General features: G+C 47.7%; 1 protein-coding gene across 4 annotated transcripts; it reads right to left on the bottom strand.

The window, feature by feature from the left end:
* Window positions 1–49,297: 49,297 nt before the first annotated feature.
* Window positions 49,298–142,737, bottom strand: ERG (ETS transcription factor ERG). Of its 4 annotated transcripts, XM_080919633.1 has the most exons (10): window positions 142,616–142,737; window positions 93,326–93,543; window positions 75,089–75,240; window positions 65,950–66,153; window positions 65,138–65,218; window positions 63,373–63,444; window positions 56,694–56,762; window positions 56,025–56,081; window positions 55,415–55,462; window positions 49,298–50,556 (listed from the first exon to the last, which is right to left on the bottom strand). In XM_080919633.1, exons 1-10 carry the CDS (start codon window positions 142,631–142,633, stop codon window positions 50,036–50,038), a joined length of 1,440 nt encoding a protein of 479 aa, XP_080775759.1. In that variant the 5' UTR covers window positions 142,634–142,737; the 3' UTR covers window positions 49,298–50,035. The 4 variants fall into 4 exon arrangements, with proteins under 4 accessions (XP_080775759.1, XP_080775760.1, XP_080775761.1 ...); XM_080919634.1 differs by lacking the exon at window positions 56,694–56,762; XM_080919635.1 differs by lacking the exon at window positions 63,373–63,444.
* Between the last annotated feature and the right edge of the window lie 1,442 nt (window positions 142,738–144,179).

Raw genomic sequence — 144,179 nt, 5'->3', positions numbered from 1 at the left:
ATCAACACACCTATTTAAAATCCACATCGCAGAAGTATGCGACCACAAGACAGCTGCAAGGATCGGCTGAGCAGTCTCCCATGGAAACTATGCACACAGACAACAACATGTCTGCATGAGTCCTCTCTGGAGGCTCTCCGCGGGAGGCTTGGCTTGTCTGGTGTGACTTCTTGGTGGTGACAGGGCCTTGTTCTTGGTGTGAGTATTTGGCTGTGGGAATGAGCAAGCTGTGTAGATGGTAGATTAATCTTGAGGGCTGCATTTGGAGTGCAGCGAAGCCCGTTTTGTGGAGCTACACTAGGCTGTGAACTTTAATTCTCACCGAATTTCTCCCTGTTTTCTACTCGGTCATTTCACTGGGTGATGTCAGCCAAGAACTATCTGGCCTTTCCCACAGTGCACAAAGCCTTTATCAGACCCTGCCCTGGGGACAGGGGATGTGGTCTGTGTGACTCTGGAACACTGTCTGGAAACTACACTCTCTTCTCTGGGATCCCTGATGTTGTTCATCCACCCTCAGCCTTGAAACACCACACACCACACACATACACACACACATACACCACAAACCACATACACCACACACACACACACCCCACACACACCACACACACAGACCATACCACATACACCACACACACACACACACACCACACCACACTCAGTAGTAATAATTAGTAAAAAAAAAGGCCCACAAATGGCTGAATTGCTAATTTTTTACGAGACTATCCATTCTTCCCAGAAATACTGGCTCGTGAAATTTGTTCTTATGACATCTGGCTGCTCCTCTGCTTGAGTTTGGCTCTGTGTTATTTCTGCGTGCTTCTAAAACTTGTTACATATTTTTAAATTATGAGTATGTGTGTGTTTCTGCACGTGGGCGTGTGCATGTGAGTGCAGGTTTCCTAGAGTCAAGAAGTGTTGGCTTCCATGGACAGTAGTGATCTGAGGACTTGATTCCCCTGTGAGAGCAAAGGGCGCTCTTACCCACTGAGCTGTCTCCCAGGCCCCAAATAATGTACGGGGCAAATTTCCACATGAGTAGGAGAGGAACACAGTATAAGTCCGCAGTGCTGACAGAGATCAGGAGCAACACTCTCATAGCGTAGGTGTAGACACGGGACTTCCAAAGCAGGACTGCGGCTCCAGAAGGAGCAAAGAAAAAAAGTGGGTCACAATTCTGTTTCCGGTCAAAACAAAACAAAAGCTGAACCTCCAACAGCAAGAAGCTGGCCTAGACGGAAGTGGAGCGTAGCTGGGAAGAGCCTGGTTAGACTCCCGGCCGTGCTAATAGAGAGCTGGACCGCCAAGAAAGGTAGCCGTGGCTCATGGCACCTTTAGGTCCCTCAGTGTAATCGGAGAATGTCATGGAGATCATTTCAGGGTGAAAGTTGGGGGGCAGAAGGAAGGATCACACTATAGCCTGTCTGGTCAATTTCAAATGTCAACTTGCCTCAAATGAGGGGCTGTTGGGTCCAGCTTGGCCTGGGGTGTGGCTGTAAGGGACTGTTCTGTGTTGGTTGATTTAGGAAATGGAGTGACACTGTGAGTGTCACCATTCCCTAAGTCAGGAGTCTAACTCTGCAGGACAGGAAAGGCTACACAAGAAGCTCAAGTAGGCAACAAGGACGTGCTGACTTCTCACTGTTCTTCACTGTGGACATGATGAAACATGAGCCACTTCAAGCTCATGCCTCAACTCCCCTCAATAACGAACTACGAGCTGGAAATAAGCCAAATAAACACCTCCTCCCTGTCCTGGGAAAGTGCTGATCTCAGTTGAGTGGTTCTGGTCCCTTGTCAATCACAGCTGATTCTTCAGCTCCGGCTGACCAGACACCACATATTCTTAATCCAAGTATCACATAGACAGACCCAGTGTGGTATTTGCTTTCCTCTGGAAAGGTGCAGTGGAGACTTCCACTGTGTTCCCTGCCTTCAATGCTTCCATCTTCCAAGTACCCACAAAACATCCCAATAAACTGGTTACTGAACGGCTGTTCGGGCCTAAATCTCAAATGCCACCATCATCTTCCTTAAAACACACGGCCAGATCTGTCTCATTAGATCCCTCATTAGACACTGGTATCAGTGCCTGTCCTGGTTAGGTTCCCTCTGCTGTGATAAAGACTAAACCTAAAGGCAACCCATGGAGGAGTGTATTTCACGACAGCTCCTCACTGCAGCACGTGGTGGAGGACTTCCCTCCAAGAAGCACAACTACTCTGGGTTTCTGTGCCTGCAGAACACGTGGAGCTTGACCTCTAGCCGAGGCCCATCACTTCGGGATATTTGATCAAATTAAACAAAAAGGGAAATATTGCGGGATATTTGATCGCACTGTGAACCCCTAGATTGCGTTATTTACTGAAAAAAAAAAAACCAAAAAACTTGTTTCTAGTTGTGATATGGCTCAGCCCTTAGCACACACCTTTAATTCCTCTGGCTAGAATGCAGACACACCCCTAGTACAACTGAGTGGCAGACAAAGTGACAAATCAGAGAAAGATTTGACAGAATCAAATATGCCCAACTGTCATGAGAAGAGAGAGAAAGGAGAAGCTGCTTAAGAGAGAGCAGAGAGAGAAGAGAGGTCAGTGCAGAGAGAAAGGAGTAAGACAGTTTTACTGGAAGAGATTTACAGAAGCAGGTTGCAGAGAAAGAACAGGGTAGCCACAGGTGAAGACAGAACATGGCAGGGAATGAGAAGGAGCCAGAGGATTACAACATATTTCCAGAGTTAGTTTGAGGACTAGAAGGGCAATGCAGGAAAGGCTGTGTGTGTGTGTGTGTGTGTGTGTGTGTGTGTGTGTGTGTGTGTGTGTGTGTTTGAGAGAGAGAGAGACAGAGAGAGAGACAGAGAGAGAGAGAAAGACAGACACAGAGACAGACAGAGATCGATTGACAGAGAGAAAGACAGACACATCGAGAGACAGACACAGAGACACAGAGAAGCCAGATTGAATCTGTCAGCTTGGAGAGGAATTCGAGTCACAACAGTTGAGTTGAACCAGCCAGCCAGAAAGAGCTAGAAAGGGTGAGCATATTCAGTAGTAAATTTCAGAGACTGAAAGCATTCTAGACCTAGCTTACATTGTAGGTAGGACAGAAACTTCCGGGTCTGGGCCTAGGCTAGCAGACAGATGCATTTACCTCAGGTGAATAGAAGTTATGCTCACAGTCAGTCCATCAGGCTTCCATGATAGCTACAGGGAAACTGCCAGTGGACACTCTGAGACATGCCTGAGACAGTTCCGGTCATCACCAGAACTGCCACAGTTTAAGTTGTAAATATTCATCAAAGATCCATGTGCTGAAAGCTTGGTCCACAGCCTGGTCTTATTTGGGAGGCAGTGAAACATAGAAGGTGGGGCCTAGAGAAAGGCAGTCAAGGTACTGGAGATGGACATTTGACAGATGTTCTAGGACTTCGACCACTTCCTTCTCATCAGCTGCATCCTAGATGCCAAAAAGTGAGCAGCTTCCTTCACCGTTTGCTCCCAGCCTTGATACCCTGTGCTACTACCAGCCCAAAGCAACACAGACAATTAAGGGTAGACCAAAACCTCAAAATCTAAGAGGCAAACTCAACATTTCTTCCTGTTGCGTAGACATCTCTGATTCTTTGTCAGGGTTGGAAATCCACCAATACATGTGCCCATTGGGGACAGACGAATGACCGGGAAAGACAAGTTCTGTCTCTTGGCAATGGTCTCCACCACGGCATGCCAAAGGGAATGTTTCAGATGTGGTTTCTCATAGGCAAGTACAGGCACGCTCTCTGTGGGTTAATCATATACCAAGCCTGCTCTTTCAGTTGTTACCTAAAGAATCCATCCCTCTCTTAAAAGCTTTGTGAAATTTGGACATACTTGACAGACACTGCCATTTTGTAATTGAGTGTCTGCCATGTGGTGGAAAGTGTCTCCTACTACAAAGGTTGAGGGAATCCCCTCTTACAACCCACAGCATCAGGCACACACTATCATAGTGGTGCTGATGCAGCGTAAGCTAGGGTATAGCCAGAAAGTCCTCACATCTGTGTTGCGGGGCGAACTTGAGCATGTGGCTCTCGGGACAATGTTCATGTACCCTTCCTCTGCTCCTAAGCCATCTGTCCTTAGTACAACACTATCACTGTCCACAGTCCATGTGTACTGGCTGGCTGTATGTCAACGTGACACAAGCTGGAGTTATCACAGAGAAAGGAGCCAGAGATCCAGCTGTAAGGCATTTTCTCAACTAGTGATTAAGGGGGAAGGGCCCAGCCCATTGTGGGTGGAGCCATCCCTGGGCTGGTAGACCTGGGTTCTATAAGAAAGCAGGCTGAGCAAGCCAGGGGAAGCAAGCCAGTAAGTGACATCCTGCCATGTCCTCTGAATCAGCTCCTGCCTCCTGACATGCTTGAGTTCCAATCCTGTCTTCCTTTGGTGATGAACAGCAATATGAAATTGTGAGCTGGATAAACCCTTTCCTCCCCACCTTGCTTCTTGGTCATGATGTTTGTGTAGGAATAGAAGTCCTGACTAAGACACTGATATTTCAGAATAAAGGTGCAGGGCAGTCTCCTGGATCAGGTCTGGAGAGCTCCCATGTTCCCACTTTCCTGTTCACTATGTCTAGAATTCTGCAACACTTGCAACTCTGCCCCCCCCCCCACGTTTCCTCCCTTCTTAGCTTCTGGATTTTGCTTATTGTCTCTCTCTTTGTTCAGGATGCTCCTACACAACCCTGGCCAACCTGCATGGGGCACTGGCCCCTTGGTAGGCATGGCTTTCTTGGTCATGTCCATTTCATCCCTGTGTCAGAATGGTCCAGTGATGGTCACCTTGCTTCCTATGGCCCACCTTTTACAAGCCACCTGCCGCCGTGACTGGTATCCTAGCTAGCTTCAGCTCTCACACTGACACAGCCAAGGGTTATCCGAAGAAGTCTTAACTGGGAGATTGTCTTATCAGATTAGCCTATGGGCGTATCTTCTAGAAAATTTTCCCGATTGCAAATTGAAGCAGGAGGGCTTAGCCCATTGTGGGTGGTGCCATTTCCTAGGTATGGGCCCTGGACTATATAAACTAGAACTAGGAGCATTCCTATAAAGAGCACCCTTCCATGACCTCTGCTTCTGTTCTGCCTGCAGGTTCCTTCCCTGAGTCTTTCACAGATGAAGTTTCCTGGAATGTAGGGTAAAATAAACCTGCTCCTCCCCTAGGTTCTCTTTGGTCATTGCTTTTATCACAGCAACAGAAAGCAAACTAGAACAATGGGGCTTCCCACGCTCTGGATGATACATGACCATCACCAGAGTCGGCCTTTGCAACCACGCTGTGCTCACTCTGCCTCTAGGCTAGTCCGTCTGAAAGCCAATAGCATAGAGAATAAAAGGGGAGCCTGCCTGCCTCAGGTGGAACGTTTGGGAAGTGCTAAGATCTTGGCAAGCAAGACCATATCTTACCGTAATAAATTTTTATATGAAATTAAGGTAACATCCATGACCGACACAATTCCAAGATCTTAGGTAAAGATGGGGTCGGTAAGGTGTGTGCATGCTTATTTCAGAGGGGAGGAAGGCTTAAAATTTCTTATCTAAGTCTTAAGGAGTAAGAAATAAATAATAAATTAAATAATGGAATAAGATAAGCCCAAAGCAGGATACAGAGAATCAGTGAATTAGAAGCTTGCTCATCAAGAGTTTCTCTACCATAAACCTACACTCTCAAGAAGACTAGCAGAAACATTAGAAAAGTACTTCACACCAACTCTAGGAGGGCTTGAGGGGATGAACCAAGGCCAGCAGCCTTCGGAGGAAGCAGAGTGTTCCTGGACGCAGCCAGTACACGGAAGTTCCCTCAGCTCTGTGCTGAGGAAAACACCACTCGACTGTTCTTCTGACTCTTAAAAGCAGGAAGGCACCTGGGACTCTAAAGGATGAGAGGCTTCCAAGCATGTAAGTGCATCCAAGGATACGAAGCAGTTCTTGGAACCAAGAGCATCATGCCTGTGCCAACGCCACAGAGACCAGCTCTGACGTTCAGCGCCCGCACAGTTCCATCAAGTTTCATCGAACGGGAGCCTAGATGCCCATTGGTGGGGGCGTGGATGAAGAGAATGGGGTGTGTGTGCACATATCAAGTAAGATCACCCAGGCTCCAAAGGACAGGCGCAGCATGGTCCCTCTGGTGTGCAGAGGGTCCTTGTATAATATAGGTCTCAGGCCGGGAGGAAACAAGGATGTGACAGACCCTGTTAGAGAAGAGCTATAGGGAAATGTGTGGACAGAGTGACTGAACACAAGCTGAGAACATGGAATCGGGAAGACTGGGGCAAAGGGCAGGGACAGGAAAGAGTATGGAAGGGGACAGACAGGAGGAGGTGACGTACCAGCAGAACCAAGTATGGACGCGCATAAGGAAAACCCCACTGTTTAGTGAGGTGGTCTAACAGTATTAATAATAACTTTATGAGAAGAGAATAAATAAAATATTAAGAATAGCCTTATGAGAAATAAAGTAATTCTTAAAGATTATCTTTGGATTTTAGTGGACATTACTACAGATAAACCTTGCTGACAGAGAAAGGGAAAGTCATGTAGCTGAGTCTGCTTATGGGAGAACACTTCAAGCATATGGTGGACTGAGAACTTGTGCGTCTTCGACAACATCCGGGATCAACATGAAAGTGTAACCCACTCTCGGGGGAATAACAAGAACAGACGGTTATATAAACATGTCCATGCGGTTCACGGAGGAGATTTCAAACACTTTGGAGCTCACCTGCAGCACTATTGTCAGTAGAGATCCTGAGTTTTCGTGGCATCCCTCTGGGTAGACCCATTTGGCTTATCCTCACATCTACTGATAGACATCTGGACCATTTACAGATCAGGAATGCTTCTGGGTACAGCTCCTGTGGACAATGATGCAGGTGGCTTCCCACCTCTGGAGCTCCTCCTATACCCTTGATGGAGCTCAGGTCTGTGCTCTCTCTCCCTCCCTCTCCCTCTCTCTGGAAGACCTTTTGTGTGCTCAGTGTCCATGGTAACCTCTTTTCATTTTCCCAAGCCCAATCTCATAATCTCTGAATGTCACTCTCTTCTGTCCCCTCCCTCGTCAGTATCTGCCATTTCTTCCCTTTCCAGGCCTATCAGTCCTTCTGCGTGGGTCATCTTTCCAGGATGTTCAAATTCAATGGTGCCCTAGGTGGCCCCTCCCAGGACCCTCAGAACAAAATGGTGGTTCAGAATTTTCCACTTCCCTTGGGACAGTTAAACAGATCCAGGTGCCTTATCTCCTTCACCGCTATACATGGGCTTACCAATCAGCACCATGCTGGCAACTGGTGATTAAAGTGGGGATCCTACTTCGTCTAGCCTGGGCCAGTTCTGAGGCTCTGCACTTGCAATGCTCTTGCAAGCAGCACCCCACCTGCCGGGCTGTGTTACACACATCCAGGACCCTGATCCTCAGAGCTTTCCTTTGCCTGCCCCTAGAGGGGAAGCCTGGAACAGGGTGGGGGTGGGGGCATCTTCATTAGAAGTCAGCCTGACACTCCCAGTGAGACCCTGTCTCCAAACAAAAGATTATCCACTCCACATAAGGTCCAGCTAGAGAGGATTTTAAGACCCTTCTTCTAATGTGTTATCCACATGCGTCTCTCAGCAGTGCAAAGCTGTATCGTGGGCCGGAATTCATACACTAACTACTAAAGATCTAAGAGTTTGCTATCAGAACAACACAGGCTGTTCTGATTCCTGTATCTACTAACTGTACGGCCACAGAGAGGGTGTACAGAAACCCAGATACCTCTCCATTCAAAAGTGGAGAGTCCAAGATAACAAGTATCAAAGCTAATCCTTGGAAAGTCAGAAGGACTTTGCTAACACTGGGCCATGAGGGGGACAAAATGCCTGAGAAGTCAACAGAGGAAATATTTGTCTGGGGCCACAGGTTCAGAAGTTTCCAGCTCCACTGGGCTATGAGCCTGTGGTAAGGAAAAATGCCATGGCGGTAAGAGAATGGTGGAGCAACGCCTCCCAGATCTTGCAGGAAGGAGGCAGAGAGAAGAGGAAGATCTGGGGACGCATCCTTCGGAGACACCTGAGTAGAACTCCCGCCTCCACGTGGGCCCTAGCGCCTAGCCTACCTAGCCCTTAGCTCATCAGCTGCTTATTCCACTGATGAACTTAGCACTGTCCTCATCCAACCACCTCTTTATGGGGCCACCAGCTGGGGACAAGGCCTTTTGGTAGGTGGTCTTACTTGCCAAAAGAAAACCAAATTTGGTGGAAAACTGCATTCAGATTATGATGTCTATGTAGCTTGGTTTTGTTTTTATTAGTTGATTATTTTATTTATTTACATTTCATATGTTATCCCCTTCCTGGTCCCCCCTCCTCAACGTCCCATCCCATGCCCCCTCCCCTTTGCCTCTAAAAGGGTGCTCCCCCACCCACTCACCTACCAACTCACTGACTTCCGCCTTACCCCTCCAGCATTCTCCCTATACTGGAGCAACAAGCTTCCACAGGTCCAAATGCCTCCCCTCCCACTGATGTCAGATAAGGTCATCTCTGCTACATATGTACTCTTTGGCTGATGGTTTAGTCCCTGAGATCTGAGGATCCAGTTCGATACTGTTGCTCTTCCTGTGGAGTTGCAGTCCCCTTGATCCCCTTTAGTTGTCAACTCTTGTGGTAACTCTCCAACCCCAATTAAGTCCACTCAAGGAAAATGCAACTTAGTTACGATAAATCTCCAACCTCAACAAACTCATGTAAGTAAAACACAACTTTGTTGTATATTTATAAAGTGCACACCTATATTGGGCCTATATTGGGAAGATATACCTCTACACCACTTTCTTTCCAGGCTATGAAAGCCCAGCTACTTACAGCTTCTCCAGGCCACCGGCTTCTGCTCCATCTTTCTTCCAACAACTCTCCTCTGTCCTCCTCTGTTCACCACCTCCTGCAACCCCTCCTTCTCCCCTCTTCCTGTCTTGGCCAGAAAACCTGAATCCTCATTTTTGACCAGCGATTGGCTATTTGTCATCTTTATTAGCCAATCAGATAATTAAGGGAAATCCCACTACAGTTAATCATAAAAGATTCAAGTCTAAGAATCCCTCACTGACCCTCTGTGCTGTGCTCCCCCTGCCGTGGTGAGCACTAGCCCTGTATGGCAGACTGCTGTAACCCTCACCTCCGCACCCTTAGTCCTCACTTTTCCCATGGCAGTCATAGCAGCAGGGACTTGACCATCAGTCACATGGTGCCGGCAATCAGAGAGTGGAGAGCAATGGATGCTTGTGTAGCTCACGCTCTCCTTTCTACGCGGAGGGAATGGTCTGCCTACCTTAGGCTGCATCAGCATAATCCCTCACAGGCCTGCACAGAGTTTAGATAACTCCTTGCAGGTGTGCCGTGAGGGCTGTCCTAGGGAATTCCAGATCCTGTCCAGTGATGATCAGCGTTAATCGTCACTCTCATCCAGGAATATTCTGCCACACTTCGTTGAGGGCTCTGTCTACCACCAAGTATGGATGGAGTATTGCCATGTACCAGGATGACCCAAATAGTCAGTGCTTTGCTTGCTCAGCTGAGACTAGGCTGCCCTTTACCAGGGCATCAATCCAGCAGGATAAAAGCCTAATGTGTCCACGTTCTCCACGAATACTGACTCTCCTATCCTCGCCATCCCCCTCTGGTCTCCACTGGCGGGGTCATCCTTTTGCAGCCTGTTTCTCCTTATGATCTCACTTGACAAAGCTCACACGCTGAGAAGAGTGTTCTCTGACGTCTGTGGGTTTGAGGAACCATCACCCTTCTAGCCTTTATCAGGGAAGCGGGAAGCTAGTCGACATCCCTGGGATTAGAGGAGTTTATTGAGACTAAACTGTGGCAACCCAGGATGAGATTTAAAGCCATCTTACAACTAACCGCTAGCAAGGTAGCTGACCATTTCCATCCACTTGAGAGAGAAGGCATTACCCTTCCTAAGGACTCCTGATTCCAGATGATAAGGAGTTGGGGGATGGGCACAGACAGCCAGGAAAATGGTCTCTGGAGAGCCAAGTGACGCATTTACAATGTCCCTTACAGTAGGCTAGTGCCTCAAGGAGGTAACTTCCTGAGAGGAAGAGAGCTGATGACCAAAACAGATTAACAGTAAGGCTGACGAAACTGAAAGGGTGAACTTGGGAATCTGTGCAGAAGCAGGAGACTGGACAGATTGACCCATCGGAGCCCTTGCACAGCTAAGGGACCGCCCCTGCCAGTTTCTAATTCTTTAGGACTTTGTGGGTTCCGTGTGGAAGGCAGAGAGACTGGTCCAAGAGAGGCACGGGCCAAGCCCACTTCCCAGCTGAGAGCAGTGTGACTTAAAACAGCCCTGCAGCAGCTTCCTGGATGTCCCATTACCCTGACCAAACAGCGGCATGTGGGGAGCTGAGTGGCCATGAATGAGAAACAGCTGCGTTTAATTTCCCCTGGAATTAAAGATGAGGAACCCTGCCACAGTTTGGAATTAAAGATGGTGAAGCCTGCCACAGTTTGGAACTGCTGAATGTCTCAAACTCATTTTTTTCCCCCAAGTGCTTTTGGTTCAGAAAAACCAAACCCATGGATTTTTTTTTTCAAAGCATACTACCCTTATTTGGAAGGAAATTCGTGTATTTTAAAGGGAATTGATCTATATTGTTCAACCTCTTTACACTTCATTTATCAAAACACATAAAGAAATTTCCAAGAAATCTGAGAAATGTTTTATCTTTAAAAAAAACTGGTTTTATATAGGAAAGGGAATAGTAGAGAATTTTGGAAAATTGTTATTCAGGAGGAGGTCATACTTTTAGAGTACGTACATGTCTGTGGGAATATAATCAATCTCTCAGAGACCTAGAGAGGAGCTCAGCCGGCAGACTGCTTGCCCCTCTACAATGCTCAAAGCCCTGGGTTTGATCCCTGGCACTGCATAAACTGGGCACTTCGTAAACTGGTGGCACATACCTACAATCCCATCAACTGGGAGGCAGGGGCTGGAAAGTCGGAAGTTCAGGGTTATCCTTCACTATAAAGCAAATTCAAGGTCAGCTCCAGCTATCGGGGACACGGTCTCAATGAAAAATACCTTGGGGAACAAGGGGAAGATGAGTCAGTTTGTTAAGACAGGCTCAGGCTGAGGTGGGAAGCTGGGCTTCCTAGTACTGTGCTTTCTCATCTCTGATTTCCAGACATGTGTCCCTGGTGTTGACTGATTACCTACAGCCTCCCCCATCTCCCACAAGCCTGTCCTAACAATGGTGGTGTGCCCCATAACCCCTTATCTCTCTAAACATGGAGTGAAGGAGTTGTCCACAGAAAGGTTAGGATCGAGTCAAAGCACAGGAGGAAGGCCGGAGAAGTCTACATGAGGAGGTGGGGGGAGAGGGTGATGTTTCAGAGCCTTGTGTGCAAATCCTCTTTGTCTTGGGTCACTCTTGCTGTGATGAACACCATGACCAAAGGCAGGAAAGAGTTCTTTGGGTTATGCTTTTATGTCAGTCTGTCATGGGGTCAGAGTAGGAACATGGATCAGGCTCTGACGCAGACTCTATGGAGAGGTTCTGTTTACTGCTTACTCAACTTGCTTTCTCTTCCTGGATAACTCCAGCATGTGTAACATTGACGGAAAACTACCCAGGACTGTCCTGAAGAGCTGTTCTTGTGTAAAGCTCTGGGTGAGACTTCAACAGATCAAGATGGAAGGAGAGAGGACCAACCATCCACCATTTGCAATGCAACCTCCCTGCACAGTTATAAGCCCAATGGTTATTGAGGGCTTTGTGGAGACATCCTGTGGGAAATGTGGAATGGTGACTGTGTACAGGGAACAACAGTTGCAGATAAAACCCAGAGATTATGATGTGTAAGGATTGATGTACCTTCTATTGGTTTCCACAGGCTGATGTGGGAAGGACAAACATGAGCTACGTCTCTCTGACTGCATAGGTATTCTAGATCTGAAATAAAACAAAAGCAAAAGAAGACCTGCCTTCATGACAGACTCTTGTAATCGTGACACAGTGTGTGGGAACAGCCAACCTCCTTCTGATTGGACTTAAGGTTCATTCAGTAAGACTGAACCTGTACCTGACAGCCTACAGCCTCTCCCATCTCCCACAAGCCTGTCCTAACGTGGGTAAGAGCCTGAGATCAGAGAGGGCGTGGGCCTAGGGTGAATCCCTATACTATGACTCTGCTGAAGGAAATCATTTCCAATGACATATTGCTATACAAAGATCAGCGCCGCCCCCCAGCCCACATCAACGGATTTTCTCCTTGGAGTAGAGAGGAAGTAAGATGGAGACCCACAAGTGGATATGTGCAGAGGGTGAGAGACAGAAGATAAGACTCTGGAACACTCATCCCTCCATGAGATGTCTTCAGCAAAGCCCTCCCCTCGAGGCTCAGGGATCTATGCTAAGAAGGAGGCAGAAAGAATCTAAGAGCTAGAGGTGAGGGGGCTAGAGGTAAGGGGGCTAGAGGTGAGGGGGGCTAGAGGTGAGGGGGCTAGAGGTGAGGGGGGCTAGAGGTGAGGGGGGCTAGAGGTGAGGGGGGCTAGAGGTGAGGGGGGCTAGAGGTGAGGGGGCTAGAGGTGAGGGGGGCTAGAGGTGAGGGGGCTAGAGGTGAGGGGGGCTAGAGGTGAGGGGGGCTAGAGGTGAGGGGGCTAGAGGTGAGGGGGCTAGAGGTGAGGGGGGCTAGAGGTGAGGGGGCTAGAGGTGAGGGGGCTAGAGGTAAGGGGGCTAGAGGTGAGGAAGCTCTGAGGAAACAGTGTCTTCCAGACACTATAGGACTGGTGCACATATGAACTCACACATGGAAGTGCACACAGATCTGAGCACATTCAAGCCAGATGGGACCCCAGCACTGAGTGTGGAAGTGAGCCCGGGCCCAAGCCCTAACCAAGAGGCTCTCTGCAATTGATGCCCAATGGCAAAGGAAAGGTCAGCTTCTCTAACAGAGTCTCGCTGTGTGTGAACCGCACTCCGAGGCAGACCAGAGCCCAATGGTATGCTTGTAAATTTTGTCTCCATTTACTTTGGTCAATTTTTTTCTTGTTGACCTTTCCCTTGTTTATTTTGATTCCCATTTCTGTGTGTTTGGGGGACAAAGTTCATGGCCTTTTTTGAAGAGAGAGGGAAGAACAAAGTTAGGTAAGAGGATCTGAAAGAGAAGAGAACATCATCAAATGATGTGAAATTATTTCAAATTGTATGAAAAATGATTTCAACCAAAGATAATAAAACAGGATCACGTGTGTCACACTAACCAAGTGTAACACTAGGATTATCAGCTGTGCAGTTTCCCAGGATTCCTTAGACTCCTCTACAAATCCCAGCAGCTTCTTCTGTAGCTAAGAAGCAGCCACACATAGCTTAGTAATTAACACACACACAAATACACATACACACACACACACAGACACACATGGACATAAACATGTACACACACATATATACACTCACACATATACACACTCACATAGACACACTTACACAGACACACAGAGAGACACACACATTCAGACAAATACAAGCACACTCACACACACACACAAATACACACTCACACACATGAGCACACTCACACAGACACACACAAACACATATAAACATAAACATGTACATACACACTCACACATACACACATTCACATAGACACACACATACATGTACACAGACACTCATACAAGCACACACTCACACAGACACACATGGGCACACACATGTACACACACAGACACATACACACACATACACATATGGACACACACACTCACTTACACAATCACACAATAATGGCAGGATCTACAACTGGCCAGTTCTAGCCATGTCCACAGTAACAGGAGGCCATGTGTACCTTGGCTTTCACAATAGGCTGTGATTTGCTTTCAAGTGGCTGAATCCCGCTACTCAGACATCTGAGTACCCCACGGCCAGCATCTGCTCCATTTGTTCAAGAGGGTTTTGCTTGTTGGGGGGTGTGATCAAGGGGAGAGCACACAGTGGACAAGCCATTAGAGGCCGTCACAGCTTCCTTAGACAGTCTTGATGGCAGGCCTTATGCCACATGCAGAGCTGTCACACCATCACCACAGCCCTGCATCTATGGCGGGTTTGGCTTCAGGAGGGCCAAGCTGCCACTAGCCATGTGACAAGTGGCTAAGCTGGTAATCTCAGGTGTGTTACTCTCAAAGTCTGATTCCTTAAGCCATACTGGAGAGAGAGTGGGGGGCAAGAGAGAGTGAGAGAGGTAAGAGAGAGAGAGTGAGGTGGGGGGAGGGAGGAAGAAAGGGAGGGGGAGAGAAAAGTGGCAGAGAGGGAGGGAGAGGGGGAGAAGGGGAGGGGGGAGGGGAGAGAAAGGGAAGGGGAGAGGGAGAAGGGGGGAGAGAGAGAGAGAGGGAGGGAGAGAGGGAAAGAGAGATTTAACAAAGGGTTACAGGGACTTGACCCTGCCTCCAAATTCACTATAATAAAAGTATACATGTTTTCATGAAAACAGTTCCCATGACATACTTACCTCTGTGAAGCTTCACTTAACACTGTTGCTACACAGACAGTTCATGGGGCTGGAGAGATGGCTCAGTGATTAGGAGTGATTTCTGCTCCTGTAGAGGACCCAGGTTTGGCTCTCAGCACCCACATGGTGTCTCACACCATCTTTAAATCAAGTTCTAGGGCATCTAATATTCTCTCTTGGTCTTGATGAGCACTGCACACACACACACACAAACACACACACAGAGACACGAAGCAGGCAAACACTCACATGCCACAGGAGGTTTGCAGGTGGCCAGGGTGGAAGCCAAAGGAGGTCTTCCTCTGCCTGCTCCTGCCAGTCCTCCTGGTTCCAATGCACACCCCCTCAATGGAAGGGAAATGAAGGGGACGTGCCTACTTCTCTGGCCTTTGCAATTAGTGATCTCCTGACACACCCCAGACTGTGACCAGTGGAACTGTCTGTCAGAGAGAGACCTGGTGAAACCGCCTCTCGGGCATGGGAAATGCCAGATGCCACACTGCTCCTTGGAAGCAGATCTTTCCCTCCCTACGGTGCTCCTTGAGCTCATATCCTGAAGCTTCCCTCTTCTGGGCCTCCCTTCAGGCACAGGCATTCGCCCACGTAGCCTGCGCCCTCCCCCTTGTTCTTCTGCCTGTATTGAATTCTTGGGTAGAGCTGTCACTTTCTCAAGTGGAGAACACGATCCTTTAAGGCTCACTTCCAACACTCTGGCCTGTCGTAGTAATTTTTAATCCTGCCCTGAGGTTTCTACCCCACCTTTACAATTTACTTCCTGGATAAAAGACATACACAGCATTTATATTTAGAATAAACTTAAGTAGCACAAGAGCTGAGCAGATACCTGCCCTGTATGTTATTAGAATTTACTTTCCTATCAATGACCCTGAATTATTACCTACTACTTACTGTGTTTGACCTGGGCTGTTCTTAACTCCAGTTGGCCAGACCTCAAGGTCATATTTTTATGGCTCACCTAAGCCATGTCCTCCTGTTCCTCTTCCTCCTTCCTCTTCCTCCTCTTCCTCTTGTCTTCTTCTTTTCTCCTCCTCCTTCTCTACCTCCTCACGGTCCTCCTCAAACCCCAGCTCAGGACACCTAAAGCTCACCCATGTCTCTTCAGCCCAACTATTCGCTGTTGGCATCTTTATTTGCCAATCAGAAAGGATTTGGGGGCAAGGTCTGCATGTAGACGCTTGCATTTCTGAGACAACCAGGTTCTGTGGGCCCACACTTAGCTTTACAATAGCTAACAAAGACCAAACCTCAACATTGGCCACCCTAATAAGAGGTACATTAAAGGAACCCATATTCTTTTAATCAATGTCACTGGTTGTGAAGGGGGGACTCTGCATTACAGTCAGGCAGGGAGATTTGGTATGGGTGGTGGGAGGTGACCCAGGACTGCGCAGCTAGGAGGGAGGTGCACCAGACACCAACCTCTTCTTACTTCCCTATACAAGTCAGCCAAATTCTGAGCCTTGGCCAGTTTCTCCTTTTTATTAGCCAACAAGTCTGGGTAATGGTTGGGTCTGGTTAAAACAGACCAGGCCACCAAGTCTCACGGTCTGTCTCTCCCTGGCAGATATCAGCCTGCTTGAATCACCCCATTTCCACAGTCCTGCTACCCATCTACAGAGCCTCTTATATTAAGAGATACCTATTTATGCAAATGTTAAAAAGCTGTCTCTTCTACAGCTGTCTTTCTGATTAAAAAAGAGAGGGTTTTGAAATGACATATATGATGTGTTTAGCACAGGACCTGAGGACTCTTCAGACACAAGGACATTAGCAGCTATCAACACTGAGAGTCCAACTCATGTTCCTACCCTTGCAGCATGCTGGAAGATGCCAAAGACAGAGCAGTGTGCACAGGTCCACGTAAGCCTGCAACATGTCTAATCTACAGTGAATGGCTGGCCTTGACTGCCACACAGCAGAAACTGCTAGAGACCCTCGAGGGGCTCCGTGAGCCATAGGGTCTGTGAACTGTGCTGCATTTGAAGGTGAAGGTAGCACTCAGCTCCAAGGGCCAGTCTATCTGAAACCCAGCCACTCTGGCCAAAAGACTCAGTGAGCTCTGGACTATTAGGAGCAGGCCACAGATCTAAAGACCAGTATGCTCTGTAAGGCAAAAGTTGTTAGAATGTTCTACTGAGTTCTCTCTGCAGAGGAAGCCAGAAGGCTGCGGGATCAGGATCAGCAGCCTGGAGCAACCCTGTAATGAACATGGGGTGTCTTTGAAGTTCCGAACTGATCTAAATGATTCATGAGAATCTTACAGTCCACTCTGTAGCTTGCTTGTTTTATATTAAACATAAAATTAATGACACTACTGATGCTTCAGGAAGGTACGTCCACACTCCTCCTGTGGAAGGGTACCCTCAGATGGAGACTGAGCATCCAGGGAGACGAAATTATCCATGTGAGTGATATGTGGAAGACTGAATGCCTGAATTCTAGTAACAAGATCATAAGGTAAAGCCTACAAAGAGGGCTAAGTTTCTAAGTGGTGCTTACTTAAAAGCCTCCGAAGCATTCTACAGAAAAAGGGGGGGCAGGAGAGGAGAAAGGGATGAGCACGTGAGATCTGGCATTTGGGGGGGCTCTGTCCACAGATGTAGCTTAGGGAAGTCATCCTCAATGAAGGAACATCCTGCAGTTTCTCAAGTTGCAGTGTCCACAGGAGAAGCCTGAAACCAGCCGTGGTCACTGGGGACACAGGGTTTCCCACTGATACACTCTGTCCTAAGGACCACTGGTGCAGCATGTGTTGTTTATAAAAAAATATTGTTGGTCAACATTTAAGGTTTACAATCCCATAAGAACAATAATATCAACCAACCAGAGCTTCCAGGGACCAAACCACCATCCAAAGAGCACTCGTGGAGGGACTCATGGCTCCTGCTGCATATGTAGCAGAGGGTGGCCTTGTTGGTCATCAGTTGGAGAAGAAGCCCTTGGTCCTGCCAAGGTTTGATATCTCCAGTGTAGAGGATGTCAGGGAGGAGAGGTGGGAGGGGTGGGTGGGTAGTGGAGCACTCTCATGGAAGCAGGGGGAGGGGAGATGGGATAGGGGATTTCTGGAGGGAAACCAAAAGAAATTAAGGGAGTCTCCATCAGTGTCACCTCAGAAAGCGCTGGTTGCTCCAGTTGAAGTTTCTGTGGATCCACAGGGATCAGCTCAGAAGTGGCAGCTTCCCACCTTTGTAACTGGCCTTCCTCCTTCCATGGGTAGTTCTACCCCCAGATGAGACCGTGAAACACAGACCCAAGAGATGGTGAGGGCATCCCTACAGCTACCACCACCAATGCCAGAGACTGGGCCACCCCATCAGGTCTCTGTGTCCTACCAGAGTGGAAGGCAGAAGGCTGAGGATAAGAGGTTTCAGGTTGTGCTCTCCCAGGGTCCCTCATCCTGGTTTGCAGATGATACCTTTCCCTGCATCTCCACAGCACCCCCTTCTCTCTCTCTGCCTTTGTCTCCCAAATCTTTTTTTTTTTCCTCACAAGTACACAAGTCATATTGGACTAGGCTTCATCCTAATAGCTTCATGTCAGAATTACCCTGTCTCCAAACATCTCAGGTGGAGTCCTGCAAAGGAGAACTTCAACATAGGAACCCTGAGAGAGAAGAGGGCAGGTATGCTCTAACCCACCACAGAGAACTTTCAGGAAAAGCAGTGGTCCAACAGGACCTTGGACTGAATTTCAGTAAAAAAAACACCTCAACACGGTTTGCATCTCCCAGTTCCTGCAAACATGATTTCCTCAAACAGGACCTTGGACCCTGGCAGAGGCAACAGTGACTTTGGTTCTGGTTTTTATTTGTCTTTGCATGTTAATGTGTGCAGTACGCATGCATGCATGTACTTTTGTTCTTGTGTGTATTAACTTACATGTATGAGGGTGTGAGAATCCATTGTGTGCATGCCCATGTGGAAACCCAAGGTCAGGTGTTGTCTTAGTCATGGTTTCTTTTCCTGCACAAACATCATGACCAAGAACCAAGTTGGGGAGAAAAGGATTTATTCAGCTTACACTTCCATATTGCTGTTCATCACCAAAGGAAGTCAGGACTGGAACTCAAGCAGGTCAGGAAGCAGGAGCTGATGCAGAGGCCATGGAGGAATGTCACTTACTGGCTTACTTCCCCTGGCTTGCTCAGCCTGCTTCCTTACAGAACCCAGGTCTACCAGCCCAGGGATGGCTCTACCCAAATAGGCTGGGCCTTCCCTCCTTGATCACTAGTTGAGAAAATGCCTTACAGCTGGATCTCATGGAGGCATTTCCTCGAGGAAGGCTCCTTTCTCTGTGATAACTCCAGCTTGTGTCAAGTTGGCACAAAACCAGCCAGTACAGGTGCCTTCCCTGGTGGCTCTCCACTTGTCAAAGTTTCTCACTTGAGTCTGGAGCTCACTAATTCCAGCTATCCTACCTACCCAGTTTGCCCCAAGATCTCCTGCCTGACTCCCGAGTGCCATGCCAGGACCACAGGTGGCTTCCATGAATGCCAGGCTTCTAGGCAGAGTCTAGAGATCAAATTCCCATCTTCATGTTTGGTGGTAATCTCTTCATCTACCCAGCGAACTCCCGAGCTGGCAGCAGTGAGCTTGGAAAATGGCCGACCCTTCTCACAGTGGCCTCAGCTTTGCCACAGAGCTATAGAGTATGCCTCAGGCTGCTCGCTCATTCTTGGTACAAGTCATGACTGGGTTCCACAGCCATTGATAGTGGACTGGAGGAAGGCAAAGGAGTGTGGTCTGCCCTGACCAAGATGGCAGGATGTTTGGCCAGAGCCCTCTTAGCCATTCCAAACCAAGCTGTTCTCCATACTCTATATAGTGGATATTCTCTACAATATATATATATATATAGTGTGTGTGTGTGTGTGTGTGTGTGTGTGTGTGTGTGTGTGTGCGCGCGCGCGCGCGCGCATGCTAGGGATGGATCTGTTTTTCTAGAAATTTGTGGTGCTTCAATCAGGGTTCTCCAGACACAAAAAATGAAGTATGTACTTAGGACCACTGAGTCTGATCCACGGTGTAGGCCAAGAGGTCTGAGCAGTTGATATTTCTACCTTGACTCTCAGGGAAGAGCCTCTTCCCCCTCAGAGATCCTCAGTCTGTTCTCTCGGGTTTCAGCTACTGGATGAGCCCTGTTGCTAAAATATGAACTACCCCACATGGAATTAGAACTTGGTCTCCAGCAATTGCCTCTGCTTTTGTCATCTCTAGAATCCCCACAGTCCACTCTGCCAGCTGACCCACGCCATTGGCTTGACCATTAAGGCAAAGTGTCTTCTATACCATCGAAACTCACCTGGAGACATGAGGGTGGGCCTAGGCCAAGGCCAAAGGCAGCAAGCCCCAGCACAGATGTGAAGTTATCACCAGTCAGGGTCAGTCCTGGCCTGCCTCAGTGAAACCTGTGGTGAGTAAGGAGTGACCAATAGATCCCACATCCCTGGAACAGCTGAGTGAACTGTCTCTGTTCTAGGGGAGTCAGAAGGTTTAAAAAGGAATTTCCAAAGTTGGGGTCCCTGTGCTCTGGGCCTTAACCCTTGCAGATCAAAACCCTTGCAGATTCTAAGCACTGTCAAGTAGTCCAGGGGTATATGAAAATGCCACATGCTCGCAGACATGCTCACCCAGGGATAGAAGTTTACCTTCATTCTGTGTTGTTCCTTTGACCAGATCTCCACTTTCTGATGAACCAGCCTTGGAGTAACTCCAAAGAATAATGTTGCCAAGGCTTCTGTCCCAGAAGAAAACATCTACTTATTTCTAAAGATGTACTTCTTAATCACACCCTTACACCTAACTCTCTAACAACAGGGGCTGTATCCACTTGACTCTTCCCAGTTGATCTCCAAAATACTCAGGTCTAAGTTTTTAGTCCAGTGTTTGTTCAGTGACCAGAAATACATGGGCAGACTCAACCCATCACAGGCCGAAGTGTGACAGGGAGGATGAGTTCTCTCCTCAACCATCCCTTTATCTTTTACATCTCTCCTGCTCATTAAAGACTGACATGGAGCTGCAGCCCCTGCTGGATCCAGTGTCACCAACATCTTTGTGGTAGCAGCTAAGATGTTCTGGCCCTACAAACTTCCTGATTCATAAGTATTTCTAAAAGGATCATGTAAACAAGAGTGTGGTCCCTCCAGAAGAAGGCAAGTGTGTGGGAAGATGTCAAGTGCAGCCCCTAGTTGGATGATCTCCCATACTTGGAATGCAAAATAGTTTATCTCTCTATTCTTCCCTGCTTTATAAAACCCACATGGTTCCTTCAACTTCAAATGTCCTTCCATTCAATGAAACACCCTGGTTGAGTGTCAGCCTCGGGGACCATGAACCCCATTCACACTGGGATGTAAACAGCCATTTCTCTGCAGAACACTTCTGTTATCAAGTAAGGTGAAGTGGGAAAAAGTAAGAGACCAAGTGTTTGCTAGGTTGTTGAGTGTTGATAAAATGCTGGCCATTGGGGAATTCTGAACATGGGTGTCATGCCACATCCTGGCCAGCCCTGAGCACCATGGAGAGCCAGGAGCAGGTGACAGCACTCAATAACCCCCTGTCCCAGGCTTTCTGTCCAGTGTTTGTTCAGTTAACACAGATGCTTGACTCATGAGGGGCTATTTATGCTGAGCCTGTCCCAGGGTTACCTTGATTGAATGGTATCCACTGGTGCAGGTCCCTCGGAAAGAGAGTGAATGCCAAGAGAGAACAGGAGCCTGACTAGAGGAGGGATAATGGACAAAGAAACAGCAACCTTGGTCAATGAAGCTGCCAGGTGGCCTCTCTGATGGGAGTCAGTTCTTGCTCGTGGAAATGGAACCAGTCTCTGGCTCAGTTGAAAGAATCATCAGATTGTCTGAAAACCAAAGTCTGTGGCATAAATTTATAGATAGCTTCGTAGACAAGGGTGCAAGAGAGCAGAGGGAGGTTAAAATAAGAGCCAGCTTCCTGCTCTCTGTTGAAACTGGAGCCTATTTTTCCAGAGATACAATAAAGTAAACAGTAACAGCCTTAATTGTGCTGGTGATGGTGGTGACACAGCAATAAACGCCGGCGAGCTCTGGCTCGGTTCTGCTGGTGCCTGGGCCCTGCTGCCCTTGACATTTGCTGAACCAATGTGGTAAAACTGGACTCTAGCCCCTCTGGTTACAAGAGGAAAGTAAATGATCTTACTCTTGGAAGCATGAATAATCCAGTCAGACAATAAAAGAACTCCAGATATCTGTTCAATCAAATCATCACACAGAAGGGTGCTCTGTCTAATGGGCCTTCTCCCAGAACAAGAGCAAACTCGAGAGTCAGCCCTTCTGTTTCTCTTGCTTTACCGTAAATTGGTGGCATAACACCTCCATTGTGACACCAACCTTTCTGTCCTCTCAGGCTCAGGAGGAGCAAGTTTCTTTCTTCTGTAGTGTTGTGAGGTTGGTCCATCTCTGAGGGGCTGGAGTCCATTACTGTAGGGCATGGAGTGTTGCTGTGGTGTGTGCTCATTGTTGTGGAGTGAATCCACTGCTGGGAGACAAAAGTCCATTGTTGTGGAGTGTGGGTCCATCTGTGTCTGGGTCCATGTTGTTGGGTATAAGTCCATGCTGTGGGGTGTGGCCCCACTCTGTGAAGTCTGAGCCCATGCTGTGGGGTGTGGGGTGTGGGCCCATGCTGCGGGGTGTGGGCACATTTCTGTGGATCTTCTGCAAACACACATGCCATGCATTCTACTCTGTAGAGATTTTACAATGATAACTAAGGAGTTAGAAAATAAAAACCCCAATAGAAAATGTAGCATTTCTCTCTACCTTCATTCTTATTTTTAATACTTTAGGTTCCACAATTACCAGAGGAGCTGGTATTCCAGATCAGCAGAAGAGGAGGAAAAAGAGGGAGGGAGAGAAGGGGGCAAAGAAAGGCTGAGATATTGAGAGGAAGGAAGATAAATCTTATCTGAATAAGATACAAGTCCTAAGATGTTCTAATGAGAGGGGACCAGTGATCACAGAGTTGGAACTTGAAGTCAAACCAGTGAATCTGGGCATGGAGATGTGGGACAGGGCTCCAGGGGCTGCTGCCTGCATCCTACATGAAAGTAATATGTCTGCATATTGTTTTTATATATTGACAAGCTGTGAAAAGAAGTGCTTGAGAAGAGATTCCAATGATAAAGCTGGCTACAGATCAGAAAAGAAAGGCCAGGATAGGGAGCCACAGATTGACTAGTAATGAGGCAGGTATGGTTCAGTGTCTCAATAAAGCACGGTCACGCAATTAAAAAGGTAACAAGGTCATCCCTGGATTTAGGATAAAGAAACCCAAACACAGAAAAAGAAAAAAAAAAAAATTCACACATCTAACAACCATGTAATGCTATGGTCTAGGTAGACCAGATAGCCCAAATGTCAGCAGACGCAGTAGAACTGGAGAAAGTTAAGGGTGTGTTGTGAATCATGTAGGAGACTAAAAGAAAACACATAGTTTCAGATGCAGATTGGCCACTGGGATATGCAGATATAGTGTCAAAGACAGGGTGGGGCAGAAATGCAAAGGGTGAAGACTCTCTAGAAACAAGAGAGTAGCCACTCCTCCAAGAGCCCAGGGCATTAGCTCCAAATCATCACAGATCTCTGCTATAATGGTTGTGTGTACTTGGCAAAGAGCTAAACTTCAGAGCCAAAGTCCAAATCCTACAAGCCATAAATCGTAAGGTTCATGTTTTGTACAACTCATGATGCAGATTGGCCACTGGGATATGCAGATATAGTGTCAAAGACAGGGTGGGGCAGAAATGCAAAGGGTGAAGACTCTCTAGAAACAAGAGAGTAGCCACTCCTCCAAGAGCCCAGGGCATTAGCTCCAAATCATCACAGATCTCTGCTATAATGGTTGTGTGTACTTGGCAAAGAGCTGAACTTCAGAGCCAAAGTCCAAATCCTACAAGCCATAAATCGTAAGGTTCATGTTTTGTACAACTCATTAATCACTCACAGTTTAAGTGTTTTTAGGAAGGGACATCACACATACAAAGCTAGCCTGATGCTCAATCGTGACATCACACATATAAGAGCTAGCCTGATGCTCAATCGTGACATCACACATATGAGAGCTAGCCTGATGTAATAGTTTCCATTATTATTTATATTATTCTAGGGATGCCCTTTGCAAGTACTTATCTTGGTAGCTGTTCCTGTCTTTACTTGGGTTCCTGGTACAAAGAATTGTGTCAGTCCCACCTAGCATTTGTCCAATATGCTGGGGCTTCTCTTGCAAGGCCGGTGGTCCTGAGTCACAAAGAGAGTGATACACCCTCTTCATTCGCCACTGTTCAGTCACAGCAATGACCACCAAAAGCTTCCTGTATGGTTAACAAAGGCTCCCCTAGGTGGTGTGCTAAGAGAAGAAAGCATTGCACAGGATGGAGAAGGAAATATATCTGAAGAGAGTCATAGAAATGGAAAGGCAACCAAGGGACAATCTCATTGCGCAGGGTCCCCTTCCTCAATGCTGGTTTCCTGGAAAATGGCAGGACCTGCTACCATCTCTGAGGAGTCTCTCTTTGGAAAAGGGTTTAAGGCATCTTGCCTCTTTTTAAAACCTTTTTTCCTGAGAATTTCTGAAAGCCAACCTGTCTCTAAACAAGATGGGCCATGTGCTATAGACCCTGGGAGACACTGACAAACCAGGAGACCCAAGATACTGTTATCCAGGATGCAAGTCTTCTCACCTGAGGGTAGGGAAGTGGGATTCCCAATACTCCCAGCCTCTTGTGTGAGATCTTAGCAAGCACAGCCATTGCTGATCAAGGAGCAGGGCTTCCTTGAGGAGGGCTTCCCCAACAAGCTGATCTCACTTCTTTGTCAGCTTGGGAATAAGCACAGTGTGTCTATGAAGACGCCTTGACGTTCTGTCATGTTCTATCACGACTGAGAAGCAAATAAGTGACTTTTCTGGACACTGTCACCCTCTGTGCCTAAAATGAAGGGAATCCCAAACTCAGGTGTGACCACAAGTGTGACCACTTACACAAAATCAAAGAACAGGCCAAGGGAGAAGGTGTCTCAGCCATTAAAGTGCTTGCCACAAGCACGTAGGGATTAAATCCAGTGCCTAGAACTAATGCAAAATGTCACACCTTGTCATGGGCTTGTAATCCCAGCACTAGTAAGCTGGGGATGGGAGGATCCCAGGTTAGCTTTGCTGAGTCAGAGAACACCAGGTGAAATGGAGAGACTGCCACAAAACAAGGTGGATGGCACCTAAACATTAGGTGTTAGCCTCTGGCCTCTACACACGAATGCAGCTAAGTCCTGCTCACCTGAACACACATACATACACTCACATACACATGTACACACACACATACAGAGACAGAGATGGAGACAGGGACAGAGAGAGACAGAGACAGAAAGAAACAAAAACAGTCACATTTTCTTGACAGTTAAGAGAAGCTAGGTAGGCTGGCATTGTGAGGAATGAGGAGAAGGACAGAACCAGTCGTGCACCTGACCCCTGGACACCTTTTGTCAGAGTGGGAGGGTCATGTCTGGAAACCCACATTTGGGGCCTCCAAAGGCACCCTGTTTCCTGGAATCTGCTAAAAGAAAATGACAAACCAGCCAAGATATTCAGCTGAGGTTTCTTTTAGGAAAACACACTCTCCATTTGGGTTGTTTTTGAGGGATTGTTGGAGAGATGTGGTTTAAGAAGGGAAAATTGTTCTCGGGCAGCTATGGAAATAATGACTCTCCTCTGTTCCATGTGCTGCTGGCTATGGTCACAGGAAGCAAAGTGGAACAGGGTTTGCAAATCACCTGAGGACATGGGGGGGATCTCAGAGGATGGTGTCAAAGAAGCATTGTCCAGTAACTTCCCCCAGCCCACCCCCGCTCCCCACCAGAGCATGCATTTTGTTACTGTGTAGGAGGGGATAGATCTGAGCCTGGATAGACTTCCAAACCAAACAGGAGTAGCCACTTCATCCAACCTAGTGCCTGTTCCTTGGAGAAAGGCACATCTCAGGTGTCCAGCCTCCAGCCTGTGGGCCTCAGCATGCTGGTCAGCATGAGCTCCACAGGTCAGCCTCATACTCCACCACCTAACAGCTATGCTAGTCCTGACCTCAAAGATGGTCTTCAAGTTTCAGGTCACTATCAGTATTAATTGGCTCATCCCAGAATCCCAATCGTCGAAGTTGATTGACCCTGGAACGTACATGTCTCTCAAGTTTCACCCTCTATCTGTTTTGAAAAAGATAAAGCAAGGAAACATTCGATATGTTGTATTTGGTTACTGTACTGGCTGGTTTTGTATCAACTTGACACAAGGTGGAGTTAATCCAAAGAAAGGAGCCTCAGTTGAAGAAATGCCTCCTTGAGATCCAGCTGTAAGGCATTTTCTCAACTAGTGATCAAGGGGGAAGGGCCCAGCCCATTGTGGGTGGTGCCATCCCTAGGCTGGTAGACCTGGGTTCTATAAGAAAGCAGGCTGAGCAAGCCAGGGGATAACATCTCTCCATGGCCTCTGCATCAGCTCTTGCTTCCTGACCTGCTTGAGTTCCAGTCCTGACTTCCTCTGGTGATGAACAGCAACGTGGAAGTGTAAGCTGAATAAACCCTTTCCTCCACAACTTGCTTCTTGGTCATGATGTTTTTGTGCAGGAATAAAAACCGTGACTAAGACGGGTAGACAGTAAAAACCTGCCCAAAGAGGGGCGACAATACATAGAGCCCAGTTAGAGCCAAGGGCAGTGGGCTGTTCTGACTCGGTCACTCACCCAGGCTTTGTCATCCCCTCAGTTAGCCAGCCATTAGCCTGCACAGGACTGGGCAGCAGGATGGACTTTGAGGTTCCTGAAATGAGTGGTCCCTGCCTGCGAATGCCCAGGGCCTTCATTAAGGGATCATTAAGGGATGCAAATGGCGTGGGAAGTCAGAGGGGGACTTTCCCTCTCTCATGCCAGAGAGGGCTCATGTTGGCCCTGGATGAAGGGATGGACTCTAGAAAGAAGAAAGAGAGGGTGTAGGCACTCTCAATGGGTGATTCTCCAGAAGGGGGCCACTTCCTGGGAGATGCAGGTGACTTGGCATCAAAGTAGCAAAGATCGAACAAGCTCTCAAGATGATAGGTGTTTGGGTTTTCTTGGTAGGTTTTTCTGAGAACCAAAGAAAAGGTCAGAAAAAGCAGGAGAGGTCTGCTTCGATACATTAATCTGCTGAGCATTAAAAATATGACCGGTTGATGGGACAAGAGATGCACTTTGGTCAAAGTCCAGAACAAATTAAGAAGTTCTCCAAAGTACAATAGCTGAGCCCTGGAGCCAGCCTAGGTGTTCATCAGCTGAGGGCCAGGTAAGGGATATGTGATTCACACACTGAAGAATAAAGTTCTGCCATTTACAGGGAAAAAAATGAATGAAACCTGAGATCACTACATTCAGTGAATTAGATCAGTCTCAGGAAGACTAATTTATTTTATTCATTAGTGGTTCTTAGACTTTAGAAAGCCAAACAAAACCTTGTGTGTGTGTGTGTGTGTGTGTGTGTGTACATAATATATGTGTGCATAATATATGTGTGCACATAATATATGTGTGTGGTGTGATATGTGTGCATACTATATATGTGTGTGTGGTATGATATATGTGTGTGCATAATATATATGTGTGTGTGGTGTGATATATGTGTGTGCATAATATATATGTGTGTGTGGTGTGATATATGTGTGTGCATAACATATATGTGTGTGTGGTGTGATATATGTGTGTGCATAATATATATGTGTGTGTGGTGTGATATATGTGTGTGCATAATATATATGTGTGTGATATGTGTGTGCATTATATATGTGTGTGTGTGTGTGTGTGTGTGTGTGTGTGTGTGTGCTCACACATGTGGGGAGCATATATTAAAGTAACCAGAGAAGGAACTGGAAATAAAAGGGGGTGCTACATTTTTTGGGGGGGTCAGGTGATTCAAGAGGACATGAGACTTTGGAATACAAAAATTACTAGAAGAGTTAACATGACAAACAGACAGACAGAGATAAGAGCATGATGAGGAGTTAACATCACGGACAAACAGACAGAGAAGAGCAAGGTGAGCAAAGCTCAGGCCCCAGCACCAGGGATCACATGATGGTGTCTGGGAGACTCAAAGCCCACAGGGGTCAAGAGAGCAAGCACCTCCTATACCTTGCCAGGGTGGCAGAGGCTCCTAGGAAGGGCCAAGCGCCCACCCCTGGAGACTCTGTTCTTGTGAGCTCTTGGCACCAGGAAGCACAGTTCCCCATGTGGAGTGATGCCAGCATCTGTGAGAGACCAGTCCTGGATCTAAGTTCTTTTAGGAAGGATGGGAAAAGTGTAAAAAAGTGTGTGTGGGGGGGGTGTGCTGGGGAACAAGCCCAAGCTGTAATAAATACCAGCAAATAATAAATGAAGACAGAAATGATCTAAAAGCAGGTACTGCCTGAGTGACACTGCTCAGTGATAGGGGAGAGGAAGGGTCCTATCTCACATCAGGGCGTAGGACTGACCCATGCCTGGAGCTGTGGGACTCAGACTAAGTACTGGGCCAGCCATCCTAAAGTGAGGGAGGGGCAGGATAAACTCAGCGCTCCATCCCGTAGCACCTACAGTCAGGTGAGCCAAGCTGAAGGAAAAGCCTCAAGCGTGAGGGGCTGACGCATGCGGGCGGCGGGAGTTCATACCCAGAAAACCAGATGCACCAGGGTTGTCCCGAGCTTTCCCAGCATGGTACACAACCCTAGGGTCGCGTGTGCAGTGCCAACCGAGTCTTGGTTGAGGGGACCTGGAGGCTGGATGGCACAAGCCAGTACTCATGCTCCTTCCCCCACTGCTGGGGTTCAAGTGTATCCTCCATGGATCAAGTGTCAGGGTTTAGACCTCAAGCAGCGTTGGGAGAAGGTGACACCTTCCAAAGGTCGGGTCTAGTGGGATGTGATTTCATCACTGAGCATTCTGCTCTTGAGAATAATTCTGCTCTTGAGAGTGGTTTTCCTGTCAGGAGAGGGATATTTAAAAACAAAAACATAAAAACAAGCCTGGCCCTTCCTTGGTATGTCCTGGCTTCCTCACCTCACCATGCTTTCTTACAGATGCTTCTGCAAAGAATCTGTCCCACCATGTTGGAATACAGCCGAGAGCTGAGACCAGGCTATTTCGACTTGCAGCTTCCCAGTGAACTTCTCTTCGTAAACTTATCAGCGTAAGGTATTTTATTATAGTAACGGATAGTTAACCGCCACACCCACTATCCAGTGAGGGGACTCCTAAGACAGTGGCAGCTGTTCCTCCTGTCCTTCTACCTTTCTGGTCCCCCATTTTCCCTCTGACTTGATAGGAGCCTATCAATCTCAAAGGGTTCGCAAGAGCCACACTCAAAGCTGTTATATTCAGAGAAGGTGGTCTGAAGTAGCCTGTGTTCAGATCATGGCGCCTCTGGCTACCCTCTAGAGCTAGGCTTCATTAAAAGTAGCCAGAAGCCCCTGAGCCCCTCCAACCAAGGCAGGATCCACACTCCGCTTGGTCCTCTGCAAGCACCACATGCCTTGCTGCCTAGACTGCTGGCTCAGCAGCATCTAGGAGCTTGTCAGACAAGAAGCTCGGGCTCACCCTGGGCCCACACCCCAGTCTGTCTTTTAATAAGATCTTAAAGCGACTTCCTTCGGGGCACATTAAAACCTGAGAACCTTTGGTCTCCCCATTGTCAGCTTGTGGTAACCATACCTTCCCTACCAGTACCTCAGAGGCCAAAAAAAAAAAAAAAAAAAAAAAAAAAAAAGACAGACAGACAGGAGGAAGAGAGAAACAACAGAAGGAAGATGATGGGAGGGGAGAAGAAGGGAAGAGAGAAATAGGAGAGAGGACAACACGGGAGTTTAAAAAGAAGGAGGAAGAGGTTAAGAAGCAAAGGATGCAGAGAAGACAGAAGGGAGACAGCGAGGGAAGGAGATTAAGATGGAAAGAATGAACAGAGGATGGAGAGAGGAGGTGAGAGGGAGGCTGGGAGAGTGTGGCGTAGGACAGAGAGAAAAGAGAGGAGACACAGAGAGACAGAAACAGCGAGACACACACACTGAGACAGAGAGAGAGGAGAGAGAAGAGAGAGAGGAGAGAAGAGGGAGACAGAGACAGTGAGACACACACACTGAGAGAGAGATAGAGGGGAGAAAGAGAGGAGAGACAGACAGAGAGACAGAGAGAGCAGGAGACAGGAGAGAGGAGGGACACAGAGACAGACAGAGAGACAGACATGCTCAGCTCCTGAGCCCGATCTGTGACATCTAAAGCTTTGGCCATCAGATGACACTGCAGCGTGGGAACAGCCCCCTCTTCCTCTGCCTTCCTAAAACTCAGCTTATTCACGGTTCCTGTAAAGGAGATTAAGCCTCCTTAGAGGTTACAGATGCTTCATCACTGGGGTATGGGGAAGGGGGCGGGATTGTACTAAACGGAGAGTTCTGAGCGCAGCTAATTGAAACCCTCAATTAATAGGATCAGCTTCCGCCTTCAGGACAAAAGCAAACACTAAGACGACAAATTAGCACTGGGATTTCCCATCATCCCCCTCTGGCGACATGCAGAACGCACGGACTACTGGGTACACAAGGGGCTTTGTACTATCTGAGGAAAGGGGACTATGGCAAGCTGGGAACACCAGGCTTGCCAGCCTAGCTCTGGACGCGCCTGTCACCTTAGCAGGCTACGTCCTGTCTGAGCTTCATTTCTGGCCTGTGCAGTAGGGACTAAAATAACAACCATCTATTTAGAGCCTTGGCTGAGAGAAGTTGGGTTGTCTCCCAGGACTGATTTCCCTTCAACCTCCAGATCTTCCTGTCAAAGCTCAGCTTGTGTGCACCATGCGGGGCTCTGGCCTGGGTCTGCCAGCAGAGGGCGTGTTTTCCCCTCAGCCTGGGGTTGAGGTGATGGCTTCCAAGGCTACCAGCTAAAGATGATCCCACAATGGGAGGTACTGAGCTGGTTTAGGAAACACTGACGCCACCTTCTGGTAGTCCGAAGTATTGCCATTCCCGTGGAAGTAACCTGGTTTCAGGCAGCATAGTGTGTCTTGACCCATCTTGAATGTTAAGGCTCCAACAGTTTTCTTTCCTCTCACAGGCTCCTCTAGCTCTCTTAGCTCTCCCTCCCTAGTTTCTTAGGCCAGCATCCTCAGACCTCAGCTCCGGTTTCCGAGTGCCTGACTAAGCACAGCCTCTATAGTGAGGACTCCCTGAGTGCCCTATGGTCCCCCTTCCAGCAGGGGGCCCTTCCTACTCACCCCCATCCAGGCTCTGTGGCAAGGCAGTTAAGTGCTGGCCCCTGAACTGAGGACTCCATCTTCAGTCAATGTTGTTGGGATGTGGTGACCTCAGGCAGTGACAGAGTCACTACACCTATAAGAAGGATGACTGAGGAAGCCGCCCAGACTAGTCAGACACTCAGAAACCAGATCTGAGGAGATCTCTGTCTCAGGAGATCCAAGAACGTAAGAGGAGAAAGGCCAGGCATGGTGAGCCATGCCTGTGATCCCAGCATCTGAGTATCCCGGCTCTGATACACAGAAAATTCTCGGTCAGCCTGCCTGGACAAACTAAGACTGTGAGAGGAGACCAGGAAACGGGAGAGGAAAAGAAGATGAAGAGAAAGGAAAGAATCAGCTCTCCTACACACGATTCAGACTCAGAAGTCTGTGGGCCCTATTTTCAGACCACTGGACTCGGCTGGGGTGTCTGGGAGAAAGGTGGAGCCTGCGGCAGGACTAGAGATAGGGAGAGCCTCTGCCCGGCCAGACTAACTTTCCTTTGCCAGAGGCTATCAAGGCACCATGTTAAAATAAGACTTTTCAGAGCACTCTGAATAAATCATTTCCCACACCTGTTTACTCATTAAATCACACACATACATTTCCCCAGTTAAATTAAGCCAAATGATGAACTCTTATCTTTAAAGGAGGTGGGATAATAAACTGTCGTTATAGGAACAGGGAAGCAGGCTCTGTGTGAGAACATCACGCCTCGGCTTCATGGTGCTTTAGTAGATGAAGGTCCCCTTTCTACCCACATTCACACACATTCACACACACACACACACACACACACACAGAGAGAGAGAGAGAGAGAGAGAGAGAGAGAGAGAGAGAGAGAGAGAGAAATCAGCCCTTTAAAAATTGCAGATGTCTCACCAAGCAATAGAGATTGAAGTTCACAGACTGAAAGATGCTGGAAGTCCACAAGCGTGTGACCACAGAGATGTCCTGCCTGTATGTTCTTCCTGAGGACAGCACCCACATGGTCACCTGGGCTGACTCTCCCTCAGATGCCCCCTCTGCCCTATCACTGAGTGATACTCCACGCAACAAGAACGCAAGGTGGGTGATGAGAGAGAGGGAGAAAGAAACGGGGAGCTGGGCTCTGAGACAGAACATGGCCCAGGAAGATCGCAGTAAGCATCCTAGAAATGTGGGGTCTCTTGTGGGGTGACAGAAGAAGGGACTCAGAGGTCTTCAACATCAGTCAACAGCATCTTGTCTACACTGGTCTAAGAAGCCCAAATAGGATGCTTCTTTGTCCTGGCGACTGTGGGCACAGGTTGGAGCTACCAAACTTTTACCTTCCCCTGGCCGGGGCAGAGGAATCAAGACAGACAGGGCAGGTCCTAGGAGCCACGAGGGTGTGCGTGGCCAGGGAGAAAGGAGAGTCCTGAAGCAGAAATCTAGGTGTGAAGTCTAAAGTCCTGAACTGATGGGCCTGGTACCTAAAGCCGGCCGTGCTGAGTAAGCAGCAGGTGACCTTGAGGCCATTCTCCTCCAGAGGCTCCGTGGCTCTGATGCTTAGGGGGTTTCTGAAAGCACAGTTCTTCTTTAAGATTTATTGAATGTAAGTACGCTGTAGCTGCTTTCAGACACCAGAAGAGGGCATCGGATCTCATTACAGATTGAACTCAGGACCTCTGGAAGAGCAGACAGTGCTCTTAACCACTGAGCCATCTCTACAGCCCAGGCACACATTCTTAAATCCCAGGGCAAGCTGCACCCTGCTGTCCCTATGTTGTGGCCCAGGACTCCCTTCTTCTGTGATACGATGCCCAACGTGTGGAGATGATTTTATAAAGCTATTTTTAAGGACATAATGATTCTATCTTGAGCCAGTTGAGTTATGCCCCACCGACCTGTAGCTGGGCTTGTTTGTAAACACCCACACATTTGGATATCTCAGGGTGTTCCATGAGATGTGCCAAACTGTAAAGCTCAGCTGCAGTGGCAGGTACATGAGGCTCTACCGCCACCTAGTGGCTACACAGGATTCATCCCATTCCAGGACTTCTCACCTGCAGAGGAGAGCCCGACCCCTCTAGGTCATACACAAAGACCATCCTTACAAACCTTGACAATATGTCACAGAGCGTGTGCCAGTAAAATGTGCTTAACGACAGGACATTTTATCTTTTATACTTGTATTTCATTTTTAAAAGGAGAGAAAGGGGGCACCACACCAACACTGGTTCTTCTGCAGAGGGCCTAAAGCAACAATAATCGAAAGGAAGGAACCAGTGTGACCTTCAATCCCCTTTCCAAGCCGGCAAGTCAAGTCAGGTTTCAAACTGCAGGATCTACTGAACACACACACACACATACACACACACAAACACATGCTACATACACACATACCACATACACACACACTCACACACACACACACACCACAGACACACACACACATCACACACATACACACACAGACACACACACACATAAACACACCACAGACACACACTCACACACATATCACACACATATCACACACATATACACACAGACACACACTCACACATACAGACACACACCACAGACACACATTCACACACACATATCACACACATACACACACAGACACACACACACATACTCTCACACAGACATACACTCACACACATACATGCTTGCACGCACCACACACAAACACAAACACATGCTACATACACACATACTACATACACACAGACACATACTGTAGATTTATGTTAGGGGGATACAGGATTTGACAGTGAAGAGGTAGGCAGGGGAAAAGGCTAGGAAACCAGGAGTAGAAAGGGGAAAGAAGAATCAGGATGGAGCTTGAGAAAGGAGCCCTAGATCCAGGCAGACTTAATCGGCGGTAGGTAGGTGTGAATATTTGAAGGGTTTCTGTAGGTCACTTTATCTCATATGGAAGGGAAGTTTGTGTTGTCCACTGCAATCTTATGGCATAGAGGGTTTGTAGATTGAGAATTTAGTATATAAACCTGCTTGAAAAGTTTCCTGGATTTAGAGTCATATCTGTGTCAGGGCAGAGGCATCAGGGTGGGAAGTGTGAACCTCCTGGAAAGGGAATCTTGTGGAGAGTAGCTCGTGGACCAAGTGACAGAGTCTGTGCGCTCTGCTCCAAACTAGAGCAGCATCCATGGAGTGAGACCATGGGGGCCGATAAAGAGTTAAGCCATCTTTTAAAATATTTACTGCAACAACATACACAAACACAAATACATACTACATGAGACACACACCACATACACAAACACACACCACATATACAGATACAGACACACACACGACATACACACACTAACACACACTATACACACAGAGAGACACAGATACACACATACAGACACACACACAACATTCGAGAATGCACATACACACACATGCACCACTCAACAGGGATATCCATATCAATGGGGACATGTATGCCTGCAGGTTCTAATCCAGCCCTTGAGCCAGTCCTCCCAGGCTTGGATGGAGCATTCCTCACCATCCTTCTGGCTAAGGCTGTCTGTCAGTGGCCTCTCCTCAGAGCCCCAGTAAGACTGCACTGTTGTCCCTGGTCCTTCCGCTGCAGCTGCAGGGAGGTTTACATTCCAGCCCTTGCTGCCTGGCCTTATCAGGGTGGAAGGAAGGCCCTGGCCTGCCTGTCACACACCCAGCAGCTCTCCTGTGGGGGCAGGGTTTCTGAAGACCTTCCTGGCAGGGACAACACGGAGCCAGGATGACAGCTTAGACTCAGCTCACTGCCCTAGAGCCATGGAGTTCCCCTAGGATGCCATGGAGACCAGCTCACCCTAGGGAGGCGGGAATTCTTCCCCAGAGCCAAAGCAGGGAAGGACTGAGGAAACAGGGAAAGAGAAGAGGAGCTTCAAATAGTTAGCAGCAGGTGTGGGTGCCGTGACTGAGGTCAGAGAGAAAGTCAGGCCCCACTGGGAGCTGGGTGTCAGTCATGCCTTGGAGCCGAGGAGCTGGGGTAGGCCACGGAGCCTCTCTGAACCCTAGGCTTCACCCACACCAGCACAGTGAAGTCTGACAGATCAAGTATCACAGCCTCATACAACTCCGTCCTGTCAGGCTTGGGAACCTGTGAGCTTTTACTAGCTGTTCTTAACAAGTTCTCTCTGCACCTTCTCACACTCCATGCTCGGGACCACGGTATCCATAAGGGCACAGGAAAAACTTTACAAAGGACAGACTCTTGTACCCTGCCTTGGGCAAGTGACAGGGCACTGGCTGGTGAAATTCCAGGTGACCTCCCAACATTGCACATTAAAAAACAAATAAAAACCGCTGTTGCAGATATTCTTAAATGCTTCCTTTGGTACTCATGTCTGTCTTCTACGAGTTCTCTTTCCGCCGACCAGCTAACTCATCCCTGGCTCATCTGTATAATCAGCAGGCTGGACATGGCCCAAACCTGGTCAGTGCAGAGGTGAACCACGTGAATAGATACAATTCTCACACTGCAATATGATGCAGCATTAAGAAAGAGCTTTCGATACGTGGATAATGTATCAAGGGAGGCTAGAGTCTTCTAGCATTCTGCTTGAGCCTCGGAGACACCATATTGGCCAGTGATCGCCAAGTATGGGTTATTTTTTTTCTAGCAGATATCTGGGAATGTCTGCAGACATCTTTGGTTGACATTTGGGAGTCCTCACTGGCAGGAGGTCAGGTGGGAATGAACATCCTAAAGATGGGCAGACCAGGCCTCCCCTGGTGAAGAAATGATTTTCAGCTCAGCATGTTAATCAACCTAGGTTGAGAAAAACCACTTAACCTGAGAATTTGGGTAACAATCTTTACATTACAAAATAACCCTGCCCAAGACAGAGGTTTACAGGGAGGAAATGGAGCTGAGGGATGGGGAAAGACAGGCATCGCGAGCAGGAAGCGCCAACGCCCGCCATCCAGCCCTGGGTTTCCACGGCCTGTGCAAGGAACAGCGTCACGATTAGACAGATGTTCACTGCGTGCCGGAGTCCCCTGCTCAGTTTAATTACAATAGCCGTAAGAGTGTGAATGAAATACACACAAGCAATGAAGGAAGTGGATCCGGCCAGCCGTGTGCAATGCCCCCCGGCTAACGGGGCAAATCCTCCAGGGGCCTCCAGAACACAGCTGCTCTGACCTGCAGGAAGATGGCTGGCTGGGTAAAGACCCGAAGGTGTCACAGACCTTGGGTGTGAGGAGTGGAAAGAGGGACCCGGGAGAGGAGGATTGTGGAGACAGGGAGTCCTGAGGCCACACCCTGCAGAGCCTTTGCAGCCGAGAGTGAGTTCATTCTCAGTGTGATAGGAAGTTTCCGGAATCAAAAGTCCCTGGCAGCTCCCCGGTGGGAAGGAGAATAGAACAGCCTCCAAGTGAACCTGTGACAATCCCCATACATGGAAAGAAGAAGGTCCTGGGATTGGGCTCTTGACAGGGTCTGACTCCCACCACCGTCACTGAGTCAGATGCCCCCACCCTCCTAGGATTACTCTAGGTGCCAGGGCGAGAGAATGTTTGTGATCTCCAAGGGCACAGGGCCGCCACTCGTCCCTGTTCACTCACTCAAATGTTTGTCTGACTCTGAAACCACCATGAAGCTGTGACGTTGCTTCCCAGAAGCCCCTGGTCTTGGGAAGAGGACTAGTGTTTTTGTGCGGCGCGAACCACGCATGGACACAAGGCCGGGCACGAGGACGTAGGTACCAGGACTGTGTCTGAGCACCTGACAGGCCAGCATCCCTTTCCAACACAGAGCTCTTGGCCTCAAACGTCCTCCATGGAGGTTGGGAAATGCCCTGTAGGTTCAGTTTCAGCAACAACCCTGCTGTTACATCAAACCAGCCCATGACTGAAGCCCACGGGAGGAAACAGAGGCGAGAGGTGAGGAAAGAGCGTGAAGACATCTGTGGAGGCCCAGGCGTCTGTCTACAGTGCGGCCTGGATGTCCTGGGGGTACAGAGGGACCCAGGCTCCCAGCTGCAAGTGTGCAACTGGTTCGGTGTGACCCTGCTTTCTCTATAATTACCACACAAAACACAAGGTTTATAAGCTGTTTCACGTGTGACACCACACTTTGCTCACACCCATCCCTACACTCCTCCCTCCTGTTTCTCTCTCCTCAGGGTTCCCTCCTCCCTTCAAACACTGAGTCTTCTGCTTTCTTTTCAGGCTTGTTTAATAGTTTTAAACGAAGACTAGGTGTGTGGGAGAAAACAGCGTGTGCATTTCTCCTTCCCCGCCCTCATGCCCTCTCCAGACCCTTAAGTTCTATCTCTTAAAGTTAAAAGAAATCAGAGACCCACAAGAGAGAAGCCAGATTCTTAGCCCCTCACCAGCCATGACCAGCCACGACCAGCCACGACCAGGTATAACCAGGCATAACCAGCCATGACCAGCCATCACCAGCCATCACCAGCCATCACCAGGCATAACCAGCCATGACCAGGCATAAACAACCATAACCAGGCATAACCAGCCATGACCAGCCATGACCAGCCATGACCAGCCATGACCAGCCATAACCAGGCATAACCAGCCATGACCAGCAGAGGACATGTGGCAGAGAAAGCAAAACCCATGGCTGAGAGTGAGCTCCAGGCCTGCTCCTAAGAGCAAGTGCAGCCTGCCCTGCAGAAGTCCACCAGAGCGCTGCGTGTACCACTGACCAGTGCTTGCTCTGGGCTTGCTTCTCTGCAGAGATGTTGGCTAATCCCTTATGCATAGCACATGAAAACAAAGGAAGACAACTCATGTAAATCTCACAGAGGAAGCAGATTATATCTGCTTTCTTATCTCTCAGTCCCCTCTCCTCCTCCTCTTCCTTCTGTAACCCTTTCTCCCTAGTGCAGATCAAACACAGGACCTTTGCACACCAAAGCCTCGGCCCCTTCTTGATGCCGCCTCCTGATTCTCGCTCCGGTGTGGAGTAAGTAATCCTTCTTCCTTTTTCAATCGCCATTGAATGCCCCGAAAGAATACACTGATGTGGTGCGCCCAGCTGCTCGAAGGCCCTGCCCTGGCTTCCCCACAATAAAGAATTTGGAATTGTGAGCTGAATAAACTTTCTTCAGTCAGAGTTGCTTCTGCTAGGGTATACTAACTCAGGAATGGAAGCACGACTGAGAAACAGGGCTGCTGCTGTGGTAAGCCTGACCGTGGCTTTTACCCTTTTGAGTGATTGTGTGATGTGACCGTGGACAGGTTTGGTACATGGAGCTAGAAGTGTCACTGAATGCTGGAAGTGGAACTTAATTAGCTGTCCCACTGGGGGCTTGGGAGACCGGGAGGCTGAGTGCAGGTGAGGGATTGTCCAGATCGGGTCAGGCTGCAGGCACATCTGTGCAGGGCTGTCTTAAGTTAGCTGAGCTGGGAATACCCAGTCTACCATGGGGGGCACCACTCCCTAGATTTGAGTCCTGAATTTCATTAAGAGTACATAAGTGCTGGGATCACAAGACATCAGAGGAGAAAAGAAACGGAGATGTTGACTTTATCACGAGCTGGATTAGGGGCCCTTAGTGTGACATTTTGGCCAAGAATCTAGCTGCATTCTACCCGTGTCCTAAGAGCTCCTGTGGGAATAAGTTTGAGGGGGATGGGTGGTCTTTCGTGAGAAAATGTCAGGATGTGAGGACATTCAGGCTGAGAGCAGCTATGCTTCATGTTAAAGGCACTGGTGCCCTGAAGTGAAAATCCCAGTACAATCCCGGGACAATGGGAAGACTCTCCCAGGGGTAAGACTCAGTACAATCCCGGGACAATGGGAAGACTCTCCCGGGGGTAAGACTCAGTACAATCCTGGGACAATGGGAAGACTCTCCCGGGGGTAAGACTCTACTCATCAGAAGCTCTGTCCTGTAGATATTTGAATTCATTTTAAAAAAGCCTAAACTAAAGGGGTTCCTTGTTCCTCAAAGGCAACTTCTTGGGAAGCAGTTTCCTTGGGGTTAGCACACAGAAGTTGTGGTCCAAGGAGAAAGCAGAACCTGGCAGAACTCTGCATAGTACGAGTTCTGAGGGCAGAGATACAAGACTGAGAGCCATGTGGAAAAGCTGAGGCCAGGCAATATGGCAGGGTTGGAGTCTGTCTTAGTCAGGGTTTGTATTCCTGCACCAAGCATCATGACCAAGAAGCAAGTTGGGGAAGGAAAGGGTTTATCCAGCTTACACTTCCACATTGCTGTTCATCACCAAAGGAAGTCAGGACTGGAACTCAAGCAGGTCAGGAAGCAGGAGCTGATGCAGAGGCCATGGAGGGATGTCACTTACTGGCTTGCTTCCCCTGGCTTGCTCAGCCTGCTTTCTTATAGAACCCGGGTCTACCAGTCCAGGGATGGCTCCACCCACAATGGGCTGGGCCCTCCCCCTCTTGATCACTAGTTGAGAAAATGCCTTACAGCTGGATCTCATGGAGGCCTTTCCTCAACTGAGGCTCCTTTCTCTGTGATCACTCCAGCTTGTGTCAAGTTGACACAAAACCAGCCAGTACAATTGACCCCTTGTCAACTTGACATGCAAACAAATCAATATTAAGCTTCAACCCTCACTTTCTTGTTCATTCCCAAGATCTACATAACCTTAAGAGTCCCACAGTCTTTACCAATTTTTACATTTTAAAATTGCAATACCTTTAAAATATTAAGGCTCTTTAAAAAAATCAAAGTCATTTTACAATTCAAAGTCTCTAAACTGTGGGCTCCTCTTCTTCCTTCAAGAGGGAAAGATATCAGGGCATAGTCACAGTCAAGGAAAAATCAATCTCTAACCATCCAGTGTCTGGGAATCCACTTACGAACTTCTGGGCTCCATCAGGGGCTTGAGTCACTCCTCCAGCTCTGCCCTTGTAGCACACACCTTGTGTTCTAGGGTCCAGCTGCCTGTTCTCCACTGCCGCTGCTGTTCTTGGTGGTCATCTCATGGTACTGGCAACTCCAAAACACCACTATCAGTCCTGGGGCACTAATTGCAACTGAGGCTGCACTTTCACCAATGGCCTTCCATGGCCTCTCAGTGCCAAGCCTCAGCTGCTCTTTATGACCCCTTCATTCCTTCAAAACTAGTACCACCTGAGTGACTCTTACACATTACCAAGTCCATCCACAACATGAGGTTACAACCTTAGCTATCTCTGGAACACATCCTCTTTGTGCTCTCAGAAAATAGTTCCCAGAAAATTTCACCTCAATGATGCTGGTTTCTTCTTAATCACCACTAATTTCTTAGCTCTTCCTGACCAGCATCAATAGTCCCAGTAGTGCAAAAGTTTTGCTTTAGTAGTTCTGGTATCTTGTTAATCACAGCTGATTCTTCAGCCCCAGCTAACCAAAACCACAGAATCTTCACAACCAAAACAGCAACAGCCCTGACAAGAGTCTTTAATCTTCCCTCTGAAATCTCACAAGCCAGGCCTCCATCTTCTGCACTGTTACCAACATTATCTTCCAAGCTACTACAGAACATCCCACAGAGCTCTTAATATGCCAATGGCTCTTCTAGCTCAAAGTTCCAAAGTCCCTTCACAGTTCTCCCCAAGACATGGTCAGGTTGTCATAGGAATACCCCACTATGCTGGTACCAATTTGTCTTAGTCAGGGTTTCTATTCCTGCACAAAACATCATGACCAAGAAACAAGTTGGGTAGGAAAGGGTTTATTCAGCTTACACTTCCACATTGCTATTCATCACCAAAGGAAGTCAGGACTGGAACTCAAGCATGTCAGGAGGCAGGAGCTGATGCAGAGGCCATGGAGGAATGTCACTTACTGGCTTGCTTTCCCTGGTGTGCTCAGCTTGCTTTCTTATAGAACCCAGGACTACCAGCCCAGGGATGGCACCACCCACAATGGGCTGGGCCCTCACCTCTGATTACTAGTTGAGAAAATGCCTTACAGCTGAATCTCATGGAGGTATTTCCTCGAGGGAGGCTCCATTCTCTGTGATAACTCCAGCTTGTGTCAAGTTGACACAAAACCAGCCAGTACACCCTGGTTTTGATTTTACAGGAGTTCATGGTTAAGAGTCTATGGACTTCAAAGTATTGGGACTTGAAAAGACCAGGGGGCCTTTCAAAGTTGGACTGTGTTTTAAATTGTGAGATAACAGACCTTGGGAGCAAGAAAGGTTATTTATCTCTTTGAAGTGGTGTGTTTGTGAGTCAAGTTGACAGGGGGTGGAGTTGTGGTGGTTAGTTTTAATTGTCTACTTGACACAATCTAAAACCACCGAGAAGGAGGGCACTTGAGGGACTGCCTAGGTCGGACTGGCCTATACACATATCTATATCGGACTATCTTCGTGTGGAATGATCCAGGCTACTAAGGGTGGAACCATTCCCTAGATTTTAATCCTGACTTTTGATAAGAGTGGAAAAAAGCCATCTGAGATCAGTGATGTGTGCGTTGGTTCATTTCTCTCTGCTCGGTGGATGGGATGTGGTTAGCTACTTTAATTCCTTCCTCGGCTTCCCGGTCACCATGCTGCCTAACCTGGAAGTGTGACTGCATTGTGCCGTTTCCCTCTAAGGGGCTTCCATCTGAGCATTTACTCACAGTGATGGGTTAATAAAGTTCACAGATGAAGCTTAGACACCCAGGGCATCCTGGAGCTTGCTGTTTAGCTGAATCCTGATCTTCCTACCTCTGCCTCTCAATTGCTGGGATCACAGAAGCTCACCTTTGTCCGATATCTTAGCCTCTCTTTTTAATTTCTTGTGACCGGGACCACCAAAGATACAGAGGCAGACTGTGACGAGAGTCAGGAGAATGTTAAATCGACCAACCCGAGACAAGTCTGTTGTCGAATAAGAAACTTCTATTCCTCGTTGGTCATGTTTTCATAGAGAGGGTTCTTAGCACTCACGGGGCTCTCTCCCACAGGAGGAGAGACTTACTCTGAAATACCTACTCTGGTCTCTGTCTAGGAATCTGCTTTCTGCCCATGTCTGACTAAACATATCAATGAGGGCTTCGAGGCTCTCGGTCCACTGCTACATGTGAACTGTGTTCTCCTACTACAGCCAGATTTGTCCATTTGTCTGTCTGACTCCCATGTTGATGGTGAATATGGTCAGGAATGGGGGAGCTTGACCAGCAGTCAGCTTCCCAGTGTGAGCTGGCCTTCACCTCTGACAGCTAAAAGCAGATTAGTGAAGACACTAAGTGAGCAGCCTTTGTGTGCGGGAGTCTCTTCACTGATGTCAGGCACAAGCAGCTAGTGCTGTGTGAACCCAGTGCTTTCAACACGCATGCTCTGCATCCAAGGCACTGCCAGCCACACTATCCCATGCTAAGACTGAAGGGTGGGATGGGGAAATGGGAGGGTTGTGTTCCATTTCCCGTAGGTAACTACCAAGCAGGCTTCTGACCAGAATTCCAAGACATGGGAGGGCACTTGTCTGACAGCCATGGAAGACTCTCCAACTGGTGGCTTAGGGAGGCTGTCAGAATTCTGAACCCTAGAAGGTGCTCATGTGAGGGAGACTGATTTTATAACCCTGTCTTAGAGCTTCAAGTTCACACAAGAAAGATAAGAGATGAGTATATCCCAGAGTGTTATTGGGAAAGTTAAATTAAAAGTTAATGTTTTGCCTATTTCTCTGTTATTAACATAAGAAAAATAGCAACAACGTGTCTTAAAGTTCAGAGCTGGGAAATGGTATCCACCAAGAAGGTCCTTCTGGCCTGGAATCTTCACTCACATATTCCTTAAACCAGCCCTTCCCATGGTACCAGCAGCCTGAACCGGTTTTGATGTAGTAGCTTCAAATCTCTGCCCTGCAACCATGACCCAGATCCAAAGTCTAAACACCAGAGCCCGGAGCCACAGGAAAGAAGCAGACACCTCACTTTCTCTTTTCCCTTTATCCTTAACAGGAAAAGCCTAGAAGTTATCACTCACTCACTTCCAACCTCTTCAGTTGTAGCCTGCCAAAAAAGAAATTAACTAAACTTACTTAAAATGTGTTTATGTCAGGGCCGGAGACATGACTCTGGCTAAAATGTCTTTTACGCAGGCATAAGCCCTGAGTTCATATCCCCAGCAGCCATGAAGAAATTCGGGGCATGGCAGAGCATCTGTAACTCACGGTTTGGGAAGCATTGGCAGGGGTGGGGTGGGGCTGAGGCATGCTGGGAAGGCAGAGGCGGGGCGATCCTGAGGCATGCTGGGAAGGCAGAGGCGGGGCGATCCTGAGGCATGCTGGGAAGGCAGAGGCGGGGCGATCCTGAGGCATGCTGGGAAGCAGAGGCAGAGCGATCCTGGACCATGCTGGCTAGCTAATCTAGCCAAGGAAGGTTTAGTGAATAATCTGTCTCCAAGGTTAAGGTGGAGACGAGACTGAGAAGACATCTTTACATCAACATCTGATCTCCATATGCACCTGAACACACAAGTACAAGAGAGCTCGAGAACACACACACACACTCATGTGAATATGCACACATGCACATAGAAACCTCATACAACAAACACAAAGTTGTTAGCCTCTCACAACTTGCTAGTCAAGATACCAGACACAACCTCTGACCTTCCTTATTCTCACCTCCTGAGCCCATGGTTCTGCAGAAGGGTTGTGAGTCCCCGAGGCGGGCTGTGACTGACAATCCCTCACACAGCATGGTTGAGGTTATGCATGGGTGTCACAGGAGGCAGGCTTCCTGCTCTGAGGGAGAAGGTTCGGCGGTCCTATAAACCGGCCGTTTCTGTCCTTTGCCTGGGCCCTGCACCTCTGAACACGCAGAGGTGTTCTTCACAGCAATAGGGAGACTGGGTTTCAGGTCAGTCTGTACACACCCGGGAACATCCCGATGCTCTAATCTCGAAATCTTCAGGTTCTGTCACACACAGTTTACTATCACACAAACTGTGCCAGCCCCGAGGGTTACACCTGTGATCTCATTCCCAAGGTGACCTTTGCCCTGGCTTTCAGGTCAGTATGAAACGGATCAGTGTGGAAGTTGGATGACAACGAAAAATGGTTTGTCTCTGACGTTGGGAGATCCAGATAGAAGGCTTAACCTGTGAAGCAGTTTTAAATAGTTGCCGCATGGAAGGCCACCCATAGAAATCCAAAACCAGTCAAAATGCAGAAGAAAAACTGTGATTCTCTGCCCCACCCCCACTCCATGATGTCTAGAATGCAATCCGTACGCCTACGGCTCAGGGTCAGTGGAGGGAGACCAGGCAGAAAGACTGCGAGACAGATGAATGTCTGCTGTGGGATAGTGTCTTCTAAATATTACAGGGATGCTGCCCTATAACATCTCAGCAATATGGCTGCCTAAACAAGACCTGCACAGTGACCATACAGGGTGACATCCAGTCTGGATGGGGCAAGTATTACAAGACCCTACCCCTAGGTGAACAGCTACAGGCAGTTAATGGCGGCTGAGAGAGGGGAACTCATCTCTAGTGACCAGGAAGTCAGCCTTACACACGTGTACACATGAACAAAAGTAAATGGGCCCACGTGTGTGTAAGTGTGTGTCTGTGTGTGAGTCTGTGTATCTGTGTGTGTCTGTGTATCTGTGTGTCCGTGTGAGTCTGTGTATCTTTGTTTGAGTATGTCTGTGTGTCTATAGGTGTCTGTGTGTGTCTGTGTGTGACTCTGTGTATCTGTGTGTGTGTGTGTCTATAGGTGTCTGTGTGTGACTCTGTGTATCTGTGTGTGTGTCTGTGTGTCTATAGGTGTCTGTGTATATCTGTGTGTCCGTGTGTGAGTCTATGTATCTGTGTGTGTGCATGTCTGTCTGTGAGTCTGTGTGTCTGTGTATGAATCTGTATCTGTGTGTGTCTGTGTGTCTGTCTCTCTGTGTGTGTGTGTCCGTGTATGTGGAGTTGGGACAGAGGAAAGAGTGGAAACTGAGGAACTTCACTACTCATAGAATTCCAAAAACAGAGTAAATACAATAAGCATAAAGCAAGTTTCATGGGAACAGCAGGAGGAGTAAGGAGACAACACGAGAGTTTAGTGTCCCTTCTGTTGCTCTGGTAAAATGCTCTCACTGAGCACAGCTTGTGGAGGACAGGCCTTCCTTGACTTACACTTCCAGAGCATTTTGTCACCCAGGAAAGTCAGTCAAGGCTGGGACCACTTGTTACTTAATGTGTCATCAGCTTCACCCACTCATAGCTGTAAGTGCGGCAGAAACCGTGGAAGACGCTGCTTGCTGCCCTGCTGAAGGTGGGTGCTTGGCTAGCTTGCTTACACAGGCTGGACCACCCGACCAGGAACGGCGGTACCCACAGTGGTCCCAGCCCTCCTACATCAACCGACAATCAAGCCACCTCTCACAGACATACCACAGGCTAACTCGATCTGGATGGTCCCTTAACATAGACTCTCAGGTAACTCTAGACAGTGGCAAGGTGGCAGTGGTTAAGAGTGCTGACTGCTCTTCCAGAGGTCCTGAGTTCAATTCCCAGCAACCACATGGTGGCTCACAACCATCTGTAATGGGATCCGATGCCCTCTTCTGGTGTGTCTGAAGACAGTGACAGTGTGCTCACATAAATAAGACTTTTTTAAAAATTAGGAGAGGAGGTGGGAGACAGCTTACGACATGAGCACTCACTGCTCTCCTAGAAGACTGGAGTTCAGCTCCTACTCAAAATGTCTCCAACAGCTGTCTCCTGATCCAGGGGATTGAAAGCCCTCTCCCAGCTTCCACAGGAACTGCACACGTGATGCATACACACATAGGCAGGCAAACGCCCATATACATAAAATACAAATACATAAAAAGCTAACCAGGAGACAGGGTTGTGCCTGGTCCATAAATGCTTCCTTCGCTGCTGGCTCTGGGTTTTGCCAGCTTCCCTGCCCTCACAGCCTCTCCACATTCTGCTTTCTAGCCTCTCATCTGGGTGTTTGTTTGGGTGGCATCCCAGCACATTTCTGGCCTCCCTGTGAGCCTCCCGTGGAACCCAGAGCCTCTGCATGCTAGGCCAGCTAGCTACACCTCCACTTGACAGAGGTTTGTTGTGTGTGAACCTGACACAAGCTGGAGTTATCACAGAGAAAGGAGCCTCAGCTGAGGAAATGCCTCCATGAGATCCAGCTGTAAGGCATTTTCTCAACTAGTGATCAAGGGGGGAGGGCCCAGCCTATTTGGGTGGTGCCATCCCTGGGCTGGTAGACCTGGGTTCTATAAGAAAGCAGTCTGAGCAAGCCAGGGGAAGCAAGCCAGTAAATGACATCCCTCCATGGCCTCTGCATCAGCTCCTGCTTCCTGACCTGCTTGAGTTCCAGTCCTGACTTCCTTTGGTGATGAACAGCAATGTGGAAGTGTAAGCTGGATAAACCCTTTCCTCCCCAACTTGCTTCTTGGTCATGATGCTTGTGCAGGAATAGAACCCCTGACTAAGATGGTGGCCAGGGAAGTGGGTCTATCAGTGACACGGCAGAGTGAAGTGACTATCACCCTCACCCCAGTGACCAGCCTCCACCAGCCAGCCACACTTCTGGCCTATAGTATTTCTCTAACCTGGTATTTACAGAACTTACCTTGCTCTCTGCACATCTTTAGCATTAGCTTGGCCTCAGCTCTTCTGTTGAGGAACTGGTTTCAGCCCCCCATCTCCCCCAGCTTGCAGACTCCGCCATGCACACAGCACCTACCCTCTGAGCCCAGCTGTCTGGGATCTGGCTTCCAAGGGAGGATGAGTCAACACCAAACATTCAGAGGGGTTTTCAGAGGGACATGGGGCCCAACAAGATGTCATCTGAAACCTTCCAACATGCAACAGTGGGGTAGAGTGAGGATCAAGTCTTGACTGAGACAGGGGATCAAATCCAGTAGAGTCCTAAAGATGACATTTAAGATGACATGTCTTGCCAGCAAGTGGCATTCATGCACGGGCCGTCCCAAAGGAGCAGGAGACACGGGGTTGGGGGGGAGGTGGGACATACCAAAGCCCATAGAAGACCTTGGCCATTAGCTCAAGTTGGCTGAAGACTCTAAAGAACCAGTACTACCGAGTTATCTCAAAGTCAGGAAGTGGTTCAGGCTACTTCTGGGACTTGCTAATAACCCACATGTGCAGGGGACAGAGGGGAGGGCTGTGAGGACCTAACTGAGAACATCTGTTGGCTTGTGCGGTCTCGAGGCGGGAGGGGGTGGGGTGGGGTATTAAGTGATTACCCAAATGAATTTGTCCGTTACACAAAGAACGTAGATGTGCCTGGCTCAGCACTGCAAAACTAAATCTCTCACCTCCCCCACCCACCCCCAGGATCATGTGGCCCCCCTTCCCTGCCCTAGCAGCCAACACTGGTCTTTCTTCCTAAGGAGAGGCGGGCCATCTAGGGGCCTTTCCCCAACAGCTGCAGAGTGACTGACATCTGGACTCCTCTCGTCCTTTAGGGCCCTCTGAAGCTTTGGTAATCACATCCCACTGAGCTCACAGACTGCTGCCAAAAAGCACAGCGCAGGGGGTTGGCCAGTGCATCTAATCATAGCAAAGGGATTACCAAGTGCTGAAATTGCTATGACATGAAACAGCCCATTTTAAAACACTGACTCGGGCTTAGACAGGGCCTGGGCCTGCTGCTCCTGGCTGGTGGCTTAGGCCACACCACCATAGCACCTTGGCCCAGGTGGGTGGCATTTGTGACATGAAGACAAGAAATGTCCAGAGAAGTTGATGTGAGATCATAGACAATACAGGAGAGCTGGGAAGGTCACCCCAGGACTGGGGACTCCAGGGTGAAAAGCTGGGGCATCAGTGTAGCTAGCTGTCCTCAGAATGGGGAGCCAAGTGGTTAGCTGGGAAGCTCTGCTTGGGGCTTTACTGTGTATATGTTATAGGAGGGAGGATTATATATGTGTGCATGCATGTGATCGTGTGTGTGCATGTATTTGTGTATATGAGAGCACACCTGCCTATGTGTGTATGCACAAAGGGGTCAGAGTATAAATAACCTTGGGTATCAGTCTTCAAGTGCCTTCCACAGCTTTTGAGGCAGGGTCTCCCATTGGCCTGGAACCTCACAAAGCAGGCTAGGCTAGCTAGCCAGTGGGTTCCAGAAATCCACGTGTCTGCCACCTTGCCTTAGACGGGATCTCAAGGGTGGGCTACCACACCTGATTTTTACAGAGTTTCTAGCCATCAGTCTCGGTCCTCATGCGTGCAAGAGCTGCAGACACTGAGCCATCTCCTAGGCCCTCCCCTGACACTTTAGAACAAGAAACCGCAGCTCTCCACAGTGGATTCACTGATAATGACAGAATTTGGCCTAACAGTGGTTTGTTCGCCGCACAACAAAAATCTCACGATCATGAGGAGCAGCCAGCGCAGAATGAAATTCCTCCATGACAGCCTCAGCTGTGGAGGCCTCTCCACCTGCTCAGAGCAATCATGGAGGCCCTAAGGTGAAACCTGTGTTCTTTCTCTATTGGATAAGAATGAGAGAGTGCTCATGGGAGTCAGGAGATCCACGATGCTGTGTGCTTGAGAATCGCTCATCTGTATGAGTCCTATCTGTTCACACTCAGGGGCAAACTAAAACTGTTCCACAAACCCCTAAGAGTCAGCAACATTTCTGCTAGATCACTGTTCATCAGCAAAGAAGTATAAACAGAAACCACTCTGGTTCGCCATGTGAGGCTAAGCTCATTTTATTAACATACATTCTGCATTCTAAGAACTAGTAACTTCATACTGTAAACATTAAGCATTACAGAGTTAAAATTCAAGGCCACATCATATGTTTGATTGTCTCGTGTGTGTGTGTGTGTGTGTGTGTGTGTGTGTGTGTGTGTGTGTGTGTGTGTGGTATCTTTGGCTGGCCGAGGTCAACTCGTAGTGTATAAATGCATAAGTTATATAATTATTATATAAAAAGAAAAAAACCACTGACTTGTAGACTTCATTCTGACAAACGCACAGCGTTCGCGACTCATTAAGGAAAACTGGAGCCCACCTACCCACAATGTCTGTGTGGTCTCTGACCATGGTGGCTACCAAGGTCACCTCTCAACTGCCCCTGTGAAGGACAAAGCCTCCACCAAATGCTGAGGTCCTGATTTTTTTTTTTTAAATATCAGACAATTCCAGTTATGATTTCCTTTTCACAAAGAGACGTTTTTGGTTCTGAATATGACTGCTCCTAGCCCTCCACAAATGTGTCCTTTCTTACAACGTGACAGCATCAAACATCTCAACTCATGCTCTTTGGTCCTAAGATGTCCTAAATCCAGTTGTGGTGGTTTGAGCAGCTTGCTTCTATTCCTCTCTTCTTCCTCCTCTTCCTCCTCCACTTCCTCCTCCTTTTCCTCCTCCTTCTTCCCCTCTTCCTCCTTCTCCTCTTCCTCCTCCTCTTCTTTCTCTTCTTTCTCCTCCTCTTCCCCTTTCTCCTCCTCTTCCTCCCCCTTCTTTCTCCTCTTCCTCCACTCCCTTCCCCAACCCCTGCTCCTCTGCCTCTTCCTCCATTTCAGTCTTTTACAACCACATTCTCACAACAACATGCATAACCCCTCCTACCATGTGGCTCACATTTCCCATAATACTGAAAAGGAGATGAGACCCTAGGTCATTTTCACAGTTTGACAGAGCTGACAGCTCTCTATCAAATGGAATGAACCTGATTTCAATGAAAAGAGCAAATGCCAGCTAAGAAAGCCCACAGCCAATGTGATCTGTGGAGGGGCTGCCTTTTTTTTTTTTTTTTTTTTTTTTTTTTTTTTTTTGTCTTCTCATTTGGTTTTTATATGGTTTCTGCTTTTAAACACAGGTAGTTTCCCTTCAAATGACATCATACAAGATGGTGTGTTAGGTCAAGAGTGTTATGGTTCTATTGCTCTCACTGAATCCTGGTTGGTACAAGCAAGGTCCCCCACACTCTACAGTTTGTACACTACTTAAGGCCACTTCCTTGGACAGTCCTTATTGGTCATGCTTTTCTACATACAATGTCCTTGATAAGGGTGGACCACAGGTTATACGTCCATGTACAGTATATTTCGGGCTTCTTCTATTTCTGTAGTAATACTTGGGTGGCGCCCACCCTCCTGCGTGAGTCTTTGGTTTTCCTTCCCTGGCTTCCTTCCCCAGCTCTGGCCAACCGCTTCCATTCCTCATGAGGCACTGTTGATTTGTGTTCTCTGAGTTTGTGGCGACTGCTACGCGATTGTGCGCTGTTGGGAAAGGCTTCCATCTAGTCTCTAGTAGTAGGTGCCCAGGTGAGAGGGCATATGGCTGGCTGGGAGCCTAGTGTTCGGGTAGATGCCCCCGGTTGGTGAATTCCAGTATGGGTTTGGGGTAGCGAAGAAGCTGGAAGATGTGACTGGCAGGGCTGGAGGGTGAGGAGCCACAAAGTTCATCTTCTGGGGGTGGGCGTGGTAGGAGCCCATGTATGGCAGGTCAGAGGGGTACTTGTAGAGGGACGACTCAGGGGGGTGGGGCTGCAGGGCCTGGGCGATCCCGTGGAAGTCAAACTTGTAGGCGTATCTCTTCCCGTGCACTTTGGTCATGATGTTTTTGTCGTAGTAGTAGCGGAGGGCGCGGCTGAGTTTATCGTAGTTCATGTTGGGCTTGCTCTTCCGCTCTCCCCAGCGTCGAGCCACCTCATCCGGGTCTGTCATCTTGAACTCCCCGTTAGTGCCTTCCCAGGTGATGCAGTTGGAGTTGGAGCTGTCAGACAGGAGTTCTAGCAGGAACTGCCACAGCTGGATCTGTCCACTACCTAATGATCAGGAGAGACACAAAGCCAGTGAGAACTAAGTTAAGGGACCCAATGGCGGACCTCCTGAGCAGGTCTTGTCCCCCACCCTGGTCCTATATCTCTGCTTCTGAGCTGTTCCTACTTTTGACTCTTGGCTCCTCATTTCTAGAGAGCAAACCTTGGCTGGACAGGAAATGCTCCACACCCAGATATTCCAGGCCACACCGCCATTAGAGACTACGAGACCCCTGATTCTGAAGGCTGCTGTGCCCCACATTCCTTAGGAACGGGGCTGGCCCACAATGGCTCAACTTCAATAAGGCTGGGAGGCTCCTTAGCATTCCTCCTGTCCAGTTCTGCTTCCTTTTGAGACCGGGCCCTTAATTAGCCATCTCTTGGGTGTCCTTATCTCTGCCTCTACTTTTAGGACACTTGGCCTTGATGGTAGTCCCCAATCGTTCTCACGTGGCCCTCGTAGACCCAAGTTCCCCGTGCATACACACACAGGGTGACCCAAGTTCCCCGTGCACACACACACAGAATTCAACATGTTTTCTTCTACTCTGGGCCTCCCTCAGAGAGCACCCAGGTCACCTGTTTTTGGGGGAATGAATGAGCTACTCCCCCCCCTTCTGTGTGATGGAAAAGGCCATTCCATGGATGGCAATAATGGCCTGCCACCATTTTCGTTGGCCGGGTAAAGTGAAATAACAAAAGTCAGATTTAGGAAATGAACACCCACGAGTTTGTGGAAAAGCAAACAGAAAGTGGAAGTGAGTGCTGTTGTTTCTAACATAAGGTCTGGCTGGTGCTCAGATGGCAACTCTGTCAAAACTTTCCCTAGGACAGAATTAACCCTCGAAAAATGAGGAAGTTTGGAAAAAGAGCTGGCTCTGTTTCAAACGCAGATCACCTATTCCCAGTCCTGGGCCAAAAGCACCGTGTCAGAAACTCGTGCTCATGGTGCTTCCAAGACAACAGGCGATGGGTACAACTCTCTGGAATCAAACAGACCCCGGCTCAGTCAGATTGAGCAGTGAGTCAGAGTGTGTCTCTCTGTGTGCATGTGTGTGTCTGTGTCTACATGCGTGTGCTAGTTCATGTGTGCAGATGTGTGGGTATGGATATATGTGCTTGTGTATGTGAACAGAAGTGTATACTTTTGTGTGTGTGTGTAAAGGTAAGAAAGACACTTGGTTATGTTGTCCTACCTTGCTTTTTAAGAAGGGCTCTCTTGATGGCTTGGGGTTTACCGTTAGCCTAGGCTGCCTGGCCACTGAGCGCAGACATCCCCCGGCCTACGTATCTACAGCACTGGGACCATCACTCTTCCCAACCACACTGAGGTCTTTGTATTTGTTCTTTTGTCTGTTTTCTTCACTTTCACACGGGTTCTGGAGATCGAACGCAGCTCCTAGTGTTTGTAACACGGGCGCCCGTCTGACTGAACTGAGCCTCTGACTCTGTCTTTTCAGAGAGAAGTCCAAGTCTGTCACTCTAGCCGCCATGTTACAGAGCTCCACGGGATCTCAGTCTGTACAGCGGATGGGTTCGCTCTGGACCAGGCCTCTCCGGGGTTGTTCTGCTTTGTCCGTTGGCTTTCTACTTCTCCAGAGAGCTACCCTTGGCTGGACAAGCATATATCCGCACCCAGATACTACAGGCCAGATGGAAGGGGGGAACTACAGGACACCCCAGTTCTGCTTGAACCCTGAGTGACAGTTATGCTGGGTACTAGGAGAAACCAAGTTATAAGGTATGCATTTTAGTTTTAGTGAGTGGGAGGCAGATATCTCTTCCCAGACTCCAGGGAAACACACTGCCTTGGGCTCATTATCAGAAAGATTATCTTTTATGCCATGATAACTAATGTGACAGACTTGATCAACAATAAGATTAACTTTGACTGTCATTTATTCAGGAAATCAATGGGATGCAAAATTCAGCTATGAATTTGCTTTCTCTGAACCCTTCCCACCAGCCCCCTCTGTACACTGTGCAATCCTTGTTTCTATGCGGGCTATGTGGAGATGTGTGTCTGTGGACCCCCCTACGCAACAGCGTGAGAAAGGTCAGCTCTTTTGACTATGTTATGGAAAGGGTTGTTTTCAGTCAAGCAACACATTTGTGATGTATTAACAGCTTGTAGCTTGTCGGAATGGAAGCTTGTGATGCTGCAGAGATAGGAATACAAACTGTTCTCGGTCGAGGGCTCTTGCTTCCAACATCTCATTAATATGCATTGGAAAATATAAAGGATGGAACAAGAGGGCCATATGGTTTTGGTATATATATTGTAACCGAAGGATTAAAACTTGAGAAAAGAATTCCACAGATGACCTGGGAATAGGAGAAGCTGTGGGGTTTGGATTTAACAGTCTAACATATGCCTTACTCCAAACATGGACAGTTGCTGGAAAATAAATATTTAGCGTCAACTTCCTCCTGTAGCGAGAGAGAAGCCACCCTACAGATTTCATACAAATGCGCAGAACAAATAACACTTGGGATCTGTTCAAACACTGGCATCGTCTTTGGGAATCTGCCCCTCAGCCACTTCCCTCATGCGCATGTGTAGGAAGGAGGTGGGGAAAGCGAGGAGAGAGTCTCCTGTCTCCCTTGCTTCTGAAGGACCAGAAAACATGCAACCTGTACACACATGGCAGGGAGCTCAAGCCTGGAGGACAGATGAACCACGTCACCCTAGGCTGCTTTACTTTACTCATTAGCTAGGAAGACACAGGGCTTCCTCTTCTTGCTCTTGAGCAGTGTCCTCTTTCTCCCTCTTCTTCCTCCTCCTCCCCCAGCTCATCCCTTCAACCTCAACAGCTGTACAACATAAAAGTACCACGACTCATGGTTTTAAAAGCTTCCCTCCTTTCAAACTCATCTTCCAGAAGCGTAAGAATAAAACAAATTCAGGCTTCAGAGAACTCAGGCCCCAGACTGAGCCTCCCTTCTGAGTGTGGCAAGGAAAACTCCGTGACACCTCATGGCCCTGACAACAATGTTCCGGGACATACAAAGCTGGGCAGGAACCTCGGGAGTAAACATTCCCTGTGAGTGGGCGCTGCAGAGAGTGGGAACTTCCTGCTTGCCATTTCCACAGCACAGGCTGGCATTCCCAGAGCGGGGCCTCTGAATGCGTCATTCTAATCTAACCTGAGCGGTGCTGCCAGACCAGCCTTTCTAAAGTCTAGCTGTCACCACCACCAAAAACAGCCATGCAAAATCTTCATGTGTGTGCCTCATGTGCATTCACGTGTGCACAAGTGCACTGAGTGACTCCAGGGGCTCTGGAGGCAGCATTGTGTCTGCCTGTGCCCTTCTCTCCACTAGGTGACAGCACCTGGGGCGAACTGTACCTTGTCACCCCAGGAATGCACCGACAAGAGAACAAGGTTCCTGCACCGAGCGTGTGCACTGGGCTAAAATGAGAGAAGGAAAACAGCCTCCTCGTTTGCAGGGCTGCTCCGAACATGTTTACTAAATTAATCAGCAATAATCACAATTTCATGGCAAGCTCTGTTGCTCAACAATGATGGTATGTCATGTTCGCAGAGTATGGAGTCTCTCGTGAGGATGCGCACAGTGAGAGCGTCTGAACTTCTGTGTTCTCCAAGCCCTGCTTGGCTTGAGGTTTGTGAAACACAAATTCCAGCCTGTACTCACAGTGTGGCTGTGACATCTTGGCATCAAATTTACAGCTGAGAATATGAAGCAGATGCCACGGCACCCTGGGATTGGTGCCAGCACAGCTGGTTCTGATCTGAATACTAACAAATAGAGCAAGCGAGTTGGCACTCATCGACCTGTGAGGATAGGTGAACAGGGGTCTCATCCAGGTATCGATGAAGAGTCTGTTTACTCCCTGCATCTGATTCAGAAACATGTCCTTGTGGATGACCACAGTTGGACTCTGGTGCTCACTAGATTATCTCTTTAAAACAGCAGTGATTGAAGCGCCTCGGTAATAGGTTGGATCCTGTCCTGGAAAATTCATACGTAGAAAACTGAATTCCCAGCAGCTCCTCGTAACCTTTGTTTTAGAGACAAGTATTTCACAGAGGTGATCAAACAGACTAGGCCCAACACAGAAGCCCGAGTTCCAGTGTGACTGGAAAAGTCTGAGATGTCTGTGTCTGATCTTCAAACACTAGATTTTAGGAAGCCAAACACCATAGCATGTCATGAGGCAGAGATAGATAGATAGATCCCTGGATAGTTTGCCTAGTCTGCTTGCAGAATTCCAGTCATGAGAGAGCCTGGCTTTAAAAACAAAAAAATAGTGTGGTGTTGTGGATGGATGGTGGATGGATTTTGGATGGATTGTGGATGGACTGGGAATGGATTGATACCCTAACACCAAAGCTTATCCTCTGGCTTCTACATACGTGAGCAAGCACCCATGCCTGTGCACGTGCATAAACACACACACAACACACACACACACACACAGAGAGAGAGAGAGAGAGAGAGAGAGAGAGAGAGAGAGAGAGAGAGAGAAACCAGGGAGAAAGGCTAGGAGCAGATCCCTTCCTCACAATTCAGAAGCCTCCTCCTGCTGGTCTCCGATTTCCAGCCTCCAGTGCTTACCAATTCACAGAGTTACTATGTTACTAAGCTGAACTCAGGCTGTTACTTTGTTGCACTAACCCTAGAGAAACATTATAAATTCCATTAGGTTACTCTTCCTTGCTAAGCTAAAATCTTAATTCATAACCTGATCCATTCTTTCTATGAAGGCAAATAAAATAGTCCAGGGAAATGAGAGCTGGAAGCCAAGTTTCTCCGTTGGAGAAGCTGCTCATCAGTGCCAGTTTCTCAGACCGTTCCAGATTCAAAAGTAACCGAGAGCAGATCACAGGTGACGACTCACCTGGATTAGCAAGGCGGCTACTGGTGGGTCCCAGGATCTGGTAAGGATCTAGGGTAGAAGAAGATAAGTCAGGCTGCCACACAGAACTATGTGCACAGAGGTGAAAACGTCCCTACCCCCCCCCCCCCCCAAATTCCTGCCTTTACCTCCCACACGTGGTAAGATATCACACAGGACCTCAAGAGAGTTTCTTGCTGAAAACATAATAGTTAAAACGAAGGATCTAACTTGGGCAAAGTTGAACCTGGGGCTATAAGGGCCAGGATGTTCAAGGTCACCATTCCCACTGTCTTTCCACCTTAGGTTTGACAGACACAGACATTAGGATGCACACCATGAACAAATCAAAGTAACAGAATTCACAGCTCCCTACGGCACAGCCTTCATGCACAGAGAGCGGTGTGCCCACATTCAACTTACAGGTTTTAGAAGAGTTTTTGCAAAATCTCTGGATTTTAGTGAAACCCTTCCAACTGAGCAGCTACTGGTCTAGACCTCAGTATATATATACAACAGTTATGAAGTTCATTTTAAAGGGGACACACTTTAGAAACTCCTGTCTGAACCTTGTAACCATTTTAGGGTTCCCAAGATGGTTTCTGAAACATACCTAACTGAGGACGCTGGTCTTCAGTTTTGGGCACCGTGGAGGGAGATGGCTGAGCAGCTGGAAAAAATCCAAGAATAATAAAAAAGAAAAGATAATCAGTCAGAATGTTGATCCGGTTGCTTGTCTTCGATGCCATTCACCTTATAATCAATTAATTGTCAAGGTAGTAACCTTATTCCACAAGGAGAAGCATTTGTGGTAAGAAGAAACTGCCTCCTCCAATGAAATCAGATATAAACATTCTGAAATGTTTCCAATGGATTAAACAATCTAATGTAGCCATTGCTTCTAAACATAATAAAAAGAAACATGAGCTATCTTACAAAAGAGGACGAAGTGGGCCTCGATATATGGAGAAAGTGCCAGGGAAGACGGAAAGCCAAGCAGAGCCACAGCGAAGGAAATCAGCACAATGTAAACATCTCCTGAAACTTCCTTTGTCCACATGAGAATCGCTGACACGTTAATTCTTGTTTTATAAAAGTAGGTTACATCTCAAACAAAAAGACTCCTCGAGCTTAAAGATTACTGTGTTTTTATCAGGAATATAAGGAGCCCTCTATATGTTGGAAAGACCACAGATCAACCACTGAGATTATATTTTATCCTGGCTGAAGTCACCCTTGCCTTGGGACATGCAGCTCCAGGCAGTGGGGACTGAGCCTGTACCTTTGGACTGAGGGGTGGGGTGGCTGTGGCCGGTCCAGGCTGATCTCCTGGGAGGCTCATAAGGTAAATCTGTAAAAAACAGATACATGGACTAAAAACCAATTACTTTCTATGACATAATTATTTTGTTTCTTAGAATAAATGCTGAATAAAATTCAAAAGCCGTAAAAAATGAACTTGGGTTTTACCTATAAACTGCACTTTGCATACTTCATAGAGTATATATTTTATTTTTCTAAAATTCTCTCCTCCATTTAGCTGAAGACTCTCATTGGTAGATTCTTCCAGATCTTGCTTACTGACTCTGTGGTGTGAATGTGTGTGTGTGTGTTGGATGCGTGTTACACATGTATTACACATATGTAGTTATACATGCATGTAGAGGCTAGAGAGGTCAACCTTGGACATTGTCTTCAGCTGCCATCCGTTCACCTTGCTGTCTGAAGCCACTTTTGTCACTGGGGCATTGGGGCTCATCTGGGGCTTGCTGACTTAGCTCAGCGGGTGAGGCACACGCCACTGAGTCCCCACGTGGAAACTTGGGTCAAGCAGGCCTCCATGATTGCGGGGCAAGCACTTCACCAGCTGAGCCATCTCTCCAGCCCCTCCTGCTGAGTCTCCTCAGGCCCTTTTCTCCGGTGAGAAATCAAGATCACAGGACATCTTCTCTTTCACAGCCTGACTCATCCTGGGACCACTGGAGTCTACGTTCTCATCATCTGCCCAAATTCATCCAAGCCAGAGCCACGACTGGTGTGCAGACACGGATTCTGGCCTGGATCACCTCAAACCTGCCCGGGAATCCATGCTCCTGTTTTCTGCACTCCTCTTAGAGATAAGAACTGCTTCCTTACCCTCCAGGGAGCTGCTTCCCAGGGCTTCCCTTCGTTTCCCCTTGAGAATCTCATCCATTTATATTATCTGCCTTAACTGGCCTAGCAGCAACCCTGAGTGTACATGCATGCCAATGATTTCTAGGTATTTGTGCGCCACATCCCTTGTGCCATGGACCCACATCACACACCACATCTGCAAGCTTAGTGACTGCAGCTCGACGCTCTCAGTGTAGATTCTGTCACCAATAACTAAACATTTATACCACCTCAATTCCCTTTCCTAAATATATCCCGGAAGCATTGTTTCTCTCTCTGTCTCTCTGTCTCTCTGTCTCTCTCAATCTCTCTCTCTCTCTCTCTCTCTCTCTCTCTCTCTCTCTCTCTCCCTCCCTCCCTCTCCCTCCCTCCCCCTCTCTCTCTCTCATTAACAATGCCCTGTCACATGCAATTCTGTAACAGAGCCGTTCCAGGACTGGGGTCTAGGTATGCTGGCTCACACTTGTGAGTCCGGCACTTGGGAAGTTGAGGCAGGAGAATCAGCTCAGAGTCTTCCTCTGTTACGAAGAATATTTAAGGCTATCCCAGATTACATGAGATGCTGACTCCAAAAAGACCTGGCCATTCTTGAGACCCTGAAAGCTGAGGTCCCGAACTCCAGGAGGCTTGCGTCTGCTGCTGTCAGGGGGATGGTCGTGGACCTCTCACTCAGTGGATGGAGTGGTACAATTATTTTGGGCCTCTCTTTAAGGAAATCATTTAACTTTATTTAAAATGGGCAATCTAATGAATCAGCTTTCAAAGGACCCCACTATGGTGCGTAGTGTACGCCCCTTCCAATGTTCCCATCCCAAAGAGAACAAAACGAAATCCAACGCAGAAAGGCCTAATTCAATCAGTCTGTTTGGCCGGAAGCATCACAACTCGTGTGGTCTGTGAAATTCTACCCTCCTGGGCTTCAGAAAGTTAGGCAGTTTTCCCTTTTAAAACCCCGCTGTTGCTCTCTCCTCTTGAGCACAGAGCATTCTGGGACCTTCAGCTTTTCTAGAGTTGGGACGGCATGTGGGAATAAAATCTGTAGCTGCAATCAATTCACAACTAAATTTTGTCTTACATCTCTGGCAATATTTTGAAAACAGACTGTCAACCTGCTGCCGTTTTCTTTCTAAAACTGGGGAGGGGTAGGAGAAGTGGGGGAGGTAAGAAAGGACTTGTATGGTAGAGAGGGTCAACTCTGCTATGTTGACCTCTGACCTCCACTTGTATGCCATGCGTGCACACACACACTCCCCCAACCCCAACACATAACGTGTAATTATATTTATTTTTCAAAAAGTGGTTAGCTAGATGTTTATTACAGAAATGGTTTTGGGAAGAACAGCCAGCAAGTGAGGTTTCCCACCTGGTTAGGGGTAGACAGGCTCACCAGCAAAGAAAGTGGGGTATCACAGGAATGTGCCCTAGATCCTGGCTTCTCAAAGTGTGCTCCGTGGATCATCAACCAAAGACATGCTTCAGGGTTGGGAATGCAGACTCTTGGCTTGGACTTAAAGATGAAAGCCAGACTTCTGACAAGGCCACAGGTCACGCACACACATGATAACATCTCCGAAAGAGCCCCACTACCCTTGTAAGAATTTTCAAAGATGATGACTTCAGGAATGCTCGACAGACTAGACAGATACACCTATCAATCTGTAACCACCGAGGTGGGAGAACACAGGCAGAAGGAACAGAGAGCTTCCAGTTTTTCAACGGCCACCTAGAGAAGCATTAGACACGAAGTGAGGCTGGAGAAAACACTACATCTTGTGCTAGAACTAATGCTTGGACGCTCCTTTATTCATAAAACCCTTGGAAAGGTGCATAACCATGTTCCATCCTCTCTTGGAAATCACAGCCACCAGACTGAGTCTAATCCTCAGCCAAGCATTTGGGGTGTTTGCCTGGGCAGTGATTAGCATGCTCACAAACACACTGCCTCGGTAGATATGCCTGGTCCTGTTTGCTTTCATGAGAGTCTATGCCAATATTTCCTTATCAGCTACCGGTCACACACTGTGATACTAAAGCCCCCTCCCGTGGGAGGTGACCTTGGGAAATGCTGACTTTGGACATTTCTGGGGTTGCCGGACAATCAGGGTGGTGGCAGAGCCAGTGCTGCATACCTCTACCTCAAGCTGCTTAGACGATCACTACCCATGAACCTTTGCTACTCACGCTGATAGAAGGGCCTATGATGTTTAATAAATCACATATTTTATTTACATTTACTTTTAGTGAGCAACTCAATGCCCACTTCATTCCTTTTAAGCTATCTCTGTCACACATTTGTGCCCAGGAAGGGCCACTTTCTGCTGCTGTAGCTGCTGAAAGCAATCGCAAAAACAGGAGCTGCATTAAAGCAACCTTACAGGCAGCTTGGGATGGTTACAGAAGTATGGTTTATGCCATGGTCCACATGATAACAACATGGAGGTACAAAGGCGAAGCTCCTCTGGTGTAGACAACCACACACAGCAGCTTTGTGCACTTTCTGGGAGCTAGGATCAGTTTCTGATTCTATAAGAGACCTTTCTACCACATTCTTCCTAAAACACAAAGACTCCTCTGGACCCGGCCATTCTCCCCAGGGAGGGGTTAGTTCTACTCAGTCGAATTCTCCTTTGACTCAGACCACAGGTAGGGCTTTCCAGCTCCAGTGGCCTCCACAATGTCGCTTGCATTTTAAAGAACCAGGAGCTGGCTCGTGACGAATTCTCATTCTGCAGAACCTACACCATGACACCAAGGTGGTCCTTGGGAAGGAAGGGGTGGGAAGGAGTGGACAGGCCTCCTCTAATGCACTTGAAGCTGAGAAAGACAAAAGTAGGAAGGCAGTGGCTGTGAAGAGCCAATCTATAAAGCTCCAGGAAACAGGAATTTCTAGACACAGCCTTAAGAATGACTAACCTGTATTCTTTTCTTCATCCATCTTTCTAAATTTTTCTTCAACTTTATGTCAGACACATGGGAAGTACGTTGGTTGTTGATGATTGTGAGATTTTAACAACGATGCTTGCAAATCTCTGGGGCTGCTCAGGAACTTAGAGCAGGCCAAGAAGAATAAGCCAACCGCTAGGGTCTAAGGTTTGCTTAGTACCTGACTGAAGTGTGCAGCAGCTGTGGACCATCATGTTCAATGGACCCACCTTGCAGGGTTCCATGGAGGAATCTCCCCCAAAGCTTCAAGTCCACATTCTACTTAAAGCTGTGTGTAGAGGTTCCACACTCCTGGTAACGGAGGAGGGACGCATTGGCCTGATGATGTCTCCTAGGTACTAGACTTGGTCTCCTGTGACCACCGCATAAGAAGACAGTCTGTACAGCCTATCATAAGGTCACATGCTGCCTTACAAGGTAATGTGGCACTTGTCTCTGCTCTTGACACTAACTTGAGACCTCAAGGGTCTGTGGCTTCAAAAGAGATGACTTTGGAGGAGGACAGTTTGTACAGAAGAGCTGGGGAGAGGGGCTTGGGGGGTAATAAGTACAGAGCCTGAGAAATGTAGACAGCATCCCAAGAGAATGACTACCAAGCCCCAGAACACAGGATGTGACGTACCAGGATCCTAGTGGAGGGCTCTGGTTGTTGACTCAGTGAAGCTGAGAGGAAAACACTACAGTCTCACCTTAGAACTATGGGAAGCGGAGAAACAAGCGTGGGAAGAGATGGACAGACAGAAGGCAGGATGGGGAACCGAATCCATGGGCCATCTTTAATCTCAGGAAAAAAGGAAGGCGTGTGGGGTTTTCTTGCAGGGAATCTGTAGTGAGACCACTCCAGTATAGAAAAGATTGAAAGGGAGTCTCCATGGACTAATTACCTAGGAACCTGGCTTGCTCTGGGGGTAGCGCAGGGTGCTTACTGGCCTCTGTGCACAGTGCTAAGTTAGAGAAATGAGGCAGATGAGGATGTATAAGGAACAGGAGCAACAGTCTCTGTCACCAGACTAAGAAGTCTCCTTGCCCTGCTCCACAGAGGGTTCATCTCTCTGTGCCTTGCTAAGTCGTTCCCACTCCTGATTAAAAAGCCTTTCTCTGTCTGATTCTTTGCTGGGTTTGACTCCCACCCCAGCCCCCACTGCTGGTGCCACCGCCGCCCCGAGCACTCCTGCCTCTTAATTTCTTAATTGGTGAAGAAAATGAACCCAGACAGTAACATCACCACCCTGTGAGTGCTACAGACAGGCCCCCTTGTCCTGTCTCGCCAACCTGTTTACTGCAGAGGCTCACACACCCTGGCCTTGAAACTCAGCCAGCGGCATTCCCGAGGTGGCTTTAAACAAACATAATTTTTAAATTGACTAATTAATCTTAAAGGCCAACTGTTCCACAGGGAGCACTCATTTATTTATTTTTAGCTCTGAGGAGAAGCTCTTTTAAAAATGCTCCCAAACCATTCACGACCACTTATAGGCTCCCCTGTGTGACACGGGTAGATGGCATGTTCAGAATGTCCTGGAGCGGGGGAAGGAGGGTGCTTCTGCTCCTGGGGCTGTTAGAGTTTAGGGCAGACACTGGTTCTGGTCCATTACTTTATGGAGCTCTAACATGGAAGGGGACTTAGAGGACTTTAGGCACTTTCTCCTGGCTTCTGGGAACAAAGAAGCAAGCTTTCTCAGATCAGAAAAGAGATCACTAGCCTAACATCACTGCTGTGGCTTCGGAGCAGGGGTGAGGTACGAAGAACCTCAGGAAGGGACCCTGTTGCCACGATTCAGCCAGTTCCCAGCCCTACTCTATCTCCCTCCCTTGAAAGAAAGAGCTCCGGTCCTGAGACTGCGTTAGCTAGATGCATGCAGGCTGGCCATGGAAACAGTCAAGGACTGTGGCAAGGGCTGGGGAAGACATGTATGCTGGACCAAGAGGGGGGACGACTCGGAAATCCAGTGCACTTCCTGGAATTGTGATCACCCCCAGTGTTCAGGCATGAGGGGTTCTGACTTACAGGGCAGTCATGGCCTCCATGAGGGGCTGGTGTGTCAGGGTGATATATTTCCTCTGCCTGGAAAACACTGATTTCTCCTCTGGGGTCCCCCAGACGCTTCCTGACTGTGTTCATGTGAGCCTGATCCTGTCCACACCCAGGCCTTTGCTAGCGTCTACTGCTTCATACGAAACACTGACAAGTCCTTGGCTGTCTCTGGCGCCGAGTTAACAGCACTGAATTATCTCCTCTAACGTTGTGCTAAGCCTGCCCACCACCACTGCGGCTCCTCCATGTCAGACCCAGGCCTAGCGGAACGCGCAAGCGGGCTTTCTGAGGACAACACCGCTTGGAGACTGGCTCAGCTTTCCTCTCCCAGAGGCTAACTCCGAGCTTAGAATTAGATACATGTTTACTTTCGTATGAATGATATGTGGATTAATTACCTAATGCAACCATCAGAAAAGACATAGAGTATGACCCGGTGTAAATATTATATGCCAGGTGCTTCTTCCCTGAAAAATGGCTTCTCATGTAGTGATGAGAATCAGTCATTGGCGGATTTGGGAACTGCTTTCTCCCCACAAAAAGACAGACTACACATCAATCCTCGCAAGGGGAGCCTATCCTAGGCATTAGCTCAAATATTCAAAACTACTACTTAAGGCTTTGATCTGTTTCTGAATCCACAACTTGGCTCCTCAACTGTGGTCTCTGAATGCAGCATCTCTGAATTTCAGTTAAATTTAGTACTGGCTATAACACAGGGACTTTCAGGTCCAGGACATGCTCCTGGGGTCACAGGCTGGGGCCCTGGGTGTAAGCAGGAAATCTGGGAGTCTCTCAATGAAGCAATCACACAGAGGTGTTAGCGTACCTGGCCTAGTTGTAATTCTTTGCGTAGCTTCGGGATATACTGAAGTATTTGGGAAAATAAAAGCTGCACCCCCTGCAGACAAAAGGAAAGACAAAGCATGAAGGTCCTTTGTGGTGACTTTAGACCTGAGCAACAGCGCCTCACTCTGTGATGTCAGGGGGCGGGGCTTGAAACCTCAGTGGAGCTCACAGCAGACAGGAACCCTGCTCAGACATGTCCCTCATGCATGAAATATTATGCTGTATTTATTATTTCTTTGTGGGCTTCTTGACAGAGCCCTACCTGCGTCCCACCAACAATCTTACTTTATGAAAAATCATCTGTGGCACAGGTATTTATTAACTGCAAATTGTATATGATCCACAAAATGTTTGAACAGATCTCCGAAAGGGCCATACACAACTTTGCCTGAGACCATTTGGAATGTATTCAAAACTCATCCACCTCTCTGCTCAAATACATGGTTTTCCCTACTTTCTTCCATCAATGGCCACCTCCCAAGATGAGGAAATTTCTCCTTTGACATTCAAATTTATCGTCCTTGTCCTTTGATTGCCTCTATATTTAGCTATAATAAAAAAATCAACGGATTCTGAACTTTTCTGGAATGTTAGTCACTGTTAAAGAATTTCTAAATGCTGGTAACATAAGAGTATGCAGCTCTGGAGCATTTCTTGGTACAGGATGACTCCACCAAGTTCTTCGATAATTCTGGCCACAAGGTCATTAGCATATTCTTATGTGCGATACAGAGAGGAAGGAGGGGCTTAGAAGGCTTCGAATCATGTTTAAAAAAGCATGCTGGTTTTGAATACTAAAGACCAAGGCAAACCGGCTACTTACTACAAAGAAGCAGGCTGGGGCTCAGTTCCTATGATGCTGGACATTTTAAAGTAAAAGGAAGATGGCTGGCAAGCTGCTGTCTTGCTCAGTTAGGGGAACGGTGGCTGGGCTTGCTTGCCAGGGGTAAGAGGTTTCCCAGCTCTTATTGCTTTCACCCTAACTGGGTGATGGTAGGGCGTGGCAGGAAATGGTCCTGGGCTAATCCAGTATCAGGTGATCAGCAAGTGGCCATGACCCACCATCAGGATGGAAGGTAGATGTGTACTTGGAACATGTGTAACACGTTTATACAGAGAACCCCAAACACACCAAGAGATGGAGGGAGGGTTAATCAGGACCAAGTGCCTTGTCAAGCCCTGTGAGGCTTGGGCACTCGATAGACACAGTGTAGAGAGAACCAGTAGAAAGAGACATGGAGGCAGGCGCTGGATCAGGGACCAGTTGTGTATTCTCCAAAATGGCAGAAGAGCTTCCCTCAGGTTTACATTAAATGTGAAATATTCCTTCCACTGCTCTTTGCAAACATACAAATCTGTGCAGAAGTTAAAAACCAAGGCCAACACCCAAAGCTGTCTGTGAAATACCAAGGAGTCCTAGAAAACACTGCTGGAGGAGGGAAAATGGAGAGCAACAGGTCTGAGGGGCCCTTTATACCAGGGAGCTCTGGTCTCCATGGGCAATGACACTGGGGCATGCTGGGGGATCAGAATAGTACTAAACTTGTGCAATTGGTTTAAAAAAAAAATCCCTTCACAGCCTACGGGGTTATGGGAAACAAGGGAAAGTGTTCAGGTACCCGGCGGCGTCCGTCACTCCCGTGTCTGCCTGCGTTCTAACCTCCAACCTGTGAGTTCTGCTCTCAAGCACGCACCTGTAGACAGGAACCTAAACATGTCCTGGGGTCGTGAGGGGCTGGCATTACCTGTGTTTCTAGCATGCATTAGCCGTGGAGAGTTTTGTAAAGCCTTATCGACGTCGTCAGATGTCAGATGTGGAAGGGGAGCTGAAAGAGAAAGCACAGGGCAGAGCTGACGTAAGGGAGAATGAGCTTCCTAAAAAAGAAACTGAGTCAAAAAGAAGAGAGAGGGAAACATATTCCTCCTGCCATGGCACGGGGGCTGCCAGAACCGTCCAAACCCCGTGCTACAGGAAATACCTAAAGCACTACATGGGATGACCTCACAGAGGAGAGCAGTGTATGGGTGTCAGGCAACACCACCAAGGGAGACAAACACTCCACCCACTTGCACATGGGGTCCTTTCAAACCATGCTCGGAGGTGTTAGAATTAAATCATGCAGCAATCCTTCAGGCTCGTGCCGCTGCTGAACAATAAGCTACCTTATTCTTTCAACAGAAAATGAAAAGCTTCTCCTGTGGTCAGGTTGGATGGGAGGGGAGGCTTCATACCGCTTAGTGGACTGTTAACTAAGCACACCCCCAACAAGAAGGAGCCTTCTCTGCCTTGCAGTTTGGAACATCATGGAAACTAGTGAATGTGGCCACTTTTCTGCCATGTTCCATTTCCCTGGTCTTGGGAACCCAGGCCAGGGGAGGGGGAGGGCTGCTGCCCTGTCCCCAGGCGAGAGCCCATGGTTCATCTACATCGTGAAGTCCCACTGTGCAGTCTTCTCGGGTCAGGTGCGGGCATTGAGGGAGAGCAAGAGGATGCTGGGACCACCCTGTCTGAACCCAGTGAGGTTGGGTCTGCAGCCATGGCAACAGCCACACTTACTCTCTCTGAGGTAGTGGAGATGTGAGAGAAGGATGTCAGCATTGTAGCTCGGGGTGAGCCTCTGGAAGTCGTCTTTAGTCATCTTGCACAGCTCCTTCCCGTCGATGTTCTGAAATAGTAAGACGTCCACGTCTAGAAGGCCGTATTCTTTCACCGCCCACTCCAGCCACTGCCGGACATGGTCTGTGCTCCACAGAGTGGGATCTAAAAGGGAAGGAAGACAAGACTCCATCAACCCTGAAGGTTAATCTGAGGCAGCGCAGTCAGCCTCAGAGCAGCCCCCCATGCCATCCCCACCTCCAGATCAACAACTCACAACAAGGGAATCAGTATCCCAGAGAGTGACCAAAACAAGCCAAACCCACAGATCTTCATCATCCAGGTTGAGGAGAATCTGGTCTGTCTCTACTGGTGTGGCTCAGTTTCCAGTAAAGATCTGCTTCTGTTTTGTTTGTTTGTTTGTTTGTTTGTTTGTTTTTCTTTACTCATTAAAAAATGTACAAGACTAAAAGCCATCCCTCGAAGGTTTACTGGTCCATTTATATAAAAGAAAGTTATAAACATCAAGAGACTGCTCATTGACCCATCCCATGGGCAAGCACCAATCCCTGACACTCTTATGATATTCTGTGATGCTTGCAGACAGGAGCTGTTGTCCTCTGAGAGGCTCCACCCAGCAGCTGACTCAGACAGATGTAGACCCCATAGCCAAACAGAGGACGGATCTTGGGGACTCTTACGGAAGAGTTTGGGGAAAGACTGTGTACCCAGAAGGGAATAGGAACTTCAAAGGAAGACCAACAAAGTCAACCAACCTGGATCCTTGGGGTTCTCAGAGACAGAATCACCAACCAAATAGCATACAGGGGCTGGAGCTAGGCCTCCCCACACATGTGCAACTACATTTTTATGTGGGCCCTGAAGAACTAGAGCGAAGGTTATTCCCAAAGCTGTTTCCTGTACGTGGGATGTGTTCTTCTAGCTGGGCTGCCTCGTCTGACCTCAGTGGGAGAGGAAGTACCTAGCCTTGCAGAGACTTGAAGTGTCAGGGTGGGGGATACCATCGGCTCAGAGAAGGGGAAGGGGGAAGGATTGTGGGGGGGGGGTCAGGAGGGGGCGGTGAGCAGGATGTAAAGTAAGTAAAAAATAAAATTAAATAATAATTACAAAGAATAATGAGAGAGGAGCTCATTACAGATTACAAAAGGAATACAAATAGGGCTGGGCTTAATCTGTAAAGTGTCTGTTTGCAAGCATGAATTTGCGGGTTCAAGTCCCAGAGGAATACACGTGAAAGCCCAGAGTTGGCGAAGCAAAGATAGAGTCCTGGAGCTCACTGGTGAGTCAACCTGACCTAGTTGATGAGTTCTAGAAGTCCTCTGGCCTCCACATGCATACCCACATATGCACACACATAGATACTCAGGAGTAAAATAATAACTATATCTGCACACACTACTAACCAGGGAATTTGACACAAAGCATAGCTGACTCAAACCTACCTCTTATAGCTAATTTGGCTCAAAGGGAACCATCAGCAGGTTTTCTCAAAGAAATAGGGGATGGAAATGGAGGCTTTTGAGGAAGAAGGGGCATGCATATGGGCCACCTAGATGGAGGAGACAGGTGAACATGGATGGAGATGAGGGACAAAGATGGCAGACAAAGATGGTGGACAGGGATGGCAGATGGAGATGAGGGATGAAGATGAGAGATGGAGGTGGTGGATGGAGATTGTGATAGAAATGATGATGGTGGGCAGAGATGAGGAGTGGTGGGCGGGGGATGAGGAGTGGTGGGCGGAGATGAGGAGTGGTGGGCGGAGGATGAGGAGTGGTGGGCGGGGGATGAGGGATGGTGGGCGGGGGATGAGGAGTGGTGGGCGGGGGATGAGGGATGGTGGGCGGAGAAGAGGAATGGGGATAGCAGTTAGAGATGAGGGATAGAGATGGAGTTTGGGGTCATGTGGAAGGGAACGGTAAGCATCTTGGTAAGGAGGTCACACTTTACGAAATGGAATTTCAGAGTCATCAGGAATTTCTGAGGCATTGAGCGGCGTTTTTAATTACACCAAGCACAGAGAGTTTCACTGATGAAGGGGAAGACTCTCTCCGGAGTCAGAGCAATGGTGTTTGGACTCTGATTCCTCCCTCTGACTGAGTGTAAATGTTACCCTCTCTGGAATTAGCCTTATTTTCCTATGGCTAATTAAATGAACAGCTGGGAGGGTGAAAAGTTAGTGAGATAAAATGTGTGAAAGCCCTTGGCCAACAGCAACAAGTGCAGAAAAGAAATCACCCGCATAAGAGGTTTGCATAGCCAACTCTGCTAAGATGAGCAATCTATTTAATTTCTAGGGCCTCCTCTTCCTTTATACACAAAAGTCTGGTTTATCTCTTATTTTAAGAGCTTTTCAGAGGTGCTTCTGTTGAACTAAACATGAGCCAACGGAGATAAGATAAAACGCTGTGTGCTGAGCCTCCTCCTGGAAAGTAAAGCTGTTTTGGAAAGAGACTCGACATTATGGTTCCAAGGACAGCAAAAGAGCAAGGAGCCACATCACAAGAGGGAGCAGAGACCCTCCACTTTTTCCTGTATCTTATATGGTGTGGTGAATAGTCGAAATATTTATGAACTCTACTTTAGACAACTGGATAGTAAAATATCTAAGCACACCATCATATAGCGTTCCCGGGGCTGTGTTTTTCTTAATGCCCATATGTGGGAGATACATGTGTGAGAAGGGCAGAACTGAGTCATAAGGACAATCTGCATCTGGTGAGATGACTCAGTGGGTAAAGACATCAGCTGCCAAGCCTGACAACCTGAGTTTGATCCCAGGGATCCACACAGTTCTGGAAAAGACTCTTCCGAGTTGCCCTCTGGCCTTCAGGCACTAGCTAGTGAATTCATAAGAAACGAAGACCCTTCTTCTAGTTCCCTGAAACAAGATTCTGATCCAGGTGAGTTCATCAGTGGACAGAAAAGTATTAACAGATACTGGATGAAATTAGGTAAAAGGGTACTGTGTTGCCAATAACAGGTTATGCTCGCTCCAAACACAGCCCCTTCAATGTGCATACACTTCCAATCAAATAAGAACAATCAAACATGATCTGATCATGTTGCATATGTAGCTGAAGATACCAGTGTCTGGCATCAATGTGAGAAGAGGCTTTTGGTCCAGGAAGGGCACGGTTTCCCAATGTAGGGGAATGCCAAGGCAATGGGGTGGAGAGGGGGATTAGGAGGGAGTGCACCTTTGTGAAGGCAAATGGACAGGGAAGGGGGATGGGAGCAGGGAGGGGGAAAGTGATAACATCTCAAATGTAAATACAAAGTATCTAATAAAAAATAAAAAATACATGATCTAAATTGGTAAAAAATCATCAATAATTGTTCCCTTCCCAACAGAAAAGCCATTCTTAGCTATGAAAAATGGGGAATATACAATAAAATAAAATGTACCCACTCAGCCATATCCAAGGACCAATGTAAGAGTTTTGTTGACAAGATCAGGCCTGGGGCAAGACAGCCAATCTGTATGTAAGACTAGAAACTCAGGACGAAACATCTGGCCTCCTGATATGGGCAGATTCCATTTACAAAGCAGGCTCAGGAGATGGTGGGAACTTCAGAGCTGCTTAATGCCAAAAAAACTGAATTTTGACCCCAAGAGAAGGATTTCCTCAAAGCAATTTCTGAAACTTTCAAATTTCTAATTGATGGCTTGTGGCTTATTTTAGTCTGTTCTCTTGGTACCAGAGTAAGAACTATTATAACATTGCTTTATAACTCTCCAGTTTTTTGACCTTTGTGATGGCAGAGACCATGGCAGCATTTGTAAATGTTCCTTTGAGTGCTTAAAAGTGTAAATTACCGGTTACATGCAGAGTTATAGAACTAATGTGTGTGTGTGCGCACGCGCGTGTGTATATAATTTTGCCAGTGACCTACCCATTACTGAGAAAGGTAAATCAAGCTCACACACTGAAGTGGATTCGTTCATTCCCCTCCTTGTTACTTATTGTTCTAAGACCATGTTACTAGGTAAATAAGTTTACCATTCTGATGCCTTTTATATGAATTTAATATTTAATAACAAACCTGCCATCCTCCCAATGGCTTTCTATCTGAAATCTTATTTGTCCATGTTTTATTCTGTTTTCCAGATTTTTATTAGCTTTGGATTAATATGTGTCATTCCCACTGTTTACTACCAACTATTTTAGTGTGTGTGTAAAAAGTTTTTATAAACATTGCATAGCTTCTTTGGGTGAGTTACTTTATTGTCCCCTCTAGATTTCCGGAGGTTTGTTGTCCTTGCTTTGCCTGCTTTTATCCACATCTCTTCCTAAGATCTAATTTAATTTATATTTTTTTCATAATTCTGTTATGTGTCTAGGTATCCCCTGAGTATGCCATGCACTGTGTGTGCAGTGCTAGCAGAAACCAGAAGAGGGCACGAGCTGCCCTGGCATTAGAGCTGCAGTTGCGAGCTGCCACGTGGTGCTGGTAATGGAGGTTAGGTCTTCTCCAAAAGCATCCCGTGCATCAACAGCGCTGAGCCACTGTTCACTGTTCCAGCCCAAGATTGTTCCGCCTCATTCTTACGTTCATCCCCTCCTCCTGCTTTGGCCAACTGAATGTCATTTCTCTTTATTTCTTGTTATTGTTTAAATTTAATTTGAGGTTTTATCATCTGAGTTCTGTTTTTCTCCAGTAACAGAAAGAACGTTAGTAGAAAGTTTCCTTTCTGGTCCATTCTCTTACAGGGTAACACTGCCCTTTTACCTTGCTCCTACTCCCCACCTAGGAGGCTATGATGGTTCTTGACACAATCTACCATCACCTGGGGAGAGACTGTCTGTCGGGATGGCTGTGGGTGTATCAATGGGAGCTTATAGTGATTACGTTGGTGGACATGGGGTCCTAGCCCCTGCAGGCAGCACCATTCCCTAGGCACAGGTCCCTGAACTGTTCACAAGTGGAGAGAGAGTGCGGAGCATAAGCAAGCCAGCACGCTGCACCCATGCATTTCTCTCTGCTCCTGGCTGTGGCAGTGATGTGACAACCATGCCAAGCTCCTGCCACTGTGGCCATACCAAGGTGATAAACTGTAACCTGGAATCTTGACAGGAAATAAAGCCTCTCTTCTTTAAGTTGCTTTTTGTGGCAGCAGCTGCGAATGGGGATTCATTACTTCGTATCCATTTCTCTTTACATGTATACTTAGCCAACTTTTGGCTAAGCCTCCCCCCTCCTTTATCCTGTAGTGAAGGACAGTTAGCAATGGGTTCACACTTTTGCTTGAAAATCTAATTTCACCCTCAATTTACATAACAAATTAGACTCACTCTGTAGCTTCCTGTGCATTCCCATGATTCTCTGCTTCACCTAGAACTTGGACAGGGCCACTGCAGAGTGATGGCAGTTGAACAGACCCAACTATGCTATCCCCTAGCTTTTCTTGGGTGTTTTTACTGGTGTCCAAGGGATTATGTGTTAACATAGGAGTCACACAGCACTGGGTTAGAATTCTCACTTTCTACAACATTGGGTGGAGCATCTTAAGTGACTCTCCTGGTATCACATGTCTCCTCTTCTCAGTTGAATGAGAACAGTCAATGTCCCCTGCAGTGCATCTTGGCAGGGACACATCTCCTCGAATGCTGTGTCCTAGTGACCAACCGTATGTAAGCAGCAGATGTTAGCCACCATCGTTTGCTTTTGTAAAACTTCAGTCTTACATATAACCCCACGTGATTTCCTCAACCACCATCCAGCCATGGCTTCGGAGATAAGATAAACCCTGACTTCAGGGTTTCAGTTCTCTACTTTGGTGGTTGGCACAGCAGGAGCCCAACACAAGCATACAGAAACATGATGTAAGGGGTGGGGTCACCAGGAGTGCTTGGTAGGGTGACAAAGCAAGACGGAAGACTGATTACAGCTTTTTAACTGTGGGTTCTTTGCAGGTCTGGGCACTGGCTCTGGCCCCACTCATCTGTGCAGCTGACTCTGGGACAGTGTCAGCCTGAAACTCCCATGATCCTCTGGTGCTTGCTAATAATGACACTTATCATCGGCACCATGTGCTCGTCACACAGCCTGTGGTCCACACACAGCCTCATCAATAACAGATGCTGGTGGGATGAAAACAGCCTGGAGTGAAGGATTCTAGTCCTGGTCCTCTCTCCATCTCCCAGTCCAGCTCAGCAGTGTCACGTTTGGAGAGGCTCCTGTCAGTCCTCTGCCACTCTGAAAACTACAAACTCTGTCACACTTGGCCACCAGAGTCCCTGTGTCTGTTGGTGACTTCCCTGGGCTGACTCTAGTGTAACTCTTAGCCTTGATACAATGTGTCAGAAGATTGTTGCAATGCTCAGCCGCTGCAGAGGCAGCTGGGCTTTTAGGATTCTGTGCTGAGATAAGCATTACCCCTCCTATAAAACAGCTTTAATAATCCCCCCCATTGCACTTTTTATCTCGACTACCAGGAAACTCAAAGCGACAGTAGAGGCTCGACTACAGAGCCTCCACCAGTCCTGCTGTGTACCTTTGGTCTTCTGTGTGTTCTAAACTGCACTCAGTCTGAATTTTGATTGGCCAGCAGTTTGGGTCACAAGCCCACAGCATCCCATTTCCGCTTTAGAATCAAATGCTACTGTCTTTATTTAAAGAGCACATCCGTGCGTGGGGGATGCAGAGTAAAACCTAAGTGTGGTGAGAAACAAGTGGTCAGGGGTCATAGGAAAGGGATTGATTTGCTAGGGAATTCAGCAAGGAGGTTGGAGCAGTGCAAAGGGGTCTTGAAGGAGGAGAATAGCTGGTGGGCAAGGAAGGAAGAAGAAATGGTACGCAGCTGCCCAAACAGCACAGGCACTGGTGTGCACAGTATCAGGCCGGAGGCCGGGAGAGGAGGCTGGAAAAGCATCACAACAGCCATAAATTAAACTTCTGTGACCTGCTTTTTGTTTCTTGGTTTATTTTTTATTTGTTTACATTGACTGCCTCTGCTCAGGAATTCCAGAATGTCCACCAGGCATAGGTTTGAGCTTTTGCCAGTTTTCCTGCCACACATCTCTAGCACAGAGGTGGGTCTCACCGACCTCGGCGCCCTTTGGCTGTCTCCTAAGTCACAGGCATATGAGTAACAGATGCTCCGTGAACACTTCCTGGGTGATCTGGCGTGAAGCCCTGAGACATAACTCTGTGTCTCTGTTTGTGTGTATGTGTCTGTCTGTCTGTCTGTCTGTCTGTCTGTCTGTCTGTCTGTCTCTCTCTCTCTCTCTCTCTCTCTCTCTCTCTCTCTCTCTCTCTCTCTCTTAGACATGAAGATCAGTGTGTAGTGATGGAAATAAACTCTTGAGAGCAACTGAGGCTTCTGTTTCCCACTGTTGGGTACCAGTTAGGCACTACATCTAAGCAGCAGGAGTTTCAGGAACCAGCTGGACTCAGGTCTGAAGATTTCAATGCGAGTAGAATATTCCACACCCCAAAGGAGTCTGGGTAAGAAGTGTGAGTCACCTGTGCTGCTGCTGAAGGGATAGATGCAGCAGCTGCTGGCCACCTGGGGTCCTGCCATCCCGTGGCTGTGTTGGATGACCATTTAAATGTGTGTGAGTGCACATGCATGTGTGTGTGTGTGTGTACATGCATGTGTGTGTTCATCCGTGTAAACACACACACCTGGACCTTGACCAATAACTGAAAAAGCTTACAACTTGCAACACCATCCACAGCTTGCTCTTTTACCAATACCATTAACGGAATAACTGCCTACCCAGCATGAAGCAACTGGCTCAGGGGGGCACCGCTGAAAGCAGCTTCCTTTGGGATGAAGAAACATCCCTCTACCCAACTCTAGCTGCCGTCCATCTGCAGACACATCCTTTGGCCTGTCCAGCCAACACTGGAAGAGTGCCTATGCAGAAAACCTGCTGACGTCCTGACTCGACTAGACAGATTCCCTCCTCATTTTCCTCTGTAGAAAGACTCACGTCTGACCTCCTGGTGACATTTCAGAAATACAAGATGGCCCAAGCAGCAGTGCAGACCATGGCTGTACAAAGCAGGGGCACCCATCGTGATGCTACAAGGACAAGAGGAGCGTCTGAGCAGGGTCTGCTCAGCGTGGTCCTCTATCATCCACGACTAAAACTTTCCGGCCTCGGGTGAAGAAACGACGTTTTCTGGAGGAAGGCAACAGGGCAGTGGGCTGGGGTCAGCTTCCCTTAGGCTTCCATTCCTCCAGACTGTGTCCAGCCAGCAATGACACAGGTGGGCTAGGGTCAGCTCCCACACAGTGGGAACTTCCCCCATGCTGAGGCCCAGGGGCAAGCAAGGTGGCCACAGAGCATACAGCTCAGCAGATGTGAGTGAAACCAAATGGTTGGCCTGCGTATACGCCACCCGCCTTCTAATAAATATCTAATAAATATCTAAATATTGGCCCAGGACTGTTACTGCTGTGTCCTCGGAAGCTTTACTGTATGTGCCGAAACAAGGCACTTCCCTGAGGGAGGACCCTGGTGCCCTGATGTCATCAAGCCATCTTCAAGGTCTGTTGAAAGTCTCACAGCGACATTCCCGAAGGGACCCCATTTGATGGTACATCTGACAGGCCTATAATTTTGCCAGAGTGTCTCTGCACACTGAGCTTCCTGCTTAGAAGCCGACAGAGCCCACGAGGACATCATACCAAGACAGGGGAGGAGCTTGAACGTGTCCATTATTTCTCATTGCAAAGATGAGTTTATCTAGAGCAGGACACAGTGGAGCTCACGAAAGCTTTGCTATGCATAACTTCGACCACTCTGACAGAAAGTGTGCCACATAGCTGGACATCCTTTATCCTATCTGTCCCAGGTTAACACTCAGACAGTGCTGATGTGGGCCAGACAGAGCACTTGTCCCTGACATGTGTGCCTTACCAGAGCATTGGTGTTCCACTGTGAGAAAGACAGTAAGAAGGCAGAGTGGGAGAAAGAGTAAAGAGGTAGATGGAGCAGAGAGCAGCCCCAGACTGGAATGCTGGGCATATCGTCCCTGACAGAGTTTCATCCAGGACAGAGGCAGTCTGTCCTTCCTGGGGAGCTTGGTTTGTTAGCCAGAGCAAACATTCAAGCCCTCTGACCTGCGGGGACGATCACTCTGCGTTCATTTGTGGTCATATTGGGGGGTGGCATGTGCTTCTCCTCCATGTAGCTACCGTAGCTCATCCCCACGGTATCAGGGCTGCCCACCATCTTCCCAGCTTTGCTCACACTGCATTCATCAGGTGAGTTCCTGTAGGAGAAGAAGACAATTTCTCCTGTTAGTACGGCACGCAAACAGCAGGCTCGGTGGTCTTGAGCTATAATAGGTCCAATGACAGGCAGTGTGGGAAAGTCATGCTCTGGAAACATGACAGAAGTCAGAATGTTGTGTTACCCCAAATTCACACACTGAAGCTATAAGCCCCACATAACAGTATAAAGAGATAATCAGATTAAGCTCAGGCCACGAGAGTGGAGACAGTAATGGCAGGAAGAGGGTAAGATGGAGAACTAGGGAGCTGGCTAGTAAATCGCTTAGGCAGACACAGAGACCTGAACTGGATCCTCAGAATCTATGGTAGACCTGCTTTATGGTGTGTGCACCTGGAAAGACCACCCTGATGGTGTGTGCACCTGGAAAGACCAGCATGATGGTGTGTGCACCTGGAAAGACCACCCTGATGGTGTGTGCAACTGTAAAGACCACCCCGATGGTGTGTGCACCTGGAAAGACCACCCTGATGGTGTGTGCACCTGGAAAGACCAGCATGATGGTGTGTGCACCTGGAAAGACCACCCTGATGGTGTGTGCACCTGGAAAGACCACCCTGATGGTGTGTGCACCTGGAAAGACCACCCTGATGGTGTGTGCACCTGGAAAGACCACCCTGATGGTGTGTGCACCTGGAAAGACCAGCATGATGGTGTGTGCACCAATCCTCATGCTGCCAAGAAACTTAGCTCTGTGGTTCAGAAAGAGACCTCACCTTAAAAAATAAGGTGGGAAATGATTGAAAAATGCAGCAGACACTGACCTCTGGCACAGACACATGCATGAGTGTGTATACCTGACAGGAGCACACATGTACACACAGATGAGACATACAAACAGGAAGAGGAAGAAAGCCCCCAACCCCCACTTCACTCCCTTTGTGTGATGATATAGCCACCTACAACCCAAAGGGAAAGCCCTTAGCGGATTAGCCGGCATGGAGCTGTCTGGCACCTTGTCCCTGCATGTCCCATCTTCAGAACCATGAGTAACACTGCAGTGTGAGACCACGATGTGCCCACACTCAGCTCAGAAGCCTCACTGCAGTGTGAGACGGGGCTGGTGCCCGCGTTTAGGAGAAGCACTAAGTAGAAAGCCAAGCTCCTGTCTGGCTTCTATTTCATTCGCCAGTTCCTTCTGAAACTGTCATGTCCAGACTCCTGTGACAGATGTCTGTGAGCACTCACAGGGAACAGAGAGCTGGTGTTCATTCTTGCCGGGTGACAGCAAACAGAGCGAGCAGCAGTCAGACACGAGGGCCCATGCAGCTCAGTAAAGCCTTCAGAGAGTGATGCTGCCTCTGAGACCCCAGCCAAGTACCCGCTTGGATTCCTATCCCTGTGCCCAGGGATCCCGGTGGCGGGGACGTAGTCAGGAAGGCAGAGAAGGTGGGAGGCTGAGGCCAGGGAGGTAGCTAAGGAGTAGAGACCAGCAACCTGAGTGAACCAAGACAGGGACCTAAACATGTGGGGTGAGTTACCCACACTGACCCTGGGAACAGACCATAAGAACTTTTAGTAAGGCAGTCACTGTATATGAAAAGAGACAAAAATACCTTTCTGTGAAAAATGTGTGTGTGTGAGTGTGTAATTGTGTGTGTGTGCATGTGTATGTGCATGTATGTGCCTTTATGCCTGTGAGTATGTGAGATGAAGAAATCCAGCTTCATCAGAGAACAAAGAAATATGTACCTGTCTTCTCAGATGAAGGCTAGCCCACAGATGAAGGCTAGCCCACAGATGAAAGCTAGCCCACGGATGAAGGCTAGCCCACGGATGAAGGCTAGCCCACGGATGAAGGCTAGCCCACGGATGAAAGCTAGCCCACGGATGAAAGCTAGCCCACGGATGAAGGCTAGCCCATGGATGAAGGCTAGCCCCACAGATGAAAGCTAGCCCACGGATGAAGGCTAGCCCACGGATGAAGGCTAGCCCATGGATGAAGGCTAGCCCCACAGATGAAAGCTAGCCCACGGATGAAGGCTAGCCCACGGATGAAGGCTAGCCCACGGATGAAAGCTAGCCCACGGATGAAAGCTAGCCCACGGATGAAGGCTAGCCCACGGATGAAGGCTAGCCCACGGATGAAGGCTAGCCCACGGATGAAAGCTAGCCCACGGATGAAGGCTAGCCCACGGATGAAAGCTAGCCCACGGATGAAGGCTAGCCCACGGATGAAAGCTAGCCCACGGATGAAAGCTAGCCCACGGATGAAGGCTAGCCCACGGATGAAAGCTAGCCCACGGATGAAGGCTAGCCCACGGATGAAGGCTAGCCCACAGATGAAAGCTAGCCCACGGATGAAGGCTAGCCCCACAGATGAAGGCTAGCCCACAGATGAAGGCTAGCCCACAGATGAAGGCTAGCCCACGGATGAAGGCTAGCCCACAGATGAAGGCTAGCCCACAGATGAAAGCTAGCCCACGGATGAAGGCTAGCCCACGGATGAAGGCTAGCCCACAGATGAAAGCTAGCCCACGGATGAAGGCTAGCCCACGGATGAAGGCTAGCCCACAGATGAAGGCTAGCCCACAGATGAAGGCTAGCCCACGGATGAAGGCTAGCCCACAGATGAAGGCTAGCCCACGGATGAAGGCTAGCCCACGGATGAAGGCTAGCCCCACAGATGAAAGCTAGCCTATGGATGAAGGCTAGCCCACAGATGAAAGCTAGCCCACGGATGAAGGCTAGCCCACGGATGAAGGCTAGCCCACGGATGATAGACATGAGTACCATACACAGGAAGGATCGCAGCTAGCCCACAGAGAGCTGACCCTGGCTTAGCACAGCAGTGGTACCTCTGTGTGCTGGCTACATTGTGTGCAGTAAAATTTTGGAAACTTCTCGAGTTCTACCCGGCACACAGGTGTCCACATCCCTGGAAATGTAAGACACCCCATGGACTGTTCAGATTTTCACTCTGGTGCTGAAATTTTGCTTCCACATCCCTTGGGCCCATCCATTTCCTCTAAGCCTCATTAGCTGCAGCTTTGCAGGTGACCTGTAGAGTCCCACGCTCCAGGCTTGCTGTGGCTTTCAAGTTTGAGACGAGCAAACCCGTGTACGGCAGGTGGGCGGAGCTGTCTGAGCGATGGAGCTGAAGTGGCATAAAGAAGTTCATTTCTCATGGCTGTCCTGACAGACTGGACGGGCAGAGCTTTACCCTAACAAGTGCTTTGAAATGCAGACCCCGCCTCAGTGTCACTCCCTGATGTGTCCACAGCCACGGAGCAGGTGACGGCTAGGGTTACACAAGACTGAGGCCCCACCACAACCTGGGAACACACAGGCCTATGAGTAGAATGCTCACCACTGTACTAACACGGAGGTGATTTAAAAATAGAAACTGCTCAAGTTCCCATGAAGCGGGCCCGTGTCTCTCCAGGGCTGTCTACACATGCAGGATTTCTGCTCGATGCTATAATATTTTCCTGGCTTCAAGCATTTATCTCCACAAGACTCATCCTACTATCAAACCACAAAGTATCTTTACTTGAGACGGAGTTTCCCGACCCTTCGGAAAAAAATCTGTCAGCCGAGTGCAGTGCGAATGTTTTGGTGTTGTGTGTCTCAAAGAGAGATTCTTGGGGGAGAGAAGTTAAGGACTTGGTTCTTTGGGAGGAAACTTTCTAACAGTAGGTGGTACTCAGGGTGTGAGAACAACCTCAGAAATGATTGTGAAGTCTAATTTTAATTACTTGCTCGTTTGTTTAGGCAACTTATTGAGCACCTACTGTATACCAAGCACTAATGGTTCTTTCTTATCCTGCAAAGGAATTAATCACCATGAAAGTTGAAGACCAGAGAGATGAGGCTTTGGGGATTTAACCACCTCTTTTCTCATTATCCCCTAAGTGTTCACGCATGTGTGTGTGTGTGTGTGTGTGTGTGTGTGTGTGAGTCTGTGTGTCTATGTGTCTGTGAGTGTATATATGTATAACTGTGTGTGTAAGTCTTTGTATATGTGTGTCTGCTTGTCTCTGTGTGTCTGTTGTGTGAGTATATGTGCATCTCTGGTGTGTGTCTGTGTATATGCGTGTGTCTATACCTCTGTGTGTCTGTGTGTATATCTGTTTTTGTGTGTTTGTGAGTGAATGTATTTCTGTATGTCTCTGTGTGTATGGGTGTACCTGTGTCTGTCTGTTGTGTGAGTGTATGTGTATCTCTCTGTGTGTCTGTGTATGTCTGTGTGTATCTTTATGTCTCCATGTATGTGTATGTGTATGTGTGCATGTAGACCTATGAATACCATATGATATGTAGACATATCATTGCATGTACATGGAAGCCAGAAGAAAACGTCCAGTGTTAATCCTCATCCACCTCTATATTTGAGACAGGGTCTCCTATAGTTTACCACTGCGCATGTCAGCTGACCTGAGGTTTCTTAACCTTGTATCTGGTCCTCTCTCATAGCTTTAGAAACACTGGGACAATAGCACATGCTGTCCCACCAGCTCTACATGGGTTCTGGGGATTGGGCTCATATCTTCATATGTGTGTAGCAAGTACTTTACCCACTGAGCCACATCCTCACTCCCCTTTAATTACTGACAGTTTAGTTTTCCTATCTGAGGACAAGAATGCCATCCTGGATTATGGGAGTTTTTCTATGAAATAAAGTAGACCCCCCCCTTACCAAATCTGGATGCAATGTTGAATTTGCTAGTGTGTGCCCAGATTACATGTAACTATTTAAAACAGAGTCAAAGCCAAGGATGGTAGATGTTGAAGTAGGACGATCACAAGTTTGAGGGCCAGCCTGAGCTACATAGTGAGTTTGAGGCAAGCCTGGGCTACATAGTGAGACTCTGTCTCTAAACAAACAAGCAGCAATGGGCAGTCTTTAGATAAGTCGCTTTGGTTTTCATGTTAAAACCTGTAGGCATAATTGATGTTAATGGTTTTCCATCATTTAAAAAGAAAAAAAAAAACAGCAAAATGAAGCCATTAGACTCTATTTTCAAAACTTATACCTTATAAATAAATAAAATAAATAAATAGATATTAATAAAATATATAATGTCTTACCCCATAGCTTAGTTATGATCAAAGGAAGTCAGGATGAGACAGCGAGTTTTGGACTATTATAATTTTTCATTAAGGGAACTAAACTCCGAGAGGAAAGGTCTTGCAATGGCCCCCCATAGGTGGCTTTTCAGCCACCACTCACTGGGTGGAGCTGCTCTGTTCTCATTACCATCTTGTCTGTGATAATGTGTCACGGGGAGGCCTGGCAGTGACCTGTGGCAATGGCCTCACTATGGCTCATCAGGTTCCATCCCCACACAGATGGCTCCTCACAGACATCTGTAACCCAGTCCTGGGGAAGCTGGTGTTCACTGGCTTCTGTAGGCACCGCACAATATGATAAGATGGGGGAGGGGAGGGTACCCTAAGAGACAAGTTACAGTGTAAGCTGAGCAGCGGGAACTCACAGCCACGCTTCTTCCCCTGCAGAGAACACCTGCCTTCGAAAGACAAAAGTCTTAATTTGAGGTAGACAAAAACTCCCTGGGCACTGCAGCCCTGGGGTGCTGCCCTAGCCTAGGGATCTAATCAGCCCCTGGCGTACCCTGTGGGAAACAGATGCACATGCAGACCAGGGCCAGAGAAAGGAAGTCTTTTTCAAAGTCAACTATTTAGGTATTACTTTACTTAAGGAAAAGTAGTCTTAGCAGGACCAGACACAAGAAAACAAGCATTCCTTCTAACACTTCACAGAGGCTGGAGAGACAACTCAGAGGTTAAGAACATTGGCTGCTCTTCCAGAGAACCCAAGCTCATTTGTCAGCATGCATTTGGCAGATCACAGCCATACGTCATTCCCAGTCCTCCATGGTCGTGCGGGTGTGCTCGCACGCATGCACACACACACACACGCACAACACACACATGCACACACATAGCACAAACATGTAAAGATACACATAGACATAAATTTAAAAGTAAATATTGAAAAAGCAAAGTCTCACAGTTCTCAAAGACAGTGTATCCTGTCCCCAAGTGCCAAGGAACCTACACAGTAAACGGCAGTGTCACAGATAAAGACTGGATGACTTCCCCAAAGCTATAGACCAACCCTAGATGTGCCATTTAAACTCTCATATCTGAGGGCCCAAATCCGAGCTCAACACCTGCATATGCCGCAACCCCACTGGTGAACCCACACATACGAGATGCCGTTGGACAGACTCTCAGAAGACTCTCTTTCTTCAGTATTGACTTTCCCCCAAACCTCTCCTCCTCAGAGAGGAGCAGGATGGTCAGGACATGTTATTTTGTTGACTGGGTTGGGGCACCCATGTGGAAGTGAGGCGGAGTTCCCAAGAAGGCTCTGAAGGCCATGACTATGTGCACCCATATGATCTTGGTGTTTGGTTGAAAGTCTCTGGACTCATCAGCTGGATGTTACATGTCCCTGGTCTGCATGGAGCATCCACACAGAGGATGGGCTGACATCTGTCAACATGGAGAAAATCAGACCAAATTGCTTCGGGCCAAGAGAGCTGAGAGGGAGTGAACCCGACTGAGCTCATTGCCCCCTGAAGAGATGCTCAAAGCCCTGGACAGACGGCAGGTTGTTAGGAAAGCTGTTGAGCAGACTTTTATGACTGAGTCGCATAGAGCCCAAGAAGAAAGCCCCTTTCAGATGTTTCCACACACACCTGCTTTTTTTCTTAAGAAGAGGTAATAAGCTTGGAAAAACACACTGAGAAATATAAAATGAGGTCTTTTGGTCCTTGAGCAACAAAATAAACTTGGCATCTGCCACCTATTTTCTCACGTGGCGTCTACCTACAGCAGGACAGATTCCATCATGGGACACTCTTACGGTGAAATGGCAGAGCCGTGACCACGAGCTGGGCGGTATGGCTGTCATCCGTGCTGTGTCATCTGCCGCTACCCTATGGGTGTTAATGACACTCATTCATACAAGGATGTCACCACATACAAACCTGAGCTCTCTCGCCACCTGTGGGTCACCCTACCTTTGGAACAACTAGAGGAGACACTGGGTCCTACACACAGTCCAGGGTCAGCCAAGATGGAACCTAGGAAACTGGGACATCTTTGTTCGGTGCAGGTGAAAGCAACCCACTAAATCTGTCAAATACCTGGCTGTCCTTCGAGACCGGCCTTCCTTCACCCAGCTCTCTCGAATCCTCCACACAGAAAGACGACTCTCCACTGCTTTGTTCTCTGTCCCATAGATGCCCTTTCAAAATGTCCTTGCTGCTGCTACATCAGGATTCTTCTTCCCAAAGACAAAGCCAAGTGGGCCAGATCCACCCACCCTTGTCCCTGAGCCGCAGGGAGGAACACACTGCTCTCCCCACCAGCAGGGGTAGGCAACTGCCCTCCTTCCTCCACCCACAAGTAAGCATGCAGCCTTCCAGACCAGGCGCCACCTCAGAGGCAAGGGGACATCGGTGCCCCGGTTCTCTGTGGGCCAGACTGCATGCCAGAATGACCACATACTAGAGCTGAGGAGATATCTCAGTCCGTAAAGCCTTACAAGGATGAAGATCTTGAGCTGGATCCTCAGAATCCAAGTGAAAAATCAGGACAGGAGAGGTAGTGATGGGGAGACCTCTGGGCTCACTGCTCAGCCAGCCTAGGCTCGTGGGTGAGCCCCAGGCCAGTGAGACAACCTGTTTCAATAAATCAGGTCAATGGTGCCTTTAGAATGATGAGCAAGCATGTCTGGCTTCTACATGCATTTAGACACAGGGATACCTATATGCAGGCACTCCAGACATGCATGCACATGCGCACACACACAGGCACACACATGCTCATGTACATTCTACATCCTAACAGATTCTTTTCTTGTGCTACCCCTCCTTCCTCGGCCTTTCTTGCCGAAGCCTCTGCTCTAAACCACCTCGTAACGTACCTGCTGTGCTCACCCGCCACACTCACCTTCTCGGTTGTCTACCAGGCACCTCGTAACGTACCTGCTGTGCTCACCTGCCACACCCACCTTCTTGGTGTCTACCAGGCACCTTGTAACGTACCTGCTGTGCTCACCCGCCACACTCACCTTCTCGGTGTCTTTGAAACTGGTGAATGACTGGATGGATCGATTTCTGATAAATCTCTGCAGGTGAACCCCAGGACGCTTCCCTAAAAACTGTGGCGAGTTAGGAGGCCCCTGCCTGACAACTAGAAAACCAGTGGTGACGTCACTGTCATTTCTAGAGACTGAATGCCATCTTGATGCTTTGGTGACGATGACTACTTTACATGAAACATATAAAGTAAGTGTACAAAGTGTCAAACACTGTAAATATCAACACAGCAGCCTGAGCAGGTATATGTGTGCATGTGTGTATACATTACATGCATGTGTTATGTGTGTGCACATGTGTGTATGTGTACATGTGCATGCATGTGTGTATGTATACATTTTCACATGTGCATGTGTGTACATGTGTAACATGTGTGTACATGTGTGTGCATATGTATATACATGTTGCCTGTGTTCCTGGCATCTGGTTCTTTACTGGACCTCAGCAGCTCTTCTGATTTCCATCACACAGCCTCTCGCCTGTAACTGGCCATTAGGATGTCACAGTGTCTAAATGCCATCTGCTCGGTTAGGCTACAATGCAATAGAAAGAACATGGTGCTGATGGCAGAGCACTCGCAAGGGCCCAGGTTCAACCCTCAGAACCCACACACACTAACAAAGATTTGTGGAGATAGAGAAAAGCTCAGTTTTCAGCTTTGTCCGGAGAGACGAGGGTCATTGCCATGAAAGGGCCACCACCCTCATCCCTACTCCAAACAGGGCGAGCTGGGGTGAGTCTTAGGCCTGGGACCCATGGAGTGTAACTCAGTCTAACATCCCCAAAGCTCTGCCTGGTGTTAATCGGCCAAACCACCGTACCCAGGCTTCACAGCACGAAAGGAATCAAGTCCCCACCAAAGGTATTTTTAGGGCCCCAGACAAGGAGAGGATTGTCTGGCAGCTCTGGGGTAATTTGTGGGTCTGTTTTATTTCTGAATCAGATGCAGTGGAAAAGCTACTTCAGAGCCCACAGCCCAAGCAGCGGGTGGGGCTCAGCGTGATTCATATGTGACTCCAGGCTCAGCCTGGACCATACATGTCTGTCTTCTCAGCTGTGTGTTATTTTCACTCTGGCTAAATATTCTCTTACACCTGGGATCTCTGCCTCTTCTGAGCAACCCTGTTTCTACCCCTTCCTTAAGCAGCTGAAGGCAAAATTAATCAGTCGCTAACTCGACAACAGTTCATTCTTTGTCTCCCAGAAGGGGCTTGACATTTCCCTAAGAGTTTAATTATTTAAATACATGCCTCTATTTATAGCTGAAAATGGTTATCGGCAAGACAGTGCCTCATTTGGGTCTTGAAAACTGAGGTAAATTCAAACTCTGTGGAGGAATTCTCACTGGGGTACAGAATATTCTATAGAACAAAGTTTCTAGAGTCCCACAATGAAGATTGGACACAGCATCTCCACTTTGGGTTTCATTAACTTTCTTTGAAATACATTTTTCAGAAAGGAAAGAAATCACTGAGTCATCATTCTGGGGCTCTAAGGAGTGTGTGTGTGTGTGTGTGTGTGTGTGTGTGTGTGTTTGTGCATGTACACATGTGTATATCTGTGTGTGCATCTCAGTGTCTGTCTGTGTCTCTGTCTGTATGTAAATATGTTTGTATGTATGTGTGTGTGTGTGCACCCAGGCATATGTGCATCTGTGTTTATCTCTGTGTGTGTCTGTGTGTACGTGTATATGAATGCATGCATGTGTGCATCTTTGTGTATATCTCTGTGTATGTCTATATGTGTGTGTCTCTCTCTGTATCTTAATATGTGTGTGTATGTTTGTGTGTATGTGTGTATATGAATGTGTCTCTGTGTGGGAGTATGTCTATGTCTATTCTTGTACATGTATATGTATTATGTAGTATACATATGTGTCTGTGTGTATATATGTATTCCTTGTGTATGGATGTATGTCTCTGTGTCTGTTATGTATGGTGTGTATTATGTATGTTGTTCATGTGTCTGTGGGTGTGTTTGTCTGTGTATGTGTAGTACGTATGTATTTGTGTTTTCCTATCTGTGTGTTTGTGCGTGTATGTGTGTGTGCTATGTATGTCGGTGTATATTCCTGCATGTCTGTGTCTGTGTGTGTCTCTGTATGTAGTATGTATGTCTGTGTGTCTGTGTGTATTCCTGTGTGTGTGCAGTATGTATGGTGTATGTGTTGTTTTTGTATTTGAATTTATTTGGTGTTGTGTACATGTGTGTGCATACATGTGGAAGCCAGATGCTGGGTGTTATTCCTCAGTCTACTACCCTGTATTTTGAGACAGGGTCTCTGACTAGGACTGAACCCCACCAATTAGGTTAGGCTAGATTGTTAAGGAGACCCAGGTAGGTCCTACCTGTCTGCCTGACCCAGGGATGAGATTCGAGGCATGCACTATGCTGTGTGTTCAGCTTGGGCGTAAACTCTACGGATCCAAACCCAGGCCCTTGAGCTTGCACCAAACTCACTTTGCTGAACCATCTCCCATCCACAAGCCTTGGATTTTTATGTTTTAAAATATGGAAATTCTGAGCTACTGAAAGGACTTCACTTTCAAGCAGAAAATGCCAAAGCTAGGCCCTTCTCCGTAGCAGCAGCCTTTCAGTGACCCCAGGGAGGTACCTCCTGTCCCCTCTTTTACATAACGGTGCCTATGGGAACAAAGATGGCAGGAAGCAGAGGAGAATGGAGAAAGGGAGGTAAGACAAGAAACAACAGCACCTCTGTGTTGTTCCAAACCCAGTCCTGTGTTCCTCATGTCTACATGTCACCTTTGCACCAAGACACAGGGGTCACCATGGCCGGCATGAGGCAGCGCCCACTGAACTGATATGTAGAAACCAATGTAATCTCAGGATGGGACTGGTGTCTTTACATAAGAAAATCCCAGGGCTGGCTCTGGATACAATGCTTGTCTTGCAACGGTTCAGATCCCCAGAACACACATAACAGATAGGGAGGTAGATCACCTACCTGCAATCCCAGAGCTTGTGGGGCAGAGACAGGGATTCCCCCAAGGCAGGCTAGGTAGTTGGGTGAGCTAGTTGACAAGATCTGGGTTCAGTGAGAGACTCAGCCTTAGTAAGTAAAGAAAAAAGGAGGTGAGGAAGACATCTGATGCCAACCTATGGTGCTCACAGACTGCAAACAGGAATCCCTAACAGCAGAGAGAAGGAGGAAGGGGCAGATAGACACAGAGACACAGAGAAAAAGACAGGGATAGAGACAGAGACAGAAGAAACAGAGAGAAAAAGAGACAGATAGACAAAGACACACGAGAAAGGCAGAGACAGAGACACAGAGAGAGGCAGACAGAGATAGGCAGAGACACAAAGAGAAAGAGACATGGATAGAGACAGAAACAGACAGAAGAAACATAGAGACAGAAAGTGACAAAGACAGAGACACAGAGAGAAGCAGAGAGACAGAGACAGAAATACAGAGAGAAGCAGACAGAAAGAGACACAGAGCAGCAGACACAAAGACAGAGACACAGAGACACACAGAGAGACCGAGAATCGGAAAAACAGAGACAGAGAGACACAGAGAGAAAGAGGCAGGAATTCAGAGACAGAGAGAGGCAGAGAGACAGACAGAGAGAAAGACAGAGACAACAGAGGGTTTGTTTCTCAGTCATGCAAGCATGCAGCAGGAAGCTTCCCTCAGTGGACAGGAAGCAGGTGCTCACCAGACACCAAATCAGCCAGTGACCTGGTGCTGCGTTTCTCACCCTCTGGAATGAGAGGAACACACCTCTGCTGCTTATAAGCCACCCAACCTTGGGTATTTCTGCCATAGAAACCCAAGCGGACTAAGATACTCACCGTTACTGTTAGGAAAAACTACTCATTTGAAAGTCTCCCAGCACCGTGCCAGCCACAGCCTGGAGCACAGCCGAGCTCAATTAGGAGGGGACCTGCTTGCCAATTCAAGTCAGAGCCCCGAGGCAGAAGGGAGCAAATGCAATTAGCCCAGCAGTATCACTGCCCCCCAATCATGCCTAAAGCCCCTCAAGTACCAGAAAGCATATGTACAGCAAAACCCAAGCTGGCAGAGAAGTCAGGCCTGCGGATGGCTTGCTTCAAATATTCAAACGTGAGGTGGTTGCCCATAGAAAGAGAGTTCTTGGCATTAAAAGCCTGTTAGGAATTAATTGCACCAGGTACACAAAGCGCTGGTTCTAAGGCAGTGAGGGACAGAAAGTGTAAAGGGTGTGCACGCACCCGAGACAGGACTTCACGACTTTATTTCTGACTCAGTGAGTATCTCCTGAAGGCAAAGAGTCTGACTGCAATCATGTCATTTTGTAGTCTTGCCGAGGAAACTGGACATCCTCTATTCCAAATACTTTCTACACTGCCACAGTGTTACAAACTAACCAAAGCAAAACCAAGAGAACACAAACATGGACCAATGGTGGTTTTTCCCGGTGACCTCTCCCAACTCCTTGCAGAGGATCTCACATTTAGCTCTGTTTAGAACACCTGCTGTCAGTCCTTGAACACGTTTTTCTCAGTTCCATGTTTTAGGCAGAGCCTTATGTATATGAGTTCAGGTAGGTCTCATATCTACCATGTAGCTCAGGCTGGCCTTGAAATCCTGATCCAATTGCCTCTGCCTCCTGAGTGCTGGGATTATAGCCACCTTGATGGGTTTGGGCAGTTATAAAGCTCACACTCAGGGCTGTGTGCATGGGAGACAAACACTCTAACCACCATCTAGACCACCTGAGCTGCATTCCCCTCGACAGACTACATGCTGATTATATGCAGTCAGTAGGAACAATGACACTGAAGAAACTCACAGCAGGCTTACACACTGTAAGCATGTGGAGTCCGATCATTTTTGAAGGGGCTAGTGACATCTTGCTCAAAACTTTGTGACACCAGCATCCTGTGGTCTCCATTCCCAGATACCTAGGAAACTCCCAGTTGCCTGACACACAGACACACACACAGACACACACACACACACACACACACACACACACACACACACACACGTGTCTTTCAAACGTTGCCAGCCTCCAACAAGATTAAAAAATCCCCCGTGCTGGGATGCTGGAATGGGTGAAGGTTTGCTCCACCAATGGCGGCAAGGAGAGCCTGACATTTTACCTGGTATTGGTCACAGCCAAGTCACAGCTGTAACCCAAGAGGAACCTGGGCTGTGAGCCCAGGGTGCTTCTGAGCCCTGGTCTGTCCACAGTGTGCTTGGTTTATAGTCTCTCCTGTCCTGGCTTCCTTCCTTCCTCATGCAGCTCATCCCATAGCGGACCATTCACCTCCCTTTACAGAGCATGGCAGCCTGCAGTGCCTCTTCCTGCCCTCTACCACCCTACCCCTCTGCAGAGCCCCAGGACAGCACACTCCAGCACCCTGCATGAGCATCAGGTTCTCAGCCTCAGCACAGGCACCAGGAAGACCTGTGAGCTCTGAGTAACTCAGAGCTCTTCTTCCGAGTTACTCTCTGCAACAGCTCTGCAGTGAAGCTGATGTTCTTCACAGGAATGTTCTGGAAACTCACTTTCCCCTCCTCCTCCTGGTCACTATGAGTGGACAGCCCTCTTGTGGTCCTAGAGAATCTCTGGCTGACTACAGGGGCTCTGTACAGAGCATTCCCTTAACCTGGGATGCTCTCCACTGTGTAACTGAGAGAACTTCTCTGCCATTGGATCTTTAACCAAACGTCACCTTCTAAGAGGTAATTCTTGCCTAGAGCTGACTTTTCTCCTTAGGCTCTGATCTACCCTGCTCTGTATTTTAACAAGTCACCGATCAAATGGTGGCTGTCTTCCCTTAGAAAGCCAGCGGTGAAGGATCTGATTACTACACCTTTAGAACAGTGACTTGTGTAGTAGGTGCTCAACAAACTCAGCTGAATGTATGACATAACCATCATGTCTGAGGTCAAAGGGCCAATCATGTGACCCATTCTCCTTTTTTTACCACATTCATGGGCACACTTAAATATCATATTATGGGGCAGGAGGTATAGTTCAGTTGATGGCTTACTTGCCCAACATGCATGAAGTGCTAGGTTAAGTTCCCAGTACTTCATAAATGGGGCACTTCCTGTAATCTTAGCCACTTCGAAGGTGGAAGCAGAAACAGCAAGAGTTCAAGGTTACCCTCAGCTACACCACACATTTAAGTCTAGCCTTTGGATACACAGGACTCTAGACCAGGTTAAGTAAACAAATACTTTAAAATCATGCACCAAAGGCATCCAAAGGTTATCCAGCCACAGGCTGGAGGGAGGTGGGTCCCATGTGATTTCTCTTCCCAGGCTGCACCAAGAGAGGCAAGGCCCAGGGACCATCGTCTCTCACCTCTTTGACTCTGCCAGGCCTGAGAGAGTCCGTGGAGTGACTTACAGGATGCAGGTGGACAGACAGTCATCCGGCTTGCTGAGCTGACCTGGATCACTGGCCCTGCACTGGATACTGGGTTCCTGGTTCTCCTTTCCCTCAATGGTACCTCGCAGCCACCAGAACACCAGAGTGCTCTGCAGACGTTTTCCTTACAACCGATGTGCAGACTTATCCACATCCCTTGTAACTGCAGAGCCCGCGGATCTCCGCAGGTTGAGCTCTTGTCCTGGCTCAGGACCTTGCTTTGAGAGCACCACCCCATGGAGACCCTCATCTGACAGAATTAATGAGTTCATGGCTCCAAGATGTTTGGGGACAAGCCTGGGAGTAGAGCACCCAGCTTGGGATCCCAGCTCAGGAAGTATTGGTGGCTGTGGATCCTTAGGCAGGCCACCAAGGGGTCGCCGTCAACGGAGATACGGTATATAAACACATGGAAGACTTTTCAATCCATAAAAAGAGAAAAGTTATGCAGTTTGCAGGGAAAAAAAGATAACTGGAAATAATCACAGCAAGCGGACAAGTCTCTCTCAGACAGATTTCATGTTCCCTGTCATTTTTGGTTCCTATCGATTTTGTACCGGCACATAAACCCACATATGCACAAGTGACATAAAGTGTACGTCTGACTGTCCAGATTGGCAAGAGCTTGTGGGAGGCCACGAGAAAGGGTGAGATGCATCTGGGATATATGCTCAATATATAATATACATTTGTATAAACCAAGCAGGAAAGCAGAAGAAACGCATCACAGGTGGCAGGAAAAGGCCCTGCCCACGGCAGCTGTTGGACCGGGCACAGCCCCAGCACCTGCCCACGGCAGCTGTTGGTGTGGCCATGCCCTAGGCTCCATTATCTCTGACCTCTGTGGCCAGCCTAGAGGGAGCCCTGGATACCCCGCTGCAATGGAACTGAGAGGCTGGCAGCTGGGAGAGCCTGGGGTACTGTGCACAGTGCTAACAGCTGGGTTTGGTTTTGTACACCAACCAGGTTCCCATTGTGCAAATCCCAGGGGTGGGGTTCCTCAAAGGAGGTCTGAGTGAAGGGGGAGAGAGCGGGTTACCACGGAACCCTGAAGCTGGGATGTGATGGGCAGTGTCTACAGGACAACCTAAACCTGGCTTCTGTCTTCGAGCATCCTGATGGGCAAGCCAAACCTGCAGGGACTTTCCCCACTGACTCCCACAGCAGCGGCTCCTTTCCCTCCGCCATTCGTCCGCTGTGTGTTATAGGAACAGCGTGAATGGCTACACCGCTCACCCTGACACATGAGTCTAATTTCAGAAGCTTGTGAACATGAAGGCCCCGAGGTTCAGCCTCGCTGTCCCTCTCTTCCTCCTCCTCTGCTGGTTCCTAGGGTGACTGATGGATGGCTAGGGACAGACCAAGAATGCCAGAGCCAAGAGCCCTGCCCCATGGGGACAGATGTGGGCCTTGCTCTGGCAAGAACAACGCTTTAAAATGCAAGTCTCTCATGAAGTCACTTCAACAGCAGGACCTAGACATTTGCCATAGCCAGGGTCTAGGTTTTGAACTTGGCTTCAAAGGGTATCTCTGTCTGTCTGTCTCTCTGTCTCTGTCTCTCTGTCTCTCTCTGCCTCCCCCCCCCACCCGTGTGTGTGTGTGTGTGTGTGTGTGTGTGTGTGTGTGTGTGTGTGTGTGTGTACAGGAAGACTACTCTCTGTAAGCCCAGGTCAGAGGCAGTTAGGAGAAGCCACTGAGCTGGAGACCAGGAGACAGACCATGTCCTTGGCAGACGTGAAGGTTACAGGGAATCAACACAGCCAGCCACTGAGCTCTCCGGCTGTTGCTCATTTGCAGGCGAGCCATGCCTATTTCTCAGCTTTTGGGTGCTGAGGCCCTCAGTAGACACTGGGCATTTCTGACCCCTGCCTTTGCTCCAGTAATTCTTAGTGTGGTACAACAAACATTCTCAGGAAGATCCTGAGTTCAAGGCCAGCCCGAGTTACACAGTGGGACTCTGTCTCAAAAAAATTAACAAACAAAAAGCAAGCAGGCAAACAAACCAAACATCAGACACACAGAGATAACTGCCTTCTCAGAGTGCCCGCCAGTTGAGAACTGCCCACCTCCCCACGCAGCCTGGCAACCACGCCATTAACAGTGGAAGTGCTGTGATTGACACCTGCGTTAGCGCTGCGCTAGCAGCTGACGCAATGATTTCCAGCACTTGCGAAACACAGCGCCTTAAAGATCTTTAGCACCAAGACACGCGTGTAACAAAGAGGCCCTCTCATAGCTGCAGGGTGAAAAGTGTTCTGGATGTCGGGCCCAGCACTCTTGATTTCCATCCAAACCCCGAGTCCTTTGAAGTGGTGTCTGGGGCTAGCCAGCCAATGCTCAGCAGTTTCCTCGTCCATCAAATGGGAACAGGCATCCCCTGAGTGGCCACTGGGGCATCAGTGACCCACTAGGTATAAAGGGGCTTTGTATGCAATAGGCACAAGAAAGTGGAGCTGTTCTTAGGACCTTGTGTGTAAGTGACGATTGCAGGACATTTGGAAAGAAACCACCCTGCCTTTGTCTTAGGGTTTGACATTGATTCCCCTGGGTATACATGGGATAGTATAGAAATGAATGTTACTAACCACACCTTACCCTCCCCCTCCTTCTCCCCTCCCCCTCTCCTCTCCTCCTCCCCTTCACCCCTCTCTCCCTCCTCCCCTCCCCCTATCTAGATACTATGTCTTAGTATATATTAAGTTATTCTGAGGACAACCTTAGGAGTCTACCTTCATCTTGCAGCTTATTTGAGACAGAGTCTTCTTGTAGTTTAACAGTGTTTACGTCAAATAACCTGGCCCACAGGCCTCCAGGGTGCCTGCACCCCATCTCATTGCAGGAGAACAGGCATATGCTAGTCCTCTTGGCTTTATGCAGGTTCAGAGGATTAGAACTTAAGCCTTCATGCTCCTGTGACAAACACTTCTCCCACTGAGCAGTCTCCCTAGCCCTCGAGCTTCTTTTCAAACCTCTATGTAATGAAAGGCTTTGGGCCAACAGGGATGGTGTGATAATATCCCAAGTGTCAGCCACACTCCCATGGCAAACTCAAGAAGCCGCAGCTCTGGGAGATTTGAGAAGCTGACGTTGAGACCAGAGTGGTGCGCATTAAGAGGGGACAGTAACACTGGGAAGAGCAGGCTGAGGCTGTGTATGTATACAAGGGGTACCCAAAAGCAAAATCAAGTGGCTCGGTCAGGCGCCACACTGCCTGGCCACTGCTGAGACTGTTGTCTCCATGGAAACATAGGACCACAGTTGTCTCCATAGAAACATAGGACCACAGTCTTTTCCAAGCAAATAAAACCCCAGAAATGAGCTCTGCCATGTGTGAGCAACGCCTCCCCTCCCGCCCAGCCCTCACACCTGGGAAACAGAATTGAGCAATGGGTCTTCAAAGACAGTTCTTGGTAAATACACTAATGGTTTTGCAGCCTCTGTCCTCAGCCCAAACCACTGTACGTTTTCCCAGAAGTGCCCCATTTTACCAGTTAGTGGCCTCACTCCCTTGAGAGTCCTTGAAGCAGAGCAAAGAAGCAACCCTTCTCCTCAGCAGACAGGAAGAATGGGGTCAGGGACAGGCAAGGTCAGCACTGCTTACCTGGAACCGTTCACCTGGCTAGGGTTGCACTCCATCTTGATGGTGACCCTGGCTGGGGGCTGAGACAGCCAGTCCTGCTGTGGGGCTCTGGGGCTCATCTTGGATGTCTGGCCATAATCACTGGAAGAGGATGCGGTCATCTCTGTCTTAGCCAGGTGTGGCGTTCCGTAGGCACACTCAAATAATGACTGGTCCTCGCTCACAACTGACAAGGCCTCCTGGACGAAGAAACAGAAAGTGCAGACTCAGGACATCCCAGAGGACAGTGGCATGGTGCTGAGAATCATTTCCAACATTTAGGGAACCACACTTTACATAGTTGCAAAGGCTTGCCTTCCTACTTCCCACCAGAAAGGAGAAAACAAAGTTTCTTTGTTTTCTTCATGCCACACCGCAGAAGTTGGAGCTGCCCAGCCTAGCAATGTTTGGCTACAGGTTTGCAGCTCCCTAGCCCGTGCTGGAGCAGACAGTGTACACTTTAATCTTAACACAAGGAAGCTGAATTTCAAAGGTCTTAGAAGACATCCAATTGCATGTGTCATTATTTGACAAATGCAATCTATAATTCGAGCAGACGGAGCGCAGAACAGTCACGGGGATTAGAGAAAGAACTGTGAAGGCTGACACCTAGGCATCTGGTGGGACCCCCGTGCTCCAGGAGCCTCTGAGGTAGAGGTCCTCGGAAGAGTGAAGGGAGACAGGACACCAAAGGAGGCCTTTTCCACTCTATGTTTTTAGGCGAATAGAGTTTCAAACAATGCTACTATGATGGTGAACATCTGGATGGCAAATAAAGCAAAAAAAAAAAAAGAAAGAAAAAGAAAGAAAAGAAAGAAAGAAAAGAAAGAAAGAAACAAACAAATGAAAAAGAAAGAAAAAATAAAAGAGAAAGAAAGAAAGAAAGAAAGAAAGAAAGAAAGAAAGAAAGAAAGAAAGAAGAAAAAGCTGTGAATTGCCCAGATGCCTCCAAATACCAGGATGTTTAAAAGATACAGGTCAGGAAAGTTTGTGTGCTCTCCACACCCGCTTCCGACATTTTTATAATTTTATTATTTTGTGAGAAGAAAACAGAAAGTTGGACACATTCTTCTCTGCTTAAGCAGGTGGCAAGCTCACATTCTGCTTAGAGTCTATGAGCAAACCATAAAAGGAAAACTTTTCTTAGAAATGTTAGCTACTTGACTGATACAATGTATAGCTACCCATGCACTTATGAAACAATCTGATTGTAGTTCCTAGAACAAGAAAAAGTCCCTCCCATAAGACAACTCATGACTGTGTTTCCATTCTTAGACCGGCTCAGCATGGTTACCAACTAATGAAAAGATCAAAGGTCTGTGTGTGTGTGTGTGTGTGTGTGTGTGTGTGTGTGTGTGTGTGTGTGTGAGAGAGAGAGAGAGAGAGAGAGAGAGAGAGAGAGAGAGAATCTTAATTTTGAGGCAGGTACTCTTCCTGAACCCAGAGCTTACTAGTTTGATTTCCTAGTGAGTGAGCATCCCAGAATGCTCCTGTCTCTGCCTCACAGTACCAGGATTACAGGTTTAAACAGTCATGCCTGGATTTTACATGGGTGCTAGAAATATGAACGCAGGTCTTTATGTTCCTACAAAGAACAATTTGGCCACTTAGCCATCTCCCCAGCCCCAGGCATATTTTAAAATTGAACTTGGGAGCCAGTGGAAAGGTGGGGAAAGGCCACGAAAACCTTCCTCATCATGGTCCATCATGGTCCAGGAGCAGTGGAGCTGAGCTAACTGTAGGAGAGCCGACTTTGTGAAGGTGCACACCTGTGCACTGTCACACCTGTTCCCTGACTCCTGCTCTCACTGGGAAATGTGCCCACACTCGCACCCTGTTCTCATTCTTCAGGTGGATCTTAAAGTGAGCAGAGGAAGATGCAGTCGTGCCAGCCATATCAAAACCACAACTTTTCACCAGTACCTCCCTCCACCCTGGCTCCTTCCACGTGGATTTCACTGCCCCATCTTATCCCTGAGAACCAAGAATCTGCTTCCTGCATGCCCTGGCTTCCTGGGCTGCCTGACTCTGCTGAGCCAATGCCTCAGAAGCAGGTGAAGGAACCTCTGTGCCTGCCTCTTAACACAGTAGCAAGTATTTGCACACACATAACGCCCACCCTTGCCTTCAGCCTGTGAGAGCTCTGTGACACTTTGGAAAATATTATGGCTGAAGATTAAACAGAAAATGAATGGTGTGTTAGGTCGGCACGAAACCATGTCCACACACAGTCATGAGGGTGCAGCCCGGGAAGATGGGGGTTTCAGTGGCATCCTAGATGTTAGGAGTTGTAAATTATGAGCCAGTCTTTCCCGTCCCATTAGGTGTATGAGTTAAAGATTCTAAACGGATGAAGTTTGGCTAATATACCCTGAACTTATTTTCTGGGCAGGTACACCTCACTATGGTCATGTGGATGGTTTGCACACTCAAAACAGAAAGCAAGGCTGGTGGAGAATGACATACTGTGTAATGTTACCTTTGGCTCTCTGACGAGAAGACTCATGAAGAAACAGTGATTTATGTCAGACACTGGCAAACACGGGTTACACAGAAGGGGCTGGCAAGATGGGAGGCTGCATATTAAAAAATGGAGGTCTTGAAAAGCAACAAAAGAAACAGGAACTTAAATTTCTTAATCTCCAGATAAAGTAAGGTATTCTTGTAAACAAAGCCATCGGGAAATGAATGAGGTACAGGATTGGTGGGGGAGAACCAGATACCCCAGCTGAAATGAGGCCTAAGTGTGTGCAATCGGGTAGGACGCCTCTCACATCTGGCAATGTGTAATCTCAACACATGGTTTTCTAAAGAAAGAACTCAGAGTTAATTGAGATCGATGCAAGTGGGAAAAGCTTTTAAATGCTCGTGGTTAGAAGGGGGCGAGTCTTCTCTCCTCTCAGAATATCCTTCTCCAGGTCACAGCCGCATAGAAACGAGGAGGAAAGCGATAAAAGCCCACGCTCTGCTGTTTTATGAGAGGAGGGTTCTAAAGAGACTGAAACTTTCGGATAGACGCTTCAAAGGGGGTAAAACACGGACTTCATTCTAAACAGAAGTCCAAAAGTGCCCCTCAAACAATATGCAAACACACACACACATGCATGCACACATGTACACACACTATAAAGCACACATCGCACACACATGACACACAGAGATACACTCATACACACACACACACACACACACACACACACACACACCCCACACACACAACCCAGGGAGATTTTAAAAAAAAAAAAGAAAAACAAAACCAAACCAAACAAAACCAGCCGAGTAGACTCTGGGCCCTGTGTCACTGTATTTGGCTGCTAGAAGACAAGCCAGCCACAGACCCAGACAACTCTGTTCCCAGTTTTACTATATACACAGGCCTCACCATTTGCTTTGCAAGTCTGTAAGACACAGGCCTGTTCATCCCTCAGCCTCTCTCCCCCCTCCAGTCCGAAGCTTCAAAGAGAGGAGAGAACTGAGCTTAACGGGTAGACACCACAAGAGAACTGAATGGGTACAGGAACACAGGGGTCCATCATTCCTGGGGAGATTTTCTGACCTTGGTGTCTGATGTCTCTGCTTCCTGTCTGTCTTCCTGTTAGCTGGACATCTTCCCTGCCCACTATCCTGCCTGTCTACTTGCCCTGAGGTCTGTCTGCAGAGCCCTTGATAACATGGATATGAATATTTCTCTGTACCCTTCAGCCCAAGAGCTTGGCAGAGATTGGGGTTTCTTCTGGACCCAAAATTCAACAGCAGTCAAATCTGGAAAAAAATATGGCCCAATAATTTAATATTCCCACCTCTGCATTGCTATAAAAAGGCCTGTACTTCAGACCAACATGTGCCAGTGTGTGGGGGTGTCTGTTCTCTTGCTCCAGGAAAGTTGGGGTAGTCTGATGTGGCCAGTGGCTGCCTACCAAGGCCATTTCATAATCTTAAAAGGAGCCTATAAATTCTAACCAAACTGCCCCAGAGAAAACGGTGCCGCTGTGCTAACACCCAGGTGTTTAACCTTACTGGAGTACCAACAATATCAGCAACAGGACCATCTTCATTTTGGTCCTGTTCCTGGAATAACAATCGAGGAAAGGAACAGTTCAGAAGTAGGAAAATATTAGCTAGATTATATTTTATGCTACAATATTGAAACAAGTATATATGTCCAAGAAACTGAATTTGGATACTATAAATCTTCCAAAATTGTTCCATTAAGAAACTAAAAAGAAAAATCGTCACACTTCAGATGCTTACTGACACTTCCAGAGAAAGATTTCAGGATGACAAGTAAAGGGTGGGGGAGGGGAGGGGGGAGTCTTTATGTGCAAGCATAAAGACTGTGTTTCACCCTCAATACTTGCTGGGGCTTCCTGTCCAGTGACACAACTAAAGAAAAACCAACACTGACTTCTGGCCTCCACATTACATAGACACACAGACACACACACACACACACACACACACACACACACACATACACTGAGAGAGAGAGAGAGAGAGAGAGAGAGAGAGAGAGAGAGAGAGAGAGAGAGAGACAGACACAGACACAGACACAGACAGAGATGAATGGACAGACAGATACATACATACACACATGGAGAGACAGACAGCAGACAGAGATAGAGACAGAGATGGACAAACAGACAGACACACATATATATACTCACACACAGAAAGACAGAGACAGACATAAAGACAGAGATGAACAGACAGACAGATAGATACATACACACACATATACACACAGAGAAACAAACAAATAGAGAAAGATGGGCAGACAGACAAACAGAGACACTCATACACAAAGATACAGAGACAGAGAGATAGACAGAAACAGACACACACACACACACACACACACACACACACACACACGCACACACCTTTCATGAACCCAATGTTTCTGTACCAGATGACTGCTTTGTTACTCTCATTTCTCTGAACGCTAAACATCAGAGTCTCAGCCAAAGTTTGTTTCTAATTTGTGATTGCCAAGGTCCATGAAAATACTCCATTATTCATACAGAGAATCCACCACACCTAATTTTGCTTAAAGACCTGGGAACAGTGAAGTGCTGACAGGCAGAAAATCTCACAGAATGAATGACCAGCTATCTCACAGAAGGATTGGTGAGGGCAAGGAAAATGACCATCCACGCTTTCTAAAAGCCCGGAAGACATCCAGCCACCAACCTCTGGGTGGTTCCAAATTCATCTCCAGTGTCCTCGAAGCTATTGAGAAATCATGATTTGATACTTGAGCCCATCTAACATGGGAGCCATGTGCCCTGAAATCCAGTCTCACCCTCACCAATACTGGCTTGCCTGTCTGAGCTCCCATCCCATAATATCCCCTTACAGAACTGTTCCTTATGTCCCCTCACATTGTACAGCCTCTTCCTATACCATCAGTGAAATATTACCATATGACAAACAGCTGACCCACCAAGGAATAAGACAGAACACTGACTCTTGATTAAACCGCATCATTTCCACAGTTTCCCAGCTCTGGGGCCCAACTGTATCTTAGAATAAATTATGTCCAGTGGGTCAACTGTCATGACTTCCGCTAAGAGGAAATGAAAAATAACACCACGTGTCATCGTGGGTGACATGTTTGAGGTATGGGACAGAATGGTCTGGTTTCACAATAGCCCCCTAAGCCCAATTACCATCCTTTCCCACAGATAGAAACAAGGTATTGGAAAGAGGTATAGTGTTCACAGTGAGAGTGATGTAGAAACTTGATCTATGCATCGTGCGTAGGGGTATTTCCCAAAGCTGAGCATTAGCCTCTACCAAGTCAGAGGGTGGATGGAGGATAGTCCTTAAATGCTCTACTTAAAATATTTTAACCCAGCTACTTATTTGTGGGTAAGTATATGTGCTCCCTCATACAAAACATATATGGAGGTCTGAGTCAGGTCTCTCCTTCTACCATGAGGGTCTGTGATGGCCCAGGGAGTGGCACTATTGGCCTTGTTGGCATGGGTGTGGCCTTGTGTTAGAGGAGGTGTGGCCTTGTTGGAGGTGTGGCCCTATTGGAGGAGGTGTGTCACTGTGGGTGTGGGGTTTAATACCCCTGTCCTAGAAGTCAGTTTTCTAACAACCTCCAGATGAAGATGTAGAACTCTCAGCTGCTCCTGCACCATGCCTGCCTGGATATTGCCCTGCTCCCACCTTGATGATAAATGGACTGAACCTGTAAGCCAGCCCCAATTAAATGTTGGCCTTAAAAGAGTTGCCATGGTCATGGTGTCTGTTCACAGCAGTGAAACCCTAAGACTGAGTCCCTTGGATGGAGCTCAGGTTGTTGGTTTTGATACAAATACCCATTAAACCATATCACCAGTCCTGTCTTAAAGATAAGAAATAGAATAACCTAGAAAAAGAAAGGCTGGGAGAGAGCAGATAGAAAAACAAAAGAGAGAGAGAGAGGAAGAAAGAGAGAGAGAGAAAAGGAGGGAGGGAGGGAGGGAGGAAGAAAAGAAGGAAGGAAGGGAGGGAGGGAGGGAGGAAGGGAGGGAGGGAGAGAGGGAGGGAGGAAGAGAGGATTCATGCCTAGAATTCCACAGGGTAGAAAGCATAGATATGGGAAGTGAAGAGAGCCCCTTAGAAGCCAGTGAGGAATCACCTAAGTACATGTACCCCTATCACACATCCATGGGAATTGCACACAGCAAGGGGTACTGATGTATTAATTATTTCTTAGTGATAGTCTACATCAAGAAACCTGTTCTTCTCTTAGATATCTAATTATTCAGATCCAAAGACCTGGGCACAGTGGGGCCACATTGATTGCAGATAGATGTCTGCCTTCTTATAATAAAGAGTATGTGGGAAATGAGAGCGGATGGGGTCCGAAGTATGTTGGAACCAGTGCCGATGGGAGGACTTTAGAGGGTGTCAGTGAATCTAATAACATGACAGACACATTTATTAGGCTAGCTACAGCCTACTGTTTATGTCTTCTTTCTTCCCAAGACAAGGCACGTACAGTAGATGCTTCTGGGAAATTTAACCCCTTAATATATAGACAGAAGCAGCAATGTAAACAAAACAAACCACACACTTGGGGATGGTCTACTGTGGCCAACAGCATCAGGGCCCTAAACCTGTAGGGAATGTCATTTTAAGTGTGCGTGCATGCGTGTGTGTCTGTGTGTGGGCACGTGCATACGTGTATGCATGCACATGCACGAGTATGCACACAGAGTCCAGAGTCTGAGGTGTCTGTCATTCTCCGGGTTCCATCCTTGTTGAGTTTAGCAGACTTTCTTTTCCTTCGAGCTAAGGTCTCTTATTGCCCAGAACTCGCCAATTAGGCTAAGCTGATACAGGGCATTGCCAGCCTCTGCCCCTCCAGCACTGGTGAAAGCTCTTCTTGTCACTAAGACTAGCTTTAAAAAAAAAAAAAGATTCTGGGAACTGAGCTTAGTACTTCATGAAAGAAGCAAACACCTCATGGGCGGGGCTGTCATGCATTCTTTCGGTTCAGACGCTGTGAACCTTTGCCTTCCAATGACTCGTGTAATTATAAACACACAGTGAGAGCCAAGCTCTGTAAGATGGGAGGCGCCCGCCCCAGGACCTGGTCCCCGTTCTCCTTGGTGTTACTCCTTCCCTCCGCACTTCTTCAGAGAAGCTGCAGCGTCGCACACTGAACACAGCGTCTTGCTTTCTGCTCACGTTTTTCTAATTTGACACATTGCTATTTTAGTCCTCCAAATATATATGTGTAATATAAAACTTGGATTAGCCTCAAAGAAAAACTCTATGTCGGCAAAACTAAGTCCATCCAAACTGTTTTCCTCCGATATGGCACTGCTTTGGTATCCAACAATTTACAGCTTGTAATACTGGCCCAGTGCTAAGGGAATGAGACCAAGGGCTACCATAGAAAAAGATATAGACATGTGCATGAACGCACGCACACACACACACACACACACACACACACACACACACAGAGAGATATACACAAAGACACACACAGAGACAATACAGACACACATAGAGATACACAGACACACATGAATGCATACACACACATATACAGACACACACAGAGACACACATGCATACACAGACATATACACAGAAGGTCACACATACAAAGACACACAGAGATATACACAAAGACACACACAGAGAGACACACATACAGACACACACAGACACACAGAGAGATTCACAGAGAAACAGATGCATACACAGACACACATACATAAACACACACAGAGATACACATACATAGACACACAGAAATACACAGGCACTCATACAGACACACACAGAGACACACATACATACACAGACACACACTACACACAGACAGACACACAAAGGCACAAAGACACAGAGACACATACATGAGGGCTTACACCGTGAAGTACACATATGCATGTACACACATGAACATACATGAATTAACAAATACAAGGGCATAGACTGCTGTTTATCTTCATTAACAGATCATGAATTCCTTAAGATGGCCACTGAGATGTTACCTTGGTAACAGAGCTGGAGGTCTTCCCTTTACCTCCACTTACTGTTTCCTCTCTCTAGATGCTTTCCCTTGGCTTCTGCCCATATCGTCAAGGCAGGCCTGGAGCAGATCCTTCCTTTAGATGCCCAGACCCAGCTCCATCTTGTTTTGAGTTCATCAGATCTCAACTTACAATGTCTAGGTTATTTTCATCATTTGCCTGCAGTCCCAGCACTGGGGAAGCTGAGGCAGGAGGATAGTGAGTGTGTGCCTCTAGCCTAAGCTACATGAACAGACTTTGAACAAACAAGCAAACTGGCATGACTTACTAAATAATACATAAGCACCCTCCATGTGCTTCTAGCATCAAAACAGCCTCCTGACATTACCCACAAGCTGCTGCCCTTATTAACCACAGGGCAAAGTCCAGGCATGGCATTAAGTCTCCTTCACTATGCTACCAGTAGGATGCACACATGTGTCATGGCCAGTGTGGGTGAGTGAGTGAACGGGTGAGGAGGAAAACCAGCATTTTCCTTCTCACATCATCGTGAAGGACACAGATGTGCAAAGCTGGTCTAACCTCTCAGAGGCTAAGAAATCTGAACTGTAGAAGCCTAAAGAGAAAAGGGGGCTTCAGAGAAAACAAATGTTACAGAACAAGAGAGAAGGCATCCACCAGGAAGCAGAGAGCCTGAAAACTTGAAAAACTGGAACACTAAGAGAGACTCCAGTACCTTAAAGCTTAAGAAATCCAACCAACACAGTGTTAAAGTCGTTTCTCTCTGTGTTTGCTTTAATGGGAAGCTGACTGCCCTCAAATGCATGGGGGGAAGAGAAGGAGCCAGGGATAGAGGCTTGGCAAAACTCAGTCCCTTGAAGGTAACATTGGAGAGCCCACAGCCATTCAACCTGTTTATCCAGTATATGGAAATGCTACATGGTACCCAACTATCATGCTTCAAAAAAAGTATACAAATCAATTTCTATAAAGAAGGAAGAATAATGGGGCTGAAGAGATGGTGGCTCAGCGGTTAAGAGCGCCGGCTGCTCTTCCAGAGGTCCTGAGTTCAATTTTCAGCAACCACATGGTGGCTCACAACCATCTGTAATGGGATCCAATGCCCTCTTCTGGTGAGTCTGAAGACAGCGACAGTGTACTCACAGACATGAAATAATAAATAAATCATTTTTAAAAAAGAAAATTAGTTCTAGAAGAAGGAAGAATGTTCTCTGTGAAAAATGGATACAATGGACGAAGACCCTATTAACCGAATGAAGCAGTGTGAGAAAGACAGCTGTCTAATGGTTACTCTCCGTTGTAGTCCCAGACCACAGACATAGATAAAGCCACGGATAGATATGATGTAAAAACAGAGGTAAACAGGGCATGAAGAGGTATAGTAGGAGGGATGAGTAAAGGTTTGGGGACCCACTGGGCAACACCCTAAACATACAATACACACAAATATGAAAAACTTCAAAAACAAAGCAAAACAAAAATAAGCCACCCTCTATTAAAAAATAATAAAATATTTGATAATAATTTCTTTCCTCTTTTCCTACAAAGCACCCCCCTGTGTGGGAACATGGGTCAGAATGAGTGTGAAGAATTGGGGATTGTCTCTCCAGCTCTGTCTGAATGCACAGTTGTCTGGACCCTTCCTAACCAATTCTTGTCTCTACCATCAGCAGGTCACCTAGAGAGCGGCCACACCAAAGCCTTCACTTGGCTCTGATTTCTAGAAATTCCTTTTACGTGAAAAGACAGAGTTGGTTGAGTTTATTTTGTTGGGAAACAAGATTCTTGTGGAGTTCTTGACAGGTTTACAACATAGCAGAGGGAGGCTGACCTTCAACTTTTGATCCTCCTGCCTCCACTCTCAAGGGTTAGGATTACAGGAATGTGTTAAGATGACCATTTCTTATCAACTACCCAAGAATTTCACACATGCATGTAATGTGTTCTTATTAACACCCCTCCCAACACCTCTCGTAGCCCCTCTTAAGTTTCCTTTCTAAGATTTATTTATTTTATGCATAGGAGCACACTGTCACTGTCTTCAGACACACCAGGAGAGGGCATCGGATCCCATTACAGATGGTTCATGCTGGGAACTGACCTCAGGACCCCTGGAAGAGCGGTCAATGCCATCTTTCCAGCCCTTAAGTTTCCTTTCTAACAGCATGTGCTCCATTTCTAAACCCACTGAGTGCCCTTCTTGCTGCTCCTGTGGTGGTGGATACAGAACCATCTGCTGGATCATGGTGTGGCTTTTCGGGGCTCCCCATTGCTTCCGGTGTTCTAGGCAAGCCCATGGGACTACTTCCCCAGCCCCTTTATTTGGTTTCTTTTGTTTATAGTTTTTAAATATCTAAACGTGGGAGAGATCTGGAGAAGTACCGGAAAACAGGAGGTGGCTTTATAGTCCTGGTCCTGGGGTGCGGGAGGAAGACCCCAGTTTGCAGCTCTACCACCACTGTGACGTCTCAAATCCTCCCTCTTCCACATCTGAGCTTGCTGGGAACTGGTTGGAAACACAGCCTGGGAAAATCTGAGTCAGACCCCTGTGATAAGAATGTTCTCCTCCAGGAAGTTACGAGCCCACTCAAGTTTACCAAGCTCGGCTTTGTCTTTTCTGAGTCTCAAGTTCTTCAACTACAGAGCCAGTGCCCATCCCAGTCTTCCACGAATCAAATGAGTTACTGCATGTAAAACACTTCATAAGCCTGAAAATATGCCAATTATCTATCTCATCTGAGAAGGCTGACGTTGCTGACTCCAAGGCCTCACGTGGTTGGAAGCAGAGTTACCCATCTCCAGACATACTATTCTAATAAACGGGACATGGGAAGGGTTACACAACCTCCGGCCTGTGATTAGTCACTCCTTCTCAGGACATACTGCATTTTAAGTCACCCATCTGTCTGATGAGACAACGAAGGAGTACTGGACCTTTATTCTCTGTGAGTACACTGGTCACCCGGGCCCTGTGTGCTTTAGCTTGCCCGGTCCTTAGTCTCCTTCTCCTGTGGATTTTCAATGATAATTCCACACTGATATACATGCTCCTAGCATGTTCATGGTCTTTTCTAGAACCAGCCAATGTCCACAGGGCGGTACAGCACTGAAGGTTCCATCCCCAACCCCAGAAAAGAAAAAAGAACCAGCACATCATGGCGTAGGGCTGACAGTCCTCCAACTCCAGAGGTGTGTGATTCGAAATGCCTCGTGTATGGCAGGGTGTGTGTACGCACATGTGACGCTCACACAGGCTAGTGCATGTGTGTGGTATAGTGTGTGTCTTCCATGTACATGAGCACTGGAAGCTCACTGTCTTGGCCAGAGAGCTCTGAGGAACTGCTTGACGCTACCCCTCAAGGCTGGAGTCACAGGCACGTGCAGCCATGCCCCACTATCTATATGGGCGCTGCAGATTCAAATTCCACAGTCCGGCTTGCACGGCACACACCCTTACCCACACAGCCATCTTCCCAGCCTGCCCCCCACCAGGATGCCCTTTATGCTTTTTCCAAAATGTACTAAGGTTTCCAATAGTGCTGTAGCCATGTCTCTGGTGATCCGTGAACACTTCCTTGACCACACCCAGCCCTTCTGATGTTCAGGGCTTGCAGACCCTGATGACTGAGGTCACACGGGTATGGAAACACCTGTGACCTGCAGGACGAGTCCTCTGGACCTCCCTTCTGTTATGGCAGTCATCCTCTGAGAGGAGGAATGGGCCTCTGCTTGTCAGAGGGAGACCGTAAAAACCAGGCATCTCTGTGAGCTTAGCCTCCACAGAAACCATCTATGCTAAAAATATAACCCCTTACACATCTGGAATGGGTCTCCTCCGTGAATTCATTGTTTTCCACAGAATCTCAAGAATTTTATTCATGAGAAAACTCTGGCACAGTGGAGGGCTTTGGCAGGAGAGGAGAAGGAAGCAGCAGATGTCCTGGCCTCTCGCACAGTTCTGTCTCCAGCTCCGCCAGCGTTCCGTCGGCCATCTATCCCGTGCCTTCAAAAGGCAGTGTAAAATTTTCCATGAGAGGAAGGCTTTATGGCAGCCTCGAGGCTTTTAAGAATGGACACAGCTTCCTGAAATGGAGGTCACGGTGGATTTGGTCTGCAGGTGTTGGAAGGGACACATCAGGAACAACTGTAAGCACAGAGTCCTAGGCAGAGACTTGGTGTTCCTCATGCCCTGGTCTTCAACCTTCTGGCCTTCTCAGTGAGGGCCTGCTGTCCTAAGGTTGGCTAGAGGCCAGTCTCACACTCAAATAAAACCTGACTTATTTAACTGGCAGCATTTCTCCCTGCCACACATGGACTCCATCTCCCTGTGACCAGATCAGGGGTAAGATGCACACTTATCATAGACAAAATGTGTGGAGCAGAGATTGAAGGAAAGGTCATCCAGAGACTGCCCCACCTGGGGATCCATTCCAATGCGGCCACCAAACCCAGACAATATTGTTGACAGAAAACCTGATATGGATGTCTCCTGAGAGGCTCTGCCAGAGCCATACTGATACAGATGAGGATGCTTGCAGCCAACTATCTGACTGAGCAAGGGGACCCCCAATGGAGGAATTAGAGAAAGAACTGAAGGAGCTGAAGGGGTTTGCAACCCCATAGGAAGAACAACAATATCAACCAATTAGAACCCCAGTGCTCCCAGGGACTAAGCCACTGACCAAAGCAAACATATGGAGAGACCATGGCTCCAGCCACATACGTAGCAGAGGAGGATGGCTTTGTTGGGCATCATTGGGAGGAGAGACCCTTGGTCCTGTGATGGCTCAATGCCCCAGTGAGAATGTCAGGGCGGGGAGGCAGGGAGGCAGGAGGGAGTGGGTGGGTGGGGAGCACCCTCATAGAAGCAGGGAGAGGGGGAAGGGATTGGATGTTTCTGGAGGGGAAACCGGCAAAGTGAATAACATTTGAAATGTAAATAAAGGAAATATCCAATAAAAGAAAAACAAAGTTTTTACAAACTTCAGTTAGACAGTAAATGTAGGTCCCTCTGTGCTAGCTCCAGGTTTTAATTCCCAGTGTCCTTACAGGCATCTGTGTGTTAATAGCCACATGCTGGCCTGTGTGCTGTGGTGGTAACTTGGTGGGTGTGGTGCTTGCTACATAAGCAGGAGGACCTGAGTTTGAGCTCAGCAGTCAAAAAGCAGAGCATGGAGATGTGTGCCTCAACCCTCCAGCCCCTGCGGTTCGAGGGCGCACCGGCCACCCAGTCTGGCTGAAATGATACCCACTCTGACCTTTGGACATCATACATGCATGCCCTGGAAGGCAGTCCCACAAACCCGTGTGTGCACACACGTGAACGCATATACACACATACACTACAACATACACACAGTTATTTTTAATTGCAGAAATAAGTCAGCTTGTGCCCTAGAGCTAGCTCTGTGTCTTCCAGTGTAGCTGTGACCCTACTGCCTGTGTACAAATTCAAGCTCTTCTATATGTAAAATTCACCATTCATGATGAACATGTTTCTAATGAGAAGTCATTCAGAAACCGGGGTATTAGCAGAAGAGCCTTACAGGTTTAGAAGCTACTATTTTCATGGGGTTCTAAACTCCCCTTTCTTTTTGTAATCTCTTTCCTCTAATGATTACAGGCACAGGCCACACACGGTATAAGACACACGTGTGAACCTTTCTTTAGACTCACACCCACCATGGAATCTGATCCCACTGTGCTGGTCTAGCCCCTGCCGCGCTGGAGTTTCCTCCGGGTGAACAACAATGCCGCCTCCTGCCCTGGGGCCAGTAGGCTAAGCCTAAACTCTACAGAAGATTTTCCAGTCCATAAATCTCCCCGGGTTGTGGCACAAGAAGGGGACCAGGCATCTTTGTGTTAAAAGCTTTGTGCGGGCACTCAGACTCCAGGTTGTGTTTGTTCTTTTCCCATGATGCAACCCCATTACTGTTATACTTTTAATTCCCCCAAAAAGGAGGTTGCCAGTGAGACTGGGTTTTTATAACTCCGGGAGCACTGACATCAGTCCCCCATACAGCTGAATTATAAATCCTAACCACTCACACATCTATCACACGCAACAGGGGCTCTCCTGGTGACTGGCACGAGCCGCTCTGTAAATATGTTTCCTTTGGAAGTCCCAACTGCTCTTTAAGAGTCTGAAGATTCCAGCCATGCTGACCACCCCCCCACACCCCTGCATCATCCAAGAGGCTTGACTTCTCAGTGCAGCCTCCACAGGAGTCTCAGGATTACACTGTGCCTGGGTACCCCTTCCCCTACCTATCCATTTTTTTTTATGTAGGAACAGGAAGTCTTGCAGCACAAGGCTGTTTGTTACACAGATTCTGTGCCTCACAATGAGCTTGCTGATGGAGATGTTCGTGGGTAAGGAGAGGGGTGGCTGCCTGCCGCCTGCGGGCTACTTCTCTTCGGAGGAAGGAGGGCTTTCGAAGTCGCCTGTCCGTCCTGCACACACAACCAACCTAGAGCATGCACAGGCGATGTTATCAAAGAGCAGCTTCTCTCGAAGGGAAGATAAGTCGCATTTCCCTTCTCTCAGCATAGCCATCTTGACCCATCTCTACTTATTTATGAATACCAGCATACTATAAAATGATTGGGGAAAACGTAAGGTAAAGAGAGCTGCACCCCTGGAAGCCAGGAAGCCATTCAGGTCACTGTTAGACCTTCTGGGGTGAAAAAAACAAGAACCAGTGTCCACACTGACCCCGCACAGGGGCCTACCATGCTGTATCTGCACAAGCAAGGGCCCATCCATCGGAGTTACCCGATGAACGTGCAGTATCCGTAAGACCAAATGTCCGCCGTGTCTCCAGCACTCTTAGTCAAGGCAAACGCTGTAAGTGTGTGGGTGGATGTCAGCTGCCCCTACAGGGACAAGCTCCCTGCCAGGCAGGTCCACAGGTCCATCACCCAAAAGTTAATGATCAGCAAGCTAATAATATTTATGACACAACCCCAAACATGTACTAAAATGTACATTCCTGTTTTCTTTATTGAAAAATAGAATCTTCTTTTACTGAAAACGCAGTCTTATTTTCTTAGTGTTTATCCCATAAACAATTGAGTGTTAAGGATTCATCCAGCATCACCACTGCGTCGGAGCTTGCAAATTTCGAAGAGCTCACCACAGGACTTGATACACAATGAGCCACTTCATCCTTGATGCGCAGCGTCTATACACACAACGAACCACTTCACCCTGAGGGGCCTTTGCATCTCAGCTTTGGTACCCAAGACAGTTAGTTCTCAAACCACCACCACCCTCACACAACCAGGGATGGCTGTATTTAAACAGTTTATAATTCTTTAATAAATCTTCTCTCCTACTCCATCCCCTAATCTAGCAGTCTGGTCTGGCACTGTCCCACTGAGATGAGCTGTGAGCCCTGGACAGCACTATCGAGTCTGCATCCCGAGGGTCCCTTCATGAACCACGCAGCAGCAGAGAGCTAGTCTGGTACTCCCCACTTTTCTGACTCTCTAAGGCTTCCATACCTCCTCTCTGGCAAACTTATCTCTCACTCCCCAGCCCTCCCCTCCTCTCTCTCTCTCTCTCTCTCTCTCTCTCTCTCCCCCCCCCCCCCCAGCTGCTTTACACTTCAGCTCTCCTCAGCATTCCCCTAGACCATGGCCTCCATGCAGCCGCTTCTGCAAGCCAGCCTCTGTGCGCCCATCCTGGGGCCTCAGCTTCCACTCTCTCTGTCTCTTCTCCACAGCCAACTGAACTTCAAGGGCAAAGCTGTCCTGGAAGGACTGCACTTGCAGGACGGGATTTTTCTAACTTGCTGGGTTTATCCAGTTCCTTTCTCTGGGTGATCCAAGCCCCTGTAGATGTAATTGTGGAGATGTCTGAGAGGGAGTGGTCTCTCGGGGTGTGGTAAACTTTTATCATGTCATTATCTTTCAGGTTGTTGGCTGGAGGCACATCTTCCCCCGTGACAGAAAAGCAAGCTTGCTTTTGCTGCCCTGATAACCTGCCATCAGGGCTTCTATACCAACCTAGGCTTTGTGTCGCTCCCCACACAACAGATGGGGTCAGGATCAGAATAACTTCATTCAGAAAAGTTAGAATTGTGCCTCGTAGGAAGGTTGTTTCTGGCTACAGTTACTCAGAAGAGCATTACTTCAGTCCAACAAGTGTACACGGAACTTTCCACTCTAGAAGCTCCTGGATGCTCCTCAGTGATGTCAACTCACATCCACGCAGACACCCTCCCCCACACACACACTCACGTCCACGCAGACACCCCCACACACACACACACTCACGTCCACGCAGACACCCCCCCACACACACACACTCACGTCCACGCAGACACCCCCCCCCCACACACACACACGTCCACGCAGACACCCCCCCCCACACACACACCTTTACTCAATCAACAAATGATTTATAGAGAAAAATAAGACCCCAGTGTGCATTCGGAATCCCACCCCAGCCCAGAGCTCCTGAATCAGGCAGATTAAACTCATGTCATACTGGGTGAGAAATGGACAGGGAGGAAGGAGACAGCTCAAGTGGGGAGGAGTGGGTGGCATCTCTCATACAGAGCCGTCAGGAGAATGCTCTGGTAAGTCAGGGAGTGACCAGGGTTGCAGCCTCGGCAATAGCTCAGCAAGTCAGAGGCAGGCACTGCGAATGTGGGTGAGGAACTTGGGTAGGAAGATCAAGAGAGGAACCTCGGGGAGATCCGAACGTGCTTGTAAAGAGCTGAAGCCAGTGAAGGAGCAGATGTGATCTCCAGGCTAAGGCGAAGACCTGGTACTGAGGAAGGGGGAACAGAACATGAGCCCCTCTCGCTGCCTTGGCCAAAAGCCAGAGGCTATCTCCTCAAGATGTATTAATATCTTCCACTTCATAAGGACGCCACACAGAAAATTCTATCTTTTAAGTTTTATTATTCTCAAACGAAATATGATCAAAACATGTGTGGTGTGTCTGCCATGTGCACGCCAGAAGCCACGCCTCATAAAATGTTACTGCCGTCCCTGCCTCACGTCAGGAACCTTCGTCAGTCCCTATACACGGGACCTCTGCGAACTTTCATCCAGAGAGCCTGTGATTTCAAAGACAAGGCATATCCAGAAACCACTTCTTCACCAAGACACCCTCACCTCTCCCTTAAGGGAAGCCGTGGGGGGGGGGGGCTTTCAACAATAGAAAGAAGCATCCACACCAGCGAATTCCCCACCTCTCATCACTGCCACCTGCGACATGGTTCAGAGAACAGGTCCAGGAAGACAAAAGTGATACTTGGATTCCCCGGCTGTCCTCATGTGTCCACACACAGACACGGGGTTCTGGGTTTGGGCAACCATGCAAAGTACCAGCTACTTCCTATTTAAAGAAAGGAATCTGTATGTCTGAGGAAAGGGCCTTCGTAACTGTTGGACACTATGCCAGACTGTGGAGAATTCTAGTTCCCAGAGCATCCCAAAGGGTCTGATAGCTCCACGTTACAGAAGGGCAGCTCCTCTCCTGCTCTCGAGATGTTATTCAAGTTGGCAGCCTGGGTCTCTCAGCCTCCTTTGAACCCAGTTTCAGGGCTTGGCAGTGCGGACATTTTCTTCTGTGGAGCAGACACTGGAGAGACAACGCTCTGGAAGTTCAAGTTTAAGGCCAGTGTCGGCCATATCGGTTCCTGATACTCCTTGGCTCGCAGGACGGACCACTCTGTCCGAGGGGCATCTTCCTGTTCTTCACTCCCCGCCCCCTGCATGTGCCCCTCTCGGTGTCTAACTGGCCTTTTCATTGGAGCCCCACTCGAAGTGGAGTAGAGCCCACCACTTTAAAGAGTTCGTTTAAACTTGGTGACCTCTGTAAAGACTGTACCAAAAATGTCACATTCTGAGGTTCTGAGGGTCAGGACACGTGACTGTGGAGACAATTCAACCGTGACAGTGCTCACTGAAGGGAGACAGGGTGTGTCCCCTTTGGTTCATTGCTAGAGACCTAGAGGCAGCAAAATGCCTGTTCCCATGCTACAACTATTAAGTGTGGTCCAGGGTCACCCCCCCAGGGGGTTCCAGGGCCCTTCTGGGACTATGCAGCTCAGCACTGTTTTCTGAAACATGAAACAATGTTTACCTTTTCTGATGCCATCTTCCCAAAGCTGTGCTAGGATGTTTGCCAGAGGCTACACATTTCCTTAGAGCAAGACAGGTAAACCCCATAGACACATAAATCCACTGATACTGGAGACTGAGCATTAGAGAGGTTTGTCAAGCAGGAAACAAATAAACTTTTCTGTCTAAATTCGCATTAAATATAGCTAGTTTTTTTCTTAAAAGCATACTGTTTCTGTTAACACGGAGGTCTGTCATTGTTGCTGGTGAGAGAATTTGAAAGTAGATGTTTTGAACTTTCTGGCTCCCTATCTAATTTCCCTGAGTGTCAACTGTCACAACCAACATAAAAAGACTCTGAGACCAAAAATTTGAGACCCATTATTTAGGGGGTTAGTAGTGACTGAGAAAGAGTCTACACTGTCAAAGCGAGCCATGGTCTAAAACAATGGAACGTCTCATGAGCCACACTTTATCGGTTGAGCGCCAGCAATAGAAGGATGTGAGGACGGCCCTCAGTGTGTTCCATTTCATCTGTAAGTTCAGAGCATAAAATGAGAGAGTGACCACCTAGCACCCAGTCTGCTGTCCTCACGGGTGTGTGACAGTCTTGGAACAACAGGAGGTGGCCATGTCAAGACGATCAGACCATAAACCAAGAACGGGAAGATAACTCAGTTGTTTATCAATTACTAACTCTTGCCTTGTAACCACCTGAGCTTCACCCCTAGAGCCCACATTTAAAACAAAAAACAAACAGAAAAGCTGCACATGATAGCTGGGTGTGGGGGCACAGAGAGCTAGGTGCTGAACCACACTAACCAGCGGTTCATTCATTGACTTCATTGGTCTGTAATACTAATCTATTTCATTAGACTGTGGTTTAGTCGTGTGCTTCAACTGTAAAGAGCAGGTGGTGGGGAAGCCCCCAATGCTCACAGAATGTAAGTTCATGAACAACCCGAGAAGGGGGGATTCTCCCTAGGAATGATGAATCTACAGTATCACCCAGTTTTCTGAATCTGGTCTAGTTATTGATCTGACACTTACATGACTGGGGCAATAAAGATAACTTCCAATGGCTGTAGAAGGAAGGGTAGGTTGGAAAGGGAAGCCCTGTGTCCTTGGATCTACCGGCCCTCCTTCCAAGAGAACTGTGTGGGTTGTGGAGACTCATGAGCAAGGCTGCTATTCAACTCAGTGAGTTAGAGAAATGCCCAATGATGTGCCTCACAGATGCCCCCAGGCATTTTTGAAACCATCAAAACCAACCATTATGCATCCTGTTGGCAATGACAGAAGAGCGCTCCTGACGTTTGCCAGCTACTGGGGTTAATCAAATTATCAACGCTGGTCATGACTCCAGTGTCTCTCAGACGCTGAGCTGTGGGAGAAACGTTAAGTTTTTCTCTCAAGACCCACTGGTGCTTTCTGGCTGTTCGTTTCCGCAGCAAAGACTAACCTCTCTTAACCGACACGGCAAAGATGTCAGTGCGGTTACACATGTGACACACTCAAGGGTTTGAACTCCGGTTAATCGCTGCTGGTTCAGAGAGACAGGGAAAACACTGCATTCCATAAGCCTGGTTGGTGAAGTGCTTAGTGGGCAAGCCTGAGGAACCTAGTTCAAGACCCAGAACCTTTGTAAAGAACTTCAACCATGGCAACTCTCGGTGGAGAGGCAGACAAGCAAGTAAAGAAGAATCAGCAGTCACCTGCCATCTGTAAGGCACCGGAAGAAGTCCCATCCATCCCAACGGGACTTTGATAGACACGCCGTCATGAACGCCCATGGTCACGAACAGGGTGTTAATGCTGGGGATGATGTATGACCCGGCCGTGACTGACGGAGCTTCGCTTTCCTGCAGACTGTATTGTTTTACTCCATTCTCCTTCTCCCTCCTAAGGATGTTAATTTACAACACATTTTATGATGCTGTTTTTTATTTTCAGATAAAGTGTTATGTAATAGATGAGAACATACAGCTTTTAAGCATGACCCACTGTCTCTCCTGTCATAAATTTGTAAGTGCCTGAGCTGTCTGTGGATGGTAATGAAATGATGGTGGCGAATGAATGAAAACAGCTCTGTTCCCCCTGTGCACAGATCATCTACGCTAACACCCCTTGTGACAGTTTGTATATGATTGGCCCAGGGAGTGGCACTATTAGTTGTGGTCCTGTTGGAGTGGGTGTGGCCCTGTTGGACTGGGTGTGGCCTTGTTGGAGTAGGTGTGGCCCTGTTGGAGTGGGTGTGGCCCTGTTGGAGTGGGTGTGGCCTTGTTGGAGTAGGTGTGGCCCTGTTGGAGTGGGTGTGGCCTTGTTGGAATAGGTGTGGCCTTGTTGGAATAGGTGTGGCCCTGTTGGAGTAGGTGTGGCCCTGTTGGAGTAGGAGTGGCCTTGCAGAAGTAGGTGTGGCCTTGCTGGAGTGGGTGTGTCATTGTGACCTTTAGGATCCTCATCCTAACTGCCTGGAAGCCAGTCTAACTCTTTTTGCTTTCAGAACAACATGTAGAACTCTCATCTACTCCTGCACCCTGTCTGCCTGGATGCTGCCATGTTCCCGCCTTGATGATACTGGACTGAACCTCTGAACCTGTAAGCCAGCCCCAGTTAAATGTTGTCCTTATAAGAGCTGCCTTGGTCACGGTGTCTGTTCACAGCAGTGAAACCTACCTAAGGCCCCTGTTCCTCTTGTGCACAGCCCACGTGCAGTGCGTTGACACTCACCCTCTTGTGCACAGCCCACGCGCAGTGCACCGACACCCACAGCAGCCCCGTTTGGCTCCAGTGTCATCCCCACGCGTTGTGAGTATTTGTTGATATTCTACACTGCTCTACCGAGGAATCTGTCTCTAACTGAGTCATCTGCATTGCACAAGCATGCCTCTAGTGTGTGCAAGATATTACTTATCCTGGTCTTGTCCTGGACACTTTCTACAGCTCATCAAATTCTATTTCACTTACTTTTTTAAGAGTTTATGAAAACTTCCATACAGGAACAGTAGAGAATAATTCACATTTGAGCTCTAAATAAGAAATAAACCAAAAAGGGACAAACAGAAGATGTCCTGTGCTCTTTTAATAAGACCGATCATCAGGGAGAAGGGGGTGAGAGGTCCCAGGCTTCCTATAGAGTTTGAAGCTGTGTCCCTCTGAGCCTTCCTCCCCAGGTCAGCACCATGACACTGGCTCCCTGGCGTATAGTGCCCGGTTACTTAGAGAGACTGTGACAAATGACACCCAGACATCAGACCAAACAAATCCACAGAGGTCAGTGATGAAAATGTTTGATTCCAGATGTTAAATAAGGAAATCCAAAGAAACCCTTTAAAGATGAGGACCTCTAGGCTACACAGGCTTGAGACCCTGGGTTGTGTATCCAGCACTCATGCTCAAAAGGTGGACACCTTGGACTCCATGTGCAATCTCAGTGATAGGTAGACAGTCAGGATCCTGGGTTCACCCGCCAACCAGCCTGGACCACTTGTCCAGCTCTAGGTAGGCACTTGAAGAATGATTGTTGTACAGGCTAAGTAGCATGCTGCCTCGTGATGGGTGGTGACTTGGGACTAGGGTATTCGTCCAGCAAGAAGGCACAGTTGTGACACCCACTGAGGTGGCTCTCTATCCACAGGATGGTTGAGAAGCACCAGTCGGCACCTATTGCAATTGTCAGAAAACAGCTATGTTCAAGCCAAAGTCTCCATTGTTTCTGAGACGAGTCCAAAGGCCACCAGCATTTAAGCCATGTGAGCTTCCTGTTCCACCTTCCCATGAAAACCTGCTCCACACGCCGACCGGCACCAAACCTAACCACAAACAGATGATATAATAATTTGGTGGCCACACTCCCATTGGCTTGCGGTATGTAAGAAAACAAGCTCTCTCCCGATGCTTAATTTTACGAGCTTAATTTCCTCCTATGTGAATTTGACCATTAAGATCAAAAGTCTGAGAATGTTTAAAAGGAAAGTGTGAACATGATTCAGAGCCCCCGCCGTCTGTTAGTAATGGAGAGTAATTCTCCTGATCCCACAGGAACCACGAACAGTTCGCATCTCGCTGGATGACGAGGTTTGGCTAGGAAGGTGATCTGCCTTCAGGTTTTCAAGCTGTGACTCCTCAGACCTCACAGACCACTGGAAATCTCCCCCCAAATCTGCCCCATTAGCCCCCCCAGCTCCCTTATCCTGCTTCATTTGATTACATAGCACATATGTGCGATTTATATACCATGTATGCACAATGTATGCACAATATATCCTACGTGATATATATCACATAATATATGTGTTACATATTAAGCATGCATTGTATATACAAGGCACAATGACCTTGAGTAAATACATACACTCATTCATTATTCAACTACTAACTGAAATAATACCGTTTTAATTTTCAGGGGCTGGGGAGACGGCTCAGAGTCTAAGAGCACTGGCTGTTCTTCCAGAGGACTCAGGTTCAATTCGCAGAACCTACATGGCAGTTCACAAGTGTGTGCAACTCCAATTTCAGGGAAACCGACACCCTCACACATACATGCAGGCAGAACACCAATTTACATACATAATATAAAATAATTAAGAAATTAAAATTTAAATTTGATATAAATGTTTTAATTAAAAATAAAATATTTAAATTAAAAAATTAAATGTTGTAGTTTTCAAGCTACTAGACCAGAAAAAATATGTAAATCTCAGTAGGACAGGGGCTGTCACCAGAATATAAAGTTACTCTTAGAACCCACAAAATGTGGGGTCTCTGTAGGATGGGTGATTAGATGAAAAGGTGGAGGGATGGATAGATGACACATTTTCATATGAGGCCCTAAGTTAACATAAAAATTGTTATCTTGCAGAAGTCCATAAAACGCATGCCCTACTAGCTTCTGTGCCATCTCATAGATTGGACTATTGGTAAACAGTCTACATTTAATAAATGCTGTGTGACCATGATCAGAATTGGGCCCCCAATCCATTGCACGCGGCCTCTGTGCCTGCGGGAGACTTGTGTCCCACAGAGGACCTCCCAACAGCAGCAAAGCAGGCTGTGCTCTCTGGGAGGAGTCTGCTCTGGGTGCACTGACTGGATCACCAAGAGTGACCTATGCTCTAGGATGTGGCAGTCCTGAGAGTCGAGAGGGAGAAGGAAAGCAAAAGGAGCAGTTTGCAAAAATCATCCCCAAACCGCAACTGGAGGAGGGAAAAACCGTGTTGCCATGGTTGCCATGCTAGTTCCTCTTGTCCATGACCTCAGATCACCCTTGCACTTTGCCCTCTGGCCTGCACATGGCCAGTTCATCTACTGTGCATTGGGGGAAATCTTGTACAACTTTCCTGGTTTTCTACTCCAAGGAGCCCTGGAAGGACCTGACAGAAGTGTATCTACCAGCCTGTCTCCACCTGCCTGAGTGTGGCAGCCTGTGTCTACACCTAATGAGTGGCAGCCCATACACGCACTGGTGGGCATGTCCCTACTTGCCTGTGGGTCTTGTTTTGCACACTGTCCTCAGATCCTTGGCTGACCTCAACTCCGTGCTAGAGCTAGTATATGCAGAGTCTGCACACCACATCCCCCGCTGTCTTCTGAACAAGAATAGCACCTTGGCCTTCCCATAATGTAAGGAGCAGTCTACAATACTAGGGGAATTCCAATTACCATAATGCCATGATTACATTACGTTATGGCAATGCCTTATAGTCAAGAGAAGCCACAACTGGAACTGACATTTTAACTTCTTTCAGCCAAGCATCACACAGTGATGGCCTCTCTCAAGGCACTGGGCGGCAGCAGTGACCAAGATAGACAACAACACAGCAAGGACAAGTAGAAGACTCTGCAGGGTGCTGCTAAGCCACACTGTGTGGTGGGCCAGGGGTACGTACCACATTTCAACCTACATTTGCAGCTCTTGACGTTTGTCAGTAGAGGAATGTTGTTATTCAAAACATAACAAAAGACATGCTCAAAACAGGCAAACCCAAAGCTTAGGGCACGTCCAAAGGACGTTCCTGGAGGAAGGCTGATGCCGGGCAATAAATAAATCAAGGTAGTTCTAGGTTATGACACAAAGAATACGGTAAGTAGATCCAAGTCTTCTACACTGACACATTCATGACAGAATTAAATAAACAACAGCCAGGGGGAAGAGAGGCACGTGTGTGTGTGTGTGTGTGTGTGTGTGTGTGTGTGTGTGTGAGAGAGAGAGAGAGAGAGAGAGAGAGAGAGAGAGAGAGAGAGAGAGATCGGGTGAGTGTTGGTTCCCCCATTTTGGTTCTTTGGACAGGTTCTCCTTGGACCTAGAACCCAATGACTGAATAGACTAGCCAAGCACCCAGCCCTAGGAGTTCTGTATCCATCTCCCTAGTGTTGGGAGTATATGTGTGCACCAGCACAAGTTTGCACCAGCACATGCTTGCACCAGCACATGCACCAGTACAGCTGTCTCTTTAGGAATCCTAGCTCAAGTCCTCACATTTGTGTGCCAAACACTTTACCAACTGAGCCATCTCCTTAGCCCCGGAGAGAGTTCTTTAGAAAAGGATTGGAAATAATAAGTGTGGATGAGAGAGGGAGTTGTGCTGCTCTCGGAACGCTCCAGTCCTGTCCGCCCTGGGCAAGACCTACCGAGTGGTCCTGGAATCGGTACGGCAGCTAAGGAGACACCAGTCTGCACACAGATTCTTTTATAACGTCCTTGCCAGAGATTAAGCCCTCCTCGTGGTGTGTATGCAGTTTCTCACTCACTTCCAAGGGGGAAAGTGCAGCGAGAGTAAGAGATCGAGCAAGGGAAAGCAAGTGCTGGGGGGACTTTGTTGTGGTGGAACCTGACACATGGCGCCACCAGGATCAACACACCCACCAGGCACATGCTAGCATCTTAGCCCTCTGACAGGACACACGACAGACACGTGCCCTCGGAGACATTCTTCCAAGAACCTGTAACTTCTGTCCAGAGTTGTCAAAGCCCAAGAGAGAAACTGCAGCACATTTACACAAGAGGTTTTAGAGAGAAGGAAGAGATGAGACAATCACAGACCAGAGAGACATGACAGAAAAATAAACTATGATCAGAACATGCGGTAGAAAACTGGACGAAGCCTGTCATCTATAAAGTGGCCATGGTCGCAGCTCAGTGGCCGGGATCCTGGTCCTGCTACCAAAAAGATTTTTCTAGATCTACAAGATGGGTGAGCTGTCTCAGGCCGTGGGAGATACAGGACAGAGCCATGCCGCCTCTTCTGAGGGGAACTGTTAGCTTCCATTCGGTGAACTCAAGCCCACTTGTGTGCCCTCATCTGATAACACAAACTTGGGTTTGCCTCAGACAAGAAGAACGAGTTTGAGCTTTTGTTGTGCGGCCTCTGGTAAGTCAACCTAGAGCAGACAGCACATGTGTCGGTCCCTGGTCCTTCTGCAGCTGCCAGCCCCTGGATGTTTGACCCTGCTGAGGCTTCTCTAGCCTGTGTCTTCCTGGTTCTGGTTCACCCTCTGAGGCTCTTCCCTGCTCTGTCAGGATGCTTGCTTTATACACTGCATGACTGTTCAGAAATGCGCTTGAAGAAAGGGTTCCACCACCCAGACCTTGTGCTTCTGAAGGATGAGTTCCCAGAGCGATGAACCTCACTCCTTAGCCAAGTGCTTCTCAACTTCCCTAATACTGTGACCCTTTAGTGCAGTTCCTCACACTGTGGAGACCCCCAACCACAAAATTTTTACCTTGCTACTTCATAACTATAATCTTGCTATCATAACATAAATATATGATATGCAACCCCCAAAGATGTCTTAACTCACACAGGTTGGTAACTGCTGCTTTAGCCTGGGTAGACGGCCATTTTCCAGTTCTAGAGGAGGAGACTTTTAGAGTGGAAGTCAATGAATACATTATGTTTCTCTTTTCTTGATGGGCGGAGACAGTGAGATGGAGACAGAGGAACAGAGAGAAAGAGAGAGAGAAGGGAGAGAGGGAGAGAGAAGATAGAGACAGAAGAAAGGGGGAGAGAGAGAGAGAGATGGAAACAGAGGGACAGAGAGAAAGAGAGAGAAGGAAGAGAGAGGGAGAGAGTAGAGACAGAAGAGAGAGGGGAGAAGAGGGAGAAAGAGGGAGGTTAGAGCTTAGATCTGGAGGCATTCCCTCAGGAACTGTCCACCTTTTGTTTGCTTTGGAGGACAGGGTTTCTCACCGACCTGGAACTCCCCAATCAATTAGGCCAGTTTAGCCAACCCCCTGTATTCTCCTGTGACTGACAACCTACCATTGGGATCTACAAACCCTGGGATTGAACTCGTGTCCTGGGTGCTCACAAGTGGAGAGCAAGACCTGTGTTCCAGTGGAGTCTATTCAACCGTGGTCCCAAGTAAGCAGGCCATGGAGAGAGGCGAGGGGAGTTACAGTCCAGACATGTAACTGTGGCGCTAAAATCCGTGAGGCCCTTTGGGGGCCTGGGGCCTGAGGGCTTTGTTCTAAGGAATTGTCCACCGCTAGTTATCCAGCCTGGGATAGAGTGAGCAGAAAATCTATCCACACCTGCACTGGACTACCGGAACATGACTGAATGCATGGCCACATCTTGCCTACATCCAGGCACAGTGGGCAAGAAGGGACACAGGGGCAGGGCACAGCGGCCATCCAAAGACGGCACATCACCATGGAAGTGCTGTTTCTCCATTTTCTAAACCATTCTGGGGGGTGAGGAGGATTCAAACTTGTAATTAGCGTTGCATAGTTTTCACGGAGAGCTTCTGCATACCTAGCTTAGCTCCACCCGTGTTGGAGTCTTAGCAAAGCCAGGATCCCATGAACGAGAGCAGATAATAGCAGTGATTCAGAACTGTTAGCGAGGACTCCGAAGACATGGCTGCCAGCCCAGCCCTTGACTGAGAAAACAAAGGTTTGCTGGGACATAACCTGTATCTGTGGACGTCCTCTGCCACCTTAGAAAGAGGAGTAGATTCGAAGGAGTTTCTGTGTCCTGCAGAGCTGGGAGAGCACACGCCTTCGGGACAGTGCTTGCTCAGGCCACCTCGAACACTACTGGCAACTGCAAGAAGCTGCAGGTTGACCTCAACTTGCTGAATTAAGTAAGAAGAAGCAGGCTACCTCAGATTTCCAAGTCCCCAGAGCAGAGCGGCCACAGCAAGGTCACTGTGCTAGGCTGAGTCGGGGGGAGGGGGGGTTCCAGGTGGCTTGCAATGGTGTCCAGCCCCCTCATGGGGGGTTTAGCTGGGTAGCTTTTGTGTTCTCCGGCTTGTCACTGCTCCTGTTCCCTCTCTGTCACTATGATATTCCCCACATGACTCTCGTTCACGGCTGTTCTTGGTTTTGAAGAGACCCTCCCTATTTAACACCAGTCAGTGGTGAGGTAGAGCTGATTCAAGCCTAACCCCAGATTGATACGTGAGAAACTGACTCAAATCTAGACTCCTTTGCACATGGGGAGGAAGAGTTAGAAGGAGAAAGGATGCTTTTGAAATACACAGCTTTAGGGGTGCTATAAATTTGTGAAATGAAGTTATATCATCTTAAAGTTCACTTATGTTCTCCTCTATCAAATTAGAGAATTTAGAATTTAAACAAGAATATATCATACATGTCTATATATAGCGGATCTATAAATAGGATGTGGATTTATGCTGTATCTATTTGTATCTATGAATAATATGTGAGATATACATCTATATATCTATACAGTCATACATATATAACTATATGGATATACACATACATGCATGCATGGCACACACTAATTTGTGTGTGTGTGTGAGAGAGAGAGAGAGAGAGAGACAGATAGACAGACAGAGAGACATGGGGGCGGGAGTTGGGATGAATGTGCCAACTGACATTTTCCTCAGCCAGCATGAGCGATGATGAAGAGCCTAGTTCAACGTTTACTCACAAGGACGTATATCATGTAAAAACCTTTATTTCCCAGAAATCGCAGTGCAAGCCGGGAGTGGCAATTCTGGCTGACTCATGAGTCACCCACAGAGTGACGGTAAGTGGGAAGAGCACTGTGGACTTGACGCCCCAACAGAAGTGATCTCCGAGAGCTTCCTGTAGGCCCGCTCCCCTCGCCCTCTTCGGAACACTTTCGTCCCTAGAACTCTCAGAAGAGAGGAAATGGGGAATTTCTCAGCAGAGAAGCCAAAAAGGAAGGGAGGGTGAGGAGACCATGTCCTCAGACACCCCTTTCCTGGTGACTAGAGACCACACAGTGACGAGTCTCTGCAGCACAAAGTGCCTTTCTCTGGACTTGGGCAGTGGCATACCAGTGCACCCTGTGAGGGACCTGTCACAGCACTAGGTGACAATATCGCAGGCAAGAAGGGATGTCACCCCAACCTCGGTCCCACCTTCTCCCTGGCTACTTTCCCTGAATACCACAGCTTTTGCTGGGATTAAAGGTCTCCTTGAGCAGGGCTGGGAAGATGGCCCCCATGGGAAAGAACATCTGTTTGCCAAACATGAGGACCTGAGTTCAGTTCCTAGCACCCACATAAAGAGTTGGGCATGACTATCACACACTGGGGCTTACCAGATGGCAGCCTAGTTCCGGGCTCACAACCTTCATATATACATACATGAGTGCATATGAGCACACACGCACATACATGTATTCATGCACACATTTGCACATACACATACATGCACATACACATCTATATACATACAAGTATGCATGCATGCATGCATATGCACACACATACACACACATGTACAAATATGTACACATATATGTACACACACACACACAAACTCAATCTCTTCAAATCATACACTGGCTTGTAAAACAGTACTTCCATGAAAATGTCTCTGGAAATGTCTCTTGGCTGAGACATTCTATCACATTCTGCTCAGAAAAATGGATGGCTCTAACTCAAGAAAACACACAGACAGCACAGGACCTTTGTAACTGTTAACATCTCACTGCAATAAAGCAAGTGTGGTAGGCGCCATCAGAAGGGCTTGCGGAAATGAATGTATACCCACATGGCAACCTTTTAAGTAGGCACCATACCAACACCCATTTTAAAGACCAAGAAATGGAAGCTCAGCAAATTAGGTGATATGCCTGGAACGTCAGCAAGCGTCGGGACTCTAGCAAGCGCTGGTGCCTGGTTGGAGCGCGACTGACTGCAGCCACCGAAGACAGGTCCTTGAGAGACCCACCACTGACAGGGCTCAGCCATGTCACAGTTCCGGAAGCCAGGACACAGAGTAAACTGGCCGATTTAAACCTCCTCCACATTCTTGAGCACATCTCTATGTGATGGGCTCCCCACACCTACGGTGTGCTCCTCAATATGGAGAGGGCTCTGGTGTCTAAGATCATGTGAAAGAACCAAATCAGAGGGATCCTTTATCAGAGTTCTCAGCCCCTCTGCTTCCTCTGTGAGCCAGGTGACCAGCAGAACACTGTCCCCAGACCCCCAAGGCTGTCCTTTCGATACCCTACGTCCTTGGCACTCACTGTTCCATCCATAAGCCTTGTTCTCATGTTTGCTTTGCATGTCTGCCTGCTGACCTACCCTGGTCACCTCGATTGCATGGAGCCCTAAGCTCCGTCGTCTGGCTCTGTCCTGCTGCCTCTGGCCTCCTGATGTCCAGGTTCCATGTGCAACATCCCTGTCCCAGTGCTGCCTTCTCTATCTCCACTGGACTAGAGACCAGGTTATCCACCTGTATAGCCTCAGCTAGTGGATGTATGGAATACCATTGCTGACAAGTTGAATTAATTGATTCCCACATATCACACAGGAACAACCACCATGTTTCTGGACAAACATCTTAGAACAACCAAAGAGAGCTCTCAGCGTGTTCTTCTTAGACCAGGTTTGTATTCGCTGTATCGAAGTCTCTGAGATTAATCACAAACCTCCTGAGTGTTCATAGGAACTCCCTGAGTGAGCCACCTAATATATGCACACACAGCGCACAGTGGGAGGAAGCACACAGACTCCTGGTTGCTTGGAGCCACCGACTACAGAAGGCAGCTTCCTGTGAGCTATGCCTCCCATTCACAACAATGGCGCAGGGTGTGACGTGTAAGCTGCTCCCTGCCTAGGTGGGGTCCTCAGAAATGAAACCGCTCACAGTATGAGTGTCTGAAGACCTTCAAACCGACAACGCCCAACGGTCTGGGACAGGATCCTGCAGCAATGGAGGGAGCATGAAATCACCTTGGAAATTTGTCATTGAACGCGTTGGTTCGAGTGCTCCAATTGTCCCTGCTGTTTATGAGCCACGGCCTTCGCTACAGGGCTGAAATGTGTTCTCCTAAAGATGTACCCAAGATAGGACATTGCTCTGCATTGTTTCTGTGCATACCAGTGCTTCTGTCCCAGAGCGACCCACCCTCCTTTTAACGGCCGATGACAGCCCCAATGGCTGGGCAGAAATCAGTTGAAGGAAAGGGAAGTCTTGTCGGAAATGAGATTAATCTTGTAACGAGTGTTCAGCCCTGATAACCCATCTGGGCAGAGAGCTGCTTAAACTGGAGAGCAATTAACCTTCACCCGGCAAGTTCTGTCCAACCGTTATAAATATTAAAGAGACAGAATCCCACCCTGCTCCATGTAGACTAAACAACCAGTTCGAACTCCACGTCAACGGCCCCTTCGCAGATGTGCGCTGACGACCAAGTTCAGGAACAAAGTGGACAACAGCAGAATCCTGATAGTCACCCTCAGGGTCAGAAAGCTGGGGTCATGAGCATCAAGCTCGACTGAGGTGTTCTGGAGTAAAAATGTTCAACTGTAGGAGACCAAGGCACTGCTGCTCTAGGGCTGTTTACCCCTGGAAGGCTACCCGAGGCTCTCTCTTTCCCTCTATCAGTGGAAATACATCAGGTCTCGCCCTACATCCCCTGCCTGTGGACCCCCAGAGCCATCTTTACATAGCTAGTGACCCAGAAGGCAGAGTTGTCCCCTTACATCTCTGAGATATTACGTGGCTTCACAAGCAGCGACCTGTGATCTCATTGTTATCAGAGCGCTGTAAGGGTGGGGGCTGACCAGAGGGCCCCCGGGAAGCACTGAAAGGTTAGGGCAGCTACTGGGAGAGCTTCAGCTAAAAATAGCCCAGAGCCCAGAGCAGGATCCTTTATCTTATCACGCAGACAGTGGCTTTCTTTAGGAGAAGCCTGTATTGAACCTCGGGGCTGTGCCCAAGCATCTGATGCTTAGGTAAACAGGTAAAGCAGATAATGTTCTGGACTGGCTAACAGATCCTGCCATAACCAGTATTTCAAAAAGAAGCAAACAAAAAAGACAAGACATACCAAAGTACATATGCAAAACCATAGAGAGGCCAATGATCCCTGTAACCTACCTTGCCTGTGAGTAGGATCACAATGTATATCTTAAATTAAAAAAAAAAAAAAAATCTGAAAGCATTCATTTAGTATGCCCGAAGTAAATTTATCTGCCTCGGGGATTTTTTTTTTTTTATGATATGTACTGTTTATTGAGAAAAGGTTTTGTTTTTGAAGGTAAGGTATAATGTTTAGTTTTCTTTCCTTCTCTCTTGTTATGAAGTCTGTCTATATAATTGATCTGGCCTTAGCCTGCCAAGCACTTGCTTTATTTTATTCTTTAAAAGTCACATATTTCATTTTTCAACAATAGGGACAAGTTATTAGAATGTAGTCACAATTTTGTATATTAGAAGAACATATGCGCATTATGAAAAATGTTTTTAGTTTAAATGCAAATATTGTAATAATTTCGTATGAGTTTTGGGATTTAACAAGGTTGCCATGTTGTCCCAGCACAACTCTTAAAACAGCCTGTGAGCTCTTGTCGCCACTTCGAACCCCATGGGTGACCCTCAGAACTCCAGACCCTATGGACATGGACATGTTTCCATGGTTACCTCACCCAGGATCTGAGCCTGGCACAGGTGTGTGTCACACAGAGAAGTATTAGTGCAGACTGGGAAAACGTTCCCCGGAAACGCGGGCTTGCTCGGCAAACTTGCCATCGTATGCTTAATGGTGCCTATTTGCCTTTTGGGGAGAACAAGACCAGACCATCCCCCATCCAAAAAGCCCCTCACCCCTGTACTTGCCACTGATGTACATGTAAAACAGAAGGTCCATTGTGTGATCCAAGCTCTGCCCATCACCTTATGAGTTCCTTGGTGTCCTAGCTAGACGGGCAGCTGCACGTCAGGTGAATAAACTTTCATCCCTGACCAACCCCCTCGGGCACAGGAACTAGGTGAGAGCGCACAGACAGCGTAATGCCCGGGGCACCGAAAGGGCAGTTCACACCTCTAGGCTTGAGTCTGCGTGTGTGACTCCTCAGCAGATGTCAGAGACAAAAGAAGGAAGAAGGAAGAGAGGATGCCTGATAATGTTAGCCTGTGGGCCGTTTGTAGGAGCTCGATCTTTGGACCGAGGGCATTCTGAAGCTTCTCTGTGAAGAAAGCCACACAACCACATTTCCCTAAGAGGTGACTAGCACACTCATCTGCCCGAGTAGGTGGGGCAAAGAGAGGAATGACCGGCTGCTGGAGCAGCAACGCCAGAGCGCTCTCGGGCACCCAGAGTCCTCGCCATTACTAAGACGAGTGATAAGAGAAACCACAGCATCACGCTGGGTATCCTGGGAACCAGCTGCTGAGTGAACGCTTCACACTACAGTGATTTCACTTTGATTACCACTCGGGAGCTATCAAGTGCCTGGTGGTGGCCGGTACACTGCCGTGGTTCTTTCTTTCCTAGTAACATGAACTGCATTCCTACTTTTTAGAGCACTGTTAATATGAAGTAACTGGTATCATGAAGGGTCAGGTCACTACATCCTTGCTCTGCCTGACAGGAACAGTCAGGCACCTGAGCCCTGCTATTCCAAAGACTATGCCTATGTGCAGGACGGAAACTGGGCCTCCTTGAGGTAGTCTTCGTCAGTGACTCCTCGCCTATGGTATACTTGCAAATCCACCCACTTGGGACCTCAGAGGCCTGTTTAGAGGCTGGGTCTTGCCAAGTGCAACAAACAGCTGTGAGAAAGTCACACTGATTTAAAGTTGCTCTTAGAGTCGGTGAGAACTTTCTTGCTAGACAGAGAAGGGTACACAGACCAGAGGCAAAGGTAAGAACGAAGGGGACCACAAGCAAAGGGGACCACAGCATCCCAGGGATGCAGTCAAGGTCAGAGAAGAGGCATGGGGTCTGTCCCTCAGAACCTCTGTGAGAAGCCTGCCCTGCTAGTGCATCTGGGACATCTGTCTTCCCTGGGGGAAAATGGAGGTGTGGTGCTTAGAACTCAGTCTGAGGTTGGGGGTGGTACTTTGTCAGAGTTTCCCTGTTAAACTGGTATCCCAATGTGGCTGCTGTTTGTAACAACAAAACGCATTCCCAGGTGAGGGCATGACCTAATGTTTGCCTTACCATCTAGTCTAGCTTCCCTAAGTGCTTGGTTTATGCCAAGAACTGAGTTCTTCCCAGCTTACAGCAACCAAGAGCTGTGTGTATTTTCTTTATAAACCCACTCATGTGAACTCCTTGACTTCTCTGCTTGGGAGAATCCCACCCTGTACCTGTAAGAGATGCACCTTCACATCCTAGGGGGCACTGCCACTATGGCGGGGCACGGGAGCTTAGGGGTAAACAGTACACGCAGATTTAGATTTCTGAGAACTCTATTTGCTGTGTTTATATAAAGAGAGGAGAGAGATGTTTGGCGGAGATGCACTATGACGCTGGGGACAGGGTGCCGCCCAGGGCCCACATTGAGGCATCCCCTCCCTCCGAGGACCAGCCACACAATGGTATAGTGGAGAATAGAGTTTATTCGGGCCATGGGAAGCAGAGTTGAGAGAAAGGGAGAGACAGAAACACAGAGAGACAGAGAGGAGTACAGGCCGGCCGTGAGCATGTGGAGAGGGAGGGGAAAGAGAAAGGGGAAGGGGCAGGAGCAAGAGAAGAGAAGAGAAGAGAGTGAGAAGTGAGCAAGCACCGGCTGTGTGGTGAGTCAGGCACACCTGGCAAACTGTGGGGCGGAGCCTAGATGAAATGCCAACACTATTTGTTTTAAAACAATGTTGAAAGTCAAAGTAAAACAACAGAACAAAGTCAGAATGTAACTCCCTAATGTTTTCCAGCCAATAATTGCAAGCAAATGACTCCACAGCTAATTCCATACATTCTTGTCCCTGGCAAAATCCTGCCTCTCTTGTAATTATCCAAGAACAATTAAGCGCACAGATCCAAAACGCAATCAGCCTGGCACACAATGGGCTCTCAGCAACCAGTCAAGATGCTTCCAACATTTCAATTCTCAAATAAAAGTCATTTCCTTTTCTTTGATTCCTTACGAACTAGAACTTGCTTTAGCTAGGTCAGGTGGGGAGAGACTGCATGTCTATTGGGTCCCATCATACATTCATTCCTTCAGAAACATCCCCGGAGGTTTACATGAGCTGGAGTGACAGGGAAGAGATGAGCGCCTAAGCTATCAATTGAAGAATGATCATTGAAAGAATAGAAAGTCAACAGGTCCACTGCCGAAAGGCTGATGCCCCTGGGCTGCTGTCCTGCCTGACTCAAGCAAATAAGGGCCCTGCTCATATGGACAACGCTGAATGCAGCAGTTCTAACAGAAAAAGACGTTCAAGTATTCAGGGAAGACTTGTTAAAAATACGTGATTCAGTGGGAGACAGAAAGGGGTTGGGAAGAAAACAGGAGGAGTTGGTCCAAGTCCATCGCTTATGTAAGGAAGTACAAATGAATAATTAAAGTTAAAAGGATGTGACCTTTAAGGGAAACTAGGTAGAGAATCCATGAACTCCCTTTGTATTTTTTTTCCTGAAAACTACATGTAGATATATCATTATGTAAGCAAACATCTTTAACCGCCACCATCATGGAATACTCCAGTTTTCTTGGAAGATTACAACTTTACCATTTTCTCCATTCATTTGCATATGTTTAGTTATGTGTACACGGGTATGAATGTATGTCCCATGTGTGCAGGTGACCGTGGAAATTGAAGGAAAATGTTACATCCCCTGGAGCTGGAGTTGCAGGTTGGCTGGGCCACGGGTTACCTGATGTCGAGGTTGGGAACCGAACTCTGGTCCTCTGGAAGAACAGCAGCAATCACTCTTAACCACTGAGTCACCTCCCTAACTCTGTTTCTACATAACATTTAATCCATAAGACTTGCCAAATTAAATAACATATGTGTACATTTTGACATTTCAGTACATAATCCAGTTTTATTTTCAGAAACTAATAGACTGGTTATTCACTGTTATCAAAATTAATCTCTATTATAAAGATTATTTTGTAGTTGAATACAGATACTTGGCTGCTAATAAAGTTCACTTCATATTTCTGTAGATGCAGTATAAAAACTCCTGTAATGTAAGCTGCCAGCTTCCAGTTGCTATGAAAACTTTTGGGGTGAACCAGTATTTGAGGCCACCACACATGACTAAGAGGTTAAATGAGAACCACTGAGATGTTAGACATGTCACTACAGTCACAGAAGAGAAACAGTCTCTATCACAGCACACACACTGCAGTTTCCCATTATTTCATGTCTAGAAGGATTTAGTTAATCAACTACAGCAGACCCACATCCAAAGGACGCGGTGCAGAACCCGGGTGAACAGAGGAGGAAGTAGGTGTCTCAGTGAAAGCCATGGCTGCTGCGTGCGTCACGGCAACTGTCAAACAAGTTATCCTTCTGCTTCTAGTTTCTCAGCAGGAGCATGTGCACTCACAGCCCAGAGTAGACACATGCATTCACCAGAGAACCTACTTGAAGGACAAAACAACAAAACAAAAAACCCCTAGGCTTGGTAGCATTTTACCAGCACAAGCACGCACACAGGACCCTGAAACAATATTTTCCTCCCCAAAGAAGACCTAAAAATGCTCCTCAGGTAAACAGAAAAATCTCAGTCTACTCAATGTTTGTGGAAAGAAGCACCACAGGTAGAGTGAGATGTCAGTTCACACCTGCTCTGATGCCTCCAACCCAAAAAGGAGAGGGACGGTGAGCGTGAGAATGCTGGTTGTCGGGTTCTAGGGGGACATTTCACATGGCTAACATGCTCCAGCAGTCCCTGCGTATGCCCACGGGAAATCCAGTCCACACCCAAAAGACGTACCCACACATCTCCAGTCACTGCAGTGCGCCCTTAAACAAGACAGGAAAACAACCCCAGTGGGTGAAAGAAGGAAGCACCCATGCCGTGCACGGAACTATTCATCTCTGAAAAAAAAAGCCACGCCAGACTGAGGATGTTGTCCACAGAACATCTGCCCGGCATTCATGAAGCCCTGTGTTTAATGCTCAGAGCTGTGTAAACAAGTCATTAAGTCACACAACTAACATCCCAGCTCTTGAAGATAAAGGGATGAGGGCCAGAAGTTCTAGGACATCATTACCTACATTGAAAATTCAGGTCTAACCTGAGCTAGTGAAACTCCTATCAAAAAAGCGGGGAGGTGATTTTTCTATCACTTGCCCACACATCGGGGAATCTTGAGGACAATAAGCGAAGCGAAACTGGTCAGTTACAGAAGGAAAGCCAGTGGATGATGCTGCTTACGGGTAGAGTCTAAAACTGTTAAATAAGCAGAAACCAAACTGAATAGTCGCTAATTTAAGGTTAACCTGAGCTACACAGTGAGATTCTGCCTCAAACTGGAAGACCAGATGGCTCGTGGCTAACAGTGCAAACCCTGCTCCTGCAGCAGACCCGCGTCTCATCCTAACTCTGATATTAGGTAGTTTACAGTGGCCTGTCACTCCAGCTCTAGGGGATCTGATACCTCTAGCTTCTGCAGAAACCTGTATTCACATGTGAGCACACACCCACACACACACATCCATATAGCATGCACATACACACCTACACACACATACAAACACACACATGGTTTAAAAAATAATAAAAATGAATTGTATTCATTTTAAGGTTATTTTTATTTTAAAATAATTTTGAAGGTTTCAAAACACCGAGATTGGGGTGAGTACCCAGGGAGCTCACCCTTGCCCACCTATGCCACTGCTCAGAGCTCAGGCAAGGACCACACTTCTCAGACAGTCACGGGACAGCAAGACAGGTATCACTGCCCTGTCAAATCTCATAAGGGAAACAAGCTTCAGAGAGTGGACATAAGTCATTAGACAGAGGGCTGGCCTCTCATCATTCTGTCCTGGGTTCAATTCCCAGTCCTGAAAGGACAAGAAGAAAGAAAGGAAGGAAGAGAGAGAGAGAGAGGGGGGGGGGAGAAAGAAAGAGGGATATGGGACTTGTATTTCTAAAGGAGCCTACGGAACAGAAAGTGAGCAGTAAATCGCAATTTTAAAAATGAGTTTCATTTCCCAAACATCATACCTGTAAATATGGAAAACGAAAGAATCACACAACATCAGAAAACAATCAAGCACCAGAGGCCCTCAGCAGTGTGATATGAAGTAGTTTGGTTTTCTTTTTTGAATTTTAATTTTCCAAAGCTCTGTAACAATTGTTTTGAAATGTAAAGGAGAAATGTTTTATTGTTGTTTTATCTGTATTGTGCCCTTTGAGCCTGCATTAGTCCAAACAAGAAAATTAAACCAAGACCAAAATGATCCTCAGATAGCCCGAGTGGTCTTCTGAGGTGACCCCGATAGGTAAGATCTACATCAGCACACGTCTGCTCTCCGGCCCCACCCCAGAATCACAACACAACCCTGCTTGGTGCCCTGCAAACCACCCAGAAGCTGTGACAGAGAGGCCACCTTGCAAACTTGCAGGTGACATCTGTAGGCAATGATTCTGAGACCTTTGGGTAACGAAGCTGCACCGTGGACTCCTCCTGGCACGTGGGCAAGGAAGAGACTCTGCCTCTACTCAGGATGCTGAGATTCTAAACCGCAAGGCCCTCAACAAGATTAGCCAACAGGTTTAAAGACAGGACAGGGAGAGGGACTTGGGGGAACTCTCTCTTGGGGCCACTTCAACTCTCTTTTACATCAAATACAGTATATGTGCATTGAGGGGCTGTGTATGCAGAAATCATGGTGGGGCACACACATGTCAGTAATAACCCACATGCAACACTGGATCTCATTTACCCTCCTCTAACAGCTCCCGAGTGCTAGCCCCTGCCACCGCGGGTATTCACCATCTCTTATGGGCCCTGTGTCTACAAGACTCCCCTACCCACTGGTGACTTTGCCACTGTGTTGCAAACCTCACCGGAGACACTTGTTTTGTGTGATGGGGGTCAGAGGAGGGTCAGCAGTGAGGACCAGCAGGGGGTGGGGCTGCTCAGTGTGTAGTTATTCCTGACTTGTGCAGGAGGCTCCGGGACAGCAGGCTCCCTGTTTTGAGCCTGTGAACACCATTCTCTGGGGCTTTGCCAGGGCTGGAGCCTGGGGCTCCTGGGTGCTATTTATTATGTTTAGTTTATTGTCCAGTGTTACTGTTTGTTGACTTGATACATTTTCCCCCCTACAAGGGCCAGCTGCTGAGGACACATCCTGTGGATGGTAATGGATGGCTTCCCTAATGTTCAGCGCTTGCGCTTCATGGTCTTAATTGTTTTGCTTCAAGAGGCCTAAACAATTCACTCCCTGGAACAAGTGGTGTAAACTCAGCATAGAGAACAAACCATGAGCTGACAGGTTTTGGATCCAGGTCTGGCGATTTGGGCCCCGCTAAAGAGAGTGACTCTGCAGTTGCTTTAGATGAACAACACCAGAAGCCACATTCATCCAACCTTACGGAGAACTTAGGGCCATACATCTCTTTCTGTGACTCAAAAAGGTTGAAGAGTCCTATCCTATCCCCCTACCCACCCACCCAAGGACGCAGCAGGGCCCTGTCTATGAATGAGGTAACGCCAAGATTGAGAAGTAGACAGGAAAGTTACCACTTTCAAACTTCATCCCTTTACATGTTAAAAACACAAAGTCCTCCCTTGAAAATTCCGAGCAGGTCTTGATCCCACTGGAAAGGAGGTAAGGAATAAAGAAGAGCTTGCACAGGCAGGAAGCTTCCCCAAGGAGCACTTCCTGCCACACGTGCCTCTGGTTGGCCTGGCTATCAGGACAGGAAGCAAGTGTAGGAAGTGTCTGTCTACAAACCGTTTGTCCTCAAGGTAACTGCTGGAGCAGCATTCTGCTGTTTACCAAAGCAGTAAACACAGGGTCTAAAAAAAGATGTTTTCCCTCACCAGAGAACAGGGCTTAAAAAAAAAAATGTTTTTTTTTTTTTTCCTTATAACCATTGACTTTAAGAACCGGTCACCATGGGCTTCTGCTTCAAAAGCAAGCTAGTCCAAGGGGCAAACACAGGGTTGGTGTCTCAGGGAAATGAAGAGGCAAAGACAGGACTTTTATAGCTGGAGGATGGCACTAGGAATGCGGATTTTTATTTCTCGTTTAGAACCTTCACAGTTCATCCTCTTTGTCCTAGAAAGAGCTGAGCCTACAGGCTGTCCCTGTTCATTTAAACTGGTACACAGAACTCCTAGAGCCACATGACTCTGAGAGTTTGTCTTTGACCATAGGAAATGTTTTTAATTTTTGGTGACTGCTTTTAGCTCTAAGCATCCACATAAGATGAGGAGAAACTGCCAGTCAAAGCCATGTATATGGTTGACTTCTGCACGAGGCCCAGGCCACGCTCCTGGGACATCTTCTCCCTGCCTTTTAACAGTGAGAAGTTGAAAACCTCTTCTGTCCGAGTTCCTTGAAGAGTTGGGAAGGGGATGGGGAAGGGGAGGGAGGAGTCGGAGGAAGGGGGAGAGAGCAAGAAGAGAGAGGGGGAAGGGGAGAAGAGAGGATGGGGGAGAGAGGGAGAGAGAAGGGAGAGGGAGGGAGAAAGGCCTGCTCTAAAGAGGGTCAGCTCAGGCAAGAACAAGCAGTATGAGCATTTCCACAGCACTGGAGAAGGTCACCTCCAGAATCCAGTGCTGGGAACAACTGTTTCTGTCAGAGCTTTTTTGTCATCAGGCAGAGAGGAGAACGCCTCAGAGCGAAGGGTCCAAGGAGTGCCTTGAATGTTGAAAAGCTGAACTCACAAACTGGTGTTGACACTGAAAAACCTGATGGAATGGGAATCAGACCTGGACATGCGTGCAAATGGCTTCCACTCACTGAGAGCACGTGTGTCTCGGGGAGTTCTGAGCTCCTGGGTCCGTCCACTCTACAGTACCACAGTGAGAGTGACAGTTTTCCTTGGGTGAGAAAGGCTCTGACATGTCCAGGACCACAATTTGAATCCCTCCGAGAGCCCTCTGGCTAGGCACACAGACAGTCCTCACTGTCTGGACCTCTGTCCCGATTTCTTTCATGAGAGTCCCGAGACCAACAATCCACCAAAGCCCAAAGAGGACCAGAGCTCTGCCACCCAGCTCCACTCCTCCCACCCTAAGGAACTAAGTCCAGGGGAAGCCAACTTCCTACTGAGGCCCCACTATGCCAGGACACCCCTTCCCAGGGGATTCCCCTCTCCCATGCATGCAGTCCTTCTGTGGCTGCATCTGTGTCTGCCATCCCCTGTAGGGAATGATAAAAACCAATCCTTTCCCACAGAGTCCATCTCAATAATAGTGAAAAGAAATTAAGTATCAAGTGCCTCTCTGTAGCAGATAATGGCGGGCTATGGTGCCCAGCCTTCCTGGTATGGATGGCTGCTATACAAACACACAGGACATGAGGGGATCCATGCAACGTGAAACCACGTTCTTAAAGCAATGTCTTAAGAAACATGCCTCAAATTGAGACATGAACTCGCCTTGTTGACAAATCCATTTTTTCAGCAGTTTCTTCTTCTTCTGAGTGAAGCTCACGTGTACTGACCATGATCACATGAGCAGCATTAATTGGACTTGCGGTTATTTACAGCAATAAAGGGGCATAAAGTTTGGGAGGGAGATGGGGTGAGGGACGGGGGGGGGGGGCAGGTATAGGGAGGAAATGGTATATGACAATGCTTAATGTACATTGTATAAATATACAAAGCTGCCAAAGACTAAATGTATCATTTAAAAATTAAAGCCCAGTGGGATACAAAATGGACAGAGATGACTGAGTTGCTTCACTTGGACACTCATGTGGCAGTGTGAGGGAAATAGCAGAGGGAAAAGGAGAAGGCCCCATGTTAACACTTCAATTCCAAGACAGCAAAAGAAATGGGAAATCATCGACACGGGGGTTTTAAGAGTATGGTTGTTCAGGGCTGTGGTGACAGATCTTTCCTGCTACTCCAGCAGGACCTGAGCTTAGATCCCCAACACTGTGTAAATGTGGAATCCAGTGGGAGACACTTCTGTGAGCCCAGCAGTGGAGCGTGGAAGACAGAAGGATTTGGGGGCTCACTGGCCAGTCAGCTTAGCAGGACCAGTGTAAATGAGGCCAGAATTGGACCTCTGCTCAGCACACATAAGTTCACACAGGTGCGAGTAGACTCACACTCACACACACACACATACACACTCACACAGGCATGCATACATACATATACACATCCAAACATGCTCACACACATGCATGCATACACACGGACACAAGCACACGCATATACTCACACCTGCACACACACTCACACATGCAAGCATGAAGACACATTCACACAAACACATTTATACATGCACACACATGGACACAGGCACACACACACATGCATAAACCTGCCCACTCACACACACTCACCCAGGCATGCATACACACACATACACATCCACCCACACTCACACACATACATGCATACACACTCACTCAGGTGCGCGCACACACACACACACACACACACACACACACACATACGTGTGCCAGCCAAGCCTGTAGCATCTCTCCTTGATGTCCCCTATCATATTTTCCAGAACTAAACACGCATTGTTTCTACCAAGCGTTTGAAGTAACAGTGCTGCTGTTGATGTTATAGTTGGACTCTGATGTGGCACTTTAAAACATAAATAATTTTACTTGGCTTTGGCATTTCTTTTCTGAAACTCTCAGCAGTTATCTGCACACAACAGCACGGCACCTGTTCCTCCTGGGGCCAAGCTCCACAACACCCTGCCGAAAGATTACACGGGGCCCAGCGGAAACCCCTGACCTGAGTTTTCATTTCTGACGCTTGAGGCAGAGCAAGGAAGTTCACACTAGAGCTGAGGACGTGGAAGCCAGTCACCAATAGACCTGGAATCAGGAACCTCTACCCCTTGGATACTGCCAAATAAGGAAAGAATTCTTAGGCTAGAGTGGAGCTCTGTGGTAGAGCGCTTGCCTAGTATGCATGAGACCCTGGGTTCCATGCCCAGGACCTTAAAAAATAATCACATTATGTAGATATTCCTTTAAGCCAGACATGACGGTTCACACCTGCAACCGTGACAATGGAGAAGCTGAGGCAGGAGGATTGCCTTGAGTTCTAGGCTAGCCTGGGGCACAGAGTGAGACCATCTCTAAACTCAGAAAGTTAAAACAACAACCAAAACAATCCCTGTCGCCAAGCAAACACAGAAGAGGTAAGCTATCACCACCAAGTGTTCCAGCAGCTTATTGTCTATGTACTTCGTGTGACGGGATGGCCGCTTGTGGGATTTTTTTTCTCATGAGAACACATGATTACAAGAACTCTCACTACCCAGAATCTTACTGTGCTGTACATCAGCCAACAGCCATTCTCCTCTGCAGAGAGATAGCAAGGGGATACAGGAAACAACCCGCATAAGGAGACCCCCAAGGACAGTGGGAAAGACCTCCCCACCCCAAGGACATCGATAAAGGAGACCAATCAACCTGCTTCTTCTCAGTGCTTCCAGGGCGTGTCGCTCTGAGCGTCTGAGGGTTGTCCTGTTTACTTAGCACAAGGCTAGCCCGCAGCTCAGGGTGTTATGGTGTCAAACTGGATCCCAAACTCAATGTCCTTAAGGCTATGGGTTTTAAACCATTTTACGTGTCATTAATTACAAAGTCTACTTAATTCATCAGTAGGAGAGAGATCATGAAAGAATAGGACTTTAAGATGACCGCATTGTTTTGACCTCTTACCTCCTTTTCAGTAATATAAGGAATTTTAGTTAATATGCATTGTTTCAGTAATTGTCAGTCCCTGTAGTTCGCCAGAACCTACTGATAATGCTAAAATGTGCATGTTATTACCAAGAACAAAGCCCTGTGGCTCCCTAAGCAATACAGACACAAACAAACCAGAGCAAGCAGTCGGGAGATTGGGACCGAGGTAGAAGGAAGTCTGAGGAGGGGAAGGAAGACACAGCTCACATCCAGCCAGTCAAGGCCCGTGGGAGACACACTGGGAAACATGCTGGGTCACACGGTGTGTAAGTACAAGGAAAGCACAGGTCACCCTGGACAACAGAGACAGCTTCATATGAAAAGAAACAAGATGTTGAAATGAATTCAGACCAAAATGCGGCGAAGAAGCTTCTCTTCTTCCCCGACCATGACAAAAGGTGGGATCAAATATCCAAGCTGTGATCGAGTCAAGGCCTTTAGCAAAAGTCTGACAAAGATGTTAAAAGTAGGCATTCCTGGCCCCCCAAAGTTTCTTTTCTAAGCAACAATAAAGTTTCTTAAACCAGGGAGAGGATGCACAGCCTCCATGAAGTTATAAAGGGAGGGAATTTCCCACAGCACACCGGTTGTAAATGACGGTATACATTGTATATGGGATACTAAGGGCGGGAAACCGTGCTCAGTAAAGACGTACAGCGGCCCGGCGGTGACACGTGTATAAATTAGTATCAACAAGCAAAGGCAGAGCAGTTAGCCGTACAGAACAAAAAGCATGTATGATCAGAGAGACTGTCCCACAGGTCAGCAGCCTCTGTGGCCTGCTGGGATGTGGGGAATCTACATTGATTTTGTAAACGTCTCTGCGTTTTCCTTATAGCGAAAATGTCTTTCATTCTACGTCTGTAAATAGTACGAAGCAAGATTATTTTTTTCCCTTAAACGTTTGTGGGGAAAACCAGACAGTGAAGAATCCCAGGACACTTCTTCATATGCTACCAAGGGGTGAGACATCATCTGAGCCTCTTGATGTCACTAAATGTGTCAAGCGACAGAGGAGGCTACAGGCTAACCATGTCACCTGAGCAACCAGAGCGCTCTGCCTTCACCTGCAGCACCTGGCTGGTCATCGTGAGTTCCCTCCCCCACCCAGTACATTCTGCTACAGGCTTAGAGGCTATGCCAGGACTTCTGTTCGTTCTGTCTGTGAAAACATTCAGGCAGAGTCTGGGGCTGGGTTGTGAGAAATGCGTAGAGGACAAACGGTGCCATCAGAAAGCATGGCAGCTCATCATGAAGGGAGACAAAGACCTGAGTCTCAAGCCCGCCCAGCATCTGCCACTTAGCGTGCCTGTTATAGGCTCCGCAGATGGCTCACACCAGCATGAGGCAGGGTCACCACCATGATGGTGAGAAATACGGGGTCACACAGAGCCACCAAACAGCTGAGCGCTTACATGCAAGGTGTGTGTAGCCACAAAGCATAAGAGATGGCCTCTGGGGTGATCTGATGGTGTGTCTAGTCAGGGCAGGAAGCAGTGCCTTTTCATCCTGCTAAAGCTGAGTCCCAGTAGCACCTGGACCAAACTGGCCCGTGCAGTGTGATGTCACACACTGTCAAGACCATCTCTGCAAATTTCTGTTGGTTGCTAAGACTCCACATTTCCGAGACTCCTGTGGGTCTCCAGAGTAGCTACATCAATGCCTGTTGGCTACAGGAAACTCATGTGAGTAACCTTGTTCTCAAGGCATCAGCACAGCTGCTTTTCAATTTTCATTTTATTTTCTACGTATTCTTTCCTAAGAAACACTAGCGAGTATGTATGTGTGTGCTTGGGAATGTTTTCAAAGATGGAGGTCTGTTTTTCAGAAGGAAAAATAATAATGAATTTAAAGAAGATATAGATAATGAAAGCATCATTTTGTTCTGGATCATTCTCAGAGTGTAGGAGTCCTGGTGTGAATTAAATGACGCCCAGAAATCCATCCATTTTCAACACAAGTCTGGGTGCCTGGTGGGCCTAGGAGCTTGCACTCACGCAAATGAACGTGTGTGTGTGTTTGTGTGAGTGTCTCTGTGTGTGTGCTTGTGTTTGTATGTCTGTGTGTTTGTGTGAGTGCCACATGTGTGTCTGTGTGTGTTTGTGTGAGTGCCACATGTGTGTCTATGTGTGTTTGTGTGTCTGTGTGTGTTTGTGTTGTGTGTGTGTCAGTGTGTGTGTATCTGTGTGTTTGTGTGAGTGTCTGTGTGTGTTTGTGTGTCTGTGTGAGTGTCTGTGTGTGCTTGTGTGTCTGTGTGTGTTTGTGTTATGTGTGTGTCAGTGTGTGTGTATCTGTGTGTTTGTGTGAGTGTCTGTGTGTGTTTGTGTGAGTGCCTTGCGTGTTTGTGTGAGTGTTTGTGTGTGTGCCTGTGTGTGTTTGTGTGAGTGTCTGTGTGTGTCTCTGTGTGTTTGTGTTGTGTGTGTGTCTGTGTGTGTATCTGTGTGTGTGTTTGTGTATCTGTGTGTGTGAGTGTCTGTGTGTTTGTGTTGTGTGTGTATCTGTGTGTGTGTTTGTGTATCTGTGTGTGTGAGTGTCTGTGTGTTTGTGTTGTGTGTGTGTCAGTGTGTGTTTGTGTTGTGTGTCTCAGTGTGTGTGTTTGTGTGAGTGTCTGTGTGTGTGTTTGTGTGTGTGACTGTGTGAAGCTGTGAGAAGCTGTCTTTTCAATGCACTTGGGCTAGAGCAGCAGGGTGGGCTGGGGATGGGGAGCTGCTCTGGGATGTGGCAGTTACCAAGCAGAACAACAACATTTGGCACCTGGAGTGTCTTCCAGTGTCACAGAGTCCCCCACAGAGCAGAGAGAAGGAGGCCATGCCTATTCCCCTGGTGCCAGTAGGTAGATGAGGAAAACATCTGCAGCAAACACAGCCGTGGCTAGGCTCTGTAACCACATCCTTTAACAGCCCATGCAGAGATTACCTTTCCCTCACCATCCTTAGGAGGGAACTTTCCACATCCTGTCTGATTCCTAAACTGCTTCCACACCAAGCTGTTGTTTAAACATGTTCCCTCCATATCTTTCCATGTACACACACACACACACACACACACACACACACACACACACAAACATATGCACACCAATCCATACACACATGTGCAAACACATAGACCCACAGATACACATATGCATATGCACACACATACTTGCATGCACGTGCATGCACACAGATTCAACTTTAGAATTAAGGCTTGCAACCTAGGCTTCACAGCCTCCTTAAACGGTTCAGGATGAGGTGGCTTCTATCTTCAGCCTATGCAGTTTCACCCAATGTTTTTAAAAGCAGGATGCAGTGTATAGACCTAGGATTCCTTGAGCTACCCAAAAGGCAAACAGCAATACAAACAATGTCAGGAAAATCTTTTCAGGGCTAAATCAAACACCTAACTCCAGCACATAGGATTACATGGGAAGCAAGAAACTTCAGGGTAAGCATCTCTCAGCACTGTACTAGGAAGCCCTCACGGCCATCTTCCAACTTCTCTTCTGCCGATGTTGGCTCGGCTGCTATCCTGGTTTTATTAGAACCCTCGGTCTCATCCTGAAGACCATGAATGCACACAGAGAAATACTATTTCCTGAATTACCTTTACCTCTCTGGAATGAAACACCATGTTCTCTACCTCAGCTTGTCAAAGCCAGGCAAAAATACTAGAAAAGTACCTCACAGGGTTTGGGGCAGAGTGGCTAAAAGAAAGATTCCCATAACGGGGTCTTATGGCAGCTTCACCAGCTCAGAAGTGCCTGCAAATCGAAGGACTCACTGATTTATTTACTGAAATATCCAAAACTCCAAGCGTATTTGCAATCCGAAAATCCCTCTGCGAGGACTGTCTTACAATGTCAGAGTGTGCTAATTTGAGGCTTGTCCCAGAGTAATTAAAATTGAAGCCAACAGGCTAAAGGCCTCTTTTCTCATTTCACAAACAAAACCATAAAATCATCTTACTACTTTATCCAGGAAAGCTTAAAGAAAGCTGATCTTCAAGTAAGTCACCTCTCTAGAGAGACTGCTTTAACAAGAGACATTGAAGAATTCACTGGAAGTCATTTCCATTGCAGGGGAGAGACACAGGACACATATGTGGCACAGAATTCACCCATAACAGAGTCCCAAGAAGAGCAAGTAATTGTTCCCAAATGTATTCAAAAGATAAAAATGCATGCCGACTTCAAAGGTGATTTCTTCACACACGTGGGTCTTAAAAGACACAGTGTAGCACATTGGAGAGTTTGTCCAAACGCGGGTGGGTCTCTTTTTTCTATGCCCTTTAAAGTGTCTACCCAAGCTAAATTTTACACAGATTATTTGAACTAATTGTTCTGAATTCGGAAAGAATTAAGAGTCTAGAGCAGAACCCAAAAAGTAGCACTTGGGGTTATAAGAATGTGCGTTTTTACTCATTAATCCAAAAGTAGAGTCTGTCAGACCCAATGTTAAAATTCTCCTCCAGGTCACCATATTGCAGCTGGCCCTAATCCTTGGAGCCCGAGAAAGTAAACTCTCAGATGGCAGCCTCTGGTGTGAGCCTCCCCGGATTACAGGATACCGCCCAAGAACTGAGACACAGCTTACACGATCCATTTAATCAGCTTGTGAAGCTTTTCTAACACCTCATCTCCATTATGAGCAAACCCCAATTCTCATGAGTTTCCAAGCGTACAGAACCTTACTAGACAAATGGGTCACTTGTTATTTCTGTGCCACAGAAGTAAAGACACAACAAACAGACTTGCTCTCTGGCTTCCTTTGTCTATGCAGGCTGCGGGTTTCCCTTCTTCCAAAGAATAGCACCAAAAGCCGCGTGGCCTGGAACATAATTTAACAGACCCACCACCTCCTAGTACAACTATCTTCACAGATTTCTAGAACAGCAACAGCCTGCGTTTAGTTTCCGACCTGTGACCTGTGCGGCTTTGTCGCCACACTAAACTTTCTTCTAGAAACATTTACAAGAAAACACATAGACACGGCAGAGAGACCAACAGACTACTAGTTTCCAGTCCCCACGAACCACACAACACTGGGAGGGAAGCTCAAAGTGCACAGAAAGACAGGTGTTTTATTTGTGATAGACACATAAACCCACACACCCAATTACCACCATTTGAGTTTTGAGATTCCTGAGTCCTCTCTGCACGGAGGTCCCCACAATTCAAGTCAACATTTGTCCATCCTGTTACCAGAGCGTCTCCTCACTTCCATGGGGACGTCCTGGCACGCCTGGCGGTGAGGAGTCCCCGAAGACCATCCAAAGGTTCACCATTGACAAGACCATCTCTCTGACCCTGCCCTCCAACCTCTTTGATTATTGCCTCGTATCACACCCACAGCCAGACACCGCTAGGAACAGGTAAAGAAGCTGAAAATTCAGAAGTGCTCCAAAAAGCCTTCACAAAAGTAATCCATGGCGCTCAACAGTGAATTTAGAAACCCCAATTTTTTTCTGAGTTTGAAGTTTTTAAGCCTTGCGGATGGTCGGAGTAGGAAAAAGGAAATTTACTAGGCAGCGCAAAGGAAATCTTGTTGTCCTCTATTGTGGTAGGGGGGGGTGTTGCCCAACCCTAACTTATCTGCCTTGATAAAGGAAGCCCAGCGCAAGAAGAACAAGATTTTGTCAAATGTAGAGGAACCCTCTCCTTACCTTAATAGTGCTGGCCATAATGCAATCAAGTTTATTGATCGTTAATAAATGTTAATAATAATTATTGCTTCTCTCTGACCAGAAAGTAGTTTTGATGAGGTTGTTTAGAGCGGATGAGATTGTGCTAAGTCTGGGAAATGAAGTCAGCCAATGGCAGGAAGAGGTTTCTATTGGTCCTGGCTGCCCAGCCCAAAGAAACAGGATATTTGGGAGTGGAGAGATAAGAGACCCTGAAAACAATGTTGTTTTTCTTGATGATATGCAGCCAGGAGAAGTTTTTTAATTTAAAAAAAAAAAAAAGGCATCAATTGGCTGAGGCCGGGACTGTCACAGCAGGTGTGACCTGCATGACTCTGGGTGACAGGCAGCACCAAACCAAAGCAGGATACAGATGTGACGGGGCTGTGCATGGCTGCACACAGGAGGTGCCTGGGTGCCCGTCCTTTACAGCACCCCTCCCCAGGACTACCACCCAGCCAGGGCTGAGCTAACTAGGACCTAGTTCATAATGCTGCATGGTCATGTGAGTCCCTGAGTACAATCCCAGAGCCAGCAGACGAAAAGCTGGGAGTCATGCACACATCTCCATTCTCACCCTGGGAGTCAGAGACAAGCGGATCCCTGGACCTCTTCAGCTGGTCAGCAGATGCCAATCAGCCAGGTCCAGACCAGCATCTGAGGAATCACGTCCATCAGTGACTGGCGGCCTTCACATGCATGCTCACCTGAACAAGCATATGCGCCTATATACTGGCATACATGTACACACTACATATGCTTATACAGTATGGACATGAGTGTGGGCATACATGCGCGTGCGCACACACACACACACACCCCAAGTTTCTACATTCTAGAATATACATCGCTCTGATAAACGCCCATGCTGTGGACCATGGATTCCAACAGAACTATGAGCTAAGAGGGGAAGCCAGGAGACATTCTCATAAGTACATAAAAGCCAAGCTACAGGCTTGGGGACATGGCTCTACTTTCCTCAGAAGGAAGCTGAATTTGACACAGGCCTGAACATTCCCTACAGGACTTCAGGCCTTTAATTACTCATTTTCAGGAAATTACTCGTTCTGTGGAAGAAACAACAGTTTACTTTGAATTGAACCACATGAAAAGTTGGGCCAGTAACTTGGTCTCAGGGGGACCCAAGGAGCACAATGAACCAGAGGCTGAGTCACGGACAATTTTTGGTTACTGGATACACAGGCAGAGAACTGAACTCATTCAGACTTTGAACAAGCTTGGCCACATACCTGCCCCTTTCTCTTGGTGCCCATGGTCTACCTCCACTCTTGTTACAGAAAACAAAAGAGGAAAAAGAGAGGAAAAGCAGGTGGAAGAGCTGGGGTGGATCCTGGAACCCCCCCCCCCCCCAACAAACACACACCTGCCTAGCATGATCAAGGGCTGTGGGTTCAAACTCTAGCAGTTCAAAAAGAAAGGGGGGGAAGAAAGAAAAAGGAGGAAGTGAAGGAGGAGGAAGTGGGGATCAGGAGAGGGAAGTTAAAAGGCAAGGAGGAAAAATAAGTAAGAATGCTAATTCCCTGTA

Source organism: Micromys minutus, assembly GCF_963924665.1.
Source record: "Micromys minutus genome assembly, chromosome: 7".
NCBI lineage: Eukaryota > Metazoa > Chordata > Mammalia > Rodentia > Muridae > Micromys > Micromys minutus.
This window is presented reverse-complemented; position numbering and strand designations above follow the sequence as displayed.

Bases quoted from the DNA above. Each gene is read 5' to 3' on its own strand.
- ERG (XM_080919633.1), bottom strand. The intron at 75,241-93,325 runs GTAAGCAGTGCT...CTTCTCCTACAG, and splicing joins AGCCAGGTGAACGGTTCCAG to GAACTCACCTGATGAATGCA. The intron at 63,445-65,137 runs GTAATGCCAGCC...TTTTGTCTGCAG, and splicing joins AATGCATGCTAGAAACACAG to GGGGTGCAGCTTTTATTTTC.